Source organism: Cornus florida, unplaced genomic scaffold (assembly GCF_030987335.1).
Source record: "Cornus florida cultivar Cherokee Brave unplaced genomic scaffold, ASM3098733v1 CherokeeBrave_3.0.0_Hap2_Chr03, whole genome shotgun sequence".
NCBI classification, from domain to species: domain Eukaryota; kingdom Viridiplantae; phylum Streptophyta; class Magnoliopsida; order Cornales; family Cornaceae; genus Cornus; species Cornus florida.
Genome location: NW_026775573.1, coordinates 17,110,527 through 17,253,484, shown reverse-complemented (window position 1 = coordinate 17,253,484; position 142,958 = coordinate 17,110,527). Strand labels below are relative to the sequence as shown.

The window sequence follows — 142,958 nt, the reverse complement described above, 5'->3', positions numbered from 1 at the left end:
TTGGGAGATAAATAATTTTTCTCTTGAATGAAAAGGCGTGAATGGATAAGGAGAGAGAAATTTAGGAGATAAATTTTTTAGAATTAGTGTTCAATTAGAAAACAATTACAATATATTATATATAAGACAACTATAATATTTTGGGCCTTTTTATTGATTGGGGCCTTAGGCGACCGCCTAACTCGCCTAAGGCTCGAGCCGCCCCTGATTCATATCGATAAGGAGTTGACCACCCACAAAATTATTCTGGACCATTGTTCTGAAGGTTCAGTTTTGCACCACAGCAATGCCATTCAGGTTCACAACTCAAACGGGTTATGGGTACATAAAGCACATAACATCAGTGTGTGTGTGTGTGTGTGTGTGACTGTGTGTAGAGGGAGATGCTGCAGAACTTTAATACTTTAATTTGGTCATTGCAAACCACCACCAAGGCCTGTACATAACATGTGTGTGTGTGTGTGACTGGGTGTAGAGGGAGATGCTGCAGAACTTTAATACTTTAATTTGGTCATTGCAAACCACCACCAAGGCCTGTAGCCTAGTGGTATCCTCTCCTTTCAACGTGAAAGGTATAGGGTTCAAGTATCCCCAAGAACATCGATGAAGATAAAAAAAAAAAAAAAATACAGGAACTTTACAAACCAGCAATTCTAATTGAATATACATCACTAGATGCTTAAGGAAAAAGGTTTCAGGACCATAACACGAGCTTAATTACTAGCGCTTCATTGTTGACCCTTCATCACAATTCCTTCAAGAATTCCATCAGTACCAAAATTACCAGAAAAATTTTGAGGATCTACGGGACCTGGCAGCCTAAAAGAGATGGAGAAGTGGCCCGGCGGACAGAGGTTCTGAGATTGCATTTCAAACATTTGGGAGTACCGGCAAACTGTTTTTTCACCTGTGGTTGTCACTCCCCTTATCAGTACTTTGCCATCGTTTTCAACTTCACAACAAAATTCTCCTGCAATCACGAAAGTAATAACCATATTGCAGTGTCTATCAATGGTAGTGAAAACCAGGAAGGAAAAAATATAGAACTGAGATCAATAACATAATGAAGTTTATAATAGTCAATTTTGAGATTTTAAATGAAGGGACAAAACGATCAAAGGCCACAAAAGCGATAGTGCATGGCAGAAATACGGGTTTCATTTTCGTGAAAATAATGGCACATTGTAATAAGCAGGGACTTCTAAAACCGAAATGACATCTGCTTATAATCTCTCTTACTGATGTTATTCAAATAAATATAGTTCAAGTATGCACGATATAAAAAAAGTCCTGAAAATAAATTACTTTGACAAAAATAGATAACTATGCATTAACAATTACCATGTAAAGCTATACCCTTATCCATCACATTTTACCAATGGGCACTAGCCTAGATGGTATAAGCTCTCTTAGAAGGGGAGGTTGAGTGTTGAAGCCTCGGTAGGGAGAAAATACATTGGGTGTGTGTGTTTGCTTGAACTTTCGAAAAAAAAAAAAACCCATGCAAGGCAATGATATTCAGTGATTGGTAAAATCTTTTATCTGGAAGAAAACTTACTTTCATCCCTCTTCACCCCAGGAAGAGACACGCGGAACAGGTAGGAATCCTCACTTTCCCCAATGTCAATAAGTCCAATAACTGGTCCAATCTGCCCCATTGCTGCACTCCCTGTAAGTGCAGATCCACTTTTAGTTGCAGATAGAATGTCTTCCCATTCTTCCATGGTTGGTTGAGAAGGAAGAAATATCATACGCGGCTCGAGTCTCTCCACAAGCGTAGTGTCTACTTCAGTCGGCAATGGAGCCATATAACTGCATGTCATAGGTAACCCATTACAATGTAGTCCACTGATAGGTTTCACAGCATGTACATCTTGCAGACCATCTTTGGGCTCAGGAATGTCATTTATGTGATCTGTTCTATTAGGACCATGACCAGGCATTGGGTTAGGCATCTCTCCATTAGATTCAACCTCCTGAATTGCCACGTCGTATAACATGTCACCCTTCACAAGATTGTGCAGCATTGCACCATCTCTATCCAAAAGGAAATCTTCTAGCCCGGTTAGCCTCTTAAACTTTTCAACATTCTCAGGCTTAATGTAAAAGATTTCAGGGTTGTTAATGAATACGATGTTTTGGATAATTTTATACCGGTTTTTGAACATTGAATGGGGATGAAGTGCGGGAGGAAACAGATCAGGAAACTGAGGGTACGCAAAACTGGAGTCTTGTGCGAGGGTAGGGAGATTCCCATGAAAGAACTGGTTCAGCCAAGGTAGTTTCACTATTAAAGATTGATCTGCCTTTCTTAGTACATAGTGGTATATCCTCTCTACTTCTAATGTTTTCATGTGGGAACCAGTAAGTTGCTCAGAAGTATACGGTGGAAGACCCTCGGCAAGTCTTTGCAGGACAGACTTTTGAGGGCTTTCTCCTTTGAGATCAGGCCCAAAGTAGATACCCATGATGAAATATAGGAGGAAACACTGATCGTCACTCGGCACCAAACCACTCGGCACCAAACCAGTTGATGCAATGTCTGATTTAGTCGCGACAGCGAAGAGAGATTCTGTGGCCTGAGGTGAGCCATCCATTTCATTTATTGAGACAGTAGATCGAAATCTGCAAGTAGCAGCAGCAGTCCTAAGACAATAAAACATCATGTAAAGAAGGATTTTTTGCTTAAAAAAACACAATGAACCTACAATTTAATAATGCCATAAATGCTAACTATTTGGCAGGAAGCACAGCGATAACAGATTAGATTAAATAATTCACCAGTAAAAATGTTAGCCAACAGACATATAGAAACTGGTGTTATTGCGGCTACACCTCCCAAATTGTCAGGTATACTACGAAGAATGGCATAGATCAGTAGGAAATATCATTCCCGCACAATATGAGGCAAAGAATTATGCGTGAAGTGTCTCACATTGGGGAAATAAAGATGTACTCGTAGACATATGTTTCTATTACCATAAATGGGAATGATTTTGATGCAAGGCAGAACTAAAGTTTCAAAATGGAACAGTTATAATACAGTTCACCCTCCACTAACGATAGATGCCACAAAATTTAGTAACTAATAGGACATGAGATAATTTTTAATCTACTTCCACATACAGAAAAAAATTTCACTGCACAAATACAAGGATTGCACAAGAAAAAACCTTGATTACATCTTCCTAAGCACATATTTTTAGCATTTTTACGACGACTGTATACCATGTCCACTTAAAGCCATAAAAGGCCATATGCTTTGAACTTTGAGTGTTGATTCTATTGAGCTTCTCTGACCTAAATTGCTTGCAAGAATAGAAGGAAGATACAAGTTGTATCTCTTAATGAGCCCCATATGCTCCAAGTGGTTGTCGTACTTCAGACATGTAGATATGGACAATTAAATGAGAAATGTTATGTCTCCACACACACAAATAGTAAATTGCAAAAAACCACTTATATATATGCATATATATATATATATATATATATATATTGCCATTGCTTTGTGTGTTCATATTGAAGAGGTAGAATTATATCAAACTTAACTCAAGTTAGTTCAAGAATCTGTCATGAAGAACTCAGGAGTCACTAACAAGGAAATCATGGATCTCACATGGCTTGAGTAGGAATAGCAAACTACAGTTTCAGAGCACACATTTTTTACCCACCACATAAGATGCTGCAACTAATGGGAATGATCTTCAACTTATCTTGTCCAGAACTGGTAATATTTAGCTCCAATATGATGGGATGAGGATTTAAATTTTTAAAAGAAGCAATAAATGATGTTTAACCATATGAAGAAAGGTCAGAGTAAACAAGAAAACCGAAAATTAAGACATAAAAATAGATATACCAGCAAAGCAATAATCATATTCAATATAAGCTATAATCACAATCCACTTAGAAAATGGAAAAATAGAAATGCAACCATCACAACTCCAACAGACACCACTTTGACACAAGAAGTCAACGTTGGCACTGTAACAATTGAGTGATAGGACTTTCACCCAAGGCTTCGGTAGTGACAGTACGCAAAGGCCCGAAATCTAGAAGAGGAATGAACAGCTTTTGATATTAAATTAACTTCTTTTAACAGAAATTTAAAATTAAACCAACTTCAACTGAATTTTAAAATTTGACTAAAAGTTAATTATTTAAAAATATGTACTGTGTTGAATATAAAGCATAAAAAACATGAAACCAAATTTTTAAGAGGAAACCACCATCGACAGGGCGTAATCCAAGTAGATCAAATCCATTATTGGAAGAAAGGTTCATAAACCTAGGTCTCAAGTTTTAATCCTAGTCACCTTGTTACATCCGACCAGAGTCTTGCCAGAAGTTCTTTTCAAACGCTGTTGCTGCTCAAGTGATCTGCTCTTCAATTTGTGCTTTGATCTCCATGACTAGTCGTCCAATCTTCGATTAATGTGTGGATTTTGCGAAGTCCTTAAACACTCTAGGATTGTATGTTCAACACTCAAAAGTCATTCACTATCTATATGAATGGATGATGGATGAAAACAAGTAAAATACTAGCAATAAAATTGCTAGCATGCGCTCAAATGTGCCTTTCAATGCCATATGATGCTCAAACTCTATTTGCATAGTTTTTCTGAAAACTTATGGTCTTCCTATAGAACTTTTCTGGAGATTGTCTTCCCATGTATTCCGATTGGACCTATTCCAGCGAGTTTTGAGTGATCTTTTGATCAATTGAACTCCCCTATCCTAACTCAATTAGGAATTCTATTCCGGAAACAGTTTAATGCAGTTTTAAATACAAAAAAATAAAGATCAAATTATGCAAATTAAAAAGCCTAATATGTTTAATCATATGAATGCATGAATTAAATGAACTAACTTGGTGAGTACGTAATTTTAAGAGTTGTAGTTACTTTTTTAACATTGTTGAAGCTTCGAGTTCACTGTTTTTCCCTTGAACAGAGAAAATTCAACTAACTTTTTGAAAACATAAATTATACAAAATTTGCCAACTTAATTTCTATCGATCGAAAGATGACAAATGAAGAAAACATACACAAGCTGATCTCAAGTGGTACTTTTTGATACATAAGATTTTGCAACCAAAAAAATAAAAAAATAATAATAATAATAAACAACAATGTAATATCATAATCAGTGAAACAAAAATTTGAAATTTTATAAGACTTTTAACAAGAGCTTTGTCAAAGTTTGGTAATACTCTCAAAAAACTGAAAATTAAATGTTCTCAAAACTTGGTCAACCAGATGGTCAAATTTGGAAAAATATGAAATTTGATAATTCAGAAAATGTAGAATTCATGGTAAACATGGACTAAAAAACACATTATAGTTTTGGGTAGAAAATTTATAAATAGACAAAAGCATAAAATAGGTGGAATTAATTCAGATCAGAACTAATATCAGCAGCATTTGGTTTTGGCAACACAATAATGCAGATACAGAAACTTGGTCAACATATCAAAGTAAAAATTAGGTCATTAATATCAAGCATATAAATTCATGAGAATTCTACAGAAGAAGAAAAAAAAAAAAAAAAAAAAAAAAAAAAAAAAAAAAAAAAAAAACCCTTTTTTTATAAACCCAATAAAATTGATTCGATTTAGAGGTAACAAATATATATATATATATATATATATATATATATATATAACATAACAAATTAACAATCCACTTCAGTGGAAGAATATTGAGGTAAACAACACAGAATCAGAAGAATAAATTGATGGGTGCAAGAATCTTCCAATGCATGTCAAATTTACGGTTCAAAATATCACATTTGTCATGTATAATCCATTATAGAGAGAGAAAAAAAAATTTTAGAGAGAGAACAAGGATACCTATGATTTATTAATAAGAAGAAGCAGAGGAGCTCACCAGTGAGAAGGAAGGCTCTTGCGAATTTTGTTGAAGCAACAAAAGAATGGGTTTTGGAGTCGTCTTCTGAATCAGAGTTGAGACCAAAAGAGAGTTTAGAACCGAATTTGAGAGAGAGAGAGAGAGAGAGAGAGAGAGAGAGAGCATAGGACTCAAGTGACAAGTCACCATGCAATGTTGTAGTGGCAATTGGGAATTTTTTATTTTCTATTTTTAGATTAGAGTTGCACACGAGCTACGCGTGATCATTCTCTCATTTTACGTAATTTTTCTTATAAATTCTATGAATTTCATTTTTTTTTTTTTTCATCTATTAAATTTGTTTTCCACATTATCCATTGTTTAATTGTTTAAAAAAGATATATGGGCAGTAGAAAATTGCTTAATACAACATGTGGTGTTAAAATAAAAAATAAAAATTATATTAGAAAAGTGTATAGATTTAAGATAAGAGCCTTTTATCATTATACTATTCTTTTGGAGTCATGGTGTTGGCTAAAAATATGACAACATGAAGTGCTGCCTCAATTTCTAACAATAACTAGAAAAAAAATAATAATAAACAAATAAAATAAAATAAAAAACCTAATAAGCTACAACATGTGATGGTAGCTTAATACAATTTTTAATTTTATTTTCCACTCATAACTTAAGTCTTCTTTATGTATATATATATTTTTTTTTCTCAAATTAATTTTTCCATCTTTATTTAGATTACATTTTTCTCATTTTATATTTTTGGGAAAGTGTATAAGAAAGTAAAAGAGGTATGTACCGTTCCCACTTTAGAAGATAAAAAGAATGCTCCTTTTTTTCAATTTTAATATGATTGATTCACTTTTTTTCTCTTATAGAGAAAAATAATGTTGATGTCTTGGAAAGCTAAAGGCCTCGGGTTAAAAAGTCAATTTAATTCCCCTGCATGATAAAATAAACAAACTCACTCTTCACTTCTTGATGGTTTTCTCTTGTTTCACACAATCACACACACGATTCCATCACACTCAGAATTTGTGTTGCATATATGTCCCAAATGGTGCCATTTTATCCTTTAATAATATAATCACATGTGCTTCCCAAAATTATGATCATTTGATATTGATCAGTGCGTGATTGGACATGCAATCTCATCAAAGGATGGACAATATAAAGCCTTTGAACCGATCACCATCTGAAATTGATGAACTTCATTTATTTTTTAAATTTTAAATCCCGATAAGAAACTCACACACTTACCTTGTGCGTACAGAAATTTTAACCTTCAATTTTCAAAGTATTGGAATGCAACTTTTGCCGGAAAATTGATGAACTCCCTGCATGGTGATAAATGAATGCAAGGCAAAACTCTCAGCTTGTGATCTTTGAAAATGAGATGTTGTGGCCATATGTACCCTCCATATTGATCATGTACACTCATGGGACATCACTGCAACACGAATAAATCAATATTGATGCTCGGCCATATATATGGGAAAAGCTTTCCCATCTTCAAGGCAAAAAGATTCCCATAATATTATGAACCATTAAAAAATATTTTTAATCAACATTGTGTAAAATATCTAACTTGTGGTAGTGTTGTTCCTGGAAATGAGGATACTTGTACTCTGGACCAAGATATGAAGTTACATTGGTGTTCAATAACTTTGGCCCTGGTCTAATACAAAGAAATGCATATGTGTGTGTGTTATGATGCATAGTAATTAATTTAATTGCAGACTCATGTAGGGCTGTTTAAGTTAAAGAGTAATGGAGACCAACCTACAAAAACAAAGGGTTCCTCTGTAATCAGTATCCACAATATCAAATAATAATTTAGCATGCATATTGCAGACACGGAGAGCGATGCGAAATGTATGACAATTATATTTTTCCTGAATGTATAGCATATATATATATAATCTATATTAAGGCACAGCTGAGCACATGATCAAATTGAATTTCCTCCACAAATGTATATATGTGTACAGTACATGTAGCTCCTATGTGTCGATAGACTCGATACATGATACAATGCTGAAAACCAAAAATGGAATACATTCTAATACATTCCTCTGCAATTTGCAAAGGTATAAAATCCCTTTATACAAAACCATAAACAAAACATTTTATTTAAACTGAAGCAATCCCGCAAGCTTTTCACGCATCACTGACTCTCCAGCTATCTTGACTTCTTGCCAGACACCCCAACATATACATATATATCTCAGAATGAAACACAAAATCTTTAATTGCTTTATACTTAGTTGGTCGGCGACATCAAAATTCTCATGTATCTTACAGTTATTTGAAAATGTGTTCCAGATGACAATAGTGGAATAGATTGCCATCTATCTTCGGCATTGTACCAAAAAAGACCTCTCATTGATGTAAAATTGTCTTTGACCCTCTTCCACCATACAACATGTCCACTTGTACTTAAAACTCAAATGTTGTGATTTCATAATAGTTAAAGATGTACCTAGGACTTCCTCACCATGACCATGCAGTAGTAAGCCAACAATAGTGATCCATGCTGCAGCAATCTTCCTTTTCTTTTTGCAAAAATGCAAAAACAATGATTGAGCGCTTAGTAGTCCCTTATTTGACATGAGTGTCCTGCTGGACAGTCTTGCATGGGTGGCGGATGCCTTGCCTTGGCGCTGGAGTTCTCAAATGGGCTTCGTAAAAAACTAAATTTTACACAAGTATTATTACACATCACAGCCCCCAATAGAACAAACATCACCTATAAACCAGTCACAATAATACATATTTATACAACATATATAATAATAGTTCAACAATCAGCCATAACTAGAATCCACGACTTGCCCAAAAAGAAGAAAAAACTAAAATCCCATGCTACACCATGATAGAGAAATGGTAATGAATGGTTCAAACACCTCCCACTAAACATTGTATTGCATAATTTTTCCCATCTAAAAAAAAAAAGCCCTCCCTAGACTCTACAAGATGCCATAGGTCTATTCAAGAACAAACAGCAAAATCCGATGCATTCTTTAGAAAAATAAGATTTCAAATGGTGAGTAATGAGACGAGCGCCAACAAGCTAGCTCCTAGTAACATTTACTGGACGTCCATTGCAGGCTAGCTCCTAGTTACATTTACTGGAAGTCCATTGCAGCCTTCACAAGCAAGTCGGAAAGCAAAAAAGGCGCTGAGAAAAATGGGCTATGATCGCTTTCCAGGACATTAACATCAAAAAGTGGCCAACAATTTATCATTTCATCTTGTTGCTCTGGTTTGATAATGCCATCATACATTGTTTTGATGTAAACTTGAGGCACCTCATCTGCGTCACGTCCTTCTGAAAATCGCATAGATGTACTTAGGACTTCCTCACCATGATCATGCATAGTAAGCCTACAATAATGTTCCATGCTGCAGCAATCTTTCTTTTCTTTTTGCAAAATGCAAAACAATGATTGCGCACTTACTAGTCCCTTGTTTGACACAAGTGTCCTGTTGGACAGTCTTGCATGGGTGACAGATAACACCTATCAAACTCTAAGGGGCAGTTTTTTCAGGATTAAACCCTAGAATTTCCATATAAAAAATTAGAGATTGCTTCATGGGCTCTCTCACACTGACTATAAGCACCAACCTGGAAATTACAGGCAACCAATTATCTCCGAGGCGTTCTAATTCCCTTACGGCATTTGAGCTGCCATATTTCATATAAGTCCAAAAGGTTGGGCAAAATAATCACATTGAAATTTGACTTTGATTGAAAAGGATCATCCCTATTTAGAACACAAATATGAGCCCATGTTCCACCATCTATACTCCTATTTCGCACACAGCCCATGGTGGTATCATTGAGCTTCAGTTTCCTGAGATCTGTGTCCTTGAAACCTCTCATAAGCTTTACCAGGCCATTTTCTGTTGACATGATTTGCAATGCAGCTAGTCAAAGCCACCAAATTCCACTTGAGAATGACATCAGATACACATAATCCTACACTCATAGTTGCACCAGATACATATATAGGTAATATGTAGTAAATAAGTATTAGCATAAACATCCAATTGGCCAATCCCATTCGTTTGTGATAAAGGCAAGGATGATGATGACGACAAACATCCATTTGAAATCTTTTTTTTTACATGTGATCATGAATGCAACAACTACGTTATTGGAGAAGTGTGTATGCATGTTGAGTGAGAAAACAAGTTGATAAGGCTTATGCAGGATCAAGACGATACATTAAAAAGGATTAAGCACCAATGCTATGTTTCCAGATATCGAAGTTTACGCTCACGTATGTAAATTCAACTGTAATCAATACAATGTTGGAATCAATTTCAGTCTATTCTATTCAGGAATTCTCAAATCTAGGTTTTCCTCAATTCAAATAGTAAAGAATCTGAGTGCCCAAAATGAACAAAGACATGAATAAAAAGAAAAAAGAATAAAAACAAACCTCAACTACAAGAAGTTACTTTTCTCTTAAATTGCTCTTCTTCTTTTCCTTCTCCTAACAATCTCCATTGCCCTACAACCCTTAGCCCATTTCTGCAACTCTTCTCTCTTCAACCCCACACCCATCAACACAGCACCAAAACAAAACCCTAAAATCCAATCTTTAGCCCCTCTCTTCCACGCAGTAATCAAAACCCCAAACAGAGCCAAACCCGAACCTCCCCAAAACACATCCTTATCCATTTCTTTCCCCAATAGCAACCATAACCCCAAACCAAACACCATGAGAAACCCTAAAAACCCCAAGTTCTTCTTCCTCTTCCCCCTCCACCCATCAAAGCCTCCCCCTCCAAAACCCTTAGGAAACCCTAATCCCCCACCATTTCCACCTCCGAATTCTCTGATAACCAAACCCAATGGCTCTGGCAAGATATTGAGATTTGACGCAACGAAACCGACCAATTCAAGTATGAATTTTCTCGATCTTTGTGACCCAAATCGCCTTTTGCTACTTCTTGCGCATATAATTTGATTTTGTGTGTGGGATTGATTCGAAAGTGAAAGCAAATGAGAAGAGAATTGATTGGGAAAGAGGAGATTGGAGGGTCTGAAGACTAAAGGGGATCTGGTTACAGAGAAGCAGTTATCCGTAGAAATCTCGATCTTGCTATTTGAATCGAAAAAAACGGATGCTTCTGAGATGAGAAGTTGGGGTTTGAATTGAAGGGTCTTCTGCATTTTGCTCTCTCAGTTTCTATGGTTCTTCACAGTAGAATACGAGATTTGTTATTTGAAATTTTGGAATAAAGAGACCGTTGCGAAGAGGATTTAGTTATGAAGTTTGGAATAAGCTTTTAGGAAGAAAAAAAAAAGAAAAGAAGAAAGCTTTTTATTTTTTATTTTATGAGGTTAGGGTTTTATGAGATGTAAAGCTTTAAATGCGGGCCATAAAATGATGAAAGAATGTTTGATGACTGTCGACTGATGAGCATATAACAGTTATTTATAATTATTTGAAAATAATTTTTTATTTTTAGAATTCTTGATAATTATTTTTAAAATTATAAATCAAATAGATTTCTAATTTTAAAGTAGAATGCAAGGGTTCAGTTGTTATTAGTGATTTTAAAGTTATCCGATCTCACACCAAACTCCAATGCATGTTTACAATTGGTGTTTGAATTGAGACCGGGAGAACTATATTAGATCCAAATTAAAAAGTTCATCAGTTTAAATTGATGAGTATAGTCCGACTTGTTATAATTATGTTATTATTTATTTTTTTCTTTTTCCAAAACAGAAGAAAAGAAAGTGCCTTCTTGAGATCATTCATTCACCAACTAATCTTGTTCTTGACCCTGTAGAGTACATAAATTGGAATCCACAGTTTGATGGGTTTGAGAATTGAGAACCAAATAGAATTTGTGAATCTTTTCCAAGGAAAACTTGCAATTACTTTGCAACGATTTCCTTGTTTTCACCATGGGGTTCTGAAAAGAAGGGAAAAGAAAATTGGTAGAGTTTTCTACAAGTCGTTGAACCACATTGGATGGAAGCTTCAATGGCTTTGGAGTTGTGGAACAACCTTCTACTTTTTCTGAGGATTCTTCTTTGGGATTTGTTGGATTTTTGAATGTTTGAAGTGATACACATGAATTGGGACGGATCTCGAAAGGGGGACAAATTTATATAGAGGGTTTTTTCATAATTTTTGGGGGCAATTTCAAAATATTATAAATATAAATGCAAAAAAGTACAGATTTAGAGGTGTAAAATGCAATTATAAAAAAATTCAGTGGGAGCGGATGCCCCCACTAAGTCCACAGTACATTTGTGCCTGCACATGAACTTGAATTTATCAAAAGTATTCACTTTCATGTCTAAATTCTGAAACCTCTCTTGTTTCATACATGCATTTGATTTTAATTAAAATTCTCTTTGTAATCTGGGATTAGCTACATTTCATATTGCCTTGTTATGATTCAGTGCTAAAGGATGAGAACCAGCTCGACCTTAATTTGTGAGTTTTTTTAATGGGGCTGAATTATGGATAATTTAGTATGATGTGTACTCTGTCTCTTGACTTCTCTGCATCTCACTAATATAGTTATTATTTGATATAAAATGTTAGGCATATTATCATTTGAATGTTTGATACACAACTGCTTTATTGCACACTCGAACTTGTGGAATAATTCTTTGTAGAAGCAGTTAGGGCATTAATAGGGTTAGTTGCCTTTTGTTATCCAACCATCACCAAAAGCACATGCTGACATGCATATGGACTTTTGGGAGCCCCCATATGGATAATGTATGTTCTGTATAGATGTCATCCATTTACATAGGGACATTGTCCTACACCTTTCCCCATTAGTGCCACCTCTCTCTGTAGATTGAGAGTGTGTGTGTGTGTGTGTGTGAGAGAGAGAGAGAGAGAGGGAGAGGTGGTGGATATTGATTGGTACCAACAATGATCATGGATCTTTAAAATTGTTAACAGATTAATTCTTCACTCATCTAATGCTTCATGGGATTCATCATGCTATTAATACTAGTTTTTTTTACCAATGTAATGCCATTAATACCTTTTTATGTGGGGATACTGTCCACTTTGCACCATCTTCGTGCCCAGAGTCTTCAAAACACGTCTACATGGTAGGAGGCATCTCTCTTAAAGTGCTAGGAACTTTTCCCCTAGGCGATGTGAGACGTCGCAGATAAAATGTGATTTTGTTAGTAAGTGAAAATTGTATAGTTACCAGGGGACTGAATAATGCAAACCACTTGCTAATTTATTTCTCTCCAGCTACATTTTTCTTGGAATAATATGATAGTGACCAATTATCATCTGAGCTCTGCCTCTTGCTCTATATAAATCTACATATGGACCATCCAAGTATGTCTGGCAAAATTTTGAAAAAAAAATGAAGTTCAGTTCTGTCATTCCTAAGCATGAGAAGGCTACCATGGATGCCGAGTCTCTTGAAAGGGAAAATCCCACTCGTGGCTCAGTTTTTGGCGGGAAGCATAATCGTTGTGCCATTTTTCCAGCCAACGCATTATGGTTGCAGAATCTGTAGAAAGAAGAAACAAAAGCTGGTAAGCACTCCATATGTATGCATGTGTGTGTGTGTGGTCAATATAGATAGCATTTGGCATTTACTATCATCCGTCCTATGCAGGTTTGTCCAGACTAAAGTTGCTAGTGATTTGGTCATACAAATAAAAGAAAACATCTTTCACTTGCATAAGGTATATCCCAGTAGCTTTACTTATTTTTTCCTCTATTTCGATGAATGCACTTCAGTATCTTTGTTTCCATATGAGGTTGGCCTATGAAAGCTTATGCACAATGTTCACATTAGCTAATCGAAACTAAATGTTGGAGAATTTCATTAGAGTAGCTATAATGCCCTTGGCTATATCAATGAAGTTGCTTTTCATGGATTGATTTTTCATATTCAACACTCGCACAATAATAAAAATCTCCAATACTAATGCTGCAAATGACATGATTAATTAGAGAAAATTCATGGTCAGAACAACATTTTTACTTAATTTTTGTAAGCTGATGTACTTGAACTTCAAGAAGTTCTATTCTTAGGTTATACTTGTACACTTAAGCCCACCAATCATTTGGTGAATTAGAATTTTCTAAATGGCTTGGGATTACATATTAAAGCTCCATTTGATTGCTGAAAAGGAGAAACAGAAGAAAAGAAGACATTGCAGCAATTGCAACTTAAAAGATTTGTGGGATTTCAGATCTTCTTCTATTTTCATTGCATTTGATCGGCAAAGCAGGGAGCAAAATATGTCGTTCCTCTTGAATTTTATTTGAAAACTTGGCTATTGCTTTATGCTAAGCTCTTTAGGAAATGCTTTTATAGTTGATGTTTCTTAAATATCATTTCAAATAGAAATTTCAAAATTTAGTAGATATATCATATGCAATACCATGTTGTTATTATTTTTTTTTAAGATTTGCTCTAACACTTGGATTTGCAAATCCTGCAGATTTCTTAGTTAGTAATTTTAAAATTCATCTTTTTATTTTTATTTTTTTATCTTTTATTTATTTATTATTCAGCTTCCAATGGTCTCAAGAAGTGGCTACTTAAATAGATTGGTATTTCAAAGGAGAAGCAATGGAGACACCAATCCTCATATCCAGATTGACAATTTACCGGGTGGATGTAGAACTTTTGTATTAGTGGTGAAATTCTGCTATGGATGGAAGATCAATCTAACGGCAACCAACATCGCTCCACTGTACTGTGCTGCACATTTCTTGGAAATGAGTGATGATCTTGAACTAGGAAATCTCATTCCAAAGACTGAAGATTTTCTAAGTTTCGTGATTTTTTCTTCATGGAAAGACACATTTCAAATTTTGAGGAGTTGTGAATCAATCACCTCATGGGCCAGAGAGTTACAAATCATGAAAAGATGCTCAGAAGCCATTGCTTGGAAGGCCTGCACTGACCCCAAAGCAATTTGTTTCCATTACAATGAAGTAGAATGCTTGAATGTTTCACAAGAGGATGCAAATAACTCAAGCACACAGAGACTAGTTCACGGTGGTTTCAAGACATTTCATTCCTTCGAATTGATCATTTCATTGAAGTGATTGTATCGATTAAAAGGAGAGGAATGAGACCTGAGCTTGTCGGATCATGTATAGCTCATTGGACTGTGAAGTGGCTTTCGCGAGTCAAGTTTGGACTTGACAATCTGACTTGCAAAGATATGACCTTCCAGATGCAAAGAGTTGCCATTGAAAGTTTGACAAGGGTACTTCCTATAGAGGAAAAATCAGTTTCCTGCAATTTTCTACTTCACCTTCTCAAGATTGGTATGTTTTTGAAGATTGATTCTGAATTACTAAATAGGCTAGAAGGAAGAACAGCCTTCATGTTGGAGAGTTGTCGTGCCAAAGATCTCTTGGTTAAAAGCTATGGTCAGATTGATGAGGCATATGATATGGCCATTGTTGCTAAAGTGGTGGTAGCTTATGTTTCTTCTGTTTCAGATAATCCCGGATCAAGAATTCTTGCTATTGGAAGGTTGGTGGACGAGTATCTTACGCTGGTGGCACGAAGTACTAATCTTCCAGCCAAAGATTTTCAGTTGCTGGTTGAAGCATTGCCAAGAAATGCGCGGTATTGTGATGACAACCTCTATAGAGCCATAGACATGTCCCTCAAGGTCTGCGACATTTTTCCTCTCAAACTTCTGGTTAAAAAAAGCTGAAAATTGAGCTGATAAGCCCTGCACTGTCGTATCAATTTTGAGTTACTAAGAACTCAAGATGTTTTGTCACATATTGTTCTTTTAGATCAAGAAATTTTATTATGTCAGTCTATTGGACCTCAAAAGCATGTGAATAACATGAAAACATTTTTTTTTTTTGGAAGTTAAAGCAAAACACACATCCACACACACGCTCATTATCCACAGTATGTCCCTAGTGTGACTCGGAACTCTCAATCTCCCCCTTTGGTATGGAAACAATTTTCTTTAACTCTGTGCAATCTTTTTTTCCTTGATCAACTTTGCAGGCACACCCTAGCCTAACAGAAGAAGAAAGAAGCAGCATATGTAGAGCCATGGAATACCATAAACTATCACAGGAGGCACGCAAGCACGCAATGAAGACTGACAGGTTGCCATTGAATGTCACTACGCGGTTTATCCTTCTTGAACAAGTTGATATGACAAAGTCGATGACAGCCACTGGATCGAATTACCAGAGAACAAAGTCACAGGCAATTATGAGGGTGAGTAGAGGCTTAGGGAAGGCATTGGTGATGAATTCCCACAAGGAGGTAAAGATGATGATAAAAGATGTGGAGACAATGAAGGTGCAACTCAATGAGTTGCAGTTCTGCAGAATGGAGTTGCAAAGGCAAATGAAGAGAGGCATCATTTAGAGAGGGAATACGTGGCTTTCTGAGAAATGTGTACTATTTGGTTTTCATTATTTGAATTTCGTTTTAAGGGTGTACGCAAATTGTTATTAAGAACCTCATACACCACCTTGAAGTGTGAAAATAAGAGTTCATATTCACATATACTGATAGAAAACCTTAAGGGAAGGCATTGGAGCTCAACAACTAATTCATATTTGCAATCCTTGTACTTGTTCTATTGATTCTAGGCTCCCAAATCACAATTAATATCAGCACCCTAATGCAGTCCGAAATGAAGGTTTTCATTCCAAAAAGCATTCTAAGTAGGAACTCGGATCCTCTCTTGTGCCATTTCACTATGTGCTGTGTCATTACATCGTTTATGCAACAATAACAAAATTTTCATGTGTATGTAGCACAATGATGTAATGTGTCGCACCGGCACTAGATCCCCTCCTGTAGAGGGGATCCGGAGTCTTCTAAGTAGACCTTTAGTGTCATCTTGGGAGGCCCACTAAAGCTGAATTTTAGAGCAGAGGTGGAGAAAGACATAAATGAGTTCATGTATGGAAGGACAGCTTTGTTGATGCATTCTTGTTGACAATGAAGAAGAAAAGAGAGAGCCCTTTCAACTGTCCAGACATTGTGATACTTGCACATTGTGATAATTACACTTGGGCAGCTACTTGATTTTTTAATAAAAAGTGTTACAAATTTTTAAAAGTTTTCTCCACAATATTTTTTAACAAATAAAAATGGCATAGTTAATCTGAAATATATATTTACACTCTATAATTATTTCAAAAATTAAATTTTTTACACACACTACTTGTGAGGAGTAATTTTATCAAAATTTTATTTGTTAAAAATTAAATGAATTTTGAATTGAGAAAAATAGTGTGAATATTAATTATATCATGTCCTTTATATATATATATATATTTACACTCTATAATTATTTCAAAAATTAAATTTTTTACACACACTACTTGTGAGGAGTAATTTTATCAAAATTTTATTTGTTAAAAATTAAATGAATTTTGAATTGAGAAAAATAGTGTGAATATTAATTATATCATGTCCTTTATATATATATATATATATATATATATAAAGGACATGATATAATTAATATTCACACTATTTTTCTCAATTCAAAATTCATTTAATTTTTAACAAATATATATATGAACAAAAAAAAAAAAAATTGGAGTAATAAACAGACAAAAAAAGAAAAGAAAAAAGAGTGCAAATATAATGTATACATGTTATTAATAATTTGTGAAATTCACCTTTTATTTTTTATTCTTGCACTCCTGTTTGGTTTTTCCAAATAGTGCCATAACAGATTTACCCTCAAAAGAGCGAACGCAGTGAAAAATCGCAAAGGTCTCTCTCTCTATATTGTCGGAGTTTGGTCTATAGAGGTCGAATCACCGGATAGTAGCCGGAAACGAAGGAAAGATACATGACGGAGGAGCAGAACAAGAGCAGCAGCAGCTCTTCTTCGTCCGATTCAAACCCTTGCCCTATTTGCCTCGGCCCTGTAGTTGAAGACGCCTATCTCGATCAATGTTTCCGTATGTTCGTCTTTCTCTCTCTATAATTTCATGCTGCCAAACCCTTGAATTATTCATTCTTTTGCATTTAATCATATAATTGTGCATGAAGTTTTCTTTAATTTAGAAGAAAAAAAAAAAAAATCAATTACAGCTCAATTTTTATGCACTACTCCATGATTGATCATTGAATTAGAAAAAGTAAGATCTTGGGAATCCGTGACATTGACAGGTTATATATTGTTATATATATGACACAGTTTAATTTCTCTGTCTACACATACACACATATTGACTTGTTATGTTTCAACTGGACAGTATAATGTTTGGGTTGAATATAATTAAAGTTCCATATTTGTTTTTGAGAACCCCTTTAGCTATAATGCCTCTTAAGCCGCGAATTTTGCTATTACACTTCAATTTTTATGTTGCCAATTGTAAGAAGCATATATAAATCATGGAGTGAGCTGATAGATTTATACTTATTCACTACTCTAAGATGATATTGAATTAGAGAAAGTAAAGATCTTGGAAACCCATGTCAGGGGATACTGTAATATGGACACAGTTAATGTTCAATTGAACAGTTGAATACTTGAATGTATGGGTTGAATATAATTAAAGTTGCAAACCCTTTTAGCTATAGTGTTTCTTAAGCCGTGATTTTGCGATTATTTGTTGCAGATAAGTTTTGCTACAACTGCATCGTACGTTGGACAAAAGTGGTTGCTAGCAAGCATTCTCACCCACCTTCTTCTGTAAAGTGTCCTTTATGCAAGGTTTGTTCTAAATTTTACCTTTACTATTCTTCTACTTCTTTACTAACTTGGTGCAAGTGATTTTTATTAATTATTCTGCTTGAGAATGTGGTATCGATATCAAATGTCATTAAAGATGCATTTAAAGTCCTCCTCTTGCATTTCTTGATTTCTTATGAACATGTACAAGTTTAGAACATTATAGAGGGGCTATGTTTCCCCTCATGTATTAGTGCCTATTTTAAATCTATGTATTAGAATTTCAGTCAAATTAACACTGTAAATGTCTACTGAGCAGACAGAAAATTTCTCTATTATACATGGATACGATGGAACTTTTTTTCTACGGCATTATGTTAATCAGCATTCTGGAAATAGGTAAGTGATCCGTTGATCTCTTTTCTCTGTCTTGACTTCCATTTTTGAAAATGTTATAATTTGCTCTACTTCTTGCATGACGCCTGCAGTGCTTTCTTTTCAAAAGTTCACAAGTATAGACTACAATGCTACTACATTGAACCAGGTATCTTCTGCTCATCTTTTTAGTTCATAATACTTTTTATTCTGTTGGCTGTTTGTTGTGTTCTTTCCTGATAATCCAATACTATGTGTATCTTTCTCTGTTAAATTATGTGTTTAACAGGTACCATTAGTGAGAAATTCAATGTATCACGGTATTGGAAGTGCCGCAGGCATCTTCAGCCAAATAAGTGGCTGCAGAGCTGGTTGAGAAGGGAAATTCAAGCTTTAATTCAGGTTCATATTCACCAGTTTCTTATTTATTTATATTTTTTTTTCCGGTGCATTTCCTTTCTTGTGGTTAGAATTATCTAGTACATTGTACACAGTGTTTGGATCAATAGCTGGATTACATGAAGTACCCTGTTTTAGTTGTCTTTACCATTTTTATGGTGTTGGCTCCATCTTGTGTCTCCAGTGAATGTAACTGAACCTTCAATTCCTATCTAAGAGCCATAAATTTGCAAGCACACCTTTGTTAATTCTTTGTAGAAAGGAGCATATCTAGCTAGGCATATATATACCCACAATTACTTAGACCAGTTAGCAAAATCAGTTTTAAGGAAAGGGCAATTGTATATTCTCTCTTATGAATAGACTTAGTTTACATTGGTCCACTGATTTTTCTTTGAAGAAAAGAATTTGATGTGCTTAATATTATATTGGGGAAGTGAGATCAAAGACACTAAAATTGTGTTTGGGAACATGGAATTGGTGCATTATAATTCAGACAAGAGAAACTCCAAACTTCAAAGGTAACTCCAATTCCGACAATTCCGAGGCGCCGATTCCATGCTTCCAAATGCAACACAAGTGTTTTTCTGGGAAATTTATGTACGCTGTGTTTTATATCCATTGCATCAATTTGTACTCCTAATATACAACGAGGGTGCTATGGAAATGATTTTAGGTTGTCATGCCTTTATTTTGTTTGCTGCACAGTATTGTTATCCCCTCTATATCATATTGTACATTGAATCTACTAACTCATTATGTTATTGTGCTGACATCACAATGTTAATGGCATATGCCTCATTGAACAAATCCGAACAAATCATTTCCCCCTTCTAAGTTGTGTCCTGTTTGCCAGTGAATAGAAGGAATGTTATATGTTATGAAGTTCCCTAGATTTCTTTTAGTTTGGATTGTTTGAAATGTTTCACCAATTATATCCCATTTTAGAAGAAGTGAAAATTCTGCAATTGTCCAACTGAATATTAGTATTTTATGCTGATGCCAAAGTCATACTATTTCTCTAGACCGCTATGATGGTGACTTACAAAGTTTAACCTGGATCCCTTTATCATCTGAACTCTATGGTGTTACAAATTCCTAACACGCTTCCTTCACTAATTCTTATGTAGGAGGAAGATGTTGACATTATCGTGTATCACATACTCGGTGCAATAGACTCGTTGAGAAGGTAATTACTAATGTTCATTGTTATATTGCATGCAATTGACAAATTTATAGTTGACCATTTGACTAAAGCTAATAAATGTAACCACTCAAATCTTTTTCATATTATTTTCAGCTCTCTATTTTAATTGAAGTCAAAACTCAAAAGTCATCTTTTATTTCTTCCCAAAGATGAGGTGATCAGAATATATGGTAATTGCCATGTTGTTCTTTCTTGTATTATATGAATTTACACCCAAACCTAATATTTTCCAGCAAAGAGCAAAAAAATCCGAGAAGTACACCTGAAATGGAACAAGAAGATTTCAAGGCCTTGGTGTCTCAATTGGCAAGACCTTTCTTAACAGGAAGAACAGATCGATTTGTGAATGAGGTAGAACTGTTTGTAGCTTCAGGATTAAATATTGAAGCCTATGACAAAGTTTATATGCAACATTTGGGTTGGAAAGTTCCAGGGGTAACCAGTGACGACGAGGAAGGAGAATTTCGTGAACACACGCCTTCAGCTCCATTCCTGTATTTCTTAGATGAGGAGTCTGATGAAATTGATTGAGCATTTTTTGAAAATGGTGGAATTGTACTTTTTTTTCATTTTTATGTTTGTTTCGCTTCGTCCAAGTGGTAGTAGCACTCAGTTGTCATTTTTTTGTCTGGATAGAAAGAGAGGGAAAGGCGGAACAATATAACAATAAATGAGAGAGGAATCGAAGAGAATTTTCTTTGATATATATGTTTGTATGAGAGAAGTTAGAAATAAATTTGATCTGAAATTAAATTTGAAGTATCTACTTCTCTTGTGCATTTTTCTTGATTGAAATGTTGTCACGTGAAGAGATTCTTTAATTGAGATTCTGTAAGACACTGAGAAAACATTTTGTGATGGTATTTGGAAAATAGTGATAGTATACTACAGGATGGATATCTATATATATGGTGTAAGCAAGTGATTTTCTACGTGGAAAGTTCGATTTTGCAATTACAAATGGTTGCATCAACCGTATCTTATCTGTGTCTTGGAATTGTTCGTGCGCGCACACACAAAGCTACGTTTTATGCATGAACAAATTGAAAATAACATCTTTCAGTAGCTTTGTCATGCATTGATTTTAAACTTGTTAAGGTTGTGAGTTCTGAATTTCTGTAATGCTATTTCATTCATGAATGCTAAGTTTTGGTCATCGCATCAAATGGCAATCTCATAACCTAAGTTTTGTTGCCTTTGGGTGAGCCAGCGCGGAGCTCAATGGGGAGACACAAAGGCCTTGTGCCAGAATTGGTGCACCAAACAACACTATTTTGGTGCCATTTGGGTGAGCCGATGCAGAGCCCAATGCACTGACACCATCGTGCTCTGCATCAGCTCAGCCAACTCGCACAAAACGTGACATTTGGTGCATCGGTTCTGACACAAGATCCACTCCACATAGTGTCGGCCATTGTTCGAAAGAATAAAATCGAGTGGAACAAACATGGACTTTGTTCAATCTTGAACCTCTCACAGTACTTCCAGTCGGCCATTGTTCAAAAGGATAAAATCGAGCGACCTTCTCCGGAAGCAATCATTGTGGAACATCACTGGATCTTCACCGTCAAGATATATACAAAACCCATAGTTTTGACACTCTACATTTCGTCAATAAGTCCAGGGAGTGAAATAAGTGTGGGCTGCGGTCGCTGGCATTGATGGTTCCTGTGTGATGTCGGGCTTGTGTGGTGGTGGTTCACTCCATTTTTTACTGAATGGTAAGAATTGTATGAGTGGACTAGGGTTTTGCAAACAAAATATATAGAATATAAAATGGATTTGGAATCTTATTTTAAAAGAAATAAACACACATTATATTAGCTGGATTGGGCTTGTTTTACATGTTAATAAAATCACAAAATCTTCTTATATTTTCAAAATTGTGCATAAATCTTCAGTATTTCGAGAGCGGGAGCGCGAAAGCAGTACTTTTTGAAAAGGATTGTGTAACTTAGGGTGCGAAAGCTCGAAGCCGGACTCCCAATCACAACGAGGAGCAATCCAACCATTGGGCTACGAAGACATTTACGAATGAAAGCCTTTCTCAAAGAGTAAAAAAAATCAATAGAGATAAACAAATGAAAGTGATGTAATGAGATGATGTAGAAATAATTGCGATAAAAACCCATCACCTATGTAAATTACCAAAGACACCTTATTTGTGCAATCATAATATAAGTTTTAAATTGATCATTAAGTTTTACCATAGATATAATGAACCATTTGGTCACAACATGTCATAGAAAGTAAAAATTCAATATTAACTACAGTAAAACTACTATTTAACACTTAAAAGATAGATATTTACAATTACATAAAACAACTCAACATGATTAAGTTTGAGCCAACAAGTTCAGTGGACAGATTACCAGTTTGGGAAAGAGTCAGTTAAATCAAACAACAAAACATGACAAAGATGGTCCTCTCATGCTTTCTCAACTATCTCTATATTAAGTCATAATTCCATTTGGCTAGCTGTGACCAATTCTTTCTCAATAATTGTAGTGTTTTCTTCTTAAATCGACTATCTTAATTAATTAAACCTGGTTTTGCTTAATTAAGAGAGAGTGACAATTCACTCATCTTGTATAAAAACTAAAAAGTTGCGTTGTCAAAAGGTGGTGTGGAGTTTTGTTGAGAATGGAGAATGTCTATATATTGGCCAGCTTCAATGCATGGGTTCCTTTTTCTTAATACGAGTGTGTCGTATTTATAGAGGGAGGAATTATGAGAGCCTTCCTTATAGAGTAAAAAAAAAAAAAAAAATCAAGACACAGAAAAATGAGCTAGAGTGCATATAGTGAGATGATGCAAGAGAAATAATATTGTGATAGGAACCCTTACGCTATACAAATAGATTTCAGAAATCGACCTCATAATCATATTCCGAGAAAGAAAGAAGGTGAGAGAGTACTGCCAAATGGTGATGTGAAATTAATATATGAGACACAGAAAACTGATTGAAATGGGGAAGCAAGAACAATTGTATTGGATGGGCTGCTACCCTCTCTCATCAAATTAATTAAAAGGGTGAATTTTATGACGTCTGAGTATAAAATTTAATAGGCTGTTTTAAGTTGCTGAATGTTATGAGTTAGGAGTACAAATCAACCGTGCAAAGTATTAATCACTCAAGCTACTTGTTATTTAATTACTACTTCCTCCGTCCCAATTTATATGGAGACGAAGGAAGTACTTTATATTTAGATTTGGTAGAAACGAGAGATTTGAAGATTGTTCACTCCCACCTCAATGAGAGAGGATTGTGAACTAAAGTCCTCTGATTTAGTCATTCATAGGAGGGGTCCACCACTGTTGGATGGCACCATTGCCTGTTTGCCATTTTTCACAAAAGTAGGCGTTCTGCAAAATGGACAGTAGAAGCAACTCAGATTACCAGTTTGAGAATTTGAAATAAAGAATGACAAACTTCATAACATGATCAAATGCAGGTGATATTTAATATCTCAAAAGGCTCTATATTATTAGCATTTTGCAGACCAGCCCTATAGGTATCGATCCACTACAAATACTGTGATCATACACTTCGGTTATCCACACCTGATTACCTAGATCACTACTCATAAGAATAAAAAAAATGACGATCATCTATTTTCTTCCTTTTCTCCTCCTTGCAAACTTTGGTTTCTGCTACTATGATCATTTTGTTTGACAACATAACGTCACATGTGTAGATCCACTGCCAAACAACTCCACACTGCATGGGATGTGGCCAGCTGATCCAAACGGAAATACTCTTATCAATTGCACTCCTCGAGATCAGAATTTGAACAATGTGGTAAGCTTTTCGTCGTTTTATCTATCATATGCATTATTATATATATATAGGAAAATGATATTCAGACTTATTAATTTAATTTATTTGTCAACGAGAAACAATTATGGCAAATAGACCTAACTCATATGCCTGAAATATATCATGACTCATAAATATATATATATATATATATATATGAGTCTATATATATATATATAAGTTTATAACTTCACTTTGCATGTATGTACAGTTTCGAACATTGGGCCCTCATCTCCAAAGAGTTTGGCAGCCTATCAGTGCTATGTGTGGCGGGCGTTGTTTCTGGACTCACGAGTGGAGAACACATGGGAGTTGTTCAATCCCCAGTTTCGACCCCCTAGGCTACTTCTGGTTTGCCATTCAACAAAAGGAGAGAATCAACCTTCTCCCGGCTCTCCAAGCTGTCGTGCCGGCCCGCATACTTCCTGGCAACATCAGATTATACCTCAGATCAGACATTGAGTTTGCGGTGAGCCTCCTATCCATCAGAGGAGCCTGGGCTTACGTTTCGTGCCGACGCCATCGCAGCACTGGGATTTATGTTCTTTATGAGATATATATTTGTCTGGATTCCAATGGGAAGAATTATATCTCGTGTAGGAAGCAACTCGCGGGGTGCAATGCCAAATTGATCGGAATTCTTTGATCATGTGTTGGCCGGGCTGGGTTAGGTGGCTTTGTTTTCAGCTTGCAGAGTGTTGTAAGGTGTTGCTTGTGTAGTCTTTGGTTTGGTTTAGGTGTTTTTTTTTTTTTTTTTTTTACTTTTCCATGTAGGAAGTACGCTTTGTTGTTTGTGTAGTCTCTGGTTGGTTTATGTGGTTTCTTTTCCATGTACTTCTGTTGTGTGGCGTTTGCTTTAAATATTACTTATATATAAAATAATCTGCAAGCTTAATAAGTAGCTGGTGCAATATTTTTCCATGTCCTCATCTCTAAGCAGATATATAGAATATCACGGTAACACCACACCAGCTGAGAACTCGGGAGTCTTAATGGAGGTACGCGATAGCCTTACAATCGCCTTCTAAGACCATATCATGTAACCCCACTCCGAGAGCCAGCAGTTTCAACCCTTCTCTGAAAAGAGAGAGTCTCACTTTCAGAGCTAGCAGTTTCAAGTTCCAACAATAAAAAATGCAGCAACTACCAATCCTTGCGGGCTTTTTCGAGTTTGGAGTCTATTTGTACTTCAACCATCTGGACTTGGTATCTTACTTGACATATATATATATATATATATATATATATATATATATAGCAACTGGTAAAGGCGTGCCTGAAGAACAAGCAGCCCCTTCCCCAGCTTCCTTAGAAGACTTATCAAATGCAGCATCTACGTTGGGTTTCAATTTACTATTTATATGTGTAACTATCATGAATTAAATCAATTCACTTATTTGACTCGTTATATCAAATATTTAGAATTAAATATTTGTTGTTTGATTTCTAAATTTTATATTATATTTTTAATTAATCATAATATGTTTTAAAATACATTAAAATCACATTATTCCAACAAGATTATTAACAAAATACAAAACTACTCAATTTTGTCCTTAAAGATTTTATTTTTTATTTTTTTATTTTTGACGAGGGAGTAGATGAGAAGGCTCGAACTTGACTCCCAAGCACCGATTGGATGGGGAGATGCCCTACCACCAGGCGATTAAGGCCTTAAAAGTGTTTCAAACTTGTTGGATTTGAATTCTACAAGAAAAAATATATATATAATATAATATAATTTGTCTCAGTTTCCTAGATTGTTGCTTGTCATAGATCATATGCAAATTTTTTTTTTTTTTTTGTTATTACAATTTCTTTTTCTCTGGATGTGATTCAATTTGTTTATCCAATCCTTACCTTCGTAGACGACGAGGATTGGCTGAATCAGATTACAATTGGGCCAAAATTGCCAATAGAGTGAATCAGTGTATCCGAACGAAAAGGTGTTGCCAAGGCAATATGAAACGAAGTCGTATAGATGCTTCTCTAGACTCTAGTAATGATCACTCCATCAGTTCAACGCTAGAGCCAAGTGGAAAACGTAGAGAGTGAGAGAGAGAGAGAGAGAGAGAGAGAGGAGGGGGGATGGCAAGGGACTCTGATTATGGAGCTTTCATGGAAAAATTTATTCTACAGCCAAGCACTTCATCTCAGGAGCTTCCATTGAATGGCCTGACCTTTGCCATAAAAGACATGTGAGTTCTTAGCAAATATGATTCAATTAATTCAATTTTGTGATTTCCCTCATAATTTCCCTCTTTAATTTTTGCGAATAATAATTTTTTTTCCCTCATAAGTTCTTAGCAAATATGATTCAATTAATATGTGAACTATATATGTTATAACGTCTTGGTTAGCGTATTGAACTCATTTTCTTACACTATTTTCATGATTATTGATCAATTCCAATTTTTTTTTTTTTTTTTTTTTTTTTATTGGTTCTTGTTAGGAATTAGTGAAAGATATGAAGTGGGTTAACCAGTTTTTGTCTGTTTCCAATTCATAAATCAATTTCATTCATTGGTTTTAGTATTCTTTTCTAGTTTTATGTGTGTGTTAATTGTTATCCCTTTTGATTTGAACTTTGGAAGCAGATTTGATGTGGATGGATACGTGACTGGGTTTGGAAATCCGGATTGGGCACGGACTCATGTGGCTGCTACAACAACAGCTCCGGCCGTGTTGGCCATCTTAAGGGGAGGTGCCACATGTGTGGGAAAAACTGTAATGGATGAAATGGCATACAGGTTAGAGTCAAAGACGCAATTGTGTTACATACCCATTTTCTTATGAATTTAATCTTGTTTGATGGGGCATTTGGATAACATTATTGGGCATTCTAAACTTTGTGTTTACATATGAGATATCCACCAGTATGACAAATTTCACAACTTTAAAAAATGGCACGAATTGAATTTTATTGATTATTCTGTTCAATATGTTGAACACAATCTGGTCACGTAATTTATTGCTAAGGAATGGATTTTAGACTTCTCAAAATCACCTTAAAAAGCATACGAGAGACAAGTACATTGGTAAATTCTCGTGCTGCAATGGTAGGCAGGATTCTGTTTGAGCAATCACTTTGTGCTAAATAGTGGTGGTGGTTAGGTTTGAATGCAATTCACCCCTCCAAAGGTGAAACACGAATTTGATGATGGCCTTTTAAGAGAGATGATCTGATAATCACTAAAATTGCATATGTATTGAATTACTAAAATTTCAATTTATTTGTAGTTTTTTTTTTTCTCCCACCAAGTTGTTTCAATTTTTGTAGTTACTTGCTTTACAATTTAACCCTTTATAACAGAGAAAAGAAATGAATATTATGAACTAATTCATTGTAGGACATCCTAAATTCCAGATAAATTAAACCCAAATTTGTCAAATTTGTTAACAGCTGTCAAATTGCTTTAGCTTCTAGCATGTCAAATATAAAATGAGAGCATCCATGTTAACATTTATTTATTTATTTTACCAGGTACTTCTTGGCAATGAAATGTGTTTGTTTATATATATATATATATATATATATTGTATTTTATTTTGATGGTATTAGAGAAATGACTGTCACTATAATATGTTTTTGTCAATCAGATGACTTGGCTGTATTGTTGGTAAAATTTAAAGGGCTACGCTGCATTACTATAGTTAAATTCATAAATATATATTCTCTTCAGGAAAGATTTAAAATTCTCTATTTCAAAAATTGTATGGTTGGTACAGGATGTTTTTCTGTCTACATCCAAAAGAGTGGTGCATGATGCGTTTGTTTGTAATTCAAAGAGGCATGGGAGGAAAGGCCTTAAACTACATGGGTCCAGAAAAGCTTGTAGAAGTAGTAGAAAATAATGAACATAACGTTGGGGACTGTTTTAAAAGTTAATCTAAATTAAATTTTGTGGTCGCGGAAGATCATAATCATGATAAAAATGAGGAGAATCAGTGTACAGGATTATGGGTTAGAAATTGTACCTGAGTTTGAGAAATTTCCCAAAGCCCAACCAAATGGGGATCATACTCGTGGTTGACTAACACAAAAGGAGAGAAAATTTGATCAAGAGAAAATGTTTAATAATGATGCTGGAGAATCAGGTAGTGATTCCTAATTATGCTGGTCACGTTTTCACATCTTACAAGGCTATGAGTCATAGGCGTTGATTTAGGTTAGATTAGAAAATATGAGAACTTCCATACCTATAAGTGATCAAAAATTGAGGTTCTCTCTGTTCTGATAATGATAGCATAAGCTATAGAGCATGATCGGCCCAAATAAATCACAAGCAGGATCAATGTTCTTTTGAATTTCAGGCTTAATAACCTATTAGTTGCCAATATGGTTGACTAAAAGAATTTTTTTTTTTTTGAAAATTTTGAGCATGTTGTTTGCAAGAAGAATTGGAAGAAAGTAGTGGAAAGCTCAACTACTCAAGCAAGGGTTGAACAGTGAGTTACAGTGAAGTTGAGAAATAGTTTTTGCTTGTTTAAAATTCCTCATTTTTTTTTTTGTGCCCTTCCAAGGTCTAATCTGGGGAAGATGGGATAGTTCCTGTCTGCCTTGTAATTAGTGCTTTTCTTTAATAAATTAATTCAGGTCATCAACAAACCTCCACCGGCAAGGTGTTTTAATTTGGGGAAAAAAAATGACACTGATAGAAGAAGATAATGCCACTTACCGGGGAGGTATTCAGAGGATCTTCAATAAAATTGAAGCAGTGCCATTTTCAATTTGTTCTGCTCTTGGTCTTTTTCCCTATTCGTTATCTAAATGGATCTTCTTTTTTATTTATTTATAGCATCTAATGATCAATTTATCAAGATTGCATCTAGTAAAACTGAATGCCGTTTATGATTCTTAGGAAAGGGATCACTTGATTTTGTCTTTTCCTTTTCTCCTTTGTTGTGACCTGAAATGTTTTCTTAATCCATTCCAAATAATGATTTTTGTGCATTCAAATTGGGATTCCAGCAGCTTATGTGGTGCTTTAGGCCCTTACCTAGTTCTTCTTGCATATACTTGTAAGTCGAATAAAAAAATTTATTTTCATTGTGCAGTATAGATGGAGAACACAAACATTACGGGACACCAACCAATCCATGCGCACCAGATCGTATCCCTGGAGGATCTTCTAGTGGATCTGCAGTTGCAGTTGGTGCAATGCTTGTAGATTTCTCCCTGGGTGCGCTTTTTCATTCCTCGATACCTTTTGGTGGTTTTTAGTAGATCCTTCTGCATATGAACAAAAGGGTCCCGTATATTGCAGGTACTGACACCGGAGGAAGTGTAAGAGTTCCTGCGGCATTTTGTGGGATTTTGGGGTTTCGCCCTTCTCATGGTGCTGTTTCAACTACTGGAGTTATTCCTATGGCACAGAGTTTTGATACCGTAGGTGAGGAATCATCTGGATGATGAAATGATAATCAGCTGCATGGTTTTTACAATTATTGTTATATAGTGGGAAGCTCTGCCTCGAAAAAGCCTAAGTGCAATATATGGGCCAATTAATGTTCATTTAGCTGCAATGTTTGAAAAATATTCAATTATATTGGAACCAAAAAGTGATATTTTTCTTGTTAAAATTGTAATATAACTGGTCGAGTGGGTGGGTTCTGCATTTCTTTTAAAAGTGTTACTTTTAAATCTAGCTGGAAGAACAAGAATAAATTTTCAAACATTTTGGGGGCCTGGAGGCTTACTGGATTAACTGAAATCAGACAATATCATGTTGAGGAATGCTTTAGAACACTCACTATCCAGCAATACCTCTCTCTCTCTCTCTCTCTCACACACACACACACACGTTGCACAGCAACACACTCTCTACAATCATTTGATGGTTCATGATGTGTTCTTATGGCCACACGGTTCCACTTAACATTTGTTTATATCATAGCTGTCATGACATAAAGCTTCATAACTTAATTTTCAAGTCATTCTTTTAACACAGAGTTCTTTTCCAGGGTGGTTTGCTAGGGATCCTGTGATCTTGAATCGAGTTGGACGGGTACTATTACAATTGCCTGTCCTTGATCCTGTGAAACCTAGTCATATTATTATTCCAGAAGATTGTTTCAAGCTTCTAAGCATTCCAATTGATCGTGTGACTAAAGTTCTTGTGCAATCAGTAGAGAAGTTATATGGGGGTAAGTGGGTTGATTATATGACACTGCTATTAGTCAAGTTCTGCTAGTTGATATGTGGAGTTTACACATCAGAGAGAAACAATGATCTCATATCAATTTCCATTACATGTTAGCACACCAATCCACCTGTAAGAATGAAATCTTTAAAAAGTACTCGAATTTGTAAAAAGAACAATTGCGAAGAAGTTAACCCCCCTCCCCCCCTTTCCCCCCCTGGAAGCATGCTATATAATATAGACTCATCTCACATGCATATTCAATATTCTTGGATCTACCTTACTTCGTTCGTGACACAGGTCACATGGTAAAATATGCAAATCTTGGGAATTATGTTAAGGACAAAGTTCCAAGTTTGAAGCATTTTGAAGGAATTGAAACTCAAGAATATAATATAACATCCCTGGTAGCTCTTTCAAATGCGATGAGGTTGCTTCAAAGGTGCAGATCATGAACAAAAATTTTAATTTGTTTGAATGTTGTGCTGATTAAGTTTTTGGCTTGTATGCCTTTTTTTTTTTTAATTTTATTTTATATCAGTCAGTCTTAGCATCTGAAAAGATGCTTTTTCTTCTCTTGTCAACATCTAAATCAATTACCTTTTCAAGTGTAGGATTGAATTCAAAAAGAATCATGGTGAATGGGTCAGTACGGTAAAACCTGATTTTGGACCAGGAATAGCAGAACGGATATGGGAAGCTGTTAGGACAACAGATGCACATATTGATGACTGCTACTCTGTGAAGACTGAATTTCATGCTGCTCTCGCTGAGCTCCTAGGGGTACTCTCTCTCTCTCTCTCTCTCTCTCTCTCTCTCTCTCTCTCTGTGGCAATGTCTCAGAAGATAGCAACTTTAATCTTGAAGTAATTTCAAATTTTAAGAAGGAATTCTGGTTTAATTTTTATATAGTTTTGATACGCATTCTACTGGACGCATTATCTAAAGTTGTTTTGGGCTTATCATGGGTAACGAGAGGCCAATGTAGTTGTGGATGCTGTGGCTAATATTAAACATTCTACAGCAGAGAGTATCAATATTAGGAAGACAGATTTCCTATTCATTTAGGTAGTGAAAATATATTTAGGAGCTTGGCTTTTCCTTATATTGCTCCTTGCTAGCGTCTTTTTATTTTCCAATTGATTGTCTTCTAAAGAATTTCAACCTATATATATATGTAGAATCACCTGTTATGCATCTATATTCTATGCTGCTAATCTGAACGCCATATCTTTTCTTCTTTGTGGCTTTTTTTTTTACTTAATCAGTGCAAGAAAACCCATTTCATCCCAAACTGGACTTCAACGTTCCACCTTTGGTTTGGCAGCGGAGGAGTTACATGCAAGCTACCTGCCAATGGTGTCTAGACACCAGATCACTCTTACGATAGAAGACACCTCCTTCGTGAGATTATTAAAGATTAGATTTATGCATAGAAGTAGAGATTGTCGTATCGTAGGTTATAACTTCTGCAGAAAAAATATTTGTCCTCTTTGTACAGTTTATAATACTCTCTGTGATTTAAAATTGAATAAGATGATTTGATTTATTTGTGATCCATTGATTTTCTTCCCTAAATTTTTCAAGTATATGTGAATGGCTGGACAAACATATCGTCTCAGCCTTGAAAATTCCCATCAGATTAATTTTAGGGAGGAACAATCCTCTTGGAACTGCTGCTGCACTTGTCCTTTTTTACTTTTCCTAACATATTAGTTGTTCTTTTTTCCTTTTTCTTATATGACTATGTCCACATACTCTTGCAACTTGCTTGAAGTGTTGTAAGACAACTTAATGAATCATTTGTTCTAAATTTTCCCACTTGGTATGCTTTTCGGAATATAATCATATAGGAGTTCGGCATCCTTGCAATACCTACAGTTGTTAGTCCCCCGCCAAAACTACAAACAGAGGCAACTACCCTGGAAACATGTGGTGCCAGGGCTTTTAGCTTGTTGTCCATTGCTGGAGTATCTGGATTTTGCCAGGTTCTCTCTCTCTCTCTCCATACTTGATTACCATAGAAGTAGTATTTGCCGCTCTCTGTCTTTCTCTACTTCATACTTGATTACCATAAAAGTAGTAATTTGCCACTTCTGAAAATTGTTCAATCTACAGGTGAGCATACCATTAGGGATGTATGATAATCTTCCTGTGGCCGTTTCCTTGTTGGCAAAGCATGGTTCGGATGGGTTCCTACTGAATGTTGTTGAGACACTATATGGCACTCTCAAAGAACTGGTCGAAATTGCTGAGAATTGACTTACCTTCTGTATGATATATATATATATATATATATATATATATATATATATGTGTCTCGATTCCAATATGGCACATTATATCCACCCTTGTCCACGACCAAGCTTACTGAAGAAGTACCAGTGCCAGCCTGCAAACGCCATACAACGAAATATCATATTTCCCAAGTATTAATGTGGTAGGAACTTAGGTGCTGTTTATTTTATCGATCTCTACCATGGTTTGTTGGTTTTGCTGTTGTTTTCCATGTCTGTGTATATATATATATATACGTGTGGCCCTTTGCTTTGTCATTACTCTTGCTTTAAATATTAATATGTAGTATATAAAATAATCAGCAGCCTTAATTACTATTCCTTGTGCAATATTTTGGGTTTGGAAAGTTTATGGTTTGCAATAATAATCTGGTATCAGTAGCCAAGCGGACTTCTCTTATATATGATCGGATACGAAAATGATACGATCTATTTTGCAAACCAAACCACCCAAGGATGGATGGATGTTTGTTGGTGGTAATTTTGGACTCCAATATCAGAATACAAAATGGGCTTCAGCACTTATTTTAAAAGCAATAAAAACACATTATATTAGCTGGGCTGGGCTGGATTTTACATCTTAATGAAATGATTTAATGAACCTAGTGCACATATGCCAAGTGTAACAAGGGTCATTTGTTCTATATTAGATTCGGATAGAAAAGTGATTGGGTATGAATTAGTGAGTATACAACATTACCTAAAAACTTAAACTTTTGAGTAAATGGGAAAGTTACAACTTTTGAATAAATGGGGAAGTAACACCCGTTACAATTTTGTATTTTCATGTTCCTAACTTTGACTTTGTTTGGGCCTTCCTCTGCCCCCGTCTTAGTACTCTAGTCTTGGGTTCTTCCATCTAGTACACTTTTTAATTCGTCTCATATTTAATTTTTAAAATTATAATTTTATTTTTTTATTTTTGATAATCCAAAACTCCTTTAGGCAGGGCCCTTCGGACTCACCCCGAGGGTACCAAATTGGGGATACTGCAACCAGTTCCACAGCTACAGTACCAGGTTAATCGACGAAACTAGAAGGCTAAGTAGAGGACTCGAACACTGGCCTCCTGTGTGCTAGGCCCAAGCCCCACCATCACTGCTAGCCCGCCGGGGACATTATAATTCTATTTTTCTTTCCTTATTTTCAACCATTTTTAAAAAAATATATATTTTTAATTTTATTTAAGCACGAAAAAATATGAAAAATATTTCTATCTGTTTTCATTGTCCCTCTTCTATATATATAGCAAACCAAACAGGGTTTTGTGACTGTGTGATGATTAATATGCCAGCAATCTTCTAATTTTCAATTGCTCAATTGCTATGCAGTTTGGATGGATCTAATGAAGAAATGTGGCTTGAATGTGTTGATCAATGGGAGCTGCAAGGCGTGTGCTTTAGACAAAGAATATATTTACTTTGTTGTGCAGTTAGTTTCTCTTCTGTTAATGATGATTTCTTTTTCAGTTGTTCCACCTCCTGCAGTCCAGTTGTTCATCAGCATTATGGGATCACTCTTTTCTGTGCAATTTAAAGTAGTTGTTTCGCTAGTTGCGCGCTTTGATCTATTAGGGTGGCTTGCGGCAGTTTGTGTTTGTTGTTTTTGCTTGGAGTATGCCCAAAAAAAAAAAAGAAAAAAGAATCAAACAGCGCAAACTTGTTTGATGATCTTAGAAAATAGGATTGCAAAAGAAAATGATAAGAAAAGTAAGACGGTAATATTTGAGTCTCAGCTAATCACTCAATCCAACTCTATAACACACTAATAACCTAATAATTATAGTAGAGGGACAATGAAAACAGATAGAAATATTTTTCATATTTTCTCGTGCTTAAATAAAATTATATATATATATGTACTGTTGGGCTGTTAATTTTTTTTTTTTTTTGATAAGTCTGTGGGCTGTTAATTTTGGATCATTCAAATCCCAAAGTCAGGGTTGAGAATCCAAAGTTGCGTTGATTGGGACTAAAAAAATTAATGTCTTTATTGCGTGATAACTAACGAACATTGTCTTTATTTAAAACAAACAAACAAACATTACAATAAATTATGAAAAAAAAAAAACATTACAATTAAAAATAAACTACACACCACCAGTACCAGAAGCCGTGTGGACTCCAGTACTCCAACTCCAGTACTCTCGTTGAGTATACTTGATAATAACTGGTATAAATATGCTTAGCCACACCTTTCTCACCTTACTCCTAAAAAATGAAGATCATTTATTTTCTCCTCGTTACGAACTTAGGGTTTTGCTACCAAGCCTCCAACCTCTCGGACCAAGACTCCTACCATCACAAAGCCGCCTCCAACCTCTGCAACCAAGCCTCGTACCATCATTTTGTGATGGTACAGACATGGCCCAAATCGTTTTGTCAGATAAACAATGCCAAATGTGTAAATGCCCAAAACAACTTCACATTGCATGGGATGTGGCCAGCTGCTTCCAACGGGCAACTAGTGATGAATTCCAACACTGTACCTCCGATATATAATGTGGCAAGTTTTTCGTTAGTTTTTGTTTTGATTCTATTCATTATGCATTGAAATATATATATATATATATATATATATATATATATATTAAACAACTTTACTTTAATTACATGTATGCACAGTTTAGGAGCTTGGGCTATGGTCGTCTAGAAAAAGTTTGGCCGACCCTCAATCCTACATTCTGGAGGAAGGGGAGTAGTGCTGCTTTCTGGACTCACGAGTGGAACAAATATGGGATTTGTTCAAACTCCACTCTCAACGCCTTACAGTACTTCCAGTCGGCCATTGCTCAAAAGGATAACATCGACCTTCTCCAGGCTCTCCGAGCTGCCCCGTACAACATAAATCCCAGCCCTAACATCAATTACAGCAGATCAGACATCGAGAAAGCCGTGAGCCAAAGGATCGGAGCCCAGGCTTACATTTCATGCGGATTACTCCGCAACAGCGTCCCTCTTCTTTATGAGATATATATTTGTCTCGATTACCATATGACAAACTATATCAACTGTCCACAATACAATTATGGGAGGCAGTGCCCTGCAGACGCCACACATCCAAATATCAATTTTCCTCCGTATTAATCGATCTAGTGTCTGTGATGGGTTAGCTAGGTTGCTTTGTTTTGGCTTGCCGATCACTGTGTTGTAAGGTTGTGTACGTTTGTTGTGTCTCGACTCTGGTTGGTTTAGTGTTGTTTGTTTTCCATGTACATAGTTCTGCTGTTATATATATGTGTGTGTGGCCTTGGCTTAATTTATATATTAATATATAAAATTATGATCAGCAGCCTTAATAACTAATTACTCCTGGTGCAATATTTTGGTTTAATTGGAATGTTCAACTCTGGTTTGGTTTACAGGTAATTAAGCTTATGCTTTGGTTTACACGTACAGTATAGTACTGCTCGATGTATCATGCATCCTGGATTTTTTTGGAGTTTGGTTGTTGCTTAAGTGACTTCTCTTATATACGAAAGCCTGTTTATATATGCATGCATTTATAAGAGTTGGGTTGATCATGCATGCAGTTTTAACTTTTAATGCAGTGTTACAAAATGATATGACAGACTTTGTGAATTGACCAAACAAGGCCGAGCTTTAATTTGGACTCCATGTTCACCTACACCATCAGTATTTAAATAAGAGTTGTGATACGTATTATAAATACAATTCAAGATTCGTATCTTGAATTTGTTTGAGAGTGACTTGGCAGTGATTACTTCTTAATTAAAAGGCCACATATGTAATTAGAAAAACAAATTAAAAAGCTCAAAAACTCTAGTTACAGCTGCCTCTTCTCCACCTCTTGCATGAGAGACCGAAACCCACAATTACGTCTTGCAAGAGGTGACATGGCTAAAAGTGACAAATTCAATGCATGGGTTCTTTTTTCTTCCTAGGTGTATTTAAATATGGAGGAATGAGAGCCTTCCTTATAGAGTAAAAAAAAGATCAAGACAGACAAATGAGAGGCATATAGTGAGATGATGCAAGAGAAATAATTGTACGTACCGCAAGAGTATACGTGCTCATTTTATTCTATCTCACATGTCTTCTCTATTTCTCTTCATAGCATAATATATACAGTAGAGTCATTGATCTGCCGTTCATGTCATGTTCCAAAATCACCTTAAAGTATGTATGCAGACCAACTCAACGCTCTATCCTAGAGTAGAGGTTCAAATCAACAGTGGGGCAGAGTCAGGAATTACAATTTGGGGTGTCCAAAAAAAAAAAAAAAGAGTCAATGTAGTGCATGATACTCCTCTCATTATAGAGTTCGGGCTGAACTAATATTATATAATTTAAAACTGAAAATTTTATAAATTAATTTTAATACAACTTTTTATGTTATATTATTCTTATTATTATATATATTGAGAAAAAAAATACACAGCTCTAAAATTGAGGAAAATGAACCTAAAAAAGTACTTATGAAAAAAAAAAAAAAAAAAAAAAAAAACATTATTGAAGAATATGTCGAATTTGATTCCATTTTGAGAAAAATATGTCATTATTATCTCAATGAAATTATTAAGACAAAAATAGACCATTTTAACTTGACAAAATTCAACAAAACACAAGAACAAAATAGAGAAGTGATTTAATAATTTATATCGAGTATCTATAGAATTTATCGTGTAACACGTACCAACTAAAAATATTAACATATGTGATAATATTATTAATGTTGTTGGCATTATTATTAATTTTTGGGTAAGTGAAATGTTTATTAGGAGGAACCTAAAGAAGGAAAGGGCCGGGCCCAAATACAGGCCAGAAGGCAAAGAGAAACACCAGCCAAAACTGGGCAAAGAAAAAAGGGACTCCACTACCACCCTTCTACAAAACAGAGAATAGAAAGAGGAAGGAAGAGAACAGTGACCTAGAGGAAAGAACTAATGAGGTATGGTAGTGATGTCTGCTGATCGGATGGCTCCAATCAGCAGCAACAGACCTCGATGTTGTACAATCCGTAAGTTGAACAATGGAGAGCTTGCTTCTAACACATAGTATTTCAATTTGCCTACAAAGTTGCTCCATTGTAAGACTTTTTCTAGTAAATGTTCTATTGTTTCTTTCTCTGCATAGAAAATACACATGCAGCACAAGCAAAACAAAGTTTATATACCATGGCCTTGGGGGACTTAGATACCGAGCACCAAAGGTTTGCTATCCAATTCGCAATGGCCAAGATCCCCTATTCATCAATATAGATTCCACATTTGTGCTGAAAAAATATTTGCCACACTCTACTGAAATATGAGCAATTGAAGAACAAATGATCATGATTTTCATCATCCCTATTGCATAGAGACCATGTTCTGTCAAATTTCCTATTAGAAAAGCATGATTTATCTCTGGTTTTTAGCTTGTGATGGATAGCAACCCAAGCTATAAATTAAGGAATGCCTTGGAATATGATTTTTTTTTTTTTTTGGAGAAGCGTTGGGCTCACCTGCCAGAGGTCCATCTAGATTCTAGACGAGGTAGGTTGGCGAATCTGTATTCAGCTTCTTCTTCTTCCTTTTAATTGTCACACATTCACACTTAAAAGTTGAAAATTAAACAATATATATACTCATAATAACCGGTGTAACAGATTCGGGCAAAAATCGGTGTAAACCGACTGGTTCATGAAGATGGATAATAGTATTGGACCATTGAAGAAAAAAATATCTCGCGTATATCGACCGATACAACGAATCATGAACTCACTATCAAATTTAAATAATTCAATCAAACAATTAAGTTGTGTCTCTGTATTGATTAGATAGTACCACCAAATTTCGTGATATTATGATAGTTAATCAAAGATTGTGTAGCTAGTGTTACCTTTTTTGACCTTTTATATTAAGGAGAAGCTGGGGGAAGACGGGGGTGGTTTCAAGCCCTCCAAAGAGATAGGTCACCTGAGTTCCTTTATCAATGGAAAAAAAAAAAACACATTGCAACAAATAAAAATAAGAATAAAAGAGTGCACGCACACTCAACAAAACTAAGTCCCTTTAGTAAGAATATATTACTAGGATTTTTACATAGAAGATGTCTTTATTTAAAACAAACAAACATTACAATTAAAAATAAACTACACACCACCACCAGAAGCCGTGTGGACTCCAGTACTCCAACTCCAGAACTCTCATTGAGTATACTTGATAATAATGGGTATAACTATGCTTAGCCACACCTTTCTCACCTCACTCCTAAAAAATGAAGATCATTTATTTTCTCCTCGTTACGAACTTAGGTTTCTGCTACCAAGCCTCCAACCTATCGGACCAAGACTCCTACCATCACAAAGCCGCCTCCAACCTCTGCAACCAAGCCTCGTACCATCATTTTGTGATGGTACAGACATGGCCCAAATCGTTTTGTCAGATAAACAATGCCAAATGTGTAAATGCCCAAAACAACTTCACATTGCATGGGATGTGGCCAGCTGCTTCCAACGGTCAACTAGTGGCTATACCTCCAAATACGATGTATGGGCGGTTGAATAGTAATGTGGTACGCTGTTCATTAGTTTTTGGTCTGATTCTATTTATTATGCATTGATATAATATATAAATATATCTATATATATGTCAAACAACTTCACTTTGCACAGTTTTGGAGATTGGACTACAATCATCTCGGAAGAGTTTGGCCGACTCTCAGTCGTAGAGGGGAGCAATACTACTTTCTGGACTTACGAGTGGAACAAACATGGTATTTGTTCAAGCTCCACTCTCAGCGCCTCACAGTACTTCCAGTCGGCCATTGCTCAAAAGGATAAAATCGACCTTCTCCGGGTTCTCCAAGCCTACCATATAATTCCCGACAACAGCCGTTACAGGAGATCGGAGATCAAGAACGCTGTGAGCCAGTGGATTGGGGGAGGAGCCCAGGCTTATGTTTCATGCGTATTCCGCCAGTCCACCAAGACTTACCTTCTTTATGAGATATATATATTTGTCTCGATTCCAATATGGCACATTATATCCACCACCAAGCTTACTCAGCAAGTACCGGTGCCCCATACAACGAAATATCTTGTTTCCCAAGCTAGTATTAATGTGGGAGGAACTTAGGTGGCTTTGTTTAGCCTTGCTGACTCTGTTGTAAGGGGTTGTTTGTTTTCCCGATCTCGACTATGGTTTGGTGGTTTTGCACGCTGTTGTTGTTTTCCATGTCTGTATTTAGATATATATGGGTGTGACCTTTGCTTTAAAGTCAATGGTTTGGAGTTCGAATTTATAACCTCTCCTACTCACATAAATAAAGTGAAATGTGTCTTATAGTCAAACTTTTTGTCATTACTCTTACTTTAAATATTAATATATAGTATATAAAATAATAAGCAGCCTTGATTAATATTCCTTGCGCAATATTTTGGATTTGGAAAGTTTATGGTTTGCAATGTTAATCTGGTGTTAGTAGTCAAGTGGACTTCTCTTATATATGATCGCATACGAAAATGGTATGATCTACTTTGCAAACCAAACAACCCAAGGAAGGTTGGATGTTTGTTGGTGGTGATTTTGGACTCCAATATCAGAATAAGAGGTTTTTATTTTTTATTTTCCCTAATACAAAGGGGCAATCCATTAGAAGCCCAAAAGGAAAAAAGCAGGCCCAACTAGCCCAAAGGTTTCATCAAAACCGTTGAAACGGCTACTGTATATAATACAAAATGGAGTTGGGTAAATGGGCTTCAGCACTTATTTTAAAAGTGATAAAAACACATTATATTAGCTGGGTTGGGCTGGATTTTACATGTTAATAAAATGATTTAATGAGCCTAGTGTACATAGGGTAAGCATATGCTTAAAATTTTACTGCATTTATATATCAATTTCACGATTTCAAAATGACTCCCAACAAACAAGCTGTAATCAAAGTCATTTGTCTCAATCTAATAAAAAAAGTGATTGTGTATAAATAGATGAGTATGCAACACTACTCAATAATTTCAGATTTTGAGTAAATAGGCAAATGTCTACTCGTTACAATTGGATCAAAGCCAAACCCAATTCTTGATCCAGTGTCACGCCAAACTCCCGGCACAAAAGGTGTCTTGGTGAGCCAACCTAGGAAGGCAAGGTGGCCAGAGCCGCAACAAGGGCAATGCGAGTTTAGGTAGGGGAGAATGTAATAAGGGCCATTTGTCTTACATCGAATCCGAATGAAAAAGTGATTGGGTATAAATGGATGGGTATGCAATACTACCTGACAGTTTGAACTTTTGAATAAATAGACAAGTGCCCACCCATTACACAAGCCGAGTAGAGAAATGTTTGAGCTTGATTAGATTAATAAATAAATATAAGATTTTTGTTTGAGTTTGAGATTGAGATTTTTTTTGGCTAAATAAATGAACACGGACTAAACGCTTGTGAAATCAAACCCACAAAAAAAAAAAAAAAAAAAAAAGGTAATGATAGTCTATCCCAACTTAGTCCAATCCAAAGTTAGCTCACCCCATTCAAAAATGTTGATTCCGCCCTTGCTCGGTTCATTTATCATTCTTTTTTATTTTTTTTATGAGAGACTTTATATTCATTTCTGTTTGTTTACTGAAACTCAAAAAGAGTTCGGTTTTAATTAGAGACAATCAGGATCAACCTAGTGAGTAATCTATTGGTAATTCTTTGTAGAAAGGAGCACGTCAAGCTAGGCACGTGCCCTAAATTACTTAGACCAAATAGCAAATTCAGTTTTAACTAAAGGCAATGATCTGTTCTCTTATGATCATGAACAGTCTTAGTTTCAGTTGGTTCACATACTAACCATAGATTTTGATGATCTTAGTATACATTAGGTCAAACGATCCATTGTCATTTATCAAAACTTTAAGGAAGGACATTATAATTTACCCTAATATATAGTAGAATCATTGATAAGTTAGCACTTTTCTATCTTCATGTCATGTTCAATAGAGAACCGTAGAACTATACATATCAATTCAGAAGGAGTTCCACGGATTAAATAATGAGAGATTTATTAAAATTTAAATACTCACTAGTCATTTGTTACAAAAGTTTTAAAAAATTTCACGAGTTAAAATTTTGATACATTGTCAGTTGAGAAAGCACGCACATATCTAACATGGAATAAAGGTATAACACAATATGGCCGCGCAATAAGACAAAATCTTTTAAAAAAATATGACACAATTATGATAGGGATACCTAAAAAAATTATATTTTAAAAATTAATATTTTCTCATTTGATTGGTGTTATCATGAATTAAATTACTAATTTGAAACTTAAAGTTAAAAGTTTATTTTTTGTTTTTAAAATTTTATATTATTTATTTAATTAACTCATATTACATTTTAAAATTACACTAAAATCACAGTATTCAAAGAAAAGTATTAAGAGAAGTTTAAAACTACTCAGTTGTGAAGTATTTCAAACCATGTACAATCAGACAAAACAAAAAGAAAAAAATACAAAAAAATAAAAATTAAGAGATTAGCTTTAATTGGGTTGGGCTTACTTCTTTTGTTTCTGAGAAAAATATCACGAGCCTAAGTTTTAAATTAGTGAATGCCCACTTGAGGCCCAAAATACAATTCCAACCTAAACCCAGACCAGAGGTTTCATTTTTTAGGTATATTATTATACCGTATAATATATATTTTTTATTTTTATTATTCTACAAAGTTCTAGGTCTAATTTTTTATTTTCGTTAGATTTTAATAAAAGCGTTTCAAATAATGAATAATCAGATAAAAAAATCAAAATCAAAATTTAAGACATTAGATTTGTCAACATGTATCTATACCTCATGACTAAAAAAATAATAAAATAAATGTGTCCGCATTTTCTATATTATTGCTTTGGATTAATCATATCTAATTTTTATTTTTAACTACTACTACCGGTGGTTCGGTACACCCCTTTCTTTTTCTCCGTGGATGCCATTCAAATTTATCGAATCCTATCTTTGTAGAGAACGAGGATTTGGCAATAGAAAGCAAACTATGACGTAACTACAAGAAACTTCCCCCAATTTTCAATTTGTTGCAATTTGGCCGCTCAAGCCACCTGAAAAGGAAAAAGACGATGCTGCCCTTCCTAAATTGACTTATTAACAGTTTTGTATAAACACACAAATATATATGCACCGTTCATTCGTCATCGGAAACCATACGCTGTTGCCGCCAAAAATTGCACTGATCATCATCGTAGCAGCCGAGCGAGATAGAGAGAGGGTTGAAGGTGATGGCAGCCCGCGAGCGAGAGAGAGCTCGGCGGTGTAGAGCACGGTTGTGGAGATTTCGGCTGGTGGAGAGCTCGGCGGTGCAGAACAACGACTAGAGAAGTCACGATTCCGGCGCAAATCAGAGACTGGGACAGCGATAATGGATCCTGCGTTGGCGACGACGACTTGTGCACGCCTGCGATTGATAGGAAAATTGGTTAAGCTAAGTTGCATAGATTATTATTATATATTATTTATTTATTTATTATATTTTGTTTTTGGTCGAATAAGTTGCGCGCAAATATATATACAAATAGTGATAGAGAGGTTCAGTGAGGACTGAGGAGATACGAAATATATATATATATATAGACAGTGAGAGTGTGAGAGACGACAGAGAGAAGAGACGTTGTGTTTGGGTGTGGGGTAGGTTATAAGGTGTTTGGATTGATCAGCATCAAGAATTTTGAAAATCAAGGATTGCAGATGGGTAAATCGTGTAGTATATACCCATTAGGGAAATCCACTCCTCAGACGACATCCACCACCCCGATCCCAGCAACAGATTCGCGCGGCCACAAGATCTCCTATTCTTGCAACCCAAAACTTGAATGCCCTTTAATTGGACTCAATTAGAGTAATCAGGAAAGTGAATTTCACCATTGCTCGATCTCTCTGATCTCTCTCTTCAATTGATTGATTATTCCTCAGCAATCATAAGTATGATATAAATATATATATGTGTGTGTGGACAGAAGGAGAATTACAGAGATGAGCGAGCTATATATACATATATATATATGCATAGATGGGTGCAATTTGGCCAACAAGGTTAAATTCGACTGTAGCAATTTTTTTTTTTTTTAATTTATACGAGGAAGATGATGAACAGTGTTTTTATATCTCCCTCTCTGTATATGTATATAGACGGAAGGATAAGGTTGTGTTTGGATAATGGAAATTAAGGGCATTTTAGTCCTTTCATGCGTCCAAGGGTAGTATGGTATTTTAAAATAAGTCAACTATTTTTAACCGTCACCGAAATTTGGCCGGATGGAGTGATCTGTAATTTTTTTGCATAATTTAGGTGGTTCTTGTATTTTAAAAAATGCAGGGGTTAATTGCAAATTTAACCATAATTCATCAGGACTTTTTTGCATTTAACCCATCATATTATCATATAGGGTCAAAATTGCCAATAGAGTGAATCAGTTTGTATATGAAGAACAGGTAATATTTGACAGCTAACACAATTTCATCCTGAATTTAAGTTAGCTTAATCATTTAATTATGTCAAATCGAATTCATATGATAATTAAACGTGTTGATATAAAAAATAATTGTGTCTTATTTATGTTCAATGTGTTATATCACTATCAAATCTTCACCTATTTATGTAATATTATGTTATTTTTATAATAATCGCGTCAAGTTTCTGTTAAATTTTCTTAATATAAAAGACAATCATATTGTATTTGTATGGACCCATATAACAATATACTTATACTACACGATGCAAACACCGCCAATACGAATACCGACTCCTAAATTCTGATGGTAAATGATGTTTCCAAGGCCATGTTGAATTAAATAACCATAGCCACCACCAAACAAAAAAAAACAAAAACATTGAGTGTCGTGTGTATGCTTCCTTCAGTTCCTTGACTTTAGTAATATCACTTTATCCGTTTAACACTAGGCGGAGTGGAAAAGCTTAGAGAGAGAAGATAGAGAGAGAGGAGCGAGAGAGGGATGGCAATGGACTCTGATTATGGAGCTTTCATGGAGAAATTGATTCTCCAACCAAGCTCCTCATCTCAGGAGCTTCCATTGAATGGCCTCACCTTTGCCGTTAAAGATATGTAAGTTACTTCATTTTCAGCTTTTAGCAAATTATATGATTCAATTAATTCAATTCTGTGATTTCTCTCATAATTGCACTGTTTAATTTTTTTGGGTCTCACTATAATAATTTTTTCTATATGATTCCAAGCTCATACACCAATATCACGAAATGGGTACTCCTTTTCTTTTTTAGATTACGAATATATGAACTATACATGTAATAATAATCTCATTTAGCATGATTGAACTATTTTTTCTTACAATATTTCAAGATTATCAATCTTTTCCACATTTTTTTTTTATCTGTTCCTGTTAGGAATGAAAAGATATGAAGTGGGTTAACCCCTTTTTTTCGGTTTCTGCTCATATATAAATTTCATTCATTGGTTTTAATATTTGTGTGTAGTTAATTTATGTGTGTTATCTATTTTAATGTGAACTTTGGAAGCAGATTTGATGTGGATGGATATGTGACTGGGTTCGGAAATCCGGATTGGGCACGGACTCATGAGGCTGCTACGACAACAGCTCCGGCAGTGTTGGCCGTCTTAAGTGGAGGTGCCACATGTGTGGGAAAAACTGTAATGGATGAAATGGCATACAGGTTAGGGTCAAAGACCCAATTTTGTTACATTCCCTTTTTCTTAAGAACTTGTAATATTGTTTGATGGGGCATTTGGATAACATTATTGTGCATTCTGAAGTTTGTGTTTATATATGACTAGTGTGACAAATTTCACAACCTTCAAAAACTGTCACAAATTAATTTTTATTGATTATTAATTTTAATATAGTGAACACAATCTGATCATATTTTTTTATAGCTAATGAATCTACTTTGAACTTCCAAAATCTCCTTAAAAGGCATATGAGAGATGAGTACATTGGTAAATGCTCGTTCTGCAAAGGAAAGCAGGATTCAGTTTGAGCAATCACTTTTTTCTAAATAGTGCTGGAGTTTAGGTTTAAATGCAATTCACCCCTCCAAACACCCTGAAGAAGTGAAACTCGAATTTGATAATGGCCTTTTACCCTAACCGATATTATTGATAATCACTATAGATGCAAATGTATTTTAGTAATTCATACTAATTTTTAATTTATTTTCTGTTTTTTTTTTCCTCCCACCAAGTTGTTTCAATGTTTGTTTAGAAAATTGTGAACATAAGGTTGGGGACAGTTGTTAAAGTTAATCTAAATAAAATTTTGTGGTTGTGGAAGATCATAATCATGATGAAAATGAGGAGAATCAATGTACAGGAGAATGGGTTAGAAAGTTCGCCAGGGTTTGAGAAATTGCCCAAAACTCAACCAAATGGGGATCATACTCGTGGCTGACTAACATAGAACAGAAATTTTGATCAAGAGAAAATGTATAAGGATGGAGAATCATGTAGTGATTCCTAAATATGCTGGTCATGTTTTTGCATCTTACAAGCCATGAGTCATTGGAGTTGATTTAGGTTGGATTAGAAGATATGAGAACTGCCATACCTATAAGTGATCAACAATTCAGGTTCTCTCTGTTCTGATAATGATAGCATAAGAAGTAGAGGATGATCTGCCCAAATAAATCACAGGCAGGATCAAGGTTGTTTTGGATTTTGACCTTAATATGACATATTCGTTGCCGATATGGCTGACAAAAATCATGAGAATGATGATTTTGACAACTCCAAAGAATATTATTAATATGAAAATTCTGAGCCTATGATTTGCAAGAAAAATTGGAAGAAATTAGTGGAAAACTCAACTACTCAAGCAAGGGTTGAACAGTGAATTACAGTGCAGTTGAGAAATAGTTTTTGCTTGTTTTAAATTCCTCATTTTTTTTATTATTATTATTATTATTATTTTGTAGCCCAATAGTTCCTGTTTGCTCTTTCATTAGTGATTTTCTTTAAAAAAAATGATTCAGGTCCTTGCCAAACCCCCACCTACAAGGTGTTCTAATTTGGATATGTATCTGATGGAGTCTACATCTTACGCAGAGTGCACAAAAAAAAAAAAAAAAACAAAAAAACAAAAAAAAAAATGACACTGATAGAACAAGATAATGGCACTTAACGGAGAGGCATTTAGAATTTTTACATGAAATTGAAGCAGTGCCATTTTTCTATTTGTTATGCTCTTGGTTTTTTTTCCTATTCATTATCTAAATGGATCTTTTTTCTTTTTTCCTTCAATAGCATCTAATGATCATTTGATCAAGCTTGCATCTGGTAAAACTGAATTCTGTTTAAGATTATGAAAGGGATCACTTGATTTTGAATTGTCCTTTGCTCCTTTGTTGTGACCTCAATTGTTTTCTTAATCCATTCCAAATATTGCTTTTTGTGCATTCAAATTGGGATTCCAGCAGCTTATGAGGTGCTTTAGGCCCTCGCCCTCTTGTATATTCTTGTAAGTTAAATAAAGAAGTTTATTTTCATTTTGCAGTATAAATGGAGAAAACAAACATTACGGGACACCAATCAATCCATGTGCACCAGATCGTATCCCTGGAGGATCTTCTAGTGGATCTGCAGTTGCAGTCGGTGCAATGCTTGTAGATTTCTCCCTGGGTGAGGGTTTTCATTACTGGATAACTTTGGTGGTTTTTAGTAGATCCTTCTGTAATTGAACAAAAAGGTCCCATCTATTGCAGGTACTGACACTGGAGGAAGTGTAAGAGCTCCTGCAGCATTCTGTGGGATTTTGGGGTTTCGCCCTTCTCATGGTGCTGTTTCAACTACTGGAGTTATTCCTATGGCACAGAGTTTTGACACAGTAGGTGAGGAACCATCTGGATGATGAAATTATAATCAGCTGCATGGCTTTTACAATTTTTTTTTTTTATTTAGTGGGAATTCAGCTCTGCCTAGAAAAGCCTATATGCAATATATGAGCCATGTAATGTTCATTTAGGTGCAATGGTTGAAAAATATTCAAATATCTTGGAACTGAAAAAGTGAACCTTTCTTGTAAAAATTGTAATTTAACAGGTCTAATGGGTGGATTTTCCTTTTCTTTTTTCTTTCTTTTTTTTTTTTTTTTTTTTTTTTTTTTTTGAAAAGGGTTACTTTTAAATCTAGCAGGAAGAACAATAATATATTTTCAAACATTTTGGCTGCCTGGAGGCTTACTGGACTAACTAAATTTAGACTATATCAAGTGGAGGAATGCTACAGTCACTATCCAGCAATACCTCTCTCTGACACACACACACACACACAGTTGTGGTGACATGAAGCTTTATAATTTTAAGTTTCAAGTCATTCTTTTTAACACAGCAGTTCTTTTCCAGGGTGGTTTGCTAGGGATCCTGTGATCCTGAATCGAGTTGGACGGGTACTATTACAATTTCCTGTCCTGGATCCTGTGAAACCTAGTCATATTATTATTCCGGAAGATTGTTTCAAGCTTCTAAGCATTCCAATTGACCGTGTGACTAAGGTTCTTGTGCAATCAGTTGAGAAGTTATATGGGGGTAAGTGGTTGATTTTATCATTGTGATGCCAGTTGACATTCGGAGTTTATGCACCAGATAGAAACAATTATCTGATATCGATTTCTTTTTTCCTGAATTATCTGATATTGATATTTCTTTTTTCCATTACATGTTTGTACACCAACCCACCTTTAAGAATGACATTAATATAGGAGTATGTGAATCTTATAAAAGGAAAAGGTAAACAGTGATAGCAATTGCTAAGAAGTTAACCCCCTTTTTCCCCCTGGTAGTATGCTATATAAGATAGACTCATCTCAAATGCATATTCAATATTTGTGGATCTACCTTACTTCGTTTGTGGCACAGGTCATATGGTAAAATATGCAAATCTTGGGAATTATGTTAAGGACAAAGTTCCAAGTTTGAAGCATTTTGAAGGAACTGAAACTCAAGATTATAATATACCATCCCTGGTAGCTCTTTCAAATGCCATGAGGTTGCTTCAAAGGTGCAGATGATAGAACAAAATTTTTAATTTGCTTGGATGTTATGCTGATTAAGCTTTTGGCTTGTATGATATATATATATATATATATATATATATATATATATATATATATATATATATATATATATTAGTCAGTCTTAGCGTCTAACAAGACGCTTTTTCTTCTCATGTTGACTTCTAAATCAATTACCTTTTCAAGTGTAGGAATGAATTCAAAAATAATCATGGTGAATGGGTCAGTACAGTAAAACCTGATTTAGGTCCAGGAATAGCCGACAGGGTATGGGAAGCCGTTAGGACAACAGACGCGCATATTGATGTCTGCTACACTGTGAAGACTGAATTGCGTGCTGCTCTCGCTGATCTCCTAGGGGTACTCTCTCTCTCTCTCTCTAGTAATGTCTCAGAAGATAAAAACTTTAATTTTGAAGTAATTTCACATTTTAAGATGGAATTCTGGGTTTCATTTTTTAAAGTTGGTTTGAGCTTATGGGTAACAAGAGGCCAATGTAGTTGTGGATGCTGTGGCTAATATTGGACATTCTGTAGCAGAGTATCAATATTAGGAAAGACAGATTTCCTATTCATTATGTAGTGAAAATATAATTAGGGGTTTCAGGTTTGGCTTTTCCTTATATTGTTCGTTGCTAGTGCTTTCTATTTTGCCATTTGATTGTCTTCTCAAGAATCTTATGTATATATATGTAGAATCGCCTGTTATTCTATGCTGCTATCTGAACGCCATATCTTTTTTATTTTTTATTTTTATTTTTTTATTGAATAAGTGCAAGAAACACCCATTTATCCAAAATTGGACTTCGACGTTCCACCTTATCATGTTTAAGCTACCTACCATTGGTGTCTAGACACCAGAGTAGTCTTACAAAAGAAGGCACCTCCTTCGCGAGGTTATTAAAGATGAGATTTATGCATAGAAGTAGAGATTATATCATAGGTTATAACTTCTGCAGTGGAATATTTGTCCTCTTCATACAGTTAATCATAATCTCTGTGATTTGAAAGTGAATGAGATGATTCGATTTGTCATTGATTTTCTTCCCTAAAATTTTCAAGTTTCTGTGAATGGTTTAATAAACATATCGTCACTGCCCTGAATGTTCTTTTTTCTTTTTCTAATATTACTGTCCATACTCTTACAACTTGATTGAAGTACGAAAATGTAAAGCACAACTTAATGAGTCATTTGTTCTAAATTTTACCCCTTGGTATGCTTTTTGGAATATAATCATATAGGATTTTGGCATCCTCGCAATACCTACAGTTGCTAGTCCCCCGCCAAAACTACAAACAGAGGCAACTACCCTGGAAACATATCGTACCCGGGCTTTTAGCTTGTTGTCCATTGCTGGAGTATCTGGATTTTGCCAGGTTCTCTCTCTCTCCATACTTGATTACCATAAAAGTAGTACTTCGCTGCTCTCTGTCTCTCTCTCTCTACTCCATAGTTGATTACCATAAAAGCAGTAATTAACCGCTTCTGAAAATTGTTCAATCTACAGGTGAGCATACCATTAGGGATGTATGATAATCTTCCTGTGGCCGTTTCCTTGTTGGCAAAACACGGTTCGGATGGGTTCCTACTGAATGTTGTTGAGACACTATATGGCACTCTCAAAGAACAGGTCGAAATTGCTGAGAATTGAATTACTAAATTTGGCATCGTCATTATGTATATTTGTAAGTTCCGCATCTTGCTACAAGAAATTAAGATTGGCAAAGTTTTTTGTTTTTTTTCCTTCCATGTTTTACATTTTATTGCTCCTTCACACCATTATCTTCATCATTTCTTTCATTTAAGTAGGCCAACACTGCATTGGTTTTATTTCCACGCTGCCTTATGCAGAACCATATAACTCCAGCTAAATGGAATTGGTTCTGAGGCCAAAAGATCTTTAATTTGGTTGCTATTTCAGTGTTCAATTGATATAATATTATTTCATTGGCGGATATGAACTTGACAAGTCTTTGACTGATAAGAGTTTCAAATTCAACATTTGAGATTAAAAAGCACTCGCAATAATCTGACTTGGGACCTGATTATTGCTGCAAACTAAAGCTGCTAAGTGCTAACGATTGCACATTTTATAATATGATGATTACAACTTTGTATAATTGTACATGTAAACATTTTTCCTCAGTTAGTGACTAGGGAGCTAATTTAGGCATAGAACATTCAAAGTCACTAATGCCATGTTTGGTTGCTGAGAAAAACATGAGTTTAAATCTAGAACCTCATCACAATCTCTCAGAGCCCAAACACTTTTTCATATCTGTTCCATACAGGCAAAAATTATGATTTTACATCATTTTCCTTGTGTCGAACATGGCCATGTCTGATAGGTGCCACTGTATGCTTTATAAAATTATGATTTTAGATCATGTTATACTGTATTTTAACTGTGGCCGGCCCGGGATAAAGGCAAGGATGATGATGACTGTAATTTTAACTGTCTTGTAGGAACTGGAATCAGGAAGCAGAGTTTGTGTTAAACAAGACCAATTGCTCTGTTTTTTTTCCCCGGCAATTTGCTACTATTATATTGTGATTCCATCAGTGGAGTTTATATATATATATATATAAAAGTAAATCTATACATACACAGATGTCCCCACTGGAGCATGAATCCTAAACATCCCCTTTGGATAGGAAGAGGACATAGGTGTATCAATGGCTATCAACGGTGAGTCACTGTACTATAAAGTATGCATGACATGGGGTGAAAAAGAATTGATTTTTTCATCCTGCGTCCTGGAAAATGTAGTCCCCAAGTGTTCTGTAAAGCAAAGGAAGAAAAAGTCATATTTTCCATGGAAACAAACAAGCACAGTGGTCATGTAACATGACAAGTTATTATAAAGGATTGTGGTCAACTAAACTTGTTGGTGTCAATGACTGTGGGCTAAGAAATAAGTTGAATAAAAAGACTTTTTCTTTAAACAATTACCATGTCACCTACCCTGAAAAGGACTTAATGGGGGACACAATTGTCAAGGGAACTTAGCATTTCAGATTCAGTCTTATGAAATTATATTGAAGTAATATATTGCTATTTTCTTTCAGAGAAAGTGGCTATTCCAAGCACCCTCTCTTTGAACAAGAATCTCCATCCCCCCAAAAATAAAATAAATAAAAGGAAAAATCAATTTTTGATTCATGTACTTTTAAAAATATATATATATATATAAATAAATAATGATAAGAGTGAAGTTGTTGAACTTTCACAAACTGGACTCTACTCATTTGCAACCATAATAATTGATACCATTAAGAACAAAGGCAAAAGAGTCATCAAAGTGGCCATTTTCATTTGACACTCACACTGAAGACTATGGACAAAGACTAATAAGTCATAGTAAGAATTCACAATTAAAATTAATAATATTTAATAACATTGATTTTTTTTTTTTTTACTTTTCCATGTAGGAAGTACGTTTTGTTGTTTGTGTAGTCTCTGGTTGGTTTATGTGGTTTGTTTTCCATGTACTTCTGTTGTGTGGCGTTTGCTTTAAATATTACTAATATATAAAATAATCTGCAAGCTTAATAAGTAGCTGGTGCAATATTTTTCCATGTCCTCATCTCTAAGCAGATATATAGAATATCACGGTAACACCACACCAGCTGAGAACTCGGGAGTCTTAATGGAGGTACGCGATAGCCTTACAATCGCCTTCTAAGACCATATCATGTAACCCCACTCCTAGAGCCAGCAGTTTCAACCCTTCTCTGAAAAGAGAGAGCCTCACTTTCAGAGCTAGCAGTTTCAAGTTCCAACAATAAAAAATGCAGCAACTACCAATCCTTGCGGGCTTTTTCGAGTTTGGAGTCTATTTGTACTTCAACCATCTGGACTTGGTATCTTACTTGACATATATATATATATATATATATATATATATATATATATAGCAACTGGTAAAGGCGTGCCTGAAGAACAAGCAGCCCCTTCCCCAGCTTCCTTAGAAGACTTATCAAATGCAGCATCTACATTGGGTTTCAATTTACTATTTATATGTGTAACTATCATGAATTAAATCAATTCACTTATTTGACTCGTTATATCAAAAATGAAATCACTAATTTAAAATTTAGAATTAAATATTTGTTGTTTGATATCTAAATTTTATATTATATTTTTAATTAATCATAATGTATTTTAAAATACATTAAAATCACATTATTCCAATAAGATTATTAACAAAATACAAAACTACTCAATTTTGTCCTTAAAGATTTTATTTTTTATTTTTTTATTTTTGACGAGGGAGTAGATGAGAAGGCTCGAACTTGCCTCCCAAGCACCGATGGAATGGGGAGATGCCCTACCACCAGTCTATTAAGGCCTTAAAAGTGTTTCAAACTTGTTGGATTTGAATTCCACAAGAAAAAATATATATAAAATATAATATAATTTGTCTCAGTCGGCAGTTTCCTAGATTGTTGCTTGTCATAGATCATATGCAAATTTTTTTTTTTTTTTTGTTATTACAATTTCTTTTTCTCTGTGGATGTGATTCAATTTGTTTATCCAATCCTTACCTTCGTAGACGACGAGGATTGGCAGAATCAGATTACAATTGGGCCAAAATTGCCAATAGAGTGAATCAGTGTATCCGAAACGAAAAGGTGTTGCCAAGGCAATATGAAACGATGTCGTATAGATGCTTCTCTAGACTCTAGTAATGATCACTTCATCAGTTCAACGCTAGAGCCAAGTGGAAAACGTAGAGAGTGAGAGAGAGAGAGAGAGAGAGTAGGGGGGATGGCAAGGGACTCTGATTATGGAGCTTTCATGGAAAATTTTATTCTACAGCCAAGCACTTCATCTCAGGAGCTTCCATTGAATGGCCTGACCTTTGCCATAAAAGACATGTGAGTTCTTAGCAAATATGATTCAATTAATTCAATTTTGTGATTTCCCTCATAATTTCACTCTTTAATTTTTGCGAATAATAATTTTTTTTCCCTCATAAGTTCTTAGCAAATATGATTCAATTAATATGTGAACTATATATGTTATAATGTCTTGGTTAGCGTATTGAACTCATTTTCTTACACTATTTTCATGATTATTGATCAATTCCAATTTTTTTTTTTTTTTTTTTTTATTGGTTCTTGTTAGGAATTAGTGAAAGATATGAAGTGGGTTAACCAGTTTTTGTCTGTTTCCAATTCATATATCAATTTCATTCATTGGTTTTAGTATTCTTTTCTAGTTTTATGTGTGTGTTAATTGTTATCCCTTTTGATTTGAACTTTGGAAGCAGATTTGATGTGGATGGATACGTGACTGGGTTTGGAAATCCGGATTGGGCACGGACTCATGTGGCTGCTACAACAACAGCTCCGGCCGTGTTGGCCATCTTAAGGGGAGGTGCCACATGTGTGGGAAAAACTGTAATGGATGAAATGGCATACAGGTTAGAGTCAAAGACGCAATTGTATTACATACCCATTTTCTTATGAATTTAATCTTGTTTGATGGGGCATTTGGATAACATTATTGGGCATTCTAAACTTTGTGTTTACATATGAGATATCCACCAGTATGACAAATTTCACAACTTTAAAAAATGGCACGAATTGAATTTTATTGATTATTCTGTTCAATATGTTGAACACAATCTGGTCACGTAATTTATTGCTAAGGAATGGATTTTAGACTTCTCAAAATCACCTTAAAAAGCATATAAGAGACAAGTACATTGGTAAATTCTCGTGCTGCAATGGTAGGCAGGATTCTGTTTGAGCAATCACTTTGTGCTAAATAGTGGTGGTGGTTAGGTTTGAATGCAATTCACCCCTCCAAAGGTGAAACACGAATTTGATGATGGCCTTTTAAGAGAGATGATCTGATAATCACTAAAATTGCATATGTATTGAATTACTAAAATTTCAATTTATTTGTAGTTTTTTTTTTTTCTCCCACCAAGTTGTTTCAATTTTTGTAGTTACTTGCTTTACAATTTAACCCTTTATAACAGAAAAAAGAAATGAATATTATGAACTAATTCATTGTAGGACATCCTAAATTCCAGATAAAATAAACCCAAATTTGTCAAATTTGTTAACAGCTGTCAAATTGCTTTAGCTTCTAGCATGTCAAATATAAAATGAGAGCATCCATGTTAACATTTATTTATTTATTTTACCAGGTACTTCTTGGCAATGAAATGTGTTTGTTTATATATATATATATATATATTGTATTTTATTTTGATGGTATTAGAGAAATGACTGTCACTATAATATGTTTTTGTCAATCAGATGACTTGGCTGTATTGTTGGTAAAATTTAAAGGGCTACGCTCCATTACTATAGTTAAATTCATAAATATATATTCTCTTCAGGAAAGATTTAAAATTCTCTATTTCAAAAATTGTATGGTTGGTACAGGATGTTTTTCTGTCTACATCCAAAAGAGTGGTGCATGATGCGTTTGTTTGTAATTCAAAGAGGCATGGGAGGAAAGGCCTTAAACTACATGGGTCCAGAAAAGCTTGTAGAAGTAGTAGAAAATAATGAACATAACGTTGGGGACTGTTTTAAAAGTTAATCTAAATTAAATTTTGTGGTCGCGGAAGATCATAATCATGATAACAATGAGGAGAATCAGTGTACAGGATTATGGGTTAGAAAGTGTACCTGAGTTTGAGAAATTTCCCAAAGCCCAACCAAATGGGGATCATACTCGTGGTTGACTAACATAAAAGGAGAGAAAATTTGATCAAGAGAAAATGTTTAATAATGATGCTGGAGAATCAGGTAGTGATTCCTAATTATGCTGGTCACGTTTTCACATCTTACAAGGCTATGAGTCATAGGCGTTGATTTAGGTTAGATTAGAAAATATGAGAAATTCCATACCTATAAGTGATCAAAAATTGAGGTTCTCTCTGTTCTGATAATGATAGCATAAGCTATAGAGCATGATCGGCCCAAATAAATCACAAGCAGGATCAATGTTCTTTTGAATTTCAGGCTTAATAACCTATTAGTTGCCAATATGGTTGACTAAAAGAATTTTTTTTTTTTTGAAAATTTTGAGCATGTGGTTTGCAAGAAGAATTGGAAGAAAGTAGTGGAAAGCTCAACTACTCAAGCAAGGGTTGAACAGTGAGTTACAGTGAAGTTGAGAAATAGTTTTTGCTTGTTTAAAATTCCTCAATTTTTTTTTTGTGCCCTTCCAAGGTCTAATCTGGGGAAGATGGGATAGTTCCTGTCTGCCTTGTAATTAGTGCTTTTCTTTAATAAATTAATTCAGGTCATCAACAAACCTCCACCGGCAAGGTGTTTTAATTTGGGGAAAAAAAATGACACTGATAGAACAAGATAATGCCACTTACCGGGGAGGTATTCAGAGGATCTTCAATAAAATTGAAGCAGTGCCATTTTCAATTTGTTCTGCTCTTGGTCTTTTTCCCTATTCGTTATCTAAATGGATCTTCTTTTTTATTTATTTATAGCATCTAATGATCAATTTATCAAGGTCGCATCTAGTAAAACTGAATGCCGTTTATGATTCTTAGGAAAGGGATCACTTGATTTTGTCTTTTCCTTTTCTCCTTTGTTGTGACCTGAAATGTTTTCTTAATCCATTCCAAATAATGATTTTTGTGCATTCAAATTGGGATTCCAGCAGCTTATGTGGTGCTTTAGGCCCTTACCTAGTTCTTCTTGCATATACTTGTAAGTCGAATAAAAAAATTTATTTTCATTGTGCAGTATAGATGGAGAACACAAACATTACGGGACACCAACCAATCCATGCGCACCAGATCGTATCCCTGGAGGATCTTCTAGTGGATCTGCAGTTGCAGTTGGTGCAATGCTTGTAGATTTCTCCCTGGGTGCGCTTTTTCATTCCTCGATACCTTTTGGTGGTTTTTAGTAGATCCTTCTGCATATGAACAAAAGGGTCCCGTATATTGCAGGTACTGACACCGGAGGAAGTGTAAGAGTTCCTGCGGCATTTTGTGGGATTTTGGGGTTTCGCCCTTCTCATGGTGCTGTTTCAACTACTGGAGTTATTCCTATGGCACAGAGTTTTGATACCGTAGGTGAGGAATCATCTGGATGATGAAATGATAATCAGCTGCATGGTTTTTACAATTATTGTTATTTAGTGGGAAGCTCTGCCTCGAAAAAGCCTAAGTGCAATATATGGGCCAATTAATGTTCATTTAGCTGCAATGGTTGAAAAATATTCAATTATATTGGAACCAAAAAGTGATATTTTTCTTGTTAAAATTGTAATATAACTGGTCGAGTGGGTGGGTTCTGCATTTCTTTTAAAAGTGTTACTTTTAAATCTCGCTGGAAGAACAAGAATAAATTTTCAAACATTTTGGGGGCCTGGAGGCTTACTGGATTAACTGAAATCAGACAATATCATGTTGAGGAATGCTTTAGAACACTCACTATCCAGCAATACCTCTCTCTCTCTCTCTCTCTCTCTCTCACACACACACACACACACGTTGCACAGCAACACACTCTCTACAATCATTTGATGGTTCATGATGTGTTCTTATGGCCACACGGTTCCACTTAACATTTGTTTATATCATAGCTGTGATGACATAAAGCTTCATAACTTAATTTTCAAGTCATTCTTTTAACACAGAGTTCTTTTCCAGGGTGGTTTGCTAGGGATCCTGTGATCTTGAATTGAGTTGGACGGGTACTATTACAATTGCCTGTCCTTGATCCTGTGAAACCTAGTCATATTATTATTCCAGAAGATTGTTTCAAGCTTCTAAGCATTCCAATTGATCGTGTGACTAAGGTTCTTGTGCAATCAGTAGAGAAGTTATATGGGGGTAAGTGGGTTGATTATATGACTGTGCTATTAGTCAAGTTCTGCTAGTTGATATGTGGAGTTTACACATCAGAGAGAAACAATGATCTCATATCAATTTCCATTACATGTTAGCACACCAATCCACCTGTAAGAATGAAATCTTTAAAAAGTACTCGAATTTGTAAAAAGAACAATTGCGAAGAAGTTAACCCCCCTCCCCCCCTTTCCCCCCTGGAAGCATGCTATATAATATAGACTCATCTCACATGCATATTCAATATTCTTGGATCTACCTTACTTCGTTCGTGACACAGGTCACATGGTCAAATATGCAAATCTTGGGAATTATGTTAAGGACAAAGTTCCAAGTTTGAAGCATTTTGAAGGAATTGAAACTCAAGAATATAATATAACATCCCTGGTAGCTCTTTCAAATGCGATGAGGTTGCTTCAAAGGTGCAGATCATGAACAAAAATTTTAATTTGTTTGAATGTTGTGCTGATTAAGTTTTTGGCTTGTATGCCTTTTTTTTTTTTTAATTTTATTTTATATCAGTCAGTCTTAGCATCTGAAAAGATGCTTTTTCTTCTCTTGTCAACTTCTAAATCAATTACCTTTTCAAGTGTAGGATTGAATTCAAAAAGAATCATGGTGAATGGGTCAGTACGGTAAAACCTGATTTTGGACCAGGAATAGCAGAACGGATATGGGAAGCTGTTAGGACAACAGATGCACATATTGATGTCTGCTACTCTGTGAAGACTGAATTTCGTGCTGCTCTCGCTGAGCTCCTAGGGGTACTCTCTCTCTCTCTCTCTCTCTCTGTGTGGCAATGTCTCAGAAGATAGCAATTTTAATCTTGAAGTAATTTCAAATTTTAAGAAGGAATTCTGGTTTAATTTTTATATAGTTTTGATACGCATTCTACCTGACGCATTATCTAAAGTTGTTTTGGGCTTATCATGGGTAACGAGAGGCCAATGTAGTTGTGGATGCTGTGGCTAATATTAAACATTCTACAGCAGAGAGTATCAACATTAGGAAGACAGATTTCCTATTCATTTAGGTAGTGAAAATATATTTTGGAGCTTGGCTTTTCCTTATATTGTTCCTTGCTAGCGTCTTTTTATTTTCCAATTGATTGTCTTCTAAAGAATCTCAACCTATATATATATATGTAGAATCACCTGTTATGCATCTATATTCTATGCTGCTAATCTGAACGCCATATCTTTTCTTCTTTGTGGCTTTTTTTTTTTACTTAATAAGTGCAAGAAAACCCATTTTATCCCAAACTGGACTTCAACGTTCCACCTTTGGTTTGGCAGCGGAGGAGTTACATGCAAGCTACCTGCCAATGGTGTCTAGACACCAGATCACTCTTACGATAGAAGACACCTCCTTCGTGAGATTATTAAAGATTAGATTTATGCATAGAAGTAGAGATTGTCGTATCGTAGGTTATAACTTCTGCAGAAAAAATACTTGTCCTCTGTGTACAGTTTATAATACTCTGTGTGATTTAAAATTGAATAAGATGATTTGATTTGTTTTGTTTGTGATCCATTGATTTTCTTCCCTAAATTTTTCAAGTATATGTGAATGGCTGGACAAACATATCGTCTCAGCCTTGAAAATTCCCATCAGATTAATTTTAGGGAGGAACAATCCTCTTGGAACTGCTGCTGCACTTGTCCTTTTTTACTTTTCCTAACATATTAGTTGTTCTTTTTTCCTTTTTCTTATATGACTATGTCCACATACTCTTGCAACTTGCTTGAAGTGTTGTAAGACAACTTAATGAATCATTTGTTCTAAATTTTCCCACTTGGTATGCTTTTCGGAATATAATCATATAGGAGTTCGGCATCCTTGCAATACCTACAGTTGTTAGTCCCCCGCCAAAACTACAAACAGAGGCAACTACCCTGGAAACATGTGGTGCCAGGGCTTTTAGCTTGTTGTCCATTGCTGGAGTATCTGGATTTTGCCAGGTTCTCTCTCTCTCTCTCTTTCCATACTTGATTACCATAGAAGTAGTATTTGCCGCTCTCTGTCTTTCTCTACTCCATACTTGATTACCATAAAAGTAGTAATTTGCCGCTTCTGAAAATTGTTCAATCTACAGGTGAGCATACCATTAGGGATGTATGATAATCTTCCTGTGGCCGTTTCCTTGTTGGCAAAGCATGGTTCGGATGGGTTCCTACTGAATGTTGTTGAGACACTATATGGCACTCTCAAAGAACTGGTCGAAATTGCTGAGAATTGACTTACCTTCTGTATGATATATATATATAATATGTCTCGATTCCAATATGGCACATTATATCCGCCCTTGTCCACGACCAAGCTTACTGAAGAAGTACCAGTGCCCGCCTGCAAACGCCATACAACGAAATATCATATTTCCCAAGTATTAATGTGGTAGGAACTTAGGTGCTGTTTATTTTATCGATCTCTACCATGGTTTGTTGGTTTTGCTGTTGTTTTCCATGTCTGTATATATATATATATATATATATATATATATATATATATACGTGTGGCCCTTTGCTTTGTCATTACTCTTGCTTTAAATATTAATATGTAGTATATAAAATAATAAGCAGCCTTAATTACTATTCCTTGTGCAATATTTTGGGTTTGGAAAGTTTATGGTTTGCAATATTAATCTGGTATCAGTAGCCAAGCGGACTTCTCTTATATATGATCGGATACGAAAATGATACGATATATTTTGCAAACCAAACCACCCAAGGATGGATGGATGTTTCTTGGTGGTGATTTTGGACTCCAATATCAGAATACAAAATGGGCTTCAGCACTTATTTTAAAAGCAATAAAAACACATTATATTAGCTGGGCTGGGCTGGATTTTACATCCTAATGAAATGATTTAATGAGCCTAGTGCACATATGCCAAGTGTAACAAGGGTCATTTGTTCTATATTAGATTCGGATAGGAAAGTGATTGGGTATAAATTAGTGGGTATACAATATTACCTAAAAACTTAAACTTTTGAGTAAATGGGAAAGTTACACCCGTTACAATTTTGTATTTTCATGTTCCTAACTTTGACTTTGTTTGGGCCTTCCTCTGCCCCCGTCTTAGTACTCTAGTCTTGGGTTCTTCCATCTAGTACACTTTTTAATTCGTCTCATATTTAATTTTTAAAATTATAATTTTATTTTTTTATTTTTGATAATCCAGAACTCCCTTAGGCAGGGCCCTTCGGACTCACCCTTTTTTTATTTTTGATAATCCAGAACTCCCTTAGGCAGGGCCCTTCGGACTCACCCCCAGGGTACCAAACTGGGGATACTGCAACCGGTTCCACAACTACAGTACCAGGTTAATCGACGAAACTAGAAGGCTAAGTAGAGGACTCGAACACTGGCCTCCTGTGTGCTAGGCCCAAGCCCCACCATCACTGCTAGCCCGCCGGGGACATTATAATTCTATTTTTCTTTCCTTATTTTCAACCATTTTTAAAAAAATATATATTTTTAATTTTATTTAAGCACGAAAAAATATGAAAAATATTTCTATCTGTTTTTATTGTCCCTCTGCTATATATATAGCAAACCAAACAGGGTTTTGTGACTGTGTGATGATTAATATGCCAGCAATCTTCTAATTTTCAATTGCTCAATTGCTATGCAGTTTGGATGGATCTAATGAAGAAATGTGGCTTGAATGTGTTGATCAATGGGAGCTTCAAGGCGTGTGCTTTAGACGAAGAATATATTTACTTTGTTGTGCAGTTAGTTTCTCTTCTGTTAATGATGATTTCTTTTTCAGTTGTTCCACCTCCTGCAGTCCAGTTGTTCATCAGCATTATGGGATCACTCTTTTCTGTTCAATTTAAAGTAGTTGTTTCGCTAGTTGCGCGCTTTGATCTATTAGGGTGGCTTGCGGCAGTTTGTATTTGTTGTTTTTGGTTGGAGTATGCCCAAAAAAAAAAAAACAAAGAATCAAACAGTGCAAACTTGTTTGATGATCTTAGAAAATAGGATTGCAAAAGAAAATGATAGGAAAAGTAAGACGGTAATATTTGAGTCTCAGCTAATCACTCAATCCAACCCTATAACACACTAATAACCTAATAATTATAGTAGAGGGACAATGAAAACAGATAGAAATATTTTTCATATTTTCTCGTGCTTAAATAAAATTATATATATATATATATATACTGTTGGGCTGTTAATATTTTTTTTTTTTTTGATAAGTCTGTGGGCTGTTAATTTTGGATCATTCAAATCCCAAAGTCAGGGTTGAGAATCCAAAGTTGCGTTGATTGGGACTAAAAAAATTAATGTCTTTATTGCGTGATAACTAACGAACATTGTCTTTATTTAAAACAAACAAACAAACATTACAATAAATTATGACAAAAAAAAAAAAAAAAAAAAAAAAACATTACAATTAAAAATAAACTACACACCACCAGTAGCAGAAGCCGTGTGGACTCCAGTACTCTCATTCAGTATACTTAAATAATTGGTATAAATATGCTTAGCCACACCTTTCTCACCTCACTCCTAAAAAATGAAGATCATTTATTTTCTTCTCGTTACGAACTCAGGGTTTTGCTACCAAGCCTCCAACCTCTCGGACCAAGACTCCTACCATCACAAAGCCGCCTCCAACCTCTGCAACCAAGCCTCGTACCATCATTTTGTGATGGTACAGACATGGCCCAAATCGTTTTGTCAGATAAACAATGCCAAATGTGTAAATGCCCAAAACAACTTCACATTGCATGGGATGTGGCCAGCTGCTTCCAACGGGCAACTAGTGATGAATTCCAACACTGTACCTCCGATATATAATGTGGCAAGTTTTTCGTTAGTTTTTGTTTTGATTCTATTCATTATGCATTGAAATATATATATATATATATATATATATATATATTAAACAACTTTACTTTAATTACATGTATGCACAGTTTAGGAGCTTGGGCTATGGTCGTCTAGAAAAAGTTTGGCCGACCCTCAATCCTACATTCTGGAGGAAGGGGAGTAGTGCTGCTTTCTGGACTCACGAGTGGAACAAACATGGGATTTGTTCAAACTCCACTCTCAACGCCTTACAGTACTTCCAGTCGGCCATTGCTCAAAAGGATAACATCGACCTTCTCCAGGCTCTCCGAGCTGCCCCGTACAACATAAATCCCAGCCCTAACATCAATTACAGCAGATCAGACATCGAGAAAGCCGTGAGCCAAAGGATCGGAGCCCAGGCTTACATTTCATGCGGATTACTCCGCAACAGCGTCCCTCTTCTTTATGAGATATATATTTGTCTCGATTACCATATGACAAACTATATCAACTGTCCACAATACAATTATGGGAGGCAGTGCCCTGCAGACGCCACACATCCAAATATCAATTTTCCTCCGTATTAATCGATCTAGTGTCTGTGATGGGTTAGCTAGGTTGCTTTGTTTTGGCTTGCCGATCACTGTGTTGTAAGGTGGTGTACGTTTGTTGTGTCTCGACTCTGGTTGGTTTAGTGTTGTTTGTTTTCCATGTACATAGTTCTGCTGTTATATATATGTGTGTGTGGCCTTGGCTTAATTTATATATTAATATATAAAATTATGATCAGCAGCCTTAATAACTAATTACTCCTTGTGCAATATTTTGGTTTACAGGTAATTAAGCTTATGCTTTGGTTTACACGTACAGTATAGTACTGCTCGATGTATCATGCATCCTGGATTTTTTTGGAGTTTGGTTGTTGCTTAAGTGACTTCTCTTATATACGAAAGCCTGTTTATATATGCATGCATTTATTAGTGTTGGGTTGATCATGCATGCAGTTTTAACTTTTAATGCAGTGTTACAAAATGATATGACAGACTTTGTGAATTGACCAAACAAGGCCGAGCTTTAATTTGGACTCCATGTTCACCTACACCATCAGTATTTAAATAAGAGTTGTGATACGTATTATAAATACAATTCAAGATTCGTATCTTGAATCTGTTTGAGAGTGACTTGGCAGTGATTACTTCTTAATTAAAAGGCCACATATGTAATTAGAAAAACAAATTAAAAAGCTCAAAAACTCTAGTTACAGCTGCCTCTTCTCCACCTCTTGCATGAGAGACCGAAACCCACAATTACGTCTTGCAAGAGGTGACATGGCTAAAAGTGACAAATTCAATGCATGGGTTCTTTTTTCTTCCTAGGTGTATTTAAATATGGAGGAATGAGAGCCTTCCTTATAGAGTAAAAAAAAGATCAAGACGGACAAATGAGAGGCATATAGTGAGATGATGCAAGAGAAATAATTGTACGTACCGCAAGAGTATACGTGCTCATTTTATTCTATCTTAGATATCTTCTCTATTTCTCTTCATAGCATAATATATACAGTAGAGTCATTGATCTGCCGTTCATGTCATGTTCCAAAATCACCTTAAAGTATGTATGCAGACCAACTCAACGCTCTATCCTAGAGTAGAGGTTCAAATCAACAGTGGGGCAGAGTCAGGAATTACAATTTGGGGTGTCCAAAAAAAAAAAAAAAAGAGTCAATGTAGTGCATGATACTCCTCTCATTATAGAGTTCGGGCTGAACTAATATTATATAATTTAAAACTGAAAATTTTATAAATTAATTTTAATACAACTTTTTATGTTATATTATTCTTATTATTATATATATTGAGAAAAAAAATACACAGCTCTAAAATTGAGGAAAATGAACCTAAAAAAGTACTTAAGAAAAAAAAAAAAAAACATTATTGAAGAATATGTCGAATTTGATTCCATTTTGAGAAAAATATGTCATTATTATCTCAATGAAATTATTAAGAGAAAAATAGACCATTTTAACTTGACAAAATTCAACAAAACACAAGAACAAAATAGAGAAGTGATTTAATAATTTATACCGAGTATCTATAGAATTTATCGTGTAACACGTACCAACTAAAAATATTAACATATGTGATAATATTATTAATGTTGTTGGCATTATTATTATTTTTTGGGTAAGTTAAATGTTTATTAGGAGGAACCTAAAGAAGGAAAGGGCCGGGCCCAAATACAGGCCAGAAGGCAAAGAGAAAGACCAGCCAAAACTGGGCAAAGAAAAAAGGGACTCCACTACCACCCTTCTACAAAACAGAGAATAGAAAGAGGAAGGAAGAGAACAGCGAGCTGAAGGAAAGAACTAATGAGGTATGGTAGTGATGTCTGAGCTCGGATGGCTCCAATCAGCAGCAACAGACCTCGATGTTGTACAATCCGTAAGTTGAACAATGGAGAACTTGCTTCTAACACAGATTTCAATTTGCATACAAAGTTGCTCCATTGTAAGACTTTCTCTAGTAAATGTTGTATTGTTTCTTTAGGTCCATAGAAAATACGTTGTACAAGCAAAACAAAGTTTATATACCATGGCCTTGGGGGACTTAATTAGATGCCGAGCACCACAGGTTTGCTATCCAATTCGCAATGGCTAAGATCCCCTATTCACCAATATAGATTCCACATTTGTGCTGAAAAAATTGCCACACCCTACTGAAATATGGGCAATTGAAGAACAAATGATCATGATTTTCATCATCCCTATGGTATAGAGAGCATGTTCTGTCAAATTTCCTATTACAAAAGCGATTTATCTCTGGTTTTTAGTTTGTGATGGATAGCAGCCCAAGCTATAAATTAAGGAATGCCTCGGAATATGATTCTTAAACCATATAACATGCGACCAGCTAATCCGAGGACTATGGGGAAGAAGAGTATTGTAGGTACTCTTAAGGTGAAATGACCCAGTGGAGGAGAGGGTCCATAAAACTTTATCAGGAGAATTGTTACTGATAAGGGGATCGGAAGTAACTCCGTAGTTCCCACAGTTGGTGCTATAACATGGAAGGCTCTGGGAATTGTCCAATGGTACTGCCTAATAAGAGAGCTAAGATTGGCACTATCACTCCAATGAGAGTTTGAAATCAATTCAGCATTGATCCTGTTGTCGAGAGGCCTACGGGCAACCAAAAATCATGCCATAATGAAATGTGCTTCCCGTCACCCACCATGTGCTTGATGAAAGGCCTGGCCATCTCTCTCAACTTCATGAGCATTCTCCAATTAGAAGACCATATTTGGTTAGCTTTGAGAGTCCAGAAGCTACCATCCTTAATAAAGTTAGAATGAACCCAGTCAAACCAAATGGATTGCCCTTCATCATTAAACATATGCCAAATGTGTTTGAGGACAGAAATCCTAGCTATTAAGGGAGTAGAGATTTGGGATGCCAACCCCTCTATACTCTTTGGGCTTGCACACCTCCTTCCACTTGATCATAGCACATGTACACTTGAGTTCAATGCCAGTCCATAAGAAGTTCCTTAAGACCCCATTAACCTATTGAAAAACTTGATAGGGGAGAATATAATAAGACTGCTCCAGAAACTATGAATGCTTATGAGGATGGACGTGATGAGTCGCACTTTACCAGCAAGCAACTTTGAAGTCCAATTGCCCACCCTAGAAGTAATGCTCTCCACCAGTCTTTTGCAGTAAGAAGCAGATAACCTACTTGAAGAAAGAGAGAGACCAAGGTATCTGAATGGAAAATGCCCCATCTCGAAACCGGCCACAAGCCTCCATAATGCTAATCTGAACATCAGTAGCTAAGTTAGAAGTAAAAACCTTGCATTTATTAGAATTTGGATGCAAACTAGAAGCTTTACTGAAGTCATTAAGAGCATGGAGTAGAGTAGATAACGAATCACAGTCCCATGGCAAAAAGCCTTTTTTTCTTGCATCTCCAACGGAACTTGAACTCAGGGATTCTCTGAATAGCATTGTTAAGGAAAGAGGACATTACATCCATAATGATTACAAAGAGGAAGGGAGATAGAGGATCTCTTTGCCTGAAGGTGTTGGCGTTATTGTAATCTTGCTATCTATCACAATATTTTAAATATATTAGTTTTTACTACTTCTCATGAATTGATTCACAAAGAAGGTTCGTGTATTTTTATTAAATAGTAGGAGGAGACGGTAGAATAATTTTTCATTTTATGTATGACATGAAAATAAAATAATTATGTATTGTTGTAAAATTCAACCGATAATGAACTTATTATACAAGATTTGAGCTATCAAAAGTAGGCTAAAAAGTCCGATTTAAAATTTTATATAAGTTTTGAGGTGACAAGAGTTATATTTAATTCTTAATTCATAGTTCCCGGGACAGTAAATAAGTATTTTGAAAAAAATTAGGGGGTCCAATTAAAATTTTATATGAATTTTAGAGGTCATAAGTAAGGGTATTTTTATACTATAATAAATTTAATAGGGTATAATAAGAAATTGAAAAAAAATAATTTTTTTTTTTTTTTAAGGGGGGAAGGGGATGGCCCCTGCCGCCCCCTTTAGCTCCACCTCTGACAGTGACGGTGTATCAATTCGGAAGAAGTTAGTATGATTTCTCATTTTAAAAAGAGAAATCTTGAGTTTGAGAGGTTAAGAAAATTGGCGGGGGTACCCAGGAATATAGTTAATTCGGATAAGTTTTTTTTTTTATTTGATTTTATAAATTTTGTGGGATTCGCTTGAAGAGAAAAGAAATGAATTTTTTTTATAAGGGTCTGTTTGGTTTGTAATTCTGAAAATAGTTTTCAATAATTCAGAAAACAAAAACTATTTTCACAGAATAATTTTTTATAATTATCTTAAAACAGATATTTTTATAACTAAGTTTTTAAAAAATTGAACTAAGAATTTTTGTAAAATTTTTTGTTTTCTATTTTAAAAAAATAGAAAATTATTTTTACAATTACAAATCAAACAAACTACAGGATTTTATACTTGATTTTGAAAAAATCTCACAAACGGACAATAAAAGCATGTGGTTCATCACTTTGTTAAGAAAATAGGACATAATAATCAATAGATGGGTATTAAAATTTTTGAGATAACACAATTGTATCAGAATCTATTATTGTTCAATCTGATCTCATTTTAATAAATGACTTCATAATATAGGATGACTGGATGAGATTCATCAATTCATGTACTTAGTGAATAAGAATAAGAGTTTAGTTTTTAAGTAGTTGGCTTTGAACTCTTCAACTCATTTACAGCCATAACACCTGACATTATTAAAAACATAAGCAAGGAGTCATCACTATTAAAATTAAGCCAATAAATGAGTAATAGTCTGAAATCACTACTAATATTAGTATGTATGCGTCAAACAGCTCACAGGCCTAAAATTGAAGTAATAATTTCAAATTGAATGACATCCGTGTCTGCTTTGCCGTTCAGACCAAGGTTTTGGTGGGAACACAACACACATGACCCCATCCACCGCAATTAGTGGGATCCCCCACCCCACCCCATACACGCAACAAGGCAGACAAATTATTCTCTTTTTTGAAATTTTTATGAGAGAGAGTTGTGAAATCTTAACGAGAGATTTATGATCAAGTCGATCCTTTCTCACTTATGTATGCGTGAAGATTTACATATTTGTGAGGTGACATCTGTTGAATGTCATATTCATTTTTATACGTATAAATTCGTTGAATGCGGTACAATAATAAATCACAGTTCAGTTGTCTAGTTACTTTCTTCTTCATTCCTTTACTACCTTGATCAGTATTTCCGGCACTGCTTCAATATATACTTTGGTGGTACTATCTAATCAATACAGATGCCATTTTCAACCTGATGTTGTGTTAGCTTTGATCCGTAACAATAAGATTTAGGGCAAATTACACAAAACACCCTCAAGCTTTTCATCTTCTGCATTCAGATAGAACTTGGGGTGATATATTGGTCAACTACCACTCTAATTTTATTGACTTGACACACTATCTCCTTATGCATGTTAAAAGTCAAAATAGTGAGAGGTTAAAAAAGATTTGGACAAAAATAACCTTGACTAAATTATTCATTCATTAAACTGATTATTATTTTAATTGACAAAAAGTGACACACTTGTATCAACAATATAACTGGGGTCCTCTTCTCTTTCCATCAGTCTGTGTCTAGCGCTCTCTCACTATTTCTAAATTCCATTGCTTGCCACTGTCGTCGTGAACCTTCTTCTGTGAGCTTTCTAGTGTTTCTAAGAAAGAAAACACTGAAATAAAAGTGCTTGTACATCAAATTCGTAATACTATGTATACAGACCAGATTTGAAATATGGATTCAGATTGGAATCAATGGAACTCAACTTTCTCATAGTTTATTTTACTACTCCATGTTCAATAAGATGACATCGACGACAAGAGAATTATTCCAGTCGGAATCCATTGATTTCGGTGAGAAACCAGAATTAAAATATTGAGTCCAGCCGAATCCAATGAATTGACAATTGCTCGGTCTTGTAATGCTCCCTGGGCGATGGCGATCTCACAGTGTTTCTTGCACTGCTTGCCGGTAATATGAACTCTAAGAAAAAGAGAGGGAAAAACAAAAAAAATAAATAAAATATTTTCTATGAGTACAAAATTACATAATTGTATTAACTTACAAACATAAGAAGAGTAATAAATAGGGTTATTCTTGTCAAAAACCCCACATATATATATACACACACAAGAGGGAAGAAAGAAAAGAAGTCCCAACTAGATCTTTTGAGGGGTAAAAACGTAACTTAATACTACACAATCTTTTCTAATTTTTTCATCATAAACAAATGGCTTAATTATAAGGTCAAAAATGTAAATTTACACCTATCCATTATACTCAAACGGTCAACATGGAGCTTTTTGTATTATTGCTCCAACTTCTATTTTGAATGCACCAGATGAAAAGCTTGAGGGTGTTTTGTGTAATTTGCCCTAAGATTTATAGAAAATGATGTTAATTTGCCTTCTATTTTGCATGTAAAAAAAAACACTAATTATCTTTACTGATACTTTTTCATGTCCACATCACCATTTTGATCAATTTTATTTTTTCGAAATTATGAGACTTTGACTCCATTAAATAGTAAATATGGATTATTAATACCATTTATATATAATAATTCATTTATTTAAAACAAACATTAAAATTAAAAATAAACTACACACCACTAGTACCATTAGCCGTGTGGACTCCAGTAACTCCAGGACTCTCATTGAGTACGTGTATACTTGATAATAACGGGTATACATATGCTTAGGCTCTTAGCCACACCTTTCTCACCTCACTCCTAAAAAATGAAGACATTTATTTTTCCTTGTTACGAACTTAGGTTTTTGCTACCAAGCCTCCAACCTCTCAGACCAAGACTCCTACCATCACAAAGCCGCCTCCAACCTCTACAACCAAGCCTCGTACCATCATTTTGTGATGGTACAGACATTGCCCAAATCGTTTTGTCAGATAAACAATGGGAAATGTGTAAATGCCCAAAACAACTTCACATTGCATGGGATGTGGCCAGCTGCTTCCAACGGGCAACTAGTGATGAATTCCAACGTTATACCGATTTATGGGCGGTTGAATAATAATGTGGTAAGCTTTTCATTAGTTTTTGGTCTGATTCTATTTATCATGCATTGATAATATATACATACACTTTTTGGGGTAAAGCTCAAGAGCAAAACTTCATGCCCAAATCGGACAATATCATACCATGTGGTTGGGTGAGTCGTTACAGAACTCCACTTTGCACAGTGTGGGAGATTGGGCTATAATAATCTCGGAAGAGTTTGGCCGACTCTCATTCGTGGAGGGAGCAATCGCACTTTCTGGACTCACGAGTGGAACAAACATGGGATTTGTTCAATCTCAACTCTCAACCCCTCACAGTACTTCCAGTCGGCCATTGCTCAAAGGGATAAAATCGACCTTCTCCGGGTTCTCCAAGCTGCCCGTTACCAAATAATTCCCAACGACAGCTGCCGTTACAGCAGATCAGAGATCGAGAATGCTGTGAGACAATGGATCGGAGGAGGAGCCCGGGCTTATGTTTCATGCGTCCGCCAACCCACCATGACTTACCTTCTCTATGAGATATATATATATTTGTCTCGATTCCAATATGGCACATTATATCCACCCTTGTCCACCACGAAGCTTACTGAGCAAGTACCAGTGCCCTTCAAACGCACGAAATATCTTATTTCCCGAGTATTAATAATGTGGTAGGAAGTTAGATGGCTTTGTTTAGGCTTGCTGACTCTGTTGTAAGGGGTTGTTTGTTTTCTCGATCTCGACTATGGTTTGTTGGTTTTGCTGCTGTTGTTTTGCATGTCTGCATTTATATACAGAGGAGTGTCATCCACAGTCGCACTTTTTATTGGCTGAAAAATCAATTATAGAAGATATAATTAATGCGTCTTTTCCTATTTTATTGGAAATATGAAATTTTTACTTTTAGAACCAAATTATCTTTTTATATTTATTCTTTCTTTTCTATCCTACTTCCATGTACACCTATATAATCTTTGATTCTTTTTTGGCTAACATACCTTATTATTTCCTCTCTTTTCTTTTTTTTTTTTCCAAATGTTTTTAACTATTTATATACTCGGGTTTCTTACTCTTTCTCCCCTCTATTCTCTAGATCCACATTAAAGAGAGAGAAAAAAAAAATCTTGTGTAGATTGTTTCTTTCCTTTTCTTTTTTTTTTTTCTATTTTTTTTTTCAATTATTTTCTTTTCTTTGTTCACACACATATATAGTAATTTACTGTCAAGGGCAAAACTAATTAAGGCCTAGAGGGGGCACGTGCCCCCTCACCTTGCTCCAACTTACTATATAGAGGTACATATTTTTGCTATATACATATATTTATATGGAAATTTTAAATAGTGCCCCCTTCTTCTAATTTCCTTTTGAAAAAAAAAAGTTACATATATTCCTATTTTTGAAGTATGCCATATATTTTTCTTTTTCTAATTTTTATTTCCTTTTTCAAAAAAATTCTTTTTTTCAATTATGTATAATTATGTATTTTTCTATTTTTTCACTTATTTCTTTTTATCGATAACATTTGTGATTGTATTTAATTAAAATATTATTAATTAATCTTTTGATTCTTATATTTGTAACTATATTTTTTTTACACTACGTATTTAGCATATTATTTTACAACTATTTTTTTCTTGATTGCCTTTTGATTTTAAAAAATTATAATTCGTATTTGTCATATTTATTGATTTATTTGTTTCACATATTAATTAAAACTCAAATTTTATAATATTACTTCAAATTTTCCAATAAAAAATCCATCCAAGTGAACATATGGTTAAAATATATGTAACAAACAAAAGAAAGAAAGAGGAAATAATATAAAAGGGTAATTTGGTCCTATAAATTGAAATTTCATAGTTCCAATAAAATAGAAAAAAACGCAATATCAGAATAAAGAGGGTTTTTTTTTTACTGTAATTTTCCCTAATTCAAAAGGGCAAACCATCGGAAGCCCAAAAGCAAAAAAAGCAGGCCCAACCAGCCCAAAGTTTTACTGTACAGAATACAAAAATGGAGTTGGGTAAATGGGCTTTAGCACTTATTTTAAAAGTGATAAAAACACATTATATTAGCTGGGTTGGGCTGTATTTTACATGTTAATAAAATGATTTATTGAGCCTAGAGCTCATAGGGTAAGCTTATACTTAAAATTTTAACTACATTATTTATCATTTTCACGATTTCAAAACGACTCCCAACAAACAAGCCGGGTAGAGAAATGTTTGAGCTTGATTAGATTAATAAATAAATATAAGATTTTTGTTTGAACTAAACAAACGAACACAAACTAAGCGTTTGTGAAATCAAACCCGAATTGTTCATCAAATGCTCAGTTCATTTATCATACTTTGTAATTTTTTTATGAGAGCCTTTATATGCATTTCTGTTTGTTTAATGAAACTCAAAAAGAGTTCGGTTTTAGTTAGAGAAAATCAGGATCAACCTAGTGAGTAATTGTAACGGGTGGGCACTTATCCATTTACCCAAAAGCTCGAACTGTTAGGTAAGGCTTCATACCCACTCATTTATACCCAATCTCTTTCCCATCCGATTCCGATGTGGGACAAAATAACCCTTGTTACATTCTCCCCCACCCAAACTCGCAACGCCCTCGTTGCGGTTGGGCCACCCTGCCTACCCGGGTGGACTCACCCGGACGCCTTCCGAGACGGGCGCTTGGCGTGGCACCGGATCAAGGATTAGGTTTGGCTCTGATACCAACTGTAACGGGTGGGTACTTGCCCATTTACCCAAAAGCTCGAACTGTTAGGTAAGGCTGCATACCCACCCATTTATACCCAATCTTTTTCCCATTCGATTCCGATGTGGGACAAAATGACCCTTGTTACAGTAATCTATTGGTAATTCTTTGTAGAAAGGAGCACATCTAGCTAGGCACGTTGTCACGGGCCTAGAGATTTGGCGCAGCGGCACGGCCCGTGCGGCACCAAGGCGTTGCTTCAGCTCGCGCAAGCGCCCTGGTCAGCCACCACGACCTGCCCTCCCAAGGATACATGCTGACTGGTTTCGGCCTGCCATGGCCTCGTCAGGGGAACGGCTCCAGCTCCCGACCAGTTTGTGCAGGGATGGCCAACTCCCTTCTTCATAGTCAAGTCCACGACCAGCGACAAGCACCTCGAACTGAACCGAGTCGACCTGCCTGAACTCTGAAGAGGTACCATCCTGTGCTCCTGCACGCCCCTTCCCTGGAACCATTCCCAGTCAAACTCTGCTCTTTGCCAACCAGCATGCGTGTCTTCCATACTCCAAGCGTCTTAGGAATCACTTCGTGACATTCTCCCCCACCCAAATCCTGCGACGTCCTCGTCGCAGTGCGGCGCTTCACTACTGCGTCCACTCCCTTCCAAAGTCTGCCTCCATGCGGTATGCTCGCCTTCCCACCATCGCTTCCTTGTGCAGCTCCCTGCACTGCACTCGCCCAATGATAGGCCTCGGACCAAGGGGACGTCCACTCCTCAAGGACGTGACTCTTCTCCGTCATGCCGCCTCCGCGACATCCCGAGCAAGCAATGGCCTTCTGCCGACTTGATGCTCGCCCTTCACCATGGTTTGCATCACCCAAGGACTAAGCACGAACTTTGGTGCGCGCGGCCCTCCGGCCCTTCAATGCGCAACTTCAACGGACGCCTCTTCCTGGGGAGATGGAGGCTCTCCCCCCCAACTGCATTGATTCCTCCACATCGACGCAACTTCAATGCACCGTCTTCATTCTCTGACCCCTCCCGGACCGACAAGGGGGCACCCCACCGTGCTTTACCCCAAGTCCTGCTCTGATACCATTTGTCACGGGCCTAGAGATTTGGCGCAGCGGCACGGCCCGTGCGGCACCAAGGCGTTGCTTCAGCTCGCGCAAGCGCCCTGGTCAGCCACCACGACCTGCCCTCCCAAGGATACATGCTGACTGATTTCGGCCTGCCATGGCCTCGTCAGGGGAACGGCTCCAGCTCCCGACCAGTTTGTGCAGGGATGGCCAACTCCCTTCTTCATAGTCAAGTCCACGACCAGCGACAAGCACCTCGAACTGAACCGAGTCGACCTGCCTGAACTCTGAAGAGGTACCATCCTGTGCTCCTGCACGCCCCTTCCCTGGAACCATTCCCAGTCAAACTCTGCTCTTTGCCAACCAGCATGCGTGTCTTCCATACTCCAAGCGTCTTAGGAATCACTTCGTGACAACGTGCCCCAATTACTTAGACCAATTAGCAAATTCAGTTTTAATTAAAGGCGATGATCTGTTCCCTTATGATCATGAACAGTCTTAGTTTCCGTTGGTCCACATATTAACCATAGATTTTGATGATCTTAGTTGGTGGAGTGATATCAAAGACATCAAAGTTATGTACGGGAGTATGGAGTTGGTGCATTGTAATTCGAATAGTAGAAAATTAGTCCAAAGTTTAAACAAAATTTCTTCTAATTTTACTTTTAAGCCATCGATTTAGAAATACACTTAGGCTTAGTTCATCTTAATAGAATTAGAGTCTTGGAATTAGAATTGATAAAATTAGAGAAAATTTTAGTTCAAATTTGAGAGTTACTTTTTTCCAATTCCACAAATTTCAATTTCAAATCTTCAATTTCATGCAACCAAACGCAGTCTAAATGTATTTTTAAATAATTATCAAGACTTTTGTAACCAGCATTTCTTTTACCTTCCAAAGTGGATATTAAAAATTCAGAGTCTCCAAAACAATAAAGTGGTGTTTGTGTTTCTTGTAAATAAAATACAAAATTTAAATACTCACTAGTCATTTATTACAAAAGTCCTTAAATTTTCCGTAAGTTGAAATTTTGATACATTGTCATTTGAGAAAGCACAGATCTGATATGGAATAAAATAGGGGTGGGCAAAAAATCTGCCAATCCGCGAACCTGATCCGATCTGTACGGATCGGATAGGATTACCAGACCCACAGATCGGTGACAGATTCTAAAAAATTGAATCCGTAGTCTACGGATCGGATCACGGATTAGGCAGTCAAAAATTCGATCCGATCCGTGGCAATCCGTGGGTAATCCGTAATATATATATATATATAATATAATATTAGTATATAGCAACTCTATTCGTGGCAATCCGTATGCCACATACCTGACGTTTTTTATTTTTTATTTTTTTGGGTAAGTATTTACTGATAGTCTACGGTTTGAGGAGATTCATGGAGATTGTTCTGCAACTCCTTTTTTTTTCACTGCACTGCTAGTATGCTACTTCCTTTTTTTTTTTCACTTCACTGCTACTTTTGCTCTCCTTTTTTTATTTCACTTCACTGGCATCACTGCTACTGTTATGTAATATTGGCATAGTCTTACTGGTTTTTCGGATAATTTGGATAACTATTATCCTCTTGGTTATGCAATATTTTATAATTTGATTATTCGTGTTATTATGCATTTAAATTGGGTTAATCTATGTTCTATTTTACACTTCTGTAATTAAATATCAAATTGGTAAAAAATTAAAAATAGACTAATTTAGAAAATTTAGTCCGCGGATTGGATCCGATCCGATCCCTGGACTAACGGATTGATGGCGGATTCAAAATTCTCCAATCCGTTGTGAGCGGATCGGATTAGGAATGATGCCTAATCCGATCCGATCCGATCCGATCCGTGGCCACTCCTAAAATAAAAGTACAATACAATATGGACACACAATAAGACAAAATCTAAAAAAAAAAAAAATGACAGAATTATGATAGGGATACCTAAAAAAATTATATTTTAAAAATTAATATTTTCTCATTTGATTGGTGTTATCATGAATTAAATTACTAATTTGAAACTTAAAGTTAAAAGTTTATTTTTTGTTTTTAAACTTAACTCATAATATATGTTAAAATTACTCTAAAATCACAATATTCAAAGAACAGCATTAAGAGAAGTTTAAAATTACTCAGTTGTGAAATATTTCAAACCATGTACAATCAGACAAAACCAAAAGAAAAAAATACAAAAAATAAAAATTAAGAGATTAGCTTTAATTGGGTTGGGCTTACTTCTTTTGTTTCTGAGAAAAATTCACGAGCCTAAGTTTTAAATTAGTGAATGCCCACTTGAGGCCCAAAATACAATACCAACCTAAACCCAGACCAGAGGTTTCATTTTTTAGGTATAATATATATTTTTTATTTTTATTATTCTACAACGGTCTAGGTCTGATTTTTAATTTTCGTTAGATTTTAATAAAAGTGTTTCAAATAGTGTATAACCAGATAAAAAATTCAAAATCAAAATTTAAGACATTAGATTTGTCAACATGTATCTGTACCTCATGACTAAAAAAATAATAAAATAAATGTGTCCGCATTTTCTATATTATTGCTTTGGATTAATCATATCTAATTTTTATTTTTATTTTTAAATTTTTTTTTAACTGCTGCTACCGGTGGTCCGGTACATCCCTTTCTTTTTCTCCGTGGATGCGATTCAATTTTATCCAATCCTATCTTTGTAGAGAACGAGGATTTGGCAATAGAAAGCAAATTATTGAATCATATTATCATATAGGGTCAAAATTGCCAATAGAGATCAGTTTATATCTGAAGAACATGTAATATTTGACAGCTAACATGATTCCATCCCGAATGTAAGTTCGCTTAATCACTTAATTATATCGATTCGAATTAACATGATAATTAAACGTGGTCTATTTAACTTATCAATTTATTTATAACTAAATTAATTAAATGTATCATATAAAAATAACCCTTCAATTTATTTATAACTAGATTAATTAAATGTATCATATAAAAATAACCCTTAAACGTGTTGAATAAATATATCACGTTCATATAAAAAATAATTGTGTCTTTTTATGTTCAATGTGTTATATCACTATCAAGTCTTGACTTATTTATGTAATATTGTATTATTCTTATAATAATGGTGTCACGTTTTTGTTAAATTTCCTTGATATAAAAGATAATCATACCGTATTTGTATGGATCCATATAACAATATACTTATACTACACGATACAAACACCGCCAATACGAATACCGCGACTCCTAAATTCTGAAGTTAAATGATGTTTCCAAGGCCATGTTGAATTAAATAACCATAGCCACCACCAAACAAAAAAAAACATAAAAATTGAGTGTCGTATGGTTGCTTCGTTCAGTTCCTTGACTTTAGTAATATCACTTTATCCGTTTAACACTAAAGAGGAGTGGAAAAGCTTAGAGAGATAAAATAGAGAGAGGAGCGAGAGAGGGATGGCAATGGACTCTGATTATGGAGCTTTCATGGAGAAATTGATTCTCCAACCAAGCTCTTCATCTCAGGAGCTTCCATTGAATGGCCTCACCTTTGCCGTTAAAGATATGTGAGTTACTTCATTTTCAGCTCTTATCAAATTATATGATTCAATTAATTCAATTCTGTGATTTATCTCATAATTGCACTGTTTAATTTTTTTGGATCTCACTATAATCATTTTTTCTGTATGATTCCAAGCTCATACACCAATATCACGAAATGGGTACTCCTTTTCTTTTTTAGATTACGAATATATGAACTATACATGTAATAATAATCTCATTTAGCATGATTGAACTATTTTTTCTTACAATATTTGAAGATTATCAATCTTTTCCACTTATTTTATTTTATTTTATTTTATTTTATCTGTTCCTGTTAGGAATGAAAAGATATGAAGTGGGTTAACCCCTTTTTTTCGGTTTCTGCTCATATATAAATTTCATTCATTGGTTTTAATATTTGTGTGTAGTTAATTTATGTGTGTTATCTATTTTAATGTGAACTTTGGAAGCAGATTTGATGTGGATGGATATGTGACTGGGTTCGGAAATCCGGATTGGGCACGGACTCATGAGGCTGCTACGACAACAGCTCCGGCAGTGTTGGCCGTCTTAAGTGGAGGTGCCACATGTGTGGGAAAAACTGTAATGGATGAAATGGCAAAGAGGTTAGGGTCAAAGACCCAATTTTGTTACATTCCCTTTTTCTTAAGAACTTATAATCTTGTTTGATGGGGCATTTGGATAACATTATTGTGCATTCTGAAGTTTGTGTTTATATATGACTAGTGTGACAAATTTCACAACCTTCAAAAACTGTCACAAATTAATTTTTATCGATTATTAATTTTAATATATTGAACACAATCTGATCATATTTTTTTATAGCTAATGAATCTACTTTGAAGTTTGAACTTCCAAAATCTCCTTAAAAGGCATATGAGAGATGAGTACATTGGTAAATGCTCGTTCTGCAAAGGAAAGCGGGATTCAGTTTTAGCAATCACTTTTTGCTAAATAATGCTGGAGTTTAGGTTTAAATGCAATTCACCCCTCCAAACACCCTGAAGAGGTGAAACTCGAATTTGATAATGGCCTTTTACCCTAACCGATATTATTGATAATCACTATAGATGCAAATGTATTTTAGTAATTCATACTAATTTTTAATTTATTTTCTGTTTTTTTTTTCCTCCCACCAAGTTGTTTCAATGTTTGTTTAGAAAATTGTGAACATAAGGTTGGGGACAGTTGTTAAAGTTAATCTAAATTAAATTTTGTGGTTGTGGAAGATCATAATCATGATGAAAATGAGGAGAATCAATGTACAGGAGAATGGGTTAGAAAGTTCGCCAGGGTTTGAGAAATTGCCCAAAACACAACCAAATGGGGATCATACTCGTGGCTGACTAACATAGAACAGAAATTTTGATCAAGAGAAAATGTATAAGGATGGAGAATCATGTAGTGATTCCTAAATATGCTGGTCATGTTTTTGCATCTTACAAGCCATGAGTCATTGGAGTTGATTTAGGTTAGATTAGAAGATATGAGAACTGCCATACCTATAAGTGATCAACAATTCAGGTTCTCTCTGTTCTGATAATGATAGCATAAGAAGTAGAGGATGATCTGCCCAAATAAATCACAGGCAGGATCAAGGTTGTTTTGGATTTCGACCTTAATATGACATATTCGTTGCCGATATGGCTGACAAAAATCATGAGAATGATGATTTTGACAACTCCAAAGAATATTATTAATATGAAAATTCTGAGCCTATGATTTGCAAGAAAAATTGGAAGAAATTAGTGGAAAACTCAACTACTCAAGCAAGGGTTGAAAAGTGAATTACAGTGCAGTTGAGAAATAGTTTTTGCTTGTTTTAAATTCCTCATTTTTTTTATTATTATTATTATTATTATTTTGTAGCGCAATAGTTCCTGTTTGCTCTTTCATTAGTGATTTTCTTTAAAAAAAATGATTCAGGTCCTTGCCAAACCCCCACCTACAAGGTGTTCTAATTTGGATATGTATCTGATGGAGTCTACATCTTACGCAGAGTGCACAAAAAAAAAAAAAAAACAAAAAAACAAAAAAAAAAATGACACTGATAGAACAAGATAATGGCACTTAACGGAGAGGCATTTAGAATTTTTACATGAAATTGAAGCAGTGCCATTTTTCTATTTGTTATGCTCTTGGTTTTTTTTCCTATTCATTATCTAAATGGATCTTTTTTCTTTTTTCCTTCAATAGCATCTAATGATCATTTGATCAAGCTTGCATCTGGTAAAACTGAATTCTGTTTAAGATTCTTATGAAAGGGATCACTTGATTTTGAATTGTCCTTTGCTCCTTTGTAGTGACCTCAATTGTTTTCTTAATCCATTCCAAATATTGCTTTTTGTGCATTCAAATTGGGATTCCAGCAGCTTATGAGGTGCTTTAGGCCCTCGCCCAGTTCTTCTTGCATATTCTTGTAAGTTAAATAAAGAAGTTTATTTTCATTTTGCAGTATAAATGGAGAAAACAAACATTACGGGACACCAATCAATCCATGTGCACCAGATCGTATCCCTGGAGGATCTTCTAGTGGATCTGCAGTTGCAGTCGGTGCAATGCTTGCAGATTTCTCCCTGGGTGAGGGTTTTCATTACTGGATAACTTTGGTGGTTTTTAGTAGATCCTTCTGTAATTGAACAAAAAGGTCCCATCTATTGCAGGTACTGACACTGGAGGAAGTGTAAGAGTTCCTGCAGCATTCTGTGGGATTTTGGGGTTTCGCCCTTCTCATGGTGCTGTTTCAACTACTGGAGTTATTCCTATGGCACAGAGTTTTGACACAGTAGGTGAGGAACCATCTGGATGATGAAATTATAATCAGCTGCATGGCTTTTACAATTTTTTTTTTTTTTATTTAGTGGGAATTCAGCTCTGCCTAGAAAAGCCTATATGCAATATATGAGCCATTTAATGTTCATTTAGGTGCAATGGTTGAAAAATATTCAAATATCTTGGAACTGAAAAAGTGAACCTTTCTTGTAAAAATTGTAATTTAACAGGTCGAATGGGTGGATTTTCCTTTTCTTTTTTCTTTCTTTTTTTTTTTTTTTTTTGAAAAGGGTTACCTTTAAATCTAGCAGGAAGAACAATAATATATTTTTCAAACATTTTGGCTGCCTGGAGGCTTACTGGACTAACTAAATTTAGACTATATCAAGTGGAGGAATGCTACAGTCACTATCCAGCAATACCTCTCTCTGACACACACACACACACACAGTTGTGGTGACATGAAGCTTTATAATTTTAAGTTTCAAGTCATTCTTTTTAACACAGCAGTTCTTTTCCAGGGTGGTTTGCTAGGGATCCTGTGATCCTGAATCGAGTTGGACGGGTACTATTACAATTTCCTGTCCTGGATCCTGTGAAACCTAGTCATATTATTATTCCGGAAGATTGTTTCAAGCTTCTAAGCATTCCAATTGACCGTGTGACTAAGGTTCTTGTGCAATCAGTTGAGAAGTTATATGGGGGTAAGTGGTTGATTTTATCATTGTGCTGCCAGTTGACATTCGGAGTTTATGCACCAGATAGAAACAATTATCTGATATCGATTTCTTTTTTCCTGAATTATCTGATATTGATATTTATTTTTTCCATTACATGTTTGTACACCAACCCACCTTTAAGAATGACATTAATATAGGAGTATGTGAATCTTATAAAAGGAAAAGGTAAACAGTGATAGCAATTGCTAAGAAGTTAACCCCCTTTTTCCCCCTGGTAGTATGCTATATAAGATAGACTCATCTCAAATGCATATTCAATATTTGTGGATCTACCTTACTTCGTTTGTGGCACAGGTCATATGGTAAAATATGCAAATCTTGGGAATTATGTTAAGGACAAAGTTCCAAGTTTGAAGCATTTTGAAGGAACTGAAACTCAAGATTATAATATACCATCCCTGGTAGCTCTTTCAAATGCCACGAGGTTGCTTCAAAGGTGCAGATGATAGAACAAAATTTTTAATTTGCTTGGATGTTATGCTGATTAAGCTTTTGGCTTGTATGATATATATATATATATATATATATATATATATATATATATATATTAGTCAGTCTTAGCGTCTAACAAGATGCTTTTTCTTCTCATGTTGACTTCTAAATCAATTACCTTTTCAAGTGTAGGAATGAATTCAAAAATAATCATGGTGAATGGGTCAGTACAGTAAAACCTGATTTAGGTCCAGGAATAGCCGACAGGGTATGGGAAGCCGTTAGGACAACAGACGCGCATATTGATGTCTGCTACACTGTGAAGACTGAATTGCGTGCTGCTCTCGCTGATCTCCTAGGGGTACTCTCTCTCTCTCTCTCTAGTAATGTCTCAGAAGATAAAAACTTTAATTTTGAAGTAATTTCACATTTTAAGATGGAATTCTGGGTTTCATTTTTTAAAGTTGGTTTGAGCTTATGGGTAACAAGAGGCCAATGTAGTTGTGGATGCTGTGGCTAATATTGGACATTCTGTAGCAGAGTATCAATATTAGGAAAGACAGATTTCCTATTCATTATGTAGTGAAAATATAATTAGGAGTTTCAGGTTTGGCTTTTCCTTATATTGTTCGTTGCTAGTGCTTTCTATTTTGCCATTTGATTGTCTTCTCAAGAATCTTATGTATATATATGTAGAATCGCCTGTTTTTCTATGCTGCTAATCTGAACACCATATCTTTTTTATTTTTTATTTTTTATTTTTATTTTTTTATTGAATAAGTGCAAGAAACACCCATTTATCCAAAATTGGACTTCGACGTTCCACCTTATCATGTTTAAGCTACCTACCATTGGTGTCTAGACACCAGAGTAGTCTTACAAAAGAAGGCACCTCCTTCGCGAGGTTATTAAAGATGAGATTTATGCATAGAAGTAGAGATTATATCATAGGTTATAACTTCTGCAGTGGAATATTTGTCCTCTTCATACAGTTAATCATAATCGCTGTGATTTGAAAGTGAATGAGATGATTCGATTTGTCATTGATTTTCTTCCCTAAAATTTTCAAGTTTCTGTGAATGGTTTAATAAACATATCGTCACTGCCCTGAATGTTCTTTTTTCTTTTTCTAATATTACTGTCCATACTCTTACAACTTGATTGAAGTACGAAAATGTAAAGCACAACTTAATGAGTCATTTGTTCTAAATTTTACCCCTTGGTATGCTTTTTGGAATATAATCATATAGGATTTTGGCATCCTCGCAATACCTACAGTTGCTAGTCCCCCGCCAAAACTACAAACAGAGGCAACTACCCTGGAAACATATCGTACCCGGGCTTTTAGCTTGTTGTCCATTGCTGGAGTATCTGGATTTTGCCAGGTTCTCTCTCTCTCCATACTTGATTACCATAAAAGTAGTACTTCGCTGCTCTCTGTCTCTCTCTCTCTACTCCATAGTTGATTACCATAAAAGCAGTAATTAACCGCTTCTGAAAATTGTTCAATCTACAGGTGAGCATACCATTAGGGATGTATGATAATCTTCCTGTGGCCGTTTCCTTGTTGGCAAAACACGGTTCGGATGGGTTCCTACTGAATGTTGTTGAGACACTATATGGCACTCTCAAAGAACAGGTCGAAATTGCTGAGAATTGAATTACTAAATTTGGCATCGTCATTATGTATATTTGTAAGTTCCGCATCTTGCTACAAGAAATTAAGATTGGCAAAGTTTTTTGTTTTTTTTCCTTCCATGTTTTACATTTTATTGCTCCTTCACACCATTATCTTCATCATTTCTTTCATTTAAGTAGGCCAACACTGCATTGGTTTTATTTCCACGCTGCCTTATGCAGAACCATATAACTCCAGCTAAATGGAATTGGTTCTGAGGCCAAAAGATCTTTAATTTGGTTGCTATTTCAGTGTTCAATTGATATAATATTATTTCATTGGCGGATATGAACTTGACAAGTCTTTGACTGATAAGAGTTTCAAATTCAACATTTGAGATGAAAAAGCACTCGCAATAATCTGACTTGGGACCTGATTATTGCTGCAAACTAAAGCTGCTAAGTGCTAACGATTGCACATTTTATAATATGATGATTACAACTTTGTATAATTGTACATGTAAACATTTTTCCTCAGTTAGTGACTAGGGAGCTAATTTAGGCATAGAACATTCAAAGTCACTAATGCCATGTTTGGTTGCTGAGAAAAACATGAGTTTAAATCTAGAACCTCATCACAATCTCTCAGAGCCCAAACACTTTTTCATATCTGTTCCATACAGGCAAAAATTATGATTTTACATCATTTTCCTTGTGTCGAACATGGCCATGTCTGATAGGTGCCACTGTATGCTTTATAAAATTATGATTTTAGATCATGTTATACTGTATTTTAACTGTGGCCGGCCCGGGATAAAGGCAAGGATGATGATGACTGTAATTTTAACTGTCTTGTAGGAACTGGAATCAGGAAGCAGAGTTTGTGTTAAACAAGACCAATTGCTCTGTTTTTTTTCCCCGGCAATTTGCTACTATTATATTGTGATTCCATCAGTGGAGTTTATATATATATATATATATAAAAGTAAATCTATACATACACAGATGTCCCCACTGGAGCATGAATCCTAAACATCCCCTTTGGATAGGAAATGGCTATCAACGGTGAGTCACTGTACTATAAAGTATGCATGACATGGGGTGAAAAAGAATTGATTTTTTCATCCTGCGTCCTGGAAAATGTAGTCCCCAAGTGTTCTGTAAAGCAAAGGAAGAAAAAGTCATATTTTCCATGGAAACAAACAAGCACAGTGGTCATGTAACATGACAAGTTATTATAAAGGATTGTGGTCAACTAAACTTGTTGGTGTCAATGACTGTGGGCTAAGAAATAAGTTGAATAAAAAGACTTTTTCTTTAAACAATTACCATGTCACCTACCCTGAAAAGGACTTAATGGGGGACACAATTGTCAAGGGAACTTAGCATTTCAGATTCAGTCTTATGAAATTATATTGAAGTAATATATTGCTATTTTCTTTCAGAGAAAGTGGCTATTCCAAGCACCCTCTCTTTGAACAAGAATCTCCATCCCCCCAAAAATAAAATAAATAAAAGGAAAAATCAATTTTTGATTCATGTACTTTTAAAAATATATATATATATATATATATAAATAATGATAAGAGTGAAGTTGTTGAACTTTCACAAACTGGACTCTACTCATTTGCAACCATAATAATTGACACCATTAAGAACAAAGGCAAAAGAGTCATCAAAGTGGCCATTTTCATTTGACACTCACACTGAAGACTATGGACAAAGACTAATAAGTCATAGTAAGAATTCACAATTAAAATTAATAATATTTAATAACATTGATTTTTTTTTTTTTTACTTTTCCATGTAGGAAGTACGTTTTGTTGTTTGTGTAGTCTCTGGTTGGTTTATGTGGTTTGTTTTCCATGTACTTCTGTTGTGTGGCGTTTGCTTTAAATATTACTAATATATAAAATAATCTGCAAGCTTAATAAGTAGCTGGTGCAATATTTTTCCATGTCCTCATCTCTAAGCAGATATATAGAATATCACGGTAACACCACACCAGCTGAGAACTCGGGAGTCTTAATGGAGGTACGCGATAGCCTTACAATCGCCTTCTAAGACCATATCATGTAACCCCACTCCTAGAGCCAGCAGTTTCAACCCTTCTCTGAAAAGAGAGAGCCTCACTTTCAGAGCTAGCAGTTTCAAGTTCCAACAATAAAAAATGCAGCAACTACCAATCCTTGCGGGCTTTTTCGAGTTTGGAGTCTATTTGTACTTCAACCATCTGGACTTGGTATCTTACTTGACATATATATATATATATATATTTATATATATATATATATATATATAGCAACTGGTAAAGGCGTGCCTGAAAAACAAGCAGCCCCTTCCCCAGCTTCCTTAGAAGACTTATCAAATGCAGCATCTACATTGGGTTTCAATTTACGATTTATATGTGTAACTATCATGAATTACATCAATTCACTTATTTGACTCGTTATATCAAAAATGAAATCACTAATTTAAAATTTAGAATTAAATATTTGTTGTTTGATATATAAATTTTATATTATATTTTTAATTAATCATAATGTATTTTAAAATACATTAAAATCACATTATTCCAATAAGATTATTAACAAAATACAAAACTACTCAATTTTGTCCTTAAAGATTTTATTTTTTATTTTTTTATTTTTGACGAGGGAGTAGATGAGAAGGCTCGAACTTGACTCCCAAGCACCGATTGGATGGGGGATGCCCTACCACCAGGCTATTAAGGCCTTAAAAGTGTTTCAAACTTGTTGGATTTGAATTCCACAAGAAAAAATATATATAAAATATAATATAATTTGTCTCAGTCGGCAGTTTCCTAGATTGTTGCTTGTCATAGATCATATGCAAATTTTTTTTTTTTTTTTTTATTACAATTTCTTTTTCTCTGTGGATGTGATTCAATTTGTTTATCCAATCCTTACCTTCGTAGACGACGAGGATTGGCTGAATCAGATTACAATTGGGCCAAAATTGCCAATAGAGTGAATCAGTGTATCCGAACGAAAAGGTGTTGCCAAGGCAATATGAAACGAAGTCGTATAGATGCTTCTCTAGACTCTAGTAATGATCACTCCATCAGTTCAACGCTAGAGCCAAGTGGAAAACGTAGAGAGTGAGAGAGAGAGAGAGAGAGGAGGGGGGATGGCAAGGGACTCTGATTATGGAGCTTTCATGGAAAAATTTATTCTACAGCCAAGCTCTTCATCTCAGGAGCTTCCATTGAATGGCCTGACCTTTGCCATAAAAGACATGTGAGTTCTTAGCAAATATGATTCAATTAATTCAATTTTGTGATTTCCCTCATAATTTCACTCTTTAATTTTTGCGAATAATAATTTTTTTTCCCTCATAAGTTCTTAGCAAATATGATTCAATTAATATGTGAACTATATATGTTATAATGTCTTGGTTAGCGTATTGAACTCATTTTCTTACACTATTTTCATGATTATTGATCAATTCCAATTTTTTTTTTTTTTTTTTTTATTGGTTCTTGTTAGGAATTAGTGAAAGATATGAAGTGGGTTAACCAGTTTTTGTCTGTTTCCAATTCATAAATCAATTTCATTCATTGGTTTTAGTATTCTTTTCTAGTTTTATGTGTGTGTTAATTGTTATCCCTTTTGATTTGAACTTTGGAAGCAGATTTGATGTGGATGGATACGTGACTGGGTTTGGAAATCCGGATTGGGCACGGACTCATGTGGCTGCTACAACAACAGCTCCGGCCGTGTTGGCCATCTTAAGGGGAGGTGCCACATGTGTGGGAAAAACTGTAATGGATGAAATGGCATACAGGTTAGAGTCAAAGACGCAATTGTATTACATACCCATTTTCTTATGAATTTAATCTTGTTTGATGGGGCATTTGGATAACATTATTGGGCATTCTAAACTTTGTGTTTACATATGAGATATCCACCAGTATGACAAATTTCACAACTTTAAAAAATGGCACGAATTGAATTTTATTGATTATTCTGTTCAATATGTTGAACACAATCTGGTCACGTAATTTATTGCTAAGGAATGGATTTTAGACTTCTCAAAATCACCTTAAAAAGCATATAAGAGACAAGTACATTGGTAAATTCTCGTGCTGCAATGGTAGGCAGGATTCTGTTTGAGCAATCACTTTGTGCTAAATAGTGGTGGTGGTTAGGTTTGAATGCAATTCACCCCTCCAAAGGTGAAACACGAATTTGATGATGGCCTTTTAAGAGAGATGATCTGATAATCACTAAAATTGCATATGTATTGAATTACTAAAATTTCAATTTATTTGTAGTTTTTTTTTTTTCTCCCACCAAGTTGTTTCAATTTTTGTAGTTACTTGCTTTACAATTTAACCCTTTATAACAGAAAAAAGAAATGAATATTATGAACTAATTCATTGTAGGACATCCTAAATTCCAGATAAAATAAACCCAAATTTGTCAAATTTGTTAACAGCTGTCAAATTGCTTTAGCTTCTAGCATGTCAAATATAAAATGAGAGCATCCATGTTAACATTTATTTATTTATTTTACCAGGTACTTCTTGGCAATGAAATGTGTTTGTTTATATATATATATATATATTGTATTTTATTTTGATGGTATTAGAGAAATGACTGTCACTATAATATGTTTTTGTCAATCAGATGACTTGGCTGTATTGTTGGTAAAATTTAAAGGGCTACGCTCCATTACTATAGTTAAATTCATAAATATATATTCTCTTCAGGAAAGATTTAAAATTCTCTATTTCAAAAATTGTATGGTTGGTACAGGATGTTTTTCTGTCTACATCCAAAAGAGTGGTGCATGATGCGTTTGTTTGTAATTCAAAGAGGCATGGGAGGAAAGGCCTTAAACTACATGGGTCCAGAAAAGCTTGTAGAAGTAGTAGAAAATAATGAACATAACGTTGGGGACTGTTTTAAAAGTTAATCTAAATTAAATTTTGTGGTCGCGGAAGATCATAATCATGATAACAATGAGGAGAATCAGTGTACAGGATTATGGGTTAGAAAGTGTACCTGAGTTTGAGAAATTTCCCAAAGCCCAACCAAATGGGGATCATACTCGTGGTTGACTAACATAAAAGGAGAGAAAATTTGATCAAGAGAAAATGTTTAATAATGATGCTGGAGAATCAGGTAGTGATTCCTAATTATGCTGGTCACGTTTTCACATCTTACAAGGCTATGAGTCATAGGCGTTGATTTAGGTTAGATTAGAAAATATGAGAAATTCCATACCTATAAGTGATCAAAAATTGAGGTTCTCTCTGTTCTGATAATGATAGCATAAGCTATAGAGCATGATCGGCCCAAATAAATCACAAGCAGGATCAATGTTCTTTTGAATTTCAGGCTTAATAACCTATTAGTTGCCAATATGGTTGACTAAAAGAATTTTTTTTTTTTTGAAAATTTTGAGCATGTGGTTTGCAAGAAGAATTGGAAGAAAGTAGTGGAAAGCTCAACTACTCAAGCAAGGGTTGAACAGTGAGTTACAGTGAAGTTGAGAAATAGTTTTTGCTTGTTTAAAATTCCTCAATTTTTTTTTTGTGCCCTTCCAAGGTCTAATCTGGGGAAGATGGGATAGTTCCTGTCTGCCTTGTAATTAGTGCTTTTCTTTAATAAATTAATTCAGGTCATCAACAAACCTCCACCGGCAAGGTGTTTTAATTTGGGGAAAAAAAATGACACTGATAGAACAAGATAATGCCACTTACCGGGGAGGTATTCAGAGGATCTTCAATAAAATTGAAGCAGTGCCATTTTCAATTTGTTCTGCTCTTGGTCTTTTTCCCTATTCGTTATCTAAATGGATCTTCTTTTTTATTTATTTATAGCATCTAATGATCAATTTATCAAGGTCGCATCTAGTAAAACTGAATGCCGTTTATGATTCTTAGGAAAGGGATCACTTGATTTTGTCTTTTCCTTTTCTCCTTTGTTGTGACCTGAAATGTTTTCTTAATCCATTCCAAATAATGATTTTTGTGCATTCAAATTGGGATTCCAGCAGCTTATGTGGTGCTTTAGGCCCTTACCTAGTTCTTCTTGCATATACTTGTAAGTCGAATAAAAAAATTTATTTTCATTGTGCAGTATAGATGGAGAACACAAACATTACGGGACACCAACCAATCCATGCGCACCAGATCGTATCCCTGGAGGATCTTCTAGTGGATCTGCAGTTGCAGTTGGTGCAATGCTTGTAGATTTCTCCCTGGGTGCGCTTTTTCATTCCTCGATACCTTTTGGTGGTTTTTAGTAGATCCTTCTGCATATGAACAAAAGGGTCCCGTATATTGCAGGTACTGACACCGGAGGAAGTGTAAGAGTTCCTGCGGCATTTTGTGGGATTTTGGGGTTTCGCCCTTCTCATGGTGCTGTTTCAACTACTGGAGTTATTCCTATGGCACAGAGTTTTGATACCGTAGGTGAGGAATCATCTGGATGATGAAATGATAATCAGCTGCATGGTTTTTACAATTATTGTTATTTAGTGGGAAGCTCTGCCTCGAAAAAGCCTAAGTGCAATATATGGGCCAATTAATGTTCATTTAGCTGCAATGGTTGAAAAATATTCAATTATATTGGAACCAAAAAGTGATATTTTTCTTGTTAAAATTGTAATATAACTGGTCGAGTGGGTGGGTTCTGCATTTCTTTTAAAAGTGTTACTTTTAAATCTCGCTGGAAGAACAAGAATAAATTTTCAAACATTTTGGGGGCCTGGAGGCTTACTGGATTAACTGAAATCAGACAATATCATGTTGAGGAATGCTTTAGAACACTCACTATCCAGCAATACCTCTCTCTCTCTCTCTCTCTCTCTCACACACACACACACACACGTTGCACAGCAACACACTCTCTACAATCATTTGATGGTTCATGATGTGTTCTTATGGCCACACGGTTCCACTTAACATTTGTTTATATCATAGCTGTGATGACATAAAGCTTCATAACTTAATTTTCAAGTCATTCTTTTAACACAGAGTTCTTTTCCAGGGTGGTTTGCTAGGGATCCTGTGATCTGAATTGAGTTGGACGGGTACTATTACAATTGCCTGTCCTTGATCCTGTGAAACCTAGTCATATTATTATTCCAGAAGATTGTTTCAAGCTTCTAAGCATTCCAATTGATCGTGTGACTAAGGTTCTTGTGCAATCAGTAGAGAAGTTATATGGGGGTAAGTGGGTTGATTATATGACTGTGCTATTAGTCAAGTTCTGCTAGTTGATATGTGGAGTTTACACATCAGAGAGAAACAATGATCTCATATCAATTTCCATTACATGTTAGCACACCAATCCACCTGTAAGAATGAAATCTTTAAAAAGTACTCGAATTTGTAAAAAGAACAATTGCGAAGAAGTTAACCCCCCTCCCCCCCTTTCCCCCCTGGAAGCATGCTATATAATATAGACTCATCTCACATGCATATTCAATATTCTTGGATCTACCTTACTTCGTTCGTGACACAGGTCACATGGTCAAATATGCAAATCTTGGGAATTATGTTAAGGACAAAGTTCCAAGTTTGAAGCATTTTGAAGGAATTGAAACTCAAGAATATAATATAACATCCCTGGTAGCTCTTTCAAATGCGATGAGGTTGCTTCAAAGGTGCAGATCATGAACAAAAATTTTAATTTGTTTGAATGTTGTGCTGATTAAGTTTTTGGCTTGTATGCCTTTTTTTTTTTTTAATTTTATTTTATATCAGTCAGTCTTAGCATCTGAAAAGATGCTTTTTCTTCTCTTGTCAACTTCTAAATCAATTACCTTTTCAAGTGTAGGATTGAATTCAAAAAGAATCATGGTGAATGGGTCAGTACGGTAAAACCTGATTTTGGACCAGGAATAGCAGAACGGATATGGGAAGCTGTTAGGACAACAGATGCACATATTGATGTCTGCTACTCTGTGAAGACTGAATTTCGTGCTGCTCTCGCTGAGCTCCTAGGGGTACTCTCTCTCTCTCTCTCTCTCTCTGTGTGGCAATGTCTCAGAAGATAGCAATTTTAATCTTGAAGTAATTTCAAATTTTAAGAAGGAATTCTGGTTTAATTTTTATATAGTTTTGATACGCATTCTACCTGACGCATTATCTAAAGTTGTTTTGGGCTTATCATGGGTAACGAGAGGCCAATGTAGTTGTGGATGCTGTGGCTAATATTAAACATTCTACAGCAGAGAGTATCAACATTAGGAAGACAGATTTCCTATTCATTTAGGTAGTGAAAATATATTTTGGAGCTTGGCTTTTCCTTATATTGTTCCTTGCTAGCGTCTTTTTATTTTCCAATTGATTGTCTTCTAAAGAATCTCAACCTATATATATATATGTAGAATCACCTGTTATGCATCTATATTCTATGCTGCTAATCTGAACGCCATATCTTTTCTTCTTTGTGGCTTTTTTTTTTTACTTAATAAGTGCAAGAAAACCCATTTTATCCCAAACTGGACTTCAACGTTCCACCTTTGGTTTGGCAGCGGAGGAGTTACATGCAAGCTACCTGCCAATGGTGTCTAGACACCAGATCACTCTTACGATAGAAGACACCTCCTTCGTGAGATTATTAAAGATTAGATTTATGCATAGAAGTAGAGATTGTCGTATCGTAGGTTATAACTTCTGCAGAAAAAATACTTGTCCTCTGTGTACAGTTTATAATACTCTCTGTGATTTAAAATTGAATAAGATGATTTGATTTGTTTTGTTTGTGATCCATTGATTTTCTTCCCTAAATTTTTCAAGTATATGTGAATGGCTGGACAAACATATCGTCTCAGCCTTGAAAATTCCCATCAGATTAATTTTAGGGAGGAACAATCCTCTTGGAACTGCTGCTGCACTTGTCCTTTTTTACTTTTCCTAACATATTAGTTGTTCTTTTTTCCTTTTTCTTATATGACTATGTCCACATACTCTTGCAACTTGCTTGAAGTGTTGTAAGACAACTTAATGAATCATTTGTTCTAAATTTTCCCACTTGGTATGCTTTTCGGAATATAATCATATAGGAGTTCGGCATCCTTGCAATACCTACAGTTGTTAGTCCCCCGCCAAAACTACAAACAGAGGCAACTACCCTGGAAACATGTGGTGCCAGGGCTTTTAGCTTGTTGTCCATTGCTGGAGTATCTGGATTTTGCCAGGTTCTCTCTCTCTCTCTCTTTCCATACTTGATTACCATAGAAGTAGTATTTGCCGCTCTCTGTCTTTCTCTACTCCATACTTGATTACCATAGAAGTAGTATTTGCCGCTCTCTGTCTTTCTCTACTCCATACTTGATTACCATAGAAGTAGTAATTTGCCGCTTCTGAAAATTGTTCAATCTACAGGTGAGCATACCATTAGGGATGTATGATAATCTTCCTGTGGCCGTTTCCTTGTTGGCAAAGCATGGTTCGGATGGGTTCCTACTGAATGTTGTTGAGACACTATATGGCACTCTCAAAGAACTGGTCGAAATTGCTGAGAATTGACTTACCTTCTGTATGATATATATATATAATATGTCTCGATTCCAATATGGCACATTATATCCGCCCTTGTCCACGACCAAGCTTACTGAAGAAGTACCAGTGCCCGCCTGCAAACGCCATACAACGAAATATCATATTTCCCAAGTATTAATGTGGTAGGAACTTAGGTGCTGTTTATTTTATCGATCTCTACCATGGTTTGTTGGTTTTGCTGTTGTTTTCCATGTCTGTATATATATATATATATATATATATATATATATATATATATATACGTGTGGCCCTTTGCTTTGTCATTACTCTTGCTTTAAATATTAATATGTAGTATATAAAATAATAAGCAGCCTTAATTACTATTCCTTGTGCAATATTTTGGGTTTGGAAAGTTTATGGTTTGCAATATTAATCTGGTATCAGTAGCCAAGCGGACTTCTCTTATATATGATCGGATACGAAAATGATACGATATATTTTGCAAACCAAACCACCCAAGGATGGATGGATGTTTCTTGGTGGTGATTTTGGACTCCAATATCAGAATACAAAATGGGCTTCAGCACTTATTTTAAAAGCAATAAAAACACATTATATTAGCTGGGCTGGGCTGGATTATACATCCTAATGAAATGATTTAATGAGCCTAGTGCACATATGTCAAGTGTAACAAAGGTCATTTGTTCTATATTAGATTCGGATAGGAAAGTGATTGGGTATAAATTAGTGGGTATACAATATTACCTAAAAACTTAAACTTTTGAGTAAATGGGAAAGTTACACCCGTTACAATTTTGTATTTTCATGTTCCTAACTTTGACTTTGTTTGGGCCTTCCTCTGCCCCCGTCTTAGTACTCTAGTCTTGGGTTCTTCCATCTAGTACACTTTTTAATTCGTCTCATATTTAATTTTTAAAATTATAATTTTATTTTTTTATTTTTGATAATCCAGAACTCCCTTAGGCAGGGCCCTTCGGACTCACCCCCAGGGTACCAAACTGGGGATACTGCAACCGGTTCCACAACTACAGTACCAGGTTAATCGACGAAACTAGAAGGCTAAGTAGAGGACTCGAACACTGGCCTCCTGTGTGCTAGGCCCAAGCCCCACCATCACTGCTAGCCCGCCGGGGACATTATAATTCTATTTTTCTTTCCTTATTTTCAACCATTTTTAAAAAAATATATATTTTTAATTTTATTTAAGCACGAAAAAATATGAAAAATATTTCTATCTGTTTTTATTGTCCCTCTGCTATATATATAGCAAACCAAACAGGGTTTTGTGACTGTGTGATGATTAATATGCCAGCAATCTTCTAATTTTCAATTGCTCAATTGCTATGCAGTTTGGATGGATCTAATGAAGAAATGTGGCTTGAATGTGTTGATCAATGGGAGCTTCAAGGCGTGTGCTTTAGACGAAGAATATATTTACTTTGTTGTGCAGTTAGTTTCTCTTCTGTTAATGATGATTTCTTTTTCAGTTGTTCCACCTCCTGCAGTCCAGTTGTTCATCAGCATTATGGGATCACTCTTTTCTGTTCAATTTAAAGTAGTTGTTTCGCTAGTTGCGCGCTTTGATCTATTAGGGTGGCTTGCGGCAGTTTGTATTTGTTGTTTTTGGTTGGAGTATGCCCAAAAAAAAAAAAACAAAGAATCAAACAGTGCAAACTTGTTTGATGATCTTAGAAAATAGGATTGCAAAAGAAAATGATAGGAAAAGTAAGACGGTAATATTTGAGTCTCAGCTAATCACTCAATCCAACCCTATAACACACTAATAACCTAATAATTATAGTAGAGGGACAATGAAAACAGATAGAAATATTTTTCATATTTTCTCGTGCTTAAATAAAATTATATATATATATATATATATATACTGTTGGGCTGTTAATATATATATATTTTTTTGATAAGTCTGTGGGCTGTTAATTTTGGATCATTCAAATCCCAAAGTCAGGGTTGAGAATCCAAAGTTGCGTTGATTGGGACTAAAAAAATTAATGTCTTTATTGCGTGATAACTAATGTGGCAAGTTTTTCGTTAGTTTTTGTTTTGATTCTATTCATTATGCATTGAAATATATATATATATATATATATATATATATATATATATATATATTAAACAACTTTACTTTAATTACATGTATGCACAGTTTAGGAGCTTGGGCTATGGTCGTCTAGAAAAAGTTTGGCCGACCCTCAATCCTACATTCTGGAGGAAGGGGAGTAGTGCTGCTTTCTGGACTCACGAGTGGAACAAACATGGGATTTGTTCAAACTCCACTCTCAACGCCTTACAGTACTTCCAGTCGGCCATTGCTCAAAAGGATAACATCGACCTTCTCCAGGCTCTCCGAGCTGCCCCGTACAACATAAATCCCAGCCCTAACATCAATTACAGCAGATCAGACATCGAGAAAGCCGTGAGCCAAAGGATCGGAGCCCAGGCTTACATTTCATGCGGATTACTCCGCAACAGCGTCCCTCTTCTTTATGAGATATATATTTGTCTCGATTACCATATGACAAACTATATCAACTGTCCACAATACAATTATGGGAGGCAGTGCCCTGCAGACGCCACACATCCAAATATCAATTTTCCTCCGTATTAATCGATCTAGTGTCTGTGATGGGTTAGCTAGGTTGCTTTGTTTTGGCTTGCCGATCACTGTGTTGTAAGGTGGTGTACGTTTGTTGTGTCTCGACTCTGGTTGGTTTAGTGTTGTTTGTTTTCCATGTACATAGTTCTGCTGTTATATATATGTGTGTGTGGCCTTGGCTTAATTTATATATTAATATATAAAATTATGATCAGCAGCCTTAATAACTAATTACTCCTTGTGCAATATTTTGGTTTACAGGTAATTAAGCTTATGCTTTGGTTTACACGTACAGTATAGTACTGCTCGATGTATCATGCATCCTGGATTTTTTTGGAGTTTGGTTGTTGCTTAAGTGACTTCTCTTATATACGAAAGCCTGTTTATATATGCATGCATTTATTAGTGTTGGGTTGATCATGCATGCAGTTTTAACTTTTAATGCAGTGTTACAAAATGATATGACAGACTTTGTGAATTGACCAAACAAGGCCGAGCTTTAATTTGGACTCCATGTTCACCTACACCATCAGTATTTAAATAAGAGTTGTGATACGTATTATAAATACAATTCAAGATTCGTATCTTGAATCTGTTTGAGAGTGACTTGGCAGTGATTACTTCTTAATTAAAAGGCCACATATGTAATTAGAAAAACAAATTAAAAAGCTCAAAAACTCTAGTTACAGCTGCCTCTTCTCCACCTCTTGCATGAGAGACCGAAACCCACAATTACGTCTTGCAAGAGGTGACATGGCTAAAAGTGACAAATTCAATGCATGGGTTCTTTTTTCTTCCTAGGTGTATTTAAATATGGAGGAATGAGAGCCTTCCTTATAGAGTAAAAAAAAGATCAAGACGGACAAATGAGAGGCATATAGTGAGATGATGCAAGAGAAATAATTGTACGTACCGCAAGAGTATACGTGCTCATTTTATTCTATCTTAGATGTCTTCTCTATTTCTCTTCATAGCATAATATATACAGTAGAGTCATTGATCTGCCGTTCATGTCATGTTCCAAAATCACCTTAAAGTATGTATGCAGACCAACTCAACGCTCTATCCTAGAGTAGAGGTTCAAATCAACAGTGGGGCAGAGTCAGGAATTACAATTTGGGGTGTCCAAAAAAAAAAAAAAAAGAGTCAATGTAGTGCATGATACTCCTCTCATTATAGAGTTCGGGCTGAACTAATATTATATAATTTAAAACTGAAAATTTTATAAATTAATTTTAATACAACTTTTTATGTTATATTATTCTTATTATTATATATATTGAGAAAAAAAATACACAGCTCTAAAATTGAGGAAAATGAACCTAAAAAAGTACTTAAGAAAAAAAAAAAAAAACATTATTGAAGAATATGTCGAATTTGATTCCATTTTGAGAAAAATATGTCATTATTATCTCAATGAAATTATTAAGAGAAAAATAGACCATTTTAACTTGACAAAATTCAACAAAACACAAGAACAAAATAGAGAAGTGATTTAATAATTTATACCGAGTATCTATAGAATTTATCGTGTAACACGTACCAACTAAAAATATTAACATATGTGATAATATTATTAATGTTGTTGGCATTATTATTATTTTTTGGGTAAGTTAAATGTTTATTAGGAGGAACCTAAAGAAGGAAAGGGCCGGGCCCAAATACAGGCCAGAAGGCAAAGAGAAAGACCAGCCAAAACTGGGCAAAGAAAAAAGGGACTCCACTACCACCCTTCTACAAAACAGAGAATAGAAAGAGGAAGGAAGAGAACAGCGAGCTGAAGGAAAGAACTAATGAGGTATGGTAGTGATGTCTGAGCTCGGATGGCTCCAATCAGCAGCAACAGACCTCGATGTTGTACAATCCGTAAGTTGAACAATGGAGAACTTGCTTCTAACACAGATTTCAATTTGCATACAAAGTTGCTCCATTGTAAGACTTTCTCTAGTAAATGTTGTATTGTTTCTTTAGGTCCATAGAAAATACGTTGTACAAGCAAAACAAAGTTTATATACCATGGCCTTGGGGGACTTAATTAGATGCCGAGCACCACAGGTTTGCTATCCAATTCGCAATGGCTAAGATCCCCTATTCACCAATATAGATTCCACATTTGTGCTGAAAAAATTGCCACACCCTACTGAAATATGGGCAATTGAAGAACAAATGATCATGATTTTCATCATCCCTATGGTATAGAGAGCATGTTCTGTCAAATTTCCTATTACAAAAGCGATTTATCTCTGGTTTTTAGTTTGTGATGGATAGCAGCCCAAGCTATAAATTAAGGAATGCCTCGGAATATGATTCTTAAACCATATAACATGCGACCAGCTAATCCGAGGACTATGGGGAAGAAGAGTATTGTAGGTACTCTTAAGGTGAAATGACCCAGTGGAGGAGAGGGTCCATAAAACTTTATCAGGAGAATTGTTACTGATAAGGGGATCGGAAGTAACTCCGTAGTTCCCACAGTTGGTGCTATAACATGGAAGGCTCTGGGAATTGTCCAATGGTACTGCCTAATAAGAGAGCTAAGATTGGCACTATCACTCCAATGAGAGTTTGAAATCAATTCAGCATTGATCCTGTTGTCGAGAGGCCTACGGGCAACCAAAAATCATGCCATAATGAAATGTGCTTCCCGTCACCCACCATGTGCTTGATGAAAGGCCTGGCCATCTCTCTCAACTTCATGAGCATTCTCCAATTAGAAGACCATATTTGGTTAGCTTTGAGAGTCCAGAAGCTACCATCCTTAATAAAGTTAGAATGAACCCAGTCAAACCAAATGGATTGCCCTTCATCATTAAACATATGCCAAATGTGTTTGAGGACAGAAATCCTAGCTATTAAGGGAGTAGAGATTTGGGATGCCAACCCCTCTATACTCTTTGGGCTTGCACACCTCCTTCCACTTGATCATAGCACATGTACACTTGAGTTCAATGCCAGTCCATAAGAAGTTCCTTAAGACCCCATTAACCTATTGAAAAACTTGATAGGGGAGAATATAATAAGACTGCTCCAGAAACTATGAATGCTTATGAGGATGGACGTGATGAGTCGCACTTTACCAGCAAGCAACTTTGAAGTCCAATTGCCCACCCTAGAAGTAATGCTCTCCACCAGTCTTTTGCAGTCAGAAGCAGATAACCTACTTGAAGAAAGAGAGAGACCAAGGTATCTGAATGGAAAATGCCCCATCTCGAAACCGGCCACAAGCCTCCATAATGCTAATCTGAACATCAGTAGCTAAGTTAGAAGTAAAAACCTTGCATTTATTAGAATTTGGATGCAAACTAGAAGCTTTACTGAAGTCATTAAGAGCATGGAGTAGAGTAGATAACGAATCACAGTCCCATGGCAAAAAGCCTTTTTTTCTTGCATCTCCAACGGAACTTGAACTCAGGGATTCTCTGAATAGCATTGTTAAGGAAAGAGGACATTACATCCATAATGATTACAAAGAGGAAGGGAGATAGAGGATCTCTTTGCCTGAAGGTGTTGGCGTTATTGTAATCTTGCTATCTATCACAATATTTTAAATATATTAGTTTTTACTACTTCTCATGAATTGATTCACAAAGAAGGTTCGTGTATTTTTATTAAATAGTAGGAGGAGACGGTAGAATAATTTTTCATTTTATGTATGACATGAAAATAAAATAATTATGTATTGTTGTAAAATTCAACCGATAATGAACTTATTATACAAGATTTGAGCTATCAAAAGTAGGCTAAAAAGTCCGATTTAAAATTTTATATAAGTTTTGAGGTGACAAGAGTTATATTTAATTCTTAATTCATAGTTCCCGGGACAGTAAATAAGTATTTTGAAAAAAATTAGGGGGTCCAATTAAAATTTTATATGAATTTTAGAGGTCATAAGTAAGGGTATTTTTATACTATAATAAATTTAATAGGGTATAATAAGAAATTGAAAAAAAATAATTTTTTTTTTTTTTTTAAGGGGGGAAGGGGATGGCCCCTGCCGCCCCCTTTAGCTCCACCTCTGACAGTGACGGTGTATCAATTCGGAAGAAGTTAGTATGATTTCTCATTTTAAAAAGAGAAATCTTGAGTTTGAGAGGTTAAGAAAATTGGCGGGGGTACCCAGGAATATAGTTAATTCGGATAAGTTTTTTTTTTTATTTGATTTTATAAATTTTGTGGGATTCGCTTGAAGAGAAAAGAAATGAATTTTTTTTATAAGGGTCTGTTTGGTTTGTAATTCTGAAAATAGTTTTCAATAATTCAGAAAACAAAAACTATTTTCACAGAATAATTTTTTATAATTATCTTAAAACAGATATTTTTATAACTAAGTTTTTAAAAAATTGAACTAAGAATTTTTGTAAAATTTTTTGTTTTCTATTTTAAAAAAATAGAAAATTATTTTTACAATTACAAATCAAACAAACTACAGGATTTTATACTTGATTTTGAAAAAATCTCACAAACGGACAATAAAAGCATGTGGTTCATCACTTTGTTAAGAAAATAGGACATAATAATCAATAGATGGGTATTAAAATTTTTGAGATAACACAATTGTATCAGAATCTATTATTGTTCAATCTGATCTCATTTTAATAAATGACTTCATAATATAGGATGACTGGATGAGATTCATCAATTCATGTACTTAGTGAATAAGAATAAGAGTTTAGTTTTTAAGTAGTTGGCTTTGAACTCTTCAACTCATTTACAGCCATAACACCTGACATTATTAAAAACATAAGCAAGGAGTCATCACTATTAAAATTAAGCCAATAAATGAGTAATAGTCTGAAATCACTACTAATATTAGTATGTATGCGTCAAACAGCTCACAGGCCTAAAATTGAAGTAATAATTTCAAATTGAATGACATCCGTGTCTGCTTTGCCGTTCAGACCAAGGTTTTGGTGGGAACACAACACACATGACCCCATCCACCGCAATTAGTGGGATCCCCCACCCCACCCCATACACGCAACAAGGCAGACAAATTATTCTCTTTTTTGAAATTTTTATGAGAGAGAGTTGTGAAATCTTAACGAGAGATTTATGATCAAGTTGATCCTTTCTCACTTATGTATGCGTGAAGATTTACATATTTGTGAGGTGACATCTGTTGAATGTCATATTCATTTTTATACGTATAAATTCGTTGAATGCGGTACAATAATAAATCACAGTTCAGTTGTCTAGTTACTTTCTTCTTCATTCCTTTACTACCTTGATCAGTATTTCCGGCACTGCTTCAATATATACTTTGGTGGTACTATCTAATCAATACAGATGCCATTTTCAACCTGATGTTGTGTTAGCTTTGATCCGTAACAATAAGATTTAGGGCAAATTACACAAAACACCCTCAAGCTTTTCATCTTCTGCATTCAGATAGAACTTGGGGTGATATATTGGTCAACTACCACTCTAATTTTATTGACTTGACACACTATCTCCTTATGCATGTTAAAAGTCAAAATAGTGAGAGGTTAAAAAAGATTTGGACAAAAATAACCTTGACTAAATTATTCATTCATTAAACTGATTATTATTTTAATTGACAAAAAGTGACACACTTGTATCAACAATATAACTGGGGTCCTCTTCTCTTTCCATCAGTCTGTGTCTAGCGCTCTCTCACTATTTCTAAATTCCATTGCTTGCCACTGTCGTCGTGAACCTTCTTCTGTGAGCTTTCTAGTGTTTCTAAGAAAGAAAACACTGAAATAAAAGTGCTTGTACATCAAATTCGTAATACTATGTATACAGACCAGATTTGAAATATGGATTCAGATTGGAATCAATGGAACTCAACTTTCTCATAGTTTATTTTACTACTCCATGTTCAATAAGATGACATCGACGACAAGAGAATTATTCCAGTCGGAATCCATTGATTTCGGTGAGAAACCAGAATTAAAATATTGAGTCCAGCCGAATCCAATGAATTGACAATTGCTCGGTCTTGTAATGCTCCCTGGGCGATGGCGATCTCACAGTGTTTCTTGCACTGCTTGCCGGTAATATGAACTCTAAGAAAAAGAGAGGGAAAAACAAAAAAAATAAATAAAATATTTTCTATGAGTACAAAATTACATAATTGTATTAACTTACAAACATAAGAAGAGTAATAAATAGGGTTATTCTTGTCAAAAACCCCACATATATATATACACACACAAGAGGGAAGAAAGAAAAGAAGTCCCAACTAGATCTTTTGAGGGGTAAAAACGTAACTTAATACTACACAATCTTTTCTAATTTTTTCATCATAAACAAATGGCTTAATTATAAGGTCAAAAATGTAAATTTACACCTATCCATTATACTCAAACGGTCAACATGGAGCTTTTTGTATTATTGCTCCAACTTCTATTTTGAATGCACCAGATGAAAAGCTTGAGGGTGTTTTGTGTAATTTGCCCTAAGATTTATAGAAAATGATGTTAATTTGCCTTCTATTTTGCATGTAAAAAAAAACACTAATTATCTTTACTGATACTTTTTCATGTCCACATCACCATTTTGATCAATTTTATTTTTTCGAAATTATGAGACTTTGACTCCATTAAATAGTAAATATGGATTATTAATACCATTTATATATAATAATTCATTTATTTAAAACAAACATTAAAATTAAAAATAAACTACACACCACTAGTACCATTAGCCGTGTGGACTCCAGTAACTCCAGGACTCTCATTGAGTACGTGTATACTTGATAATAACGGGTATACATATGCTTAGGCTCTTAGCCACACCTTTCTCACCTCACTCCTAAAAAATGAAGACATTTATTTTTCCTTGTTACGAACTTAGGTTTTTGCTACCAAGCCTCCAACCTCTCAGACCAAGACTCCTACCATCACAAAGCCGCCTCCAACCTCTACAACCAAGCCTCGTACCATCATTTTGTGATGGTACAGACATTGCCCAAATCGTTTTGTCAGATAAACAATGGGAAATGTGTAAATGCCCAAAACAACTTCACATTGCATGGGATGTGGCCAGCTGCTTCCAACGGGCAACTAGTGATGAATTCCAACGTTATACCGATTTATGGGCGGTTGAATAATAATGTGGTAAGCTTTTCATTAGTTTTTGGTCTGATTCTATTTATCATGCATTGATAATATATACATACACTTTTTGGGGTAAAGCTCAAGAGCAAAACTTCATGCCCAAATCGGACAATATCATACCATGTGGTAGGGTGAGTCGTTACAGAACTCCACTTTGCACAGTGTGGGAGATTGGGCTATAATAATCTCGGAAGAGTTTGGCCGACTCTCATTCGTGGAGGGAGCAATCGCACTTTCTGGACTCACGAGTGGAACAAACATGGGATTTGTTCAATCTCAACTCTCAACCCCTCACAGTACTTCCAGTCGGCCATTGCTCAAAGGGATAAAATCGACCTTCTCCGGGTTCTCCAAGCTGCCCGTTACCAAATAATTCCCAACGACAGCTGCCGTTACAGCAGATCAGAGATCGAGAATGCTGTGAGACAATGGATCGGAGGAGGAGCCCGGGCTTATGTTTCATGCGTCCGCCAACCCACCATGACTTACCTTCTCTATGAGATATATATATATTTGTCTCGATTCCAATATGGCACATTATATCCACCCTTGTCCACCACCAAGCTTACTGAGCAAGTACCAGTGCCCTACAAACGCACGAAATATCTTATTTCCCGAGTATTAATAATGTGGTAGGAAGTTAGATGGCTTTGTTTAGGCTTGCTGACTCTGTTGTAAGGGGTTGTTTGTTTTCTCGATCTCGACTATGGTTTGTTGGTTTTGCTGCTGTTGTTTTGCATGTCTGCATTTATATACAGAGGAGTGTCATCCACAGTCGCACTTTTTATTGGCTGAAAAATCAATTATAGAAGATATAATTAATGCGTCTTTTCCTATTTTATTGGAAATATGAAATTTTTACTTTTAGAACCAAATTATCTTTTTATATATTCTTTCTTTTCTATCCTACTTCCATGTACACCTATATAATCTTTGATTCTTTTTTGGCTAACATACCTTATCATTTCCTCTATTTTCTTTTTTTTTTTCCAAATGTTTTTAACTATTTATATACTCGGGTTTCTTACTCTTTCTCCCCTCTATTCTCTAGATCCACATTAAAGAGAGAGAAAAAAAAAATCTTGTGTAGATTGTTTCTTTCCTTTTCTTTTTTTTTTTTCTATTTTTTTTTTCAATTATTTTCTTTTCTTTGTTCACACACATATATAGTAATTTACTGTCAAGGGCAAAACTAATTAAGGCCTAGAGGGGGCACGTGCCCCCTCACCTTGCTCCAACTTACTATATAGAGGTACATATTTTTGCTATATACATATATTTATATGGAAATTTTAAATAGTGCCCCCTTCTTCTAATTTCCTTTTGAAAAAAAAAAGTTACATATATTCCTATTTTTGAAGTATGCCATATATTTTTCTTTTTCTAATTTTTATTTCCTTTTTCAAAAAAATTCTTTTTTTCAATTATGTATAATTATGTATTTTTCTATTTTTTCACTTATTTCTTTTTATCGATAACATTTGTGATTGTATTTAATTAAAATATTATTAATTAATCTTTTGATTCTTATATTTGTAACTATATTTTTTTTACACTACGTATTTAGCATATTATTTTACAACTATTTTTTTCTTGATTGCCTTTTGATTTTAAAAAATTATAATTCGTATTTGTCATATTTATTGATTTATTTGTTTCACATATTAATTAAAACTCAAATTTTATAATATTACTTCAAATTTTCCAATAAAAAATCCATCCAAGTGAACATATGGTTAAAATATATGTAACAAACAAAAGAAAGAAAGAGGAAATAATATAAAAGGGTAATTTGGTCCTATAAATTGAAATTTCATAGTTCCAATAAAATAGAAAAAAACGCATTAATTACATCTTCCTTGCTTTAAATATTTATATATAGTATATAAAATAATCAGCGGCCTTAATTACTATTTCTTGTGCAATATTAATATTTTGGGTTTGTAAAGTTTCTGGTTTGCAATATTAATCTGATATGATCTATTTTGCAAACCAAACCACCCAATTAAGGATGGATGGATGTTTGTTGGTGGTGATTTTGGACTCCAATATCAGAATAAGAGGGTTTTTTTTTTTACTGTAATTTTCCCTAATTCAAAAGGGCAAACCATCGGAAGCCCAAAAGCAAAAAAAGCAGGCCCAACCAGCCCAAAGTTTTACTGTACAGAATACAAAATGGAGTTGGGTAAATGGGCTTTAGCACTTATTTTAAAAGTGATAAAAACACATTATATTAGCTGGGTTGGGCTGTATTTTACATGTTAATAAAATGATTTATTGAGCCTAGAGCTCATAGGGTAAGCTTATACTTAAAATTTTAACTACATTATTTATCATTTTCACGATTTCAAAACGACTCCCAACAAACAAGCCGGGTAGAGAAATGTTTGAGCTTGATTAGATTAATAAATAAATATAAGATTTTTGTTTGAACTAAACAAACGAACACAAACTAAGCGTTTGTGAAATCAAACCCGAATTGTTCATCAAATGCTCAGTTCATTTATCATACTTTGTAATTTTTTTATGAGAGCCTTTATATGCATTTCTGTTTGTTTAATGAAACTCAAAAAGAGTTCGGTTTTAGTTAGAGAAAATCAGGATCAACCTAGTGAGTAATTGTAACGGGTGGGCACTTATCCATTTACCCAAAAGCTCGAACTGTTAGGTAAGGCTGCATACCCACTCATTTATACCCAATCTCTTTCCCATCCGATTCCGATGTGGGACAAAATAACCCTTGTTACATTCTCCCCCACCCAAACTCGCAACGCCCTCGTTGCGGTTGGGCCACCCTGCCTACCCGGGTGGACTCACCCGGACGCCTTCCGAGACGGGCGCTTGGCGTGGCACCGGATCAAGGATTAGGTTTGGCTCTGATACCAACTGTAACGGGTGGGTACTTGCCCATTTACCCAAAAGCTCGAACTGTTAGGTAAGGCTGCATACCCACCCATTTATACCCAATCTTTTTCCCATTCGATTCCGATGTGGGACAAAATGACCCTTGTTACAGTAATCTATTGGTAATTCTTTGTAGAAAGGAGCACATCTAGCTAGGCACGTTGTCACGGGCCTAGAGATTTGGCGCAGCGGCACGGCCCGTGCGGCACCAAGGCGTTGCTTCAGCTCGCGCAAGCGCCCTGGTCAGCCACCACGACCTGCCCTCCCAAGGATACATGCTGACTGGTTTCGGCCTGCCATGGCCTCGTCAGGGGAACGGCTCCAGCTCCCGACCAGTTTGTGCAGGGATGGCCAACTCCCTTCTTCATAGTCAAGTCCACGACCAGCGACAAGCACCTCGAACTGAACCGAGTCGACCTGCCTGAACTCTGAAGAGGTACCATCCTGTGCTCCTGCACGCCCCTTCCCTGGAACCATTCCCAGTCAAACTCTGCTCTTTGCCAACCAGCATGCGTGTCTTCCATACTCCAAGCGTCTTAGGAATCACTTCGTGACAACGTGCCCCAATTACTTAGACCAATTAGCAAATTCAGTTTTAATTAAAGGCGATGATCTGTTCCCTTATAATCATGAACAGTCTTAGTTTCCGTTGGTCCACATATTAACCATAGATTTTGATGATCTTAGTTGGTGGAGTGATATCAAAGACATCAAAGTTATGTACGGGAGTATGGAGTTGGTGCATTGTAATTCGAATAGTAGAAAATTAGTCCAAAGTTTAAACAAAATTTCTTCTAATTTTACTTTTAAGCCATCGATTTAGAAATACACTTAGGCTTAGTTCATCTTAATAGAATTAGAGTCTTGGAATTAGAATTGATAAAATTAGAGAAAATTTTAGTTCAAATTTGAGAGTTACTTTTTTCCAATTCCACAAATTTCAATTTCAAATCTTCAATTTCATGCAACCAAACGCAGTCTAAATGTATTTTTAAATAATTATCAAGACTTTTGTAACCAGCATTTCTTTTACCTTCCAAAGTGGATATTAAAAATTCAGAGTCTCCAAAACAATAAAGTGGTGTTTGTGTTTCTTGTAAATAAAATACAAAATTTAAATACTCACTAGTCATTTATTACAAAAGTCCTTAAATTTTCCGTAAGTTGAAATTTTGATACATTGTCATTTGAGAAAGCACAGATCTGATATGGAATAAAATAGGGGTGGGCAAAAAATCTGCCAATCCGCGAACCTGATCCGATCTGTACGGATCGGATAGGATTACCAGACCCACAGATCGGTGACAGATTCTAAAAAATTGAATCCGTAGTCTACGGATCGGATCACGGATTAGGCAGTCAAAAATTCGATCCGATCCGTGGCAATCCGTGGGTAATCCGTAATATATATATATATATATATAAATATATATATATATATATATATATATAATATAATATTAGTATATAGCAACTCTATTCGTGGCAATCCGTATGCCACATACCTGACGTTTTTTATTTTTTATTTTTTTGGGTAAGTATTTACTGATAGTCTACGGTTTGAGGAGATTCATGGAGATTGTTCTGCAACTCCTTTTTTTTTCACTGCACTGCTAGTATGCTACTTCCTTTTTTTTTTTTTTTTTTTCACTTCACTGCTACTTTTGCTCTCCTTTTTTTATTTCACTTCACTGGCATCACTGCTACTGTTATGTAATATTGGCATAGTCTTACTGGTTTTTCGGATAATTTGGATAACTATTATCCTCTTGGTTATGCAATATTTTATAATTTGATTATTCGTGTTATTATGCATTTAAATTGGGTTAATCTATGTTCTATTTTACACTTCTGTAATTAAATATCAAATTGGTAAAAAATTAAAAATAGACTAATTTAGAAAATTTAGTCCGCGGATTGGATCCGATCCGATCCCTGGACTAACGGATTGATGGCGGATTCAAAATTCTCCAATCCGTTGTGAGCGGATCGGATTAGGAATGATGCCTAATCCGATCCGATCCGATCCGATCCGTGGCCACTCCTAAAATAAAAGTACAATACAATATGGACACACAATAAGACAAAATCTAAAAAAAAAAAAAATGACAGAATTATGATAGGGATACCTAAAAAAATTATATTTTAAAAATTAATATTTTCTCATTTGATTGGTGTTATCATGAATTAAATTACTAATTTGAAACTTAAAGTTAAAAGTTTATTTTTTGTTTTTAAAATTTTATATTATTTATTTAATTAACTCATAATATATGTTAAAATTACTCTAAAATCACAATATTCAAAGAACAGCATTAAGAGAAGTTTAAAATTACTCAGTTGTGAAATATTTCAAACCATGTACAATCAGACAAAACCAAAAGAAAAAAATACAAAAAATAAAAATTAAGAGATTAGCTTTAATTGGGTTGGGCTTACTTCTTTTGTTTCTGAGAAAAATATCACGAGCCTAAGTTTTAAATTAGTGAATGCCCACTTGAGGCCCAAAATACAATACCAACCTAAACCCAGACCAGAGGTTTCATTTTTTAGGTATAATATATATTTTTTATTTTTATTATTCTACAACGGTCTAGGTCTGATTTTTAATTTTCGTTAGATTTTAATAAAAGTGTTTCAAATAGTGTATAACCAGATAAAAAATTCAAAATCAAAATTTAAGACATTAGATTTGTCAACATGTATCTGTACCTCATGACTAAAAAAATAATAAAATAAATGTGTCCGCATTTTCTATATTATTGCTTTGGATTAATCATATCTAATTTTTATTTTTATTTTTAAATTTTTTTTTAACTGCTGCTACCGGTGGTCCGGTACATCCCTTTCTTTTTCTCCGTGGATGCGATTCAATTTTATCCAATCCTATCTTTGTAGAGAACGAGGATTTGGCAATAGAAAGCAAATTATTGAATCATATTATCATATAGGGTCAAAATTGCCAATAGAGATCAGTTTGTATCTGAAGAACATGTAATATTTGACAGCTAACATGATTCCATCCCGAATGTAAGTTCGCTTAATCACTTAATTATATCGATTCGAATTAACATGATAATTAAACGTGGTCTATTTAACTTATCAATTTATTTATAACTAAATTAATTAAATGTATCATATAAAAATAACCCTTCAATTTATTTATAACTAGATTAATTAAATGTATCATATAAAAATAACCCTTAAACGTGTTGAATAAATATATCACGTTCATATAAAAAATAATTGTCTTTTTATGTTCAATGTGTTATATCACTATCAAGTCTTGACTTATTTATGTAATATTGTATTATTCTTATAATAATGGTGTCACGTTTTTGTTAAATTTCCTTGATATAAAAGATAATCATACCGTATTTGTATGGATCCATATAACAATATACTTATACTACACGATACAAACACCGCCAATACGAATACCGCGACTCCTAAATTCTGAAGTTAAATGATGTTTCCAAGGCCATGTTGAATTAAATAACCATAGCCACCACCAAACAAAAAAAAACATAAAAATTGAGTGTCGTATGGTTGCTTCGTTCAGTTCCTTGACTTTAGTAATATCACTTTATCCGTTTAACACTAAAGAGGAGTGGAAAAGCTTAGAGAGATAAAATAGAGAGAGGAGCGAGAGAGGGATGGCAATGGACTCTGATTATGGAGCTTTCATGGAGAAATTGATTCTCCAACCAAGCTCTTCATCTCAGGAGCTTCCATTGAATGGCCTCACCTTTGCCGTTAAAGATATGTGAGTTACTTCATTTTCAGCTCTTATCAAATTATATGATTCAATTAATTCAATTCTGTGATTTATCTCATAATTGCACTGTTTAATTTTTTTGGATCTCACTATAATCATTTTTTCTGTATGATTCCAAGCTCATACACCAATATCACGAAATGGGTACTCCTTTTCTTTTTTAGATTACGAATATATGAACTATACATGTAATAATAATCTCATTTAGCATGATTGAACTATTTTTTCTTACAATATTTGAAGATTATCAATCTTTTCCACTTATTTTATTTTATTTTATTTTATTTTATCTGTTCCTGTTAGGAATGAAAAGATATGAAGTGGGTTAACCCCTTTTTTTCGGTTTCTGCTCATATATAAATTTCATTCATTGGTTTTAATATTTGTGTGTAGTTAATTTATGTGTGTTATCTATTTTAATGTGAACTTTGGAAGCAGATTTGATGTGGATGGATATGTGACTGGGTTCGGAAATCCGGATTGGGCACGGACTCATGAGGCTGCTACGACAACAGCTCCGGCAGTGTTGGCCGTCTTAAGTGGAGGTGCCACATGTGTGGGAAAAACTGTAATGGATGAAATGGCAAAGAGGTTAGGGTCAAAGACCCAATTTTGTTACATTCCCTTTTTCTTAAGAACTTATAATCTTGTTTGATGGGGCATTTGGATAACATTATTGTGCATTCTGAAGTTTGTGTTTATATATGACTAGTGTGACAAATTTCACAACCTTCAAAAACTGTCACAAATTAATTTTTATCGATTATTAATTTTAATATATTGAACACAATCTGATCATATTTTTTTATAGCTAATGAATCTACTTTGAAGTTTGAACTTCCAAAATCTCCTTAAAAGGCATATGAGAGATGAGTACATTGGTAAATGCTCGTTCTGCAAAGGAAAGCGGGATTCAGTTTTAGCAATCACTTTTTGCTAAATAATGCTGGAGTTTAGGTTTAAATGCAATTCACCCCTCCAAACACCCTGAAGAGGTGAAACTCGAATTTGATAATGGCCTTTTACCCTAACCGATATTATTGATAATCACTATAGATGCAAATGTATTTTAGTAATTCATACTAATTTTTAATTTATTTTCTGTTTTTTTTTTCCTCCCACCAAGTTGTTTCAATGTTTGTTTAGAAAATTGTGAACATAAGGTTGGGGACAGTTGTTAAAGTTAATCTAAATTAAATTTTGTGGTTGTGGAAGATCATAATCATGATGAAAATGAGGAGAATCAATGTACAGGAGAATGGGTTAGAAAGTTCGCCAGGGTTTGAGAAATTGCCCAAAACACAACCAAATGGGGATCATACTCGTGGCTGACTAACATAGAACAGAAATTTTGATCAAGAGAAAATGTATAAGGATGGAGAATCATGTAGTGATTCCTAAATATGCTGGTCATGTTTTTGCATCTTACAAGCCATGAGTCATTGGAGTTGATTTAGGTTAGATTAGAAGATATGAGAACTGCCATACCTATAAGTGATCAACAATTCAGGTTCTCTCTGTTCTGATAATGATAGCATAAGAAGTAGAGGATGATCTGCCCAAATAAATCACAGGCAGGATCAAGGTTGTTTTGGATTTCGACCTTAATATGACATATTCGTTGCCGATATGGCTGACAAAAATCATGAGAATGATGATTTTGACAACTCCAAAGAATATTATTAATATGAAAATTCTGAGCCTATGATTTGCAAGAAAAATTGGAAGAAATTAGTGGAAAACTCAACTACTCAAGCAAGGGTTGAAAAGTGAATTACAGTGCAGTTGAGAAATAGTTTTTGCTTGTTTTAAATTCCTCATTTTTTTTATTATTATTATTATTATTATTTTGTAGCCCAATAGTTCCTGTTTGCTCTTTCATTAGTGATTTTCTTTAAAAAAAATGATTCAGGTCCTTGCCAAACCCCCACCTACAAGGTGTTCTAATTTGGATATGTATCTGATGGAGTCTACATCTTACGCAGAGTGCACAAAAAAAAAAAAAAAAACAAAAAAACAAAAAAAAAAATGACACTGATAGAACAAGATAATGGCACTTAACGGAGAGGCATTTAGAATTTTTACATGAAATTGAAGCAGTGCCATTTTTCTATTTGTTATGCTCTTGGTTTTTTTTCCTATTCATTATCTAAATGGATCTTTTTTCTTTTTTCCTTCAATAGCATCTAATGATCATTTGATCAAGCTTGCATCTGGTAAAACTGAATTCTGTTTAAGATTCTTATGAAAGGGATCACTTGATTTTGAATTGTCCTTTGCTTCTTTGTAGTGACCTCAATTGTTTTCTTAATCCATTCCAAATATTGCTTTTTGTGCATTCAAATTGGGATTCCAGCAGCTTATGAGGTGCTTTAGGCCCTCGCCCAGTTCTTCTTGCATATTCTTGTAAGTTAAATAAAGAAGTTTATTTTCATTTTGCAGTATAAATGGAGAAAACAAACATTACGGGACACCAATCAATCCATGTGCACCAGATCGTATCCCTGGAGGATCTTCTAGTGGATCTGCAGTTGCAGTCGGTGCAATGCTTGCAGATTTCTCCCTGGGTGAGGGTTTTCATTACTGGATAACTTTGGTGGTTTTTAGTAGATCCTTCTGTAATTGAACAAAAAGGTCCCATCTATTGCAGGTACTGACACTGGAGGAAGTGTAAGAGTTCCTGCAGCATTCTGTGGGATTTTGGGGTTTCGCCCTTCTCATGGTGCTGTTTCAACTACTGGAGTTATTCCTATGGCACAGAGTTTTGACACAGTAGGTGAGGAACCATCTGGATGGTGAAATTATAATCAGCTGCATGGCTTTTACAATTTTTTTTTTTTTATTTAGTGGGAATTCAGCTCTGCCTAGAAAAGCCTATATGCAATATATGAGCCATTTAATGTTCATTTAGGTGCAATGGTTGAAAAATATTCAAATATCTTGGAACTGAAAAAGTGAACCTTTCTTGTAAAAATTGTAATTTAACAGGTCGAATGGGTGGATTTTCCTTTTCTTTTTTCTTTCTTTATTTTTTTTTTTTTTGAAAAGGGTTACTTTTAAATCTAGCAGGAAGAACAATAATATATTTTTCAAACATTTTGGCTGCCTGGAGGCTTACTGGACTAACTAAATTTAGACTATATCAAGTGGAGGAATGCTACAGTCACTATCCAGCAATACCTCTCTCTGACACACACACACACACACAGTTGTGGTGACATGAAGCTTTATAATTTTAAGTTTCAAGTCATTCTTTTTAACACAGCAGTTCTTTTCCAGGGTGGTTTGCTAGGGATCCTGTGATCCTGAATCGAGTTGGACGGGTACTATTACAATTTCCTGTCCTGGATCCTGTGAAACCTAGTCATATTATTATTCCGGAAGATTGTTTCAAGCTTCTAAGCATTCCAATTGACCGTGTGACTAAGGTTCTTGTGCAATCAGTTGAGAAGTTATATGGGGGTAAGTGGTTGATTTTATCATTGTGCTGCCAGTTGACATTCGGAGTTTATGCACCAGATAGAAACAATTATCTGATATCGATTTCTTTTTTCCTGAATTATCTGATATTGATATTTATTTTTTCCATTACATGTTTGTACACCAACCCACCTTTAAGAATGACATTAATATAGGAGTATGTGAATCTTATAAAAGGAAAAGGTAAACAGTGATAGCAATTGCTAAGAAGTTAACCCCCTTTTTCCCCCTGGTAGTATGCTATATAAGATAGACTCATCTCAAATGCATATTCAATATTTGTGGATCTACCTTACTTCGTTTGTGGCACAGGTCATATGGTAAAATATGCAAATCTTGGGAATTATGTTAAGGACAAAGTTCCAAGTTTGAAGCATTTTGAAGGAACTGAAACTCAAGATTATAATATACCATCCCTGGTAGCTCTTTCAAATGCCACGAGGTTGCTTCAAAGGTGCAGATAATAGAACAAAATTTTTAATTGGCTTGGATGTTATGCTGATTAAGCTTTTGGCTTGTATGATATATATATATATATATATATATATATTAGTCAGTCTTAGCGTCTAACAAGATGCTTTTTCTTCTCATGTTGACTTCTAAATCAATTACCTTTTCAAGTGTAGGAATGAATTCAAAAATAATCATGGTGAATGGGTCAGTACGGTAAAACCTGATTTAGGTCCAGGAATAGCCGACAGGGTATGGGAAGCCGTTAGGACAACAGACGCGCATATTGATGTCTGCTACACTGTGAAGACTGAATTGCGTGCTGCTCTCGCTGATCTCCTAGGGGTACTCTCTCTCTCTCTCTCTAGTAATGTCTCAGAAGATAAAAACTTTAATTTTGAAGTAATTTCACATTTTAAGATGGAATTCTGGGTTTCATTTTTTAAAGTTGGTTTGAGCTTATGGGTAACAAGAGGCCAATGTAGTTGTGGATGCTGTGGCTAATATTGGACATTCTGTAGCAGAGTATCAATATTAGGAAAGACAGATTTCCTATTCATTATGTAGTGAAAATATAATTAGGAGTTTCAGGTTTGGCTTTTCCTTATATTGTTCGTTGCTAGTGCTTTCTATTTTGCCATTTGATTGTCTTCTCAAGAATCTTATGTATATATATGTAGAATCGCCTGTTTTTCTATGCTGCTAATCTGAACACCATATCTTTTTTATTTTTTATTTTTTATTTTTATTTTTTTATTGAATAAGTGCAAGAAACACCCATTTATCCAAAATTGGACTTCGACGTTCCACCTTATCATGTTTAAGCTACCTACCATTGGTGTCTAGACACCAGAGTAGTCTTACAAAAGAAGGCACCTCCTTCGCGAGGTTATTAAAGATGAGATTTATGCATAGAAGTAGAGATTATATCATAGGTTATAACTTCTGCAGTGGAATATTTGTCCTCTTCATACAGTTAATCATAATCGCTGTGATTTGAAAGTGAATGAGATGATTCGATTTGTCATTGATTTTCTTCCCTAAAATTTTCAAGTTTCTGTGAATGGTTTAATAAACATATCGTCACTGCCCTGAATGTTCTTTTTTCTTTTTCTAATATTACTGTCCATACTCTTACAACTTGATTGAAGTACGAAAATGTAAAGCACAACTTAATGAGTCATTTGTTCTAAATTTTACCCCTTGGTATGCTTTTTGGAATATAATCATATAGGATTTTGGCATCCTCGCAATACCTACAGTTGCTAGTCCCCCGCCAAAACTACAAACAGAGGCAACTACCCTGGAAACATATCGTACCCGGGCTTTTAGCTTGTTGTCCATTGCTGGAGTATCTGGATTTTGCCAGGTTCTCTCTCTCTCCATACTTGATTACCATAAAAGTAGTACTTCGCTGCTCTCTGTCTCTCTCTCTCTACTCCATAGTTGATTACCATAAAAGCAGTAATTAACCGCTTCTGAAAATTGTTCAATCTACAGGTGAGCATACCATTAGGGATGTATGATAATCTTCCTGTGGCCGTTTCCTTGTTGGCAAAACACGGTTCGGATGGGTTCCTACTGAATGTTGTTGAGACACTATATGGCACTCTCAAAGAACAGGTCGAAATTGCTGAGAATTGAATTACTAAATTTGGCATCGTCATTATGTATATTTGTAAGTTCCGCATCTTGCTACAAGAAATTAAGATTGGCAAAGTTTTTTGTTTTTTTTCCTTCCATGTTTTACATTTTATTGCTCCTTCACACCATTATCTTCATCATTTCTTTCATTTAAGTAGGCCAACACTGCATTGGTTTTATTTCCACGCTGCCTTATGCAGAACCATATAACTCCAGCTAAATGGAATTGGTTCTGAGGCCAAAAGATCTTTAATTTGGTTGCTATTTCAGTGTTCAATTGATATAATATTATTTCATTGGCGGATATGAACTTGACAAGTCTTTGACTGATAAGAGTTTCAAATTCAACATTTGAGATGAAAAAGCACTCGCAATAATCTGACTTGGGACCTGATTATTGCTGCAAACTAAAGCTGCTAAGTGCTAACGATTGCACATTTTATAATATGATGATTACAACTTTGTATAATTGTACATGTAAACATTTTTCCTCAGTTAGTGACTAGGGAGCTAATTTAGGCATAGAACATTCAAAGTCACTAATGCCATGTTTGGTTGCTGAGAAAAACATGAGTTTAAATCTAGAACCTCATCACAATCTCTCAGAGCCCAAACACTTTTTCATATCTGTTCCATACAGGCAAAAATTATGATTTTACATCATTTTCCTTGTGTCGAACATGGCCATGTCTGATAGGTGCCACTGTATGCTTTATAAAATTATGATTTTAGATCATGTTATACTGTATTTTAACTGTGGCCGGCCCGGGATAAAGGCAAGGATGATGATGACTGTAATTTTAACTGTCTTGTAGGAACTGGAATCAGGAAGCAGAGTTTGTGTTAAACAAGACCAATTGCTCTGTTTTTTTTCCCCGGCAATTTGCTACTATTATATTGTGATTCCATCAGTGGAGTTTATATATATATATATATAAAAGTAAATCTATACATACACAGATGTCCCCACTGGAGCATGAATCCTAAACATCCCCTTTGGATAGGAAATGGCTATCAACGGTGAGTCACTGTACTATAAAGTATGCATGACATGGGGTGAAAAAGAATTGATTTTTTCATCCTGCGTCCTGGAAAATGTAGTCCCCAAGTGTTCTGTAAAGCAAAGGAAGAAAAAGTCATATTTTCCATGGAAACAAACAAGCACAGTGGTCATGTAACATGACAAGTTATTATAAAGGATTGTGGTCAACTAAACTTGTTGGTGTCAATGACTGTGGGCTAAGAAATAAGTTGAATAAAAAGACTTTTTCTTTAAACAATTACCATGTCACCTACCCTGAAAAGGACTTAATGGGGGACACAATTGTCAAGGGAACTTAGCATTTCAGATTCAGTCTTATGAAATTATATTGAAGTAATATATTGCTATTTTCTTTCAGAGAAAGTGGCTATTCCAAGCACCCTCTCTTTGAACAAGAATCTCCATCCCCCCAAAAATAAAATAAATAAAAGGAAAAATCAATTTTTGATTCATGTACTTTTAAAAATATATATATATATATATATAAATAATGATAAGAGTGAAGTTGTTGAACTTTCACAAACTCGACTCTACTCATTTGCAACCATAATAATTGACACCATTAAGAACAAAGGCAAAAGAGTCATCAAAGTGGCCATTTTCATTTGACACTCACACTGAAGACTATGGACAAAGACTAATAAGTCATAGTAAGAATTCACAATTAAAATTAATAATATTTAATAACAATGAATCAATGATAATGAGAGGTTGGTGGGCTTCCATTTTATTGAACTGTTGAAGTCATACTTGGAGGGCCGAGGATTGAGACAAGCCCTTTTAAGGTCCTAGTCCAATCCATATGGTATATTTATTTATTTATATTTTGAAAATATTATAACATGAGACCGGTCCTTACAACCAATTAGATGTTAGGACCATTATAATAATATTATGGATAAGTAGTAGGTGAGCCCACCAAGGTCAATCGCCGACGAGGTTGGCAGGCGTATTTGCATATATGACGTTTTTTTTTTTTTGGTTCAATTTTCTTTTTATTTGTCAAACATTCACACTTTAAACGTTAAAAACATGTTTTGTCAGAAAAAAAAAAAAAAAAAAAAAACACACACACACAATATCCACCGTCCTCACATATTCCACTCATTAGTTTAATTATATATATATATATATATAATCCTTCTGTAAGATACAGAGTATTAATTTTATAATCAAGTAATTTTAATGTTAAAAAGTGTTCGATTGTGCGAAACAACAAGTGCAATATATTTTTACAATAACAAAAATTTCGTACAACCAATTATCAACCAATCAAGTTGCATCTCTGAGTACCATTTTTTTTTTCTTTTTCGGAAGGCAGTAGATACCATTTTTCAACTTCAATAAGATGCCATTTTTCAACATCATCATGTTTAGATTTGATGTTTAAGAATAATTGTCTAATTGGTAACCATCGTATCTGAAAAATGTTACCAAATTTTTTTCATGGAACATGTCTCTAATTTAAAACCAAACACTGCTTTAGTATAACAAACAAACCAACAAAAACTAAGTCCAATTAGTTTTCAAGAATTCTAAAAATTCAAAAGATTTATTTGTTTTTTTAAAAAATTAGTCTATCTATTTTCATTTGACAAATTTGAAAAAAAAAAAAATTATTCAAACAAATTTCCGATTTACTTTAGAAGCACAAGCTATTTTTTATTTACCAAAACTATTTATCCTTTAAAGCCTTTTTCTTCTCCTTTATTTATTTATTTATTTATAATAAAGATTTCTGACAGTGACGTTGCTTTACTTCTCTGTGACCCAAAGCATTATTAATACTGGATTGAAACAAACAAAATTAAGAATTTCTATTCTCTCTCCGCCCATCCGCAGTTATATACGACTCTCTCTATTATATATATACACACCAAATCTGAGAGAGAGGTCAACTAGCAGAGCAAACAAGAGAGAGTATGGAGGTGAAAGCAAGAGCTCCCGGAAAGATCATACTCGCCGGAGAACACGCCGTCGTTCACGGATCAACGGCCGTCGCTGCCTCCATCAATCTCTACACTTACGTCTCCCTTCGCTTTCCCACTGCTTCTGGTGCGCCCAAAGAAACTAACATTTCATCTCTGTACTTTATGTTCTAAGTCACTCCAATTTTTTCTGTGCTTATTGTTGTTTGATTTCCTTCATACGTGTGAATCCTTTGATGGGATTGATTGGTCAAAAGTGTGATTTCTGGATACCCTTTTAACCAAATCTTTCACTAAGCTCTAAATTTTGTGATTTTACTTGTTTGTTGTTGTGATTCGATTTTGAAACTTTTGGTAATTGTTGCTGTTTATTTGATCATTTCTCAATTGTTGCTTGCTTTTGCTACTTGAGTATGTATTTGTGTGTTAATTAACCATTGTAGGTGCTTATGAGGTGATGAATTTGGAAAAATGTACCAATGATTACTGTTTGTTTGATAGACTGGGAAAAAAAATTCTTAGAAAGAGTCTATGATTTAATTTTCCTTTTAACGCATTTGGTAGAGAATAAAATTCTAGAAAACTTTGTTTTGGAACTATATACCAATTAAACGAACATAACCTCTAGAAAATGCAGCACAAGGTGGGGTTTTGTATCATAGCATTTGGTATCTGCCTTAGATTGAAGTAGAATAAACCTCATGACAACCGTTAATGACCTCTTTGGGAAGAACTTGTGTTTTATGTTCCATAAATATTAAAGAATCGATACTTTTAAGGATCTTTAGTAGTATTAAGTGACTGAAGTCCTTGAATTTCAGTGAAGTTCTAAAATATGTTCTTCAAAACAATCGAATGTAAATATAGTTTTTGGGATATACGTATACTTGTGGGATTTGGGTGCCCCCTAAATTTGAATGGCCTAATTTACAATTCCATAGTTTTTGAGAGTTTATTCTCTTCATCTTTGATCGAGTCATTTCAAGAAACTTTTCCCATAGGGTGTTCTCACAATAACTTTGCCCTTGGGGAAAGTGCTATAACTCAAATTTCAACAAAATTATTTTTTGAAAGGAAACTAGAGTAACATTTAGTTATCTATTCTCTTCTCTTTTAGTAATACTTGTTGTGGTTCGTTGATGTTGGGGTTTTATATTGTTCTTTTATATATATATATTTTTGAGCAGGAAATGACGATACACTGAAACTCGAACTCAAAGATTTGTCCCTAGAATTTTCATGGCCGGTTGGAAGAATTAAACAAGCGCTCCCTGACTTGGATAGTTGCCTTGCTTCATCACCCACATCATGCCCACCGGAGACTATGAAATCAATTGCAGCTCTAGTTGAAGAACAGAATATTCCAGAGGCAGAAACTGGGCTGGCTGCTGGTGTTTCAGCTTTTCTCTGGCTATACACCTCTATCCAAAGGTGTTTAATCAATATTTGAATCTACTTTATAACCTTTCTTTCCTAATTTTTCAAAATTACTGATTTAGTTCCTTTTATTTATCAGGTGTAAACCTGCAAAGGTAGTTATCACCTCTGAGCTCCCATTGGGCTCAGGCTTGGGTTCATCTGCTGCACTTTGTGTGTCACTCTCAGCTGCCCTGCTCGCTTTGTCAGATTCTGTAAATCTTGATTTCAGCCATCAAGGTTGGTTAATGTTTGGAGAGAGCGATCTGGAATTGGTGAACAAATGGGCTTTCGAAGGTGAAAAAATAATCCATGGGAGGCCTTCTGGTATAGACAACACAGTAAGCACATATGGTATGTGATCTTGTATAGTAATTTCCAAATGCAACTTAATTAACTACAGTTAATAGATAAGAAGTTCCCTAAATATTTGAAAATTTCAGTACAAATTCAAAAGTTCCTCGCGACGCAAAATTTCATCTATTTTAATTCTGATATAGTCAACTGACCTGACCTAATTGGCTGAGAAATAGCTTCTGAACATGATTTGTTGATACCTTTTTTTTTTTAAAGCTTACTAATGCAAGTGGGCTTCAGAATTCAGATATATATGCAATTAATGAAATTCCATTTAACAGGTAATATGATCAAGTTCAGGCCAGGTGATTTGACACGGATCAAGTCCAATATGCCACTCAAAATGCTCATAACTAACACCAAAGTTGGGAGGAATACAAAGGCATTAGTTGCTGGTGTTTCAGAGAGGACTCTCAGGCATCCAAAAGCTATGGCAGCTGTATTTACTGCTGTTGATTCTATTAGCAATGAACTGGCTACTATTATCCAGTCTCCTGTTCTTGACGACCTTGCTATAACTGAGAAGGAAGAGAAATTAGAAGAATTAATGGAAATGAACCAAGGATTGCTTCAATGTATGGGGGTCAGCCATTCTTCAATAGAAACTGTGCTTCGAACAACGTTGAAATACAAATTAGTTACCAAGCTGACAGGAGCTGGTGGTGGAGGTTGTGTTTTGACATTATTACCGACCCGTATCCATTTCATTATTCTGATTTTTAACTGTGCCTTCATTCTATTGTTTTATTATTATTATTTTTTATTTTAAAATTCTATCTTCCATATTTTGAATATCCTATGATTCTGGTTAAGTGGCATGCTTTTAAATTATTTAGGTGCACCTTATTTTACATGGTTATGCTTTCTCGCCCTTTTTGCCCTCATTTACATTTCATTTTAGTCATGGCTGTTAGAACCAGTTGTTGCCTCAGTAGGCTTGTTAGGCAGATATGAAGTTTTCCCAAATATCCACTTTGACTGGTTGATGGTGTCTTATCTGTAATCAAACATAGCGGGAGATTAATATGTTTGATCGAAGTATTTCACCATGAATGAGTTCAAATTTCCTTTAATATGTTTGATTGAAGTCTCCACTTTGTAACTAGAGGGGATCTAAAAGTTAAACGGTGGTGTTACGTGCATTTGACTTAATGGGTTGGCCATGCATAATGTGATTTGTGGATACATTTAGCATTGTCATTTTAGTTAAATTGCCTACATCTGACCCTCCCCAGACCCCGCAATGGCGAGAGACTTGTTCATTAGGTTTGCCCTTTTATTTTAGTTACATTACTTATTTGATTGTAGCATTGTAACCTACACAACCAGAAGGTAAGGCATATAAGATTAGGGAAGTTATTAGATAAAGCGTAAAGTCTTAACTAATTTGGAGATCTTTAGAAATTGTTGTATTTGGTTTTACAGTCATATGCTAAACCTTTTGGCTGGATGTATAGATAGAAATGTTCAACAAACTCAGGGATGGAGAAATTGTAAGGAGAGAGGAAGAATAGTGTACGAAGATGAGGAGGTCAAGAGTTCTATCAGAAAAATGAGAAGAATAAAAGATGAAAAATTTAGAGTAGGTGTCTTTTAGAACTTAAAAAACTAGCAGAGCCTTTGGTATTGGAAATCCAGAGTATGAAGATGATTTGAGCATTACATGTTAAATACAATGATTATGTGAACTGCAAATTATTCGTTGACTAAAATTTTCACCCTTCCTCATTTTATCTTTAAAAATAAGATCATAATCTATGTTACTAAACTAACATATAGAATGGGACACACTACATTTTTTTTCCCCCCCGACTAGTGCTGTAGAATTTTAGTGCACAAAACAAAGTGAAGATACGGATTTTAATTAGATCAATATGTTATTGCAGTAAGGTTTGGATTAAATAGGACTTGCAGAAATTTGGTGAATTGAGCTCATAGGAATTCCATGGACATCCAATTTGAAGTGCTTTAGCAGAGGGGGTTTGGCTTTAGGGGCAGAATTCTTGCCCAGACATGCTCCGCAATGCTAAAAGGGAAAATAAGAAAACTGAAGTGATCAAAATTTAAATAAATTTGAGGAATATAAAATGTTTTTTTTTTTTTTTTTTTTTTTTTTAACAAGCTTTCAGATCTGGACTAACATGATCACATGAAAATTAATTTTCATATCTATATGCTTGAAATTTGATTGTCTTTCAAAGGTTTCCTTGACTATATGAATCAGTATTATCAGAAACAGTAGTGGATAAAGTAATTGCTGAACTAGAGTCCTGTGGATTCCAATGCCTGATTGCTGGGATTGGCGGAAAAGGCACGGAGGTCTCTTTCAGTGGTTTCCCTTGATTTTTCTTGGTGTCAGCATTTTAACATTACCCAGATCAGTCTCGTTTAAAGGATCAGCATTTCAACATTACCTGGATCAGTAATTCTCTTTCGTCAAATAATGACATGAAAATGTATACTTTCATGTCATTCCCACACTGCAATGCTCTGTTTACTATTACTGTCTGTACACTAACTCCATTGTATCTTTATTGAAGTTCTCGGAGTCTTATTAGTACTTCTGTACTTGGCATTCTATATTTCTGTTTGAAATAACTGTGAAAATTTGTATGGCTTCTGGATTATCTACAGATGCTATTTTGTTATAGATGATGCTATTTGGTCTCATTTCTCTTGTATTGTAATTTAAAAGATTATAGTATGATATTCATACGCAAATATCTTCATAATTTTTTATGTTTTATGTCGAGTGGGACTCGATTACAGTGGCGTAGTCAGGAATTTCCTTCAGTGGGGGCAATATTTAACGCAATAATGTGTATATATATAATTTTTACCAAAACAATATATGTAAAAATTAAAACATTGATTCATAATATTTCTATTCAGTACATTCACAATGATTTTTTACATTATTCATTGTTGTTTCAAAATTTAATTCATTTAATTAAATATACTAAAAAAAAAAATTCATATTCAATGAATCAAAAATAAGACATGAAAAAGAAAATAAGACAATTACCTAATTGTTCTAATATATCACATATGTAGAAAAATTAAAATAACAAATCATGATAACCAAATCTAACCTTATAAGTTATAACTAGATAATTCATTCCATCAGAAAATTTGATAGAGTTGAATATTTGATTTCATTGATTTGGGCTGCAAATAAATTAAAAAAAAATTCGAAGTTTTATTTAGAGAATAGTAATTAATAACACAATTACACAAACTAAATTTAAGTCCTAAAATAATTTTGATAGTAATAACTAATTATTTTTCTAATTAAAATTATAATATCAAATAAAAATCGTAAAATTTAGATGATAAAAAAAATATATCAGATTACCTGTTTACCGCACTGCATTGAGTCTCTGTCTACTGGTAACTCCCCTTGCTTTGTTTGGATTGTGGAAAATGTTTGTAGACCGAAGATGTAATGGAAACAATTTATTTGTTTGTGATAAAGTCAAAAGTATGATAGAATATCTTGATGATTTTTTTATTTTATTTTTATTTTTATTTTTAAGTGGAAAAGAATATAATATTTTGGAAAAGTGAAAAAAATATCATATTTTCTAAAAAAGTATAAATTGATAGATAATCGTGGATGAGCATTTGGTTTTATATATATCTATACATGCACTTTAGAGCCTTTTGGTTATATATATTTTATATATACGTGTGTTGTTAAATTTTAGAGGAGATAATTATACAAATATAAAAATCTTTCCATACAAAATTTTAAAAGATTAAAAATTCAGTGAGGGCAACTGCCCCACGCCACTGCTCGATTATAAAGGATTTTCAACTTCAGTAGCTAAAAATAGCCTTGCGGTAAAGAAAACCTATATTATCCTATTCAAGTCTGTTAGTTTGAGTGGTATTACCACATGTAATTCTTTTCTATTAAGCCAATGCCACACTCTTATCTCACAATCACTACTAGTATTATTGCAAATTGTGGTTTAACAAAATTTACAATAAACATTAATAGAAGGCTGCAAAAGCTACCTGTTTAAAAAGAGTGAAGATGACTTTCAGACATATATTTTTACTATTTGTTCTTTAAGATTATCACATATAATTTACATTACTAAACTGACATACAGAATGGTTGCTGTACATTTTTTCCCCCTTGATCAGTGGTATATAATTTTAGGGCACAAAACAAAGTGAAGGGATGGATTAATTATATCAATATATTATTAATACTGCATAAATTTGGCTTTTTAGGGACACAATTTTTGTCTGGTAAGGCACTCTGCAACACTAAAAGAGAAAATAAGGAAAAAATAAAAGTTATCATCAGCATTTAAAATAATTTTGAGGAATGTAAAAAGTTGTGTTAATAAGTAGTTGCTTCTTCATTAGTACTCTGGAGCCATTTTCTCATGCTTTTTAGAGTGAGTCGTTAATTTTTATGGTTGGATTTCCATTTCATTAACAGAAGATACTTCTACAATCGGCTGACTATTTGTAGGATCCATCACAGCAATGTAATTTTAGGAAAGTCAGGTCACTACACTCCAGTCTTGATATATATAATTCTCATTCCATTCAAAAAAAAAAAAAAAAAAAAAAAAAAAATTCTTCTTTTTATTAAAGTACACACTTTCTCTCAACCTCTCACTCTAGAAGCCTTCAAATGGGTCATCTATGTTCTGAAAAAAAACGAAAAACAAACAAAACAAAACAAATAAAATTAAAAAACCAACCCAATAATCCGTTGGGCCGGTCCAAGTTGCACCCTCTAAGAGTAGGTCCTCTATAAATTCTTCAGATTCTTTTATAAATTCTTCATTATCTACGTCACCTGGAGGAGCAGGAATAATATCTAACGCAGTAGTGAGCGAGTGATGTGAGGCATCATGTGAGTCCGGATTCATCTCATCTCCCTGGTGACTAAGTTTCTTTAAAAATTCTTCATTTTCCTTATCTACGTCACCAATGTTATCTGAAGGAGGATGAATAATATCTAAGTCGTAGTGACCGAGTGACGCGAGGCATCATATGACTTTGGATTCTTCTCATCACCCTCGTAAATCAGACTAACCCCAAACCTCTTCACCCATAAACCTCCTCCTGCCTCTTGTCTAATTGTGATTTCCACTTCATCTCCATCTTCCAACCAACAAATTTTAAGGGTGGCGATTGATATGTAGGAGAGGCACATTTGTTCATACAACATTACATCTACTTTACAATGTGGTCCACTAGGCGTCTTGGTTTTATTAGAAAAGCAATATCTAGCCAAGTATGGCACCCCGTCTGGGGCTCTAACTCCCTCTCTGTGAGAAGAAACACAACGGACAATAATCCCTTGTAGTATCTGTAAAATAATAAAAACAACTAAGCAAAGAAATATAGCGTGAAGCTAATAACTTTTTGCCTTATATTATTTTTTGATCTGTGTCTATTACAATACAGAAGAATTGAATAAATAGGGGAGGAAAAGTAAACCATTATGGAAATAAAATGAATAAAGAAAAGTTGAATATATACAACTATTAAATAAAAATAAAAAGGGAAAGTTGAATATATTTTGATCCTGAATATATTTTGATCCACGGAATCTTAACACTCCCCCTCAAGTTGGAGCATGAATGCCTAACTTGCCACATAGATGTCGGTATTGATCCTTCCCAAGAGCTTTAGTGAAAATGTAAGCTATTTGGTTAGCAGAACTGATATGAGAAGTTTGGATCAGTCCAGCTTGAATCTTTTCACGAATGAGGTGGCAATCCAACTCGATATGCTTAGTACGCTCATGGAAAACTGGATTGGCGGCTATATGAAGAGCTGCTTTGTTATCACAATATAACCGCATAGGATGTTTGTGAAGAATACCCAGATCTTTGAGAAGCCATTGTAACCAAATTAATTCACATGTAACAGATGCCATTGCTCTATATTCTGCTTCAGCAGAGGATCTAGAAACTGTGGACTGTTTCTTGCTTTTACATGAAATAGGACTGTTACCAAGAAGAACACAATAACCAGTGACGGAATGACGGGTGGTTGCACAAGTACCCCAATCAGAATCACAGTAGGCTTCAAGTTGAAGGCATTGATCTGAAAGCAATATTATACCCTTGCCAGGAGCAGATTTCACATAAGCCAAAACCCGATATGCGGCGTCGAGATGGGGTTGGCGAGGACTGGACATAAATTGACTGAGAATTTGAATCGAGTAAACTATATCTGGCCTAGTGATGGTGAGATAGATAAGGCGACCTACTAGACGTCTATATTGGCTGGGGTCCTTCAATAAATCACCATTATCAGGTGTAAGTTTTAGATTTTGTACCATAGAAAAATCAACAGGCTTTGCACCAAGGACACCAGCATCATGCAAAATTTCCAGAGCATATTTTCGTTGAGACAAAAAAATCCCTTTGGCTGAGCGAGCAACTTTAATGCCCAAAAAATATTTTAATAAGCCAAGATCCTTAATATGAAACCGACTATGTAGGAATTCTTTGAGAGATTTAATGGCTTGATCGTCATTGCCTGTGACTATTATGTCATCAACATATACTAGAACAACAATAATTGAGGAACCTTTTGTTGATGTAAACAAAGAGTAATCACAGTGGGATTATGTGAACCCAGCAAGGCGAAGAGCGGAAGAAAATTTTTCAAACCAATTTCGACTTGTTTGCTTGAGACCATATATGGATTTTTGAAGTCGACATACTAGATGCTCCCCCTTGCGATGGAAACCGGGAGGAGGATTCATGTATACTTCTTCATGGAGATCACCATGTAAAAAAGCATTGTTAACATCAAGCTGATGCAAAGGCCAATGCTTCATTGCTGCAACTGCCAGAACACAACGCACCGTAACTAATTTGGCAACAGGAGCAAATGTTTCGTGATAATCAAGGCCTTCAATTTATGTATATCCTTTGGCAATGAGACGAGCCTTATAACGCTCAATTGAACCATCAGAACGATGCTTAACCTTGTATACCCACTTACAGTTAATAGGAAATTTACCATGAGGCAAATGAGTGAGTGTCCAAGTATTGTTCCGTTCAAGAGCATTAATTTCTGCAGCCATAGCCTGACGCCACTGTGGATGCTGAGAAGCCTGAGCATAGGTTGTGGGTTCAACCTCAGCAGAAATAGTAGCAGTGTAAGCAAAATGATTAGATGATAATGAATCATAATAAATAAATTTTTGAAGGAGATATTGCAATTGTGCACAATCTGAACTAAGAGATGCAGAATGAAATGGTAATAAGTGAGGAGATGTGGTCAAAGAGCAATGATAGTCCTGGAGATAAGCTGGAGGACGGCGAGGACGAGAGGACTTATGAGTTGGTACTGGAGTAGAGACATGCGGTACTGGAGTAAATGTGTCAGAAGGAGGTGTTGGATTTTCAGGGTTGATGGTTTGTGGAGGGTTGACACTTATGTCACTAGTAGGGAAAGGTAAAACAATAGGTGGCGGAGTATAAGTAGGAGTGGTACTCTGAAAAGGAAACACAGTCTCATGAAAGGTAGCATCACGACTAATAGATATTTATTAGTCTGTAGGTCATAAATTCGATATCCTCGTTAAGCAAAGGGATAACCAATGAATATGCCTTTAATAGCACGAGGAGAAAATTTATTTTTATGAGGTGACATATTTTGAGCGTAGCATAAGCAACCAAAAACCCGCAAATGATCATAAGATGGTTGAGAGTTTAATAGTAACTCATGAGGAGATTTTCCTAACAGCAAAGGGGAAGGCATGCGGTTAATAAGGTAAGCAGCGGTAAGGACACATTCCCCCCAAAATTTGATAGGGAGGTGGGCTTGGAAGCGAAGGGCACGAGCAACCTCTAGAAGGTGTTTATGTTTTTGTTCAGCCACACCATTTTGCTGAGGGGTCCCAACACAAGTGAGATGGTGAACAATCCCATGTTCATTAAAAAATGGATGCATGGAAAGAAATTCAAGACCATTATCACTTCTGATTTTCTTTATACGTTGGTGAAATTGAGTTTGAATCATGGCATGAAATTTTTTTAACAAAGATTAAGTCTCAGATTTATGTTTCATAAGAAAAAGCCATGTGCAACGAGAATAATCATCAACAATGGTTAAAAAATAATGAGCACCAGATAATGAAGGAGCCGAGAAATCACCCCAAATATCAACATGAATCAATTCAAATGGTTCACCATAACGATTATTTTTATTGGGAAAAGGTAAACGAGTGTGCTTAGAAATAGAACAAACATGACAATGTAAATTAGAACAATTAGAGATGCCACAAATATGCTTGGACAAGAAACTGAGGCGAGAGGCAGAAGGATGCCCTAATCTCTAATGCCATAAATCAAATTGGTGTTGTTGGGAAACAAGAATGATAAGAGATGAAGTGGGATGGTAATAGTAGAGACCACCATATTCTTTACCCAGTCCAATCGTCTGTTTTGTGGAAAGGTCCTGAAAAATGCAAAATTTGGGAAAAAAGGTGACAAAACAATTTAAGGATTTAGTAATTTTGCTGACAGACAAAAGGTTAAAGGTAAATTTTGGAACACAAAGAACACTTTTGAGATTGATATTTTCTGATAAACATGCATTCCCAGTATGTGAGATGTGTGAAAAATTGCCATTAGGAAGACGGACAGGTTTATTATTAGAGGCTGGCATCACTTAAGAAAGAAGATCAATGGAAGAAGAAATATGATCAGAAGCACCACTATCAATAATCCAAGGAAAACATCTTGATTGAGAATGATGACATGAGTTACCTGTGAAGTTGACAGTGGGTTGAGTGTTATTGAGAAGTGACAACAATTACTGATATTGTTCTGATGTGAATTGAGGAATCTGAACCGCTGGTGCTGTAGTAACGTTAGTGTTTGTAGAGGCGACATTAGTTTGCTTTTGTGGATAACCATGTAGTTTGAAGCATTTTTCCTTTATATGCCCAAGCTTTTGGCAGTGATCACACTTGGGTCGAGCTTTCCCTTTGCCGTTAAGACGATCTTTATCTTGATTGAAATCATTCTTGGCAACGGCCAACGCAGCGGAGTCAGGCTAAAAGGGTGCAATAACATAGAGCTCCCTCTGTTTCTCTTCTTGAAGAAGCAAAGAATAGGTCTTACTTAGAGTTGGTAAGGAATCCATTGCCAAAATTTGACTGCGGAGGGCAGCATAAGATTCGTTGAGGCCCATCAGGAATTGGTAGACATGCTCTTGTTGTTGATAGTCTATGATAGCCTTAGAGGAACCATAAGTACAATTTGGGATTGTATTATATGAATCCAGTTCGTCCCAAAGAGCTTTGAGCCTGGTGAAGTAAGCTGTGAGAAAAGCTTGTCCTTAAAGGTAAGTACACATAGAATGCTTGATTTGGAAAACTCTAATGGGATTTCCTTGAGACAATCGTCCATGAAGGTCATCCCAAACTTCTTTAGCAGTGTCAGCGTAGATCATACTGTTTACAATGTCAGGAGAAATTGAATTTAGTAACCAAGAAAGCACCATATCATTACATCTTACCCATTCAACAAACTTTGGTTCTGATTCGGTAGGCTTGGTGACACTGCCATGAACAAATCCTAACTTGTTCTTGGCCGACAAGGCTATCCTCATTGCGCGGCGCCAAGTTGAATAATTGTCGCCGGTGAGTTGTTGAGAAACTAGGATGACGCCAGGACTGTCGGACGGATGGAGATAAAAAGGTGAACTGGGATTTGGTCCACTTGAACCAGAGGCGCCAATCACAGTTGAAGATTCGGTTGTCATTGTAATGTGAGAAAAGAAGGTTCACAGAGATTATGCGAAACCAGAAACAACACACAATGAAAGCAAATCACAGATGCACTAAATCAATGCTCTGATACCATGTAAAATAATAATAACAACTAAGCAAAGAAATGAAGAAATATAGCGTGAAGCTAATAACTTTCTGCCTTATATTATTTTCTGATCTGTGTCTATTACAATAGAGAAGAATTGAATAAATAATGGAGGAAAAGTAAATCATTATGGAAATAAAATGAATAAGGAAAAGTTGAATACATACAACTATGAAATAAAAATAAAAAGGGAAAGTTGAATATATTTTGATCTTGAATATATTATGATCCACGAAATCTTAACAATATCCGACGCCGAGGCATTCCAAAACGCATAAAGTATCCCTCACTCTTGTAGTTGCACCACCTCGGAACCTCCACCCCGGGAATATAAAAATCCAACCCGTGTTCTCGATGTCCCTACATTAGACCCACGAACTGAGTTAATTGGTTTCTTCTAGTATACACACATAGTGTCACATCCCAAATTTTGACACAAAGACTCTTTGTCTTGTATGTAAAATCTGATGTATAACTTCCAGCAATTCTCCACATACATCCATCATAAAATATATACCAATCAATTACCCACTTACCCCTTACATATATACATACACATGCAGGTCCTACGTAACTACCATGACCCATAATGATCGTCACAACACTACAACCAATTAGATTCCATAATTCTACATAAACATATCATATATATGTCTTGGTTCGAATTACACAAAGAATGAAATTCATACCGTTAACCATTCATATTGATGAAATTATTCTTATTTATCATCACGTTAACACGTGCTATAGGCAAAGTTACAAATATATACAAGTATACAAAGCAAGATTAACTTGCCTGAGTACGCAACTCTTTCTTTCCTATGTAAAGATTGGATCACCGTCCCTTCTCCCGGCTACTGTAGAAGGTAAGAAGTATCGATAACTTCTGTTTCACTCTTTCTCCCTTGTTATACAAAACTACTTGTTCTGCAAATAAAATTTAAAGTATAACTTCCACCAAATCTCAACATACATCCATTATAAATAGAACTATAATGAATCTCCATCATCCAATTTGTTAACATGAGTGTCTGACAAACATATACAAATAATGAATAGAGGTAAAATTGCCTCTAACATAATAAAAATCCAATAACCACTCAGTCAACTAAATAAGGTCTCACAAATCACCATCTTTATCACAATGATCATAATAAGGAAAATTGAGTAACAATAAAATAAATATGCAACAAACTAAAATCCGTTCCCGTCATATGTCTCCATCACGTTCCTACTCTACGAGCACCTGAAATGTGATAATGGGGTGAGCTCACAATCTCAGCAAGAAATGCTAAACACAATCATCGTTCAGCAAGCTAACATTACCTTGTATTCCCATATATATAAGCAACTCAATAAATGCATTAATTAATTATGCATATTCCAGTTAATTATAAACGCAATCAATGACCATCATTTATTTTTGATAAATCTGTATATCTCACATGACCCCCGGGCTCCCGTCCAATAAATTGGTGTGAATCGTATAGTCCCTGACTACCAAAAACACACGTGTGGCTGGATTGTACGTCTACTCCCCAGATGATCCTTGATCACGTCCACACAATAAGGGCTCATTAGACCCATGGCCATAATAAAAGGGTAGTGCACTCCCAATAGGCAGGTCCCTGACCATACCCAAAAGTCATCATAGGGTCAGTCCCTGACTACCCCTCCGACTAATCCAAATTCATCCATTAATTATTAATTATAATGAATTATGAAAGATATCATTAATTAATAATTCAAATTAATAGTTAATGCACCCAAATATCATTTTAATTTAAAAACAGAACCCTAATGATCCAACTAGTGAGAGTACAAAATTTCAGGATAAAGTCTAACATTAAATATAAGACCTTGCAAAATTTCAGAATCTAACTCCTACTAGTTTTTCCGTACTCTCCCTTTTAGTGTTGAGAAAATAACAATATTTTTCGTGGTTTAATTCGGTAAACCTACCCAAATATCATTTAAAATATTGACTTTAAACAAAACTAAGTTCAGTATATAAAAATATAATATTCTGGAAGTTTTCATAATTTTTTTTTGAAGCATTAATATTATTTATATTCCTTATTTATCACTCAATCAAATAATAACTAACAAAAATAAATATTAAGTATATTATTATGTGGAACTATTTTAACGTGTTGTTATATAAATATATATATTGAAATTAGTTTCTCTGTGGTACTTTAGAACCATATTGGGAGGGACGTGTGATTCTCATGCATTAATGGTGAGTAGTGGTGGGCCAACATCACAAAATAATATAGACCTCATAGAAGACCCCTCACATTTGCAAATCTTCAGTCAAACCTGAGTTGTCGACTGACGATGTCAAATAAATGAATGAAATAATTAATTTACCTTTTTTGTTATAGGTTTAACCAAACACTCTTTCTGAAACATCGGCCATCAGCTATCCTAACGGTCTAATCAACACTCCCCTCTATATTTACAAGCTTTTAAATTTGGACGAACATGATCCCATGAAATTTAATTTTCATATCTATATGCTTGAAATTTTATTCTGTTTCAAATGTTTCCTTGACTATATGACTCAGTATTATCAGAAATAGTTGTGGATAAAGTAAATGCAGAGCTAGAGTCTTGTGGATTCCAATGTTTGATTGCTGGGATTGGCGGAAAAGGGACCGTGGTCTCTTTCAGTGGCTTCCCATGATTTTCCTTGGTGTCAGCATTTTAAAATTACCCAAATCAGTCTCACTTAAAGGATCAGCATTTCAACATTACCTGGATCAGTAATTCTCGTGTCAAATAATGACATGAAAATGTATACTTCTCCCACACTGCAATGCTCTGTTTACGATTACTGTCTGTACGCCAACTCCACTGTTTCTTTATTGAATTTCTTGAAGTATTATTAGTACTTACTGTACTTGGCATTCTATATTTCTGTTTGAAATAACTGTGAAAATTTGTATGGCTTCTACAGATGCTATTTTGTTATAGATGATGCTATTTGGTCTCACTTCTCTTGTAGTGTAATTTAAAAGATTATAGTATGATATTCAGATGCAAATCTCTTCATAATTTCTTTTGTTTTATGGCGAGTTGGACTCGATTATTAAGGATTTTCAACCATTCAAAAACTAAAAATAGCCTTGTGGTAAAGGAAACCTGTATCACCCTATTCAAGTCTGTCAGGTTGAGTGGTATTATCCCAACAATCAACATGTAATTCTTTTCTGTTAAGCCAATACCACGCTCTTATCTCACACAATCCCAGCAATCAAACATTGGAAAATTTGTACTAGGATTATTGCAAATTGTGGTTTAACAAAATTTACAATAAACTTTAATAAAGGGCTGCAAAAGCTACCTGTTTAAAAAGAGTAAAGATGACTTACAAACATATATATTTTTACTATTTGTTCTTTAAGATTCTCACCAATAATTTATATTACTAAACTGACATACAGAATGGTTGCCGTACATTTTTTTCCCCTTGATCAGTGATATATAATTTTAGCGCACAAAACAAAGTGAAGCGATGGATTAATTATATCAATATATTATTAATATTGCATAAATTTGCCTTTTTAGGGACAGAAATTTTGTCTAGTAAGGCACTCTGCAACACTAAAAGAGAAAAGAAGAAAATAGAAGTTATCATCAACATTTAAAATAATTTTGAGGAATGTAAAAAGTTGTCTTCCACATACTGCAGAAATAATTGGTTGCTTCATTAGTACTCTGGAGCCATTTTCTCATGCTTTTTAGAGTGAGTTACAAAAATTTTATGGTTATGGATTTCCATATTATTAACAGAAGACCCTTCCCGTGTCTTCTCACAATCGGCTGACTATTTGTAAGATACATCACAGCAATGTAATTTTAGGAAAGTCAGGTCATTACACTCCAGTCTTGATACATATAATTCTCATTCCCTTAAAAAAAAAAAAAAAAAAAACAATTTTTTCTTTTTATTAAACTACATACTTTCTCTCAACCTTTCACTCTAGAAGCACATCTATGTTCATTAAAAAAACAATGGAAACAAAAAATAAATAAAAATATAAGTAAAAATAAAAAAAAATCCCAACCCAATAATCCGTTGAGCCGGCCAAGTTGGATCCCATAGGAGGAGGTCCTTCATAAATTCTTGATTCTGCTTATCTACGTCATCTGGAGGATGATGAATAATATCTGAGGCAGTAGTGAGCGAGTGACGTGAGGATGAATCATATGAGTCCGGATTGTTCTCATCGCCCTTGTAAATCAGACTAACCCCTAACCTCTCCACCCTTAATCCTTCTGCCCATTGTATATTAATTGTCAATTCCACTTCATCTCCATCTTCCAACCAACAAAAGTCAAGGTGCCGGATTGGCATGTAGGAGAGCCACGTCTGTTCAAATATATCTTCATCGAGTATATGAAAAGGTACTTCTACTTGACAATGTGGTTCCCGATACCACTTGGTTTTATTAGAAAGGCAATATGTAGCATATGGGAATATAAGATCTCCACAGAAGAGGAAAGAAAAAACAAAACAGACAATAATCCCTTGTATTATCCCACCCACGAGCTGAGGCATTTGAAAACGTATAAAGTTTCCCTCACTCTGGTAGTTGCACCTGTTGGGAAACGTGCTAGTTTTAAAAACTTTTTAAGGGATTTAAATTCATAGATCTTGATTCATCACATAGAGACAAGTTTTATGCAAAAATAAAACATGATGTATCATTTAATTAAAAGATTGAATACTTACATCAAGGTTTGAGTAAACCTTAGATCTCTCCTCTAAAGTGAATGTTCTCACTTATTGTAGATCCCTTTTGCTAGACACCTTTTCCATGGATCTCCATCTTCTTGGTAATTCTTTTGCCTTTAGGAATCACTCATATGCCTCCATGAATGACCTTGGAAAACTAGGCTTGTGGGAGCCTCCATTAGATGAGAACATAAACCCTAATTTTCTAGAGAGAGAAAATTTATTCCTTTTTCCTTCTCATAAAAATCACTCCCTAAAATATACATAGACCATGTATATTTATAGGCAACATAAAAATAAAGAAAAGGAAACAACAAATCCTTCTCCATCTCTAATTCATATGTCTCAAATCTAATATGATTCCAATATCAAGTTGGGCTATGAGTGAGAATCCATTGGGCCTATTATTTTATTGGCTACAATGAATTAATAATTGGCCCGGTCCATGGACCCAATTCAATTAATTCATAAATTAATTTCTACTCCACTAAAAGAAATTAATTGAACTCCAATTAAATAATAAATAACCTCTAAGTCAATATTGCACTTTGACCCCTCTATGCATAATTAGTTATCGGATAAATATAGCCATCAATCCGACTACTTAATTAATATATTTATTTTGGTACCTTTGATTATTTCTGGCTCGATCACAATAAAACATTTGTTTGACAAAAATAATAATTTAAATAAATAAATATATAATAAATCATTTTGTCTAAAAACACACGAAGGCCTTCGAATTTACTTTGTGATCAACCATAATCAATACAAAATAAATACAAGTAGCAATGATGCAAATATTGAAAATATAACCCTCTAACTATTAATTACATAACTACCCAAAGTGTCGGTCTAAGGATCCCGAAGAATCCGCCGAACAAATCAAAGTAATTATTAATTAATAAAAGAGTCTATACTTTTCTCATGCTTAAGAGTCAAATGCCATGACGGTAATAGGGAGTAATTGCATACGACGGCTCTCGCAATATATCTCAACCTAACGCGGATCCAGTTCAAGTCTTAATTAATTATGAGTCCATCCATAATTACCGACTATGAACAATTTATAATTACTATTTATATATCATGCATTGATTGTCATCACATACATATATATAAATATTTCTTGTAATTAACAGGACACTATCAATTTCATAGTGAATTGAAACATAATACATTGAATTCACCAATTATATAAATCATAAATATTTCAGATATGTCAGGAACATATGTCAATACAATCCAGATAGGAATTTGCTATGCCAGGGCATATAAATCCCAACAGCTCCCACTTGCCCTCATAGCCAATTCAAATTGCACCTAACTCCAATGTTATCCAGATGATGATCAAAATTATTGATCAATGACACCTTTGATAATGGATCAACAAAGTTGTGTTCCAATGCAATGTTTTAACTACAAGTGCATTTTCTTGCCGGACAATATCATGTCGAACATGATACTTCCTCTCAGTGTATCTTGTTCCTCTATGGAACCTTGGGTCATTGGTTTGGACTACTTCTGCACTATTGTCACAATATAGCTCGATAGGCAGGCTAGTATGCTCCACAACCTCTAAATCAGTGAGATCAAACCAATAGGCTTATATTGCCACCTTTAAGGCTGCAATATGTTCCACCTGCAGGTTTGAGTCAACAGTTGAAATCTGCTTGACAATCTACCAACTGATTTCCCTTCCATTAAGTGAACATACACTAAGTCATGAATCTCATAGTATCTACTTCTGATTGAAAATCAGAACTAGCATACCTGACTAGGACCATATCATCACATCCATAAATGAGTATGATATCATTGATTCTCCTTAGGTACTTAATGATATTTTTCACAATAGACCAGTTGTCAAGTCCAGTATTGGACTGATCTCTACTGACTATCCCTACCATGTAGCGGATGTCCTGTTTGGTATAGACCATGGCATATATGAGACTCTCATATGCCGAAACATATTGTTCCAGTCTCATTTGCTCAATCTCCTCTGCTAGTCTTGAAAAACTACTTACTAGAGAGAGCGATCCATATCAATAAAGCAAGAACTCATTCTTTGAGTTATGCATACCAAACCTGGTCAAAACTTTATCAATGTAGGATTATTAAGATAAGCCTATTTTCCTTTTAACCTGATCTTGCAAAAGCTTGACCCTAGGAATATAGCTTACATCTTGAAAATCCTTCATTTAAAAGTAATTGAACAACTACCTTATAATTGATGACAAAACTTCCACGTCATTATAAATGAGTAGGATGTCATCAATATATAGAATTAAGAAAAATAATGACATTCCCTTGTACACTCATGATTTATTCACTAAGAAATCTTCTGGTATCTTTTTGTAGATTAACTTGCCTTCCATAGGAATCACCCTACTAGAAAGTTCTACAAGATCCCAGAATTTATTAGAATACATAGATTCCAACTCTGATTTCATACTAACTCACCAAAACGATCTGTATCCACATCGATTCACGCTTCCGTGTAGCTTACTGGGTCCAACTCATGTTTAACAGGGATGTCCATAATGGTCTCACCTAAAAACATGATTCTGTCGAATTGGATGATAATCCTCCCACTACATCAATGTACCGATGCAAGAATCTGTGTAGTAGATGATGCTAACGCATCAATAGGGAATTCATATATTATTCTCAATCTCTATAATAAGTGTGTTCACATGTGGTACATCTGGTACTCATACCAAATTCTCTAACATTATGCTACTAGGTATGTGATTCATAATATGATTCTCCTATAGATAAACAGTGAGTGAAAACAATCAACTTTTATCTTTGAGATCATAAAATAATCCATCCTAGTGACATTTAGAGTAGCTATCAAATCTAGCATGCCTATGATCTGATTCCAACTTACTTGTCCATATCAAACGCACGTGTGCAAGACTACCCCATATGTGCATATGATTCAAACTAATATTTAGTCAAAAACACAGCTCAACGGTATCCTTGAGACAGACTAAGATGGAATGCAGTTCATAATGCGCATCGATGTCATTAACGCTAAACTCTTAAATGAAAGAGATAATGTGGCATTACTGATCATAGATCTAACCATGTTAAGTGGAATTCTGTTATTCCTATTTGACACCTAAATTAATTTAGCGTCAATTGCGGAAAACTGGTACACAACACCCTCATTGACCATATAGTCTTTGCACTATCCCAAGAAATACTCAAATACTCGATCAGATCGAAGTGTCTTGATAAGTTTACCTAATCTGAGCTCCACATCAGTCTTGACCCTCTCGGAATATACCAAAAGTATAAGACTTGTGTCGCAACAGGTAAATTTATCCAAAACGTGAGTAATCTTGATTGGATGTTCATAAGACCACACGTGTCAGTGTGTACCGACTCCAATTGTCCTTTATGTCTATTTCATCTGGCTGATTAAGCCCTAAGAGTTATCTATCCTTCAAAACAGGGTTCACAAGTTTGGTTTAGGCTCCCCTGCCTTACTAGGTAATAAACCTTCTTTGACCAATCTTTGAATCTTATTTTGATTGATAACAACCCAAAAATAGACACTAAAAATACAATGAGTCAGGAATAACAATTTTTTTCTTAACATTCAATCTAGAAGATGCAACATTAGTTTCTACATCCTGCAAATCTTAAGAGTTTGTGATTATAGTATATTAACCATCTTTCAATGCACCAGAAGCAATCGCATATCTCTTCAATTTTATAAAACCAGTTTTACAAAATAACAACACAGTTTTTATAAACCAAAAGTGAAATAAGAATGAGATTGTGTTTCACTTCTGTGCATAAAGATAGTTCTCTAATACTAATATCCTCATACTCTCTAATTTCAGATGTAATACTCCCACTGACTTAACTACAACCTTGGCATCAGGTCAAAAGATAAATATATATCCATATCATCAAGGCTTCTGGATTCCTGAAATCCTTACAATAAATTGCAAACATGTTTAGTGGCTCCAGAATCTATCCATCAGGAATTAATAGACGCAACCACATAACATGGCTCAATGATTAAATATATATTTTCCTATGCCACGTCATTGCTTAAACAGTTCGTCCTTTAGTGTTTTAGTTAGCGACAAAAGAAACAGGTTTCTTCGCCCTCAACCTACACTGCCTTATTCCCTTTAACCTTTTTGAATACCCATGTTTTGTGCTAGTCTAGTCCTATTATCATCCTTCTTCTTTGCTTTGCCCGTCCACTTGGGCCTAGAAGAAGATGGTATAGACTAGGTTAGATTGATAGGAACGCCCATACTCTTGATTATCCCTTCATCTGTTACCAATTCTATAAGAATATCAGCGAGTGTGAACTCAAACTGATTCCTTATTTAGTTCACTCTAACAGAGTCGAATGAGTTTGGTAACAAGGCAATAATCATGTCAACTTGAAACTTACCACCCAAGTCAGCCTTATTGATCTCCAGCTAATTTTTAAATAATAAACAATCATTTTCCAAAATTTGATTTCAAACTGGAGTTCATCAGGCTATCTTGATGGTATTTAAATTTGACACAGTACTTAGGCATATGCTCTATCTAATCTCACCAAAATATCTCATTGACATTTAATATGATGCTTGAAGAAAATAAAATAATACAAATGTTAGCTTTGGAGTATATTCGAGCTAAACTCTAGAATATTGCACCAAGTCATATCATTTGCCTTATCTAATTTATTAAAAGCATTAATGTCAAATTTGGTATCTCAAAGTAAAAGAGATAGGTATAGGAGTAATAAACACATTTTGTACCCTTACGTTGTGAATAAAATATCTAAGTTCATTTTCCAGTCATTATAAATAAGGTCCAATATCATAGAATATGTAAGCAAGTAGATAAACTGGATTAGACATAATTAATCTGAATATAAATGCATTCATACAACATGCAAGGTGAATTATTAATTCTGTCATGCATATTTAAAATTAAAATGAGTTTGTTAACCACATAATATAATAAATCTCAATCGAACAAGAGATCATTATCATTATTGGTGAACAATCCCTTTTAATTAATGCGGGTCCCTCAACTCTGTAGCATAATAAATCAACCAATCAATATGTCAATAACTTATCCTGTTGGAGGAGTTCATTATTACTATTGTTGAGATTCATTTACTATTAGGTGAGCACTTCCATTAAAATAATAATATGTGGGTCCCTTAACCACTGCATGAAAAATCGAATAACCAATACGCCAATAACTTATTCGGTTGGCAAAGTTCATTATTGTTATTGGCGGGCAAATCCCATCATTTCCATATCTCTTAAGACAATGCCTTGTCTATCATATGAAATGATTCCCGATTTAATTTAGCCTTTCTAAAATCACCTAGTATAGACCACTTCGTTGGGAAGCTAACACTATTGATTTTAGATTGAGTGTATAACGTTATTAAAACTCTAACGAAAAATTAAACATTAAATATGTTGTCATTATAATCTAGACTCTTTAAATCATGCGTAGGGCCTTATTTTTAAAGATCTAATTACAATGAACATTTAATATTTGTATTTTCATGAGACAACCATTCTTGTAATATTAAGACTCTTCAAATCATGCGTGGGGCCTTATTTTTGAAGATCTAATTACAATGGTGCTAATAACAAAGGCCATGGGGCAATGTATAAAAATCCCCGCTCCCACTCAATTTTTAATCATTCATAATTAGGGTTTTCATTTTATTCATTTACATGATATAATGCATGCAAAACGTCTTGATTTTAATCCAATTAAATTTAGAAAATATTTGGACTTTAAACGATTCACTAATATTTAATTTGAAGCACACTTTAAAAATAATTTACAAAAACAATTTTTCGTTTCCCAATAAGTGCCCTCAAATTAATTAGTAATCTAATCCAATTAATTTTCATAATTTAATTAATATAAATCAAGGCATTTAAATAAATATCATGGATCCAATGCATGAACAATAATAATTAGCAATTAATTATTTCATGCATCACATACAAACAATAAATGACAGATAAAGCAAATTAAATGGCCAATAGATTCAGCTTTTAACATTTAAAAACTATTCTTGCTGTACGGGCATCCTTCAACTGTCTGTAAACACCCATAGGAAGCTTGTACGCGTCAGGAGAAGCAAAACGCCGCTTGAAACGAGCCCGGAGGACCTCACACGCGCTGGCACGCGCCTAGGGCGAGCTGCACGTGCTCCCACGCGCTGCCACGCGCCGGCACGCGCCTGGGGCGCGTGGAATGCACACTTACGCGCTCCCACGCGCCTGGGGCGCGTGGGACGCGCCTTCACGCGCGTGGAGGTCAAGCTCCCTTGGCTGGCGCGTGTAATGCACGCGCCAGCATGTGCACTCTCCTGGCGCGTGTGGAACACGCGCCAGGCTCACCATCTTGACGCCACACCTGATCCGGGCCACCTCCGACGCCCCTTCTCGCCGCCGGCGAAGCTCCGGCCACCGGAAAAACGCCGGAAAAATTCCAAAAAATCCAAAAAAATGCCAGAAAATTAAATTAAGCCTCAAAAAATTCCAGAAAAATTCCAAAAAATTCGGAAAAATTCCAGAAAATTACTGAAGCATAATTTAACCCTTTTGGACCTTCTTGAAGCTTCATAGCATCCTTTGACGAAGATTACATGGCTTTAAAAATATTTACAATTTGAAATACAATGGAAAAAATTAAATTACATCATTGAACTTTCAAACGGCTAAATCAAAGCCTTAATTACATTCATCCAAAGATAAAATTACATTAATTTAACCTATAAGCTTCATCCATGGCCCAACCATACATCATCATTCATTCACAATTATTCATACATCATTATGTATCAATATATATCAACATATTAAATCATACATCAACATACATCAATAAAAATATATATGAATATAATTTTGGATCCATGAATGATGATTTTCATAAAATCATGATCTATAGTAATGAATCAAACCATGCTCTGATACCACTGTTGGGAAACGTGCTAGTTTTAAAAACTTTTTAAGGGATTTAAATTCATAGATCTTGATTCATCACATAGAGACAAGTTTTATGCAAAAATAAAACATGATGTATCATTTAATTAAAAGATTGAATACTTACATCAAGGTTTGAGTAAACCTTAGATCTCTCCTCTAAAGTGAATGTTCTCACTTATTGTAGATCCCTTTTGCTAGACACCTTTTCCATGGATCTCCATCTTCTTGGTAATTCTTTTGCCTTTAGGAATCACTCATATGCCTCCATGAATGACCTTGGAAAACTAGGCTTGTGGGAGCCTCCATTAGATGAGAACATAAACCCTAATTTTCTAGAGAGAGAAAATTTATTCCTTTTTCCTTCTCATAAAAATCACTCCCTAAAATATACATAGACCATGTATATTTATAGGCAACATAAAAATAAAGAAAAGGAAACAACAAATCCTTCTCCATCTCTAATTCATATGTCTCAAATCTAATATGATTCCAATATCAAGTTGGGCTATGAGTGAGAATCCATTGGGCCTATTATTTTATTGGCTACAATGAATTAATAATTGGCCCGGTCCATGGACCCAATTCAATTAATTCATAAATTAATTTCTACTCCACTAAAAGAAATTAATTGAACTCCAATTAAATAATAAATAACCTCTAAGTCAATATTGCACTTTGACCCCTCTATGCATAATTAGTTATCGGATAAATATAGCCATCAATCCGACTACTTAATTAATATATTTATTTTGGTACCTTTGATTATTTCTGGCTCGATCACAATAAAACATTTGTTTGACAAAAATAATAATTTAAATAAATAAATATATAATAAATCATTTTGTCTAAAAACACACGAAGGCCTTCGAATTTACTTTGTGATCAACCATAATCAATACAAAATAAATACAAGTAGCAATGATGCAAATATTGAAAATATAACCCTCTAACTATTAATTACATAACTACCCAAAGTGTCGGTCTAAGGATCCCGAAGAATCCGCCGAACAAATCAAAGTAATTATTAATTAATAAAAGAGTCTATACTTTTCTCATGCTTAAGAGTCAAATGCCATGACGGTAATAGGGAGTAATTGCATACGACGGCTCTCGCAATATATCTCAACCTAACGCGGATCCAGTTCAAGTCTTAATTAATTATGAGTCCATCCATAATTACCGACTATGAACAATTTATAATTACTATTTATATATCATGCATTGATTGTCATCACATACATATATATAAATATTTCTTGTAATTAACAGGACACTATCAATTTCATAGTGAATTGAAACATAATACATTGAATTCACCAATTATATAAATCATAAATATTTCAGATATGTCAGGAACATATGTCAATACAATCCAGATAGGAATTTGCTATGCCAGGGCATATAAATCCCAACAGCACCAACTCGGAATCTCACCCCCGGGAAAGGAAATATCCAACCGTTGTTCTCGATGTCCCTACATTAGACCCACAAACTGAGTTAATTGGTTTCTTCTAGTACTACAAACAAAGGGAGAGGGGGAGAGAGTATTGTATTTGTACCTGATATCTGATAACATTTCTTCTAAAATTATATGCAGCATTGTTGTTGACTAATTTGGGACAACGGTTAAAAGTCATTATTTGTCTCTGTGCTGCTTTTGATTCAATTGACATGCTCTGCAATGATGTGCAGTCGTCTGCCCCCAAAATAAGTAAATTTACTGGAAGGCCTGGAAGTGATTCAAGCAGAGTACATTTGTTTACACAGAGATACTCCAATAGTGGAAGGCTAGTGATGGTAGCTGGTAGGTTAGAAAATTTGTTTCTGCTAAGATTCAAAGATTCCAAGGCCACCAAACTACCAATTTCACTGGGCATATTTCACGCTCATGAATTTCCTAGATTCATGGGGATTCGGAAATTCATGTTGATAATGGCAACGACCTAATTCATGTTCCAGGCTATAAATCAAGGACGAAAAGAAGCAATGTCACAGGGGTAAAGTTTGCCCCCGATATCAGGTATTTACTTCCAGACGTATCTCAGACGGATTGCTTGGTAGAATATGAAGCGCAGAAATCCACCTTTTCCTTTAAAGAGAAAAGGGGTGAACTTTAGGCTCTAGATACCCCATAGGTAAGGTAATAAGTGCTGCGAAGGACCAAGGAGACTATCAAACGTAGCGAGAAAGTAGGGAGCCGGAGGCTTCCTAAAA

The 142,958-nt window shown here is 34.9% G+C and overlaps 13 protein-coding genes and 1 pseudogene across 19 annotated transcripts; 12 read left to right on the top strand and 2 right to left on the bottom strand.

Annotated features, from left to right (window-relative positions):
• Positions 1 to 482: 482 nt before the first annotated feature.
• Positions 483 to 7,315, bottom strand: LOC132299728 (uncharacterized). 2 transcript variants are annotated; one of them, XM_059796519.1, is made up of 3 exons: positions 5,892 to 7,315; positions 1,559 to 2,625; positions 483 to 970 (listed from the first exon to the last, which is right to left on the bottom strand). In XM_059796519.1, exons 2-3 carry the CDS (start codon positions 2,595 to 2,597, stop codon positions 729 to 731), a joined length of 1,281 nt encoding a protein of 426 aa, XP_059652502.1. In that variant the 5' UTR covers positions 2,598 to 2,625; positions 5,892 to 7,315; the 3' UTR covers positions 483 to 728. The 2 variants fall into 2 exon arrangements, with proteins under 2 accessions (XP_059652502.1, XP_059652501.1); XM_059796518.1 differs by lacking the exon at positions 5,892 to 7,315 and having other exon boundaries at positions 1,559 to 3,184.
• A 508-nt stretch (positions 7,316 to 7,823) lies between these two features.
• LOC132299730 (uncharacterized) lies at positions 7,824 to 11,189 on the bottom strand. Its single transcript, XM_059796522.1, has 2 exons — positions 10,316 to 11,189; positions 7,824 to 8,560 (listed from the first exon to the last, which is right to left on the bottom strand). The coding sequence occupies exon 1, from the start codon at positions 11,050 to 11,052 to the stop codon at positions 10,342 to 10,344; it is 711 nt and encodes a 236-aa protein (XP_059652505.1). The 5' UTR covers positions 11,053 to 11,189; the 3' UTR covers positions 7,824 to 8,560; positions 10,316 to 10,341.
• A 2,079-nt stretch (positions 11,190 to 13,268) lies between these two features.
• On the top strand, positions 13,269 to 16,309 carry LOC132298677 (root phototropism protein 3-like; annotated as a pseudogene).
• A 1,216-nt stretch (positions 16,310 to 17,525) lies between these two features.
• LOC132299727 (uncharacterized) lies at positions 17,526 to 21,282 on the top strand. Of its 3 annotated transcripts, XM_059796517.1 has the most exons (8): positions 17,526 to 17,806; positions 18,470 to 18,564; positions 18,842 to 18,921; positions 19,011 to 19,066; positions 19,187 to 19,299; positions 20,427 to 20,485; positions 20,597 to 20,657; positions 20,737 to 20,800. In XM_059796517.1, the coding sequence occupies exons 1-7, from the start codon at positions 17,695 to 17,697 to the stop codon at positions 20,607 to 20,609; spliced, it is 528 nt and encodes a 175-aa protein (XP_059652500.1). In that variant the 5' UTR covers positions 17,526 to 17,694; the 3' UTR covers positions 20,610 to 20,657; positions 20,737 to 20,800. The 3 variants fall into 3 exon arrangements, with proteins under 3 accessions (XP_059652500.1, XP_059652499.1, XP_059652498.1); XM_059796516.1 differs by having other exon boundaries at positions 20,597 to 20,874; XM_059796515.1 differs by lacking the exon at positions 20,597 to 20,657 and having other exon boundaries at positions 17,530 to 17,806; positions 20,737 to 21,282.
• A 5,004-nt stretch (positions 21,283 to 26,286) lies between these two features.
• Positions 26,287 to 33,081, top strand: LOC132299726 (amidase 1-like). Of its 2 annotated transcripts, XM_059796513.1 has the most exons (9): positions 26,288 to 26,521; positions 26,921 to 27,073; positions 29,382 to 29,506; positions 29,591 to 29,716; positions 30,288 to 30,470; positions 30,767 to 30,908; positions 31,081 to 31,249; positions 32,320 to 32,454; positions 32,585 to 33,081. In XM_059796513.1, the coding sequence occupies exons 1-9, from the start codon at positions 26,412 to 26,414 to the stop codon at positions 32,726 to 32,728; spliced, it is 1,287 nt and encodes a 428-aa protein (XP_059652496.1). In that variant the 5' UTR covers positions 26,288 to 26,411; the 3' UTR covers positions 32,729 to 33,081. The 2 variants fall into 2 exon arrangements, with proteins under 2 accessions (XP_059652497.1, XP_059652496.1); XM_059796514.1 differs by lacking the exons at positions 32,320 to 32,454; positions 32,585 to 33,081 and adding an exon at positions 31,735 to 32,024 and having other exon boundaries at positions 26,287 to 26,521.
• A 2,294-nt stretch (positions 33,082 to 35,375) lies between these two features.
• On the top strand, positions 35,376 to 35,849 carry LOC132301199 (ribonuclease 1-like). Its single transcript, XM_059798475.1, has one exon. The coding sequence runs from the start codon at positions 35,376 to 35,378 to the stop codon at positions 35,847 to 35,849; it is 474 nt and encodes a 157-aa protein (XP_059654458.1).
• A 3,267-nt stretch (positions 35,850 to 39,116) lies between these two features.
• LOC132301198 (extracellular ribonuclease LE-like) lies at positions 39,117 to 39,841 on the top strand. The gene is made up of 2 exons (XM_059798474.1): positions 39,117 to 39,253; positions 39,379 to 39,841. The coding sequence occupies exons 1-2, from the start codon at positions 39,117 to 39,119 to the stop codon at positions 39,839 to 39,841; spliced, it is 600 nt and encodes a 199-aa protein (XP_059654457.1).
• A 4,783-nt stretch (positions 39,842 to 44,624) lies between these two features.
• LOC132299724 (amidase 1-like) lies at positions 44,625 to 51,708 on the top strand. The gene is made up of 10 exons (XM_059796509.1): positions 44,625 to 44,822; positions 45,257 to 45,409; positions 47,245 to 47,369; positions 47,453 to 47,578; positions 48,092 to 48,274; positions 48,605 to 48,746; positions 48,951 to 49,119; positions 50,001 to 50,135; positions 50,267 to 50,444; positions 51,226 to 51,708. The coding sequence occupies exons 1-9, from the start codon at positions 44,713 to 44,715 to the stop codon at positions 50,408 to 50,410; spliced, it is 1,287 nt and encodes a 428-aa protein (XP_059652492.1). The 5' UTR covers positions 44,625 to 44,712; the 3' UTR covers positions 50,411 to 50,444; positions 51,226 to 51,708.
• Positions 51,709 to 53,477: 1,769 nt separating this feature from the next.
• LOC132299725 (amidase 1-like) lies at positions 53,478 to 59,926 on the top strand. 2 transcript variants are annotated; one of them, XM_059796510.1, is made up of 8 exons: positions 53,482 to 53,640; positions 54,036 to 54,188; positions 56,494 to 56,618; positions 56,703 to 56,828; positions 57,886 to 58,027; positions 58,201 to 58,369; positions 59,432 to 59,566; positions 59,701 to 59,926. In XM_059796510.1, the coding sequence occupies exons 1-8, from the start codon at positions 53,531 to 53,533 to the stop codon at positions 59,842 to 59,844; spliced, it is 1,104 nt and encodes a 367-aa protein (XP_059652493.1). In that variant the 5' UTR covers positions 53,482 to 53,530; the 3' UTR covers positions 59,845 to 59,926. The 2 variants fall into 2 exon arrangements, with proteins under 2 accessions (XP_059652495.1, XP_059652493.1); XM_059796512.1 differs by lacking the exon at positions 59,701 to 59,926 and having other exon boundaries at positions 53,478 to 53,640; positions 58,842 to 59,562.
• Positions 59,927 to 77,139: 17,213 nt separating this feature from the next.
• Positions 77,140 to 84,258, top strand: LOC132299721 (amidase 1-like). The gene is made up of 10 exons (XM_059796506.1): positions 77,140 to 77,374; positions 77,825 to 77,977; positions 79,828 to 79,952; positions 80,036 to 80,161; positions 80,666 to 80,848; positions 81,179 to 81,320; positions 81,509 to 81,677; positions 82,567 to 82,701; positions 82,833 to 83,010; positions 83,792 to 84,258. Exons 1-9 carry the CDS (start codon positions 77,265 to 77,267, stop codon positions 82,974 to 82,976), a joined length of 1,287 nt encoding a protein of 428 aa, XP_059652489.1. The 5' UTR covers positions 77,140 to 77,264; the 3' UTR covers positions 82,977 to 83,010; positions 83,792 to 84,258.
• A 1,684-nt stretch (positions 84,259 to 85,942) lies between these two features.
• On the top strand, positions 85,943 to 92,800 carry LOC132299722 (amidase 1-like). 2 transcript variants are annotated; one of them, XM_059796507.1, is made up of 8 exons: positions 85,946 to 86,193; positions 86,588 to 86,740; positions 89,044 to 89,168; positions 89,253 to 89,378; positions 90,433 to 90,574; positions 90,748 to 90,916; positions 91,979 to 92,113; positions 92,301 to 92,800. In XM_059796507.1, exons 1-8 carry the CDS (start codon positions 86,084 to 86,086, stop codon positions 92,442 to 92,444), a joined length of 1,104 nt encoding a protein of 367 aa, XP_059652490.1. In that variant the 5' UTR covers positions 85,946 to 86,083; the 3' UTR covers positions 92,445 to 92,800. The 2 variants fall into 2 exon arrangements, with proteins under 2 accessions (XP_059652491.1, XP_059652490.1); XM_059796508.1 differs by lacking the exon at positions 92,301 to 92,800 and having other exon boundaries at positions 85,943 to 86,193; positions 91,389 to 92,109.
• Positions 92,801 to 94,590: 1,790 nt separating this feature from the next.
• On the top strand, positions 94,591 to 95,263 carry LOC132301197 (ribonuclease 1-like). The gene has a single exon (XM_059798473.1). It carries the CDS (start codon positions 94,591 to 94,593, stop codon positions 95,062 to 95,064), a length of 474 nt encoding a protein of 157 aa, XP_059654456.1. The 3' UTR covers positions 95,065 to 95,263.
• A 13,303-nt stretch (positions 95,264 to 108,566) lies between these two features.
• Positions 108,567 to 115,670, top strand: LOC132299720 (amidase 1-like). Its single transcript, XM_059796505.1, has 10 exons — positions 108,567 to 108,804; positions 109,255 to 109,407; positions 111,259 to 111,383; positions 111,467 to 111,592; positions 112,096 to 112,278; positions 112,609 to 112,750; positions 112,923 to 113,091; positions 113,981 to 114,115; positions 114,247 to 114,424; positions 115,206 to 115,670. The coding sequence occupies exons 1-9, from the start codon at positions 108,695 to 108,697 to the stop codon at positions 114,388 to 114,390; spliced, it is 1,287 nt and encodes a 428-aa protein (XP_059652488.1). The 5' UTR covers positions 108,567 to 108,694; the 3' UTR covers positions 114,391 to 114,424; positions 115,206 to 115,670.
• Positions 115,671 to 117,239: 1,569 nt separating this feature from the next.
• Positions 117,240 to 121,803, top strand: LOC132299719 (mevalonate kinase-like). The gene is made up of 5 exons (XM_059796504.1): positions 117,240 to 117,487; positions 118,548 to 118,791; positions 118,877 to 119,130; positions 119,415 to 119,828; positions 121,358 to 121,803. The coding sequence occupies exons 1-5, from the start codon at positions 117,355 to 117,357 to the stop codon at positions 121,474 to 121,476; spliced, it is 1,164 nt and encodes a 387-aa protein (XP_059652487.1). The 5' UTR covers positions 117,240 to 117,354; the 3' UTR covers positions 121,477 to 121,803.
• The last annotated feature ends 21,155 nt before the right edge of the window (positions 121,804 to 142,958 follow it).

What these genes read in the sequence shown, in the direction of transcription:
- LOC132299728 (XM_059796518.1), bottom strand. Translation starts at nt 2,666, where the DNA reads ATGATGTTTTATTGTCTTAGGACTGCTGCTGCTACTTGCAGATTTCGA. An exon ending in TGGGGTGAAGAGGGATGAAA is followed by an intron (nt 971 to 1,558) that starts GTAAGTTTTCTT and finishes TCGTGATTGCAG; the next exon opens with GAGAATTTTGTTGTGAAGTT.
- LOC132299730 (XM_059796522.1), bottom strand. Translation starts at nt 11,052, where the DNA reads ATGCAGAAGACCCTTCAATTCAAACCCCAACTTCTCATCTCAGAAGCA.
- LOC132299727 (XM_059796515.1), top strand. Translation starts at nt 17,695, where the DNA reads ATGACGGAGGAGCAGAACAAGAGCAGCAGCAGCTCTTCTTCGTCCGAT. An exon ending in ATGCTACTACATTGAACCAG is followed by an intron (nt 19,067 to 19,186) that starts GTATCTTCTGCT and finishes TGTGTTTAACAG; the next exon opens with GTACCATTAGTGAGAAATTC. An exon ending in AAATTCAAGCTTTAATTCAG is followed by an intron (nt 19,300 to 20,426) that starts GTTCATATTCAC and finishes ATTCTTATGTAG; the next exon opens with GAGGAAGATGTTGACATTAT.
- LOC132299726 (XM_059796513.1), top strand. Translation starts at nt 26,412, where the DNA reads ATGGCAAGGGACTCTGATTATGGAGCTTTCATGGAAAAATTTATTCTA. An exon ending in GCTTGTAGATTTCTCCCTGG is followed by an intron (nt 29,507 to 29,590) that starts GTGCGCTTTTTC and finishes CGTATATTGCAG; the next exon opens with GTACTGACACCGGAGGAAGT. An exon ending in AGTAGAGAAGTTATATGGGG is followed by an intron (nt 30,471 to 30,766) that starts GTAAGTGGGTTG and finishes TTCGTGACACAG; the next exon opens with GTCACATGGTAAAATATGCA.
- LOC132301199 (XM_059798475.1), top strand. Translation starts at nt 35,376, where the DNA reads ATGTATGCACAGTTTAGGAGCTTGGGCTATGGTCGTCTAGAAAAAGTT.
- LOC132301198 (XM_059798474.1), top strand. Translation starts at nt 39,117, where the DNA reads ATGGTACAGACATGGCCCAAATCGTTTTGTCAGATAAACAATGCCAAA. An exon ending in GCTATACCTCCAAATACGAT is followed by an intron (nt 39,254 to 39,378) that starts GTATGGGCGGTT and finishes CACTTTGCACAG; the next exon opens with TTTTGGAGATTGGACTACAA.
- LOC132299724 (XM_059796509.1), top strand. Translation starts at nt 44,713, where the DNA reads ATGGCAATGGACTCTGATTATGGAGCTTTCATGGAGAAATTGATTCTC. An exon ending in ACAGAGTTTTGACACAGTAG is followed by an intron (nt 47,579 to 48,091) that starts GTGAGGAACCAT and finishes GTTCTTTTCCAG; the next exon opens with GGTGGTTTGCTAGGGATCCT. An exon ending in GAGTATCTGGATTTTGCCAG is followed by an intron (nt 50,136 to 50,266) that starts GTTCTCTCTCTC and finishes TTCAATCTACAG; the next exon opens with GTGAGCATACCATTAGGGAT.
- LOC132299725 (XM_059796510.1), top strand. Translation starts at nt 53,531, where the DNA reads ATGGCAAGGGACTCTGATTATGGAGCTTTCATGGAAAATTTTATTCTA. An exon ending in GCTTGTAGATTTCTCCCTGG is followed by an intron (nt 56,619 to 56,702) that starts GTGCGCTTTTTC and finishes CGTATATTGCAG; the next exon opens with GTACTGACACCGGAGGAAGT. An exon ending in CTCTCGCTGAGCTCCTAGGG is followed by an intron (nt 58,370 to 59,431) that starts GTACTCTCTCTC and finishes ATAATCATATAG; the next exon opens with GAGTTCGGCATCCTTGCAAT.
- LOC132299721 (XM_059796506.1), top strand. Translation starts at nt 77,265, where the DNA reads ATGGCAATGGACTCTGATTATGGAGCTTTCATGGAGAAATTGATTCTC. An exon ending in ATGGATGAAATGGCAAAGAG is followed by an intron (nt 77,978 to 79,827) that starts GTTAGGGTCAAA and finishes TTCATTTTGCAG; the next exon opens with TATAAATGGAGAAAACAAAC. An exon ending in GCCACGAGGTTGCTTCAAAG is followed by an intron (nt 81,321 to 81,508) that starts GTGCAGATGATA and finishes TTTCAAGTGTAG; the next exon opens with GAATGAATTCAAAAATAATC.
- LOC132299722 (XM_059796507.1), top strand. Translation starts at nt 86,084, where the DNA reads ATGGCAAGGGACTCTGATTATGGAGCTTTCATGGAAAAATTTATTCTA. An exon ending in ACCTTTGCCATAAAAGACAT is followed by an intron (nt 86,194 to 86,587) that starts GTGAGTTCTTAG and finishes CTTTGGAAGCAG; the next exon opens with ATTTGATGTGGATGGATACG. An exon ending in ATGGATGAAATGGCATACAG is followed by an intron (nt 86,741 to 89,043) that starts GTTAGAGTCAAA and finishes TTCATTGTGCAG; the next exon opens with TATAGATGGAGAACACAAAC.
- LOC132301197 (XM_059798473.1), top strand. Translation starts at nt 94,591, where the DNA reads ATGTATGCACAGTTTAGGAGCTTGGGCTATGGTCGTCTAGAAAAAGTT.
- LOC132299720 (XM_059796505.1), top strand. Translation starts at nt 108,695, where the DNA reads ATGGCAATGGACTCTGATTATGGAGCTTTCATGGAGAAATTGATTCTC. An exon ending in ACCTTTGCCGTTAAAGATAT is followed by an intron (nt 108,805 to 109,254) that starts GTGAGTTACTTC and finishes CTTTGGAAGCAG; the next exon opens with ATTTGATGTGGATGGATATG. An exon ending in ACAGAGTTTTGACACAGTAG is followed by an intron (nt 111,593 to 112,095) that starts GTGAGGAACCAT and finishes GTTCTTTTCCAG; the next exon opens with GGTGGTTTGCTAGGGATCCT.
- LOC132299719 (XM_059796504.1), top strand. Translation starts at nt 117,355, where the DNA reads ATGGAGGTGAAAGCAAGAGCTCCCGGAAAGATCATACTCGCCGGAGAA. An exon ending in CTATACACCTCTATCCAAAG is followed by an intron (nt 118,792 to 118,876) that starts GTGTTTAATCAA and finishes TTTATTTATCAG; the next exon opens with GTGTAAACCTGCAAAGGTAG. An exon ending in TTTGACATTATTACCGACCC is followed by an intron (nt 119,829 to 121,357) that starts GTATCCATTTCA and finishes TATATGAATCAG; the next exon opens with TATTATCAGAAACAGTAGTG.